This window comes from Natrix helvetica (assembly GCF_964273705.1).
Source record: "Natrix helvetica genome assembly, chromosome: 8".
NCBI lineage: Eukaryota > Metazoa > Chordata > Lepidosauria > Squamata > Natricidae > Natrix > Natrix helvetica.
The window spans coordinates 10,292,789-10,431,471 of record NC_138559.1 but is presented as its reverse complement, the minus strand read 5'-3'; the positions used below and the strand labels follow the sequence as shown (position 1 = coordinate 10,431,471).

Sequence of the window (138,683 nt, the reverse complement as noted above, 5' to 3'; positions counted from 1 at the left end):
GAAGGATCTTGACAAACTTGAACATTGGGCACTATCTAATAAAATGAAATTCAATGGTGAAAAGAGTAAGGTTCTACATTTAGGCAACAAAAACGGAATGCACAGGTACAGTATAGGTGATACCTTGCTCAGTAGTAGTAACTGTGAAAGGGATCTTGGAGTCCTAGTGGACAACCATTTAAATATGAGCCAGCAGTGTGCAGCAGCTGCCAAAAAAGCCAACACAGTTCTAGGCTGCATCAACAGAGGGATAGAATCAAGATCACGTGAAGTGTTAATACCACTTTATAATGCCTTGGTAAGGCCACACTTGGAATACTGCATTCAATTCTGGTCGCCACGATGTAAAAAAGATGTGGAGACTCTAGAAAGAGTGCAGAGAAGAGCAACAAAGATGATTAGGGACTGGAGACTAAAACATATGAAGAACGGTTGCAGGAACTGGGTATGTTTAGCTTAAGAGAAAGAAGGACTAGGGGAGACATGATAGCATTGTTCCAATATCTCAGAGGTTGCCACAAAGAAGAGGGAGTCAAACTATTCTCCAAAGCACCTGCGGGTAGAACAAGAAGCAATGGGTGGAAACTAATCAAGGAGAGAAGCAACTTAGAACTGAGGAGAAATTTCCTGACAGTGAGAACAATTAATCAGTGGAACAGCTTGCCTCCAGAAGTTGTGAATGCCCCAACACTGGAAGTCTTTAAGAAGATGTTGGATAGCTATTTGTCTGAAACGGTATAGGGTTTCCTGCCTAGGCAGGGGGTTGGACTAGAAGACCTCCAAGGTCCCTTCCAACTCTACTATTGTATTATTGTATATATATATATATAGTAGTGAAAGGGGGAGCTCACTACTCCCCCTTTCTGTCCTTCGGCTCATTACAGAGGACCAGCTAGGCAGAAAACCATATTTTTATTTTTAATGTTGCCTTTTTATATTTGTGTTGTGTTTGTGCTGATAAATAAAGGGAGACTAGTATAGATCTATTTCAAGCTATTTAGCTCTCATCAGCTATCATCAAATCCCAGTAAGGGTATGGCTAGCTGATGAGAGCTAAATAGCTTGAAATAGATCTATACTAGTCTCCCTTTATTTATTTATCAGCACAAATACAACATATATATAGCCAAAAACATTCCCCAAAATTTCCGGCTTTGCAGACCTGGGGAGGGGGGAAGAGGATGGTTTGCAGAAGCAGCTGGCAAGCAACATACATGTGTGCCTACTGCTCCTGCAAAAGGAGCACACGTGCATGCCCACTCCTCACCAGCTGTTTCCATAGCACAGGAGCAAACCCCTCTTGACTCACTAGGGAGCACCAAGCACAGGTTGGAGATCCCTGGTATTGGGTTTCCTGGGCAAGGGGTTGGGCTGGAAGACCTCCAAGGTCCCTTCCAACTTTGTAATGCTGCTATATTCAGTGCAAGATCCCTGAGTATTTTCAGCTGGCAAAATAAGAGACACTTAGAAGGCGATTACCCAGAAGGGATCAAAAGCTTATTTTCTGCTATCTCAGGCTGATGGGCTTGAGTTAATTGGCTGAATTATAGGAAGATGGATTTCAGATGAGTATTAGAAATGTTTTAAGGGTAGGGTAATGGAGCTAATTAACTTTTCTGCTTGAAACCTGGGTGTAGAATACTGTATTATATGAGGAGTGAGTTGATATAAAGAGAGATGTGCACCTAATCCAGCTGGAAAATAACTGAAGTGCAAGTAGATAGATCTAACCAGGCCTGAGGAGAGGGGAGTACAGCTGGTGCATTGTTCCGGGGGCCATGAAACTCAAAGGTGGGGCCAAGAAGGGGAAGATTTTTTTAAAAAAAATTGCAAAACCATTTTTTTAAAAAAAGAAAAACAATATTGGATATGTGCTTCAGACTGTGCACTTTGTGTGTATAGCAAAACCGCCTTGCTGCCCTGTTTGACATAACCGTTGTGAATCTGAAACTCTGCGAACAGTTATTTATGTCATTTATTGGATTTTAATTTCCTTACTTCTTTACTTCAGTTTGCAAGTTGAGTTTCATTTCGTTTATGAATAGATATTATATTTCATTTCAGGGTGTGACTGGTGATGAAATGTCATCTCAAAAATCTGGAGCTCAAAAACGCTGTGCATTGTAAATGCGCAATTATGACCGGTGGTGGAATTCAATTTTTTTTTTACTGACGGTTCTGTGGGCTTGGCTTGGTGGGCGTGGTGTTGCTTGGTGGGCGTGGTTTGGTGGGTTTAGCAAGGGAAGGATACTGCAAAATCTCCATTCCCACCCCACTCTGGGGCCAGCCAAAGGTGATATTTACCAGTTCTCCAGAACTGTTCAGAACCTGCTGGATTTCACCCCCGATTATGACATTATTGATTTATGTGTCTATTTGTAGGTGAGGGGGGAGCATCCTAGTCTTGTTCCAACACTTAATAATTCTCTTGGCAGCCCTGGATCTAACCTTTATATGAGTTGAAATACTCATCTGTAAATTCAGGAGCCAGATTATTGGGGGCAAGATGCTGACCTTGTAAAGTGCCCACAGAGTGCTATAAAGCAGGGATCCCCAATCTTTTGGACCTCGGAGACCACTAAATTCATAATTGTAAATCCCGCAGACCACTAATATGACCTACCTAACAACCGGCTGGGTGGGCTTAGCTAGGTGGCCATGTGACTGGGTGGGAGTGGCCAACTCAATGTCACTGATGCCAAGGGGCGCCTCATCAGCCTCTACTCACCCCTCCCCGGCCAGCCACTCCTCACCTGGTCACCTGGGCTCCTTAGGGCCCCAATAGGAAGCAGTTGTTGGAGCTAAGCAGCCACAACAACAAGAAAGAGTTGGCAAAACAGCTGGCTCAGATCAAGTTAGATCTGACCGAGAAGGAGGCTCAGCGGAAGCACCTCACTGGGAATTATGAGCATAGGCTTTCCAAGCAGAGGGAAGACCTGTGGGAGTGCAAGGCCAGGTACCGGCACCTAGAGACTCAGCAAGCTGAGATGGTCAGCCAGTTCCAGGCCATGATGCAGTCCCACTGGAACAAGGTCCTCTGGCTCTTTGCCACCAGGGGCGCTTCCCTCCAGCCTTCGCCCAAAGCCCCACACCAGGAGGCTGAAGCAGACTCCAAGATGGAATTTCTGCTCCCCTCCAACCCTCACAAAAAGACCCCAAAGGAGGAGACTCTCTGCAGCAACGCAAAACATTCATTGCACGTTTCCATCCCAGGGGGTGGAGTTTGGAGTCCCCTGATTTAGTGCAATATGAAAAACGCAAATACTTTTTCTGCGGACCCCCAAAATTTTCTCATGGACCATCAGTGGTCCACAGCCCACCAGTCGGTGACTGCTGTTATAAAGTACTATGGAGGAGTATACAAACCTAAGCGCAATTGCTGTTGCCTTATGAGGAGTGAACAGCAGAGTGGAATCAGGGCTAATGGTCTACACTGGGACAGATGCATTTCAACAGTTGCCCAAATATAACAGACCCCTTTCCTATCTTGCGGAAAAAGTGACTGTCCAGTTCATGCCCTGCCAGAGACTCCCATTGCAGCCCACATGTTAAAATCCTTGAGCTGTGACCACATAAGCTCCCGTTCCTACGCATTATTAAAAAAAAAAAAAACCTCTGCAAAACCCCTGTCTTTGTTTAATCTGCTAACAGGATTCTTCCCCTCCCTTTTGAATGGCCTTTGACTGTGTATTGACATGAGAATGTCAAACTTTTCTTGTCCTGCGTTTCTGCGGGTGAAAAGAATGGCCAGAATTACCTTGTTTGTCTAGTAAAATCCTCCCTCATCAGGTGATTGTTCCCCCTTATTTGCAAAGCAGGGTTGGATATACAGATCCGCCCTAGGTCCTCTGCACACACCTTATTAAAAATGATACATGGATCAGGAAGTATCACCTGTTGCTTTAATCAAAGGAGATTAAAGAGTGGTAAGGGCACCTGCACGCAGTGAATAGAAGACCTGTTGGAAAAAGCACTTAGGATGTTTGGCCATGTGGCTTAAAGTGTAGAAAAATCAGATTTGCAGATCAGATTTAAGGAGCATCTTCTAAGCCCAATGGAAGAACTAGAGAAGTGGCTCTCAATCTGTGGCTCACCAGGGAGCCCCTTCAAATGCCTTTTGTGGCCATGGACCATAGCCATCAACCACCAAGACGTAACTCACAAACCCCTTAGTATGGCCACACTTGGAATACTCTGTCCAGTTCTAGTCACCACAATACAAAAAAGATGTGGAGACTCTGGAAAGAGTGCAGAGAAGAGCAACAAAGAGGATCAGGGGACTGGAGACTAAAACATATGAAGAACGGTAGTGGGAATTGGATATGGCTAAATCCGTGATGGCGAACCTATGGCAGAGTCCTCTCTGCAGGTATGCGAGCCATCGCTCCAGCTCAACGCTGCGATGCATTCACGTGCATTAACGTGCGCCTCCTACTGGCAAGCTGGTTTTCGGGTCTGTGCCGCACATGTGCAGAGTGCATGTGGGAGACACGCATGCATGCACGGGGTGTGGGGGGCATATGGGAGGGTTGTGCACGCTTGCAGAGAGGTCGCGCATGCATTGCATTATGAGTGTGTGTTTGTGTGTGCACGCTTTTGGCACTCAGTGCCACAAAGGTTTAGCCATCACTGGTCCAGACTAATGAAAAGAAGCACCAGAGGAGACGTGATAGCAGAGATTCAATATTTGAGGGGCTCCTACAAAGACGAGGGGGCCAAGTACGGGCATACTGGTGCCTGGTACGGGCATACTGGTGCCTGCCCAGAGCACCGGGTACCATTCCGGTACGGTGCTCTGGATGGCCCACCTGCCCGCCCAAACTCCTTACCTGTATTTGAGCTCTTCGGTGCTTCCGCGCATGCACACAGAGCGCACGGCACCCGTGTGATGCTCCGCCAAGCAGCTGGAGCATCGTGGAGGCTTGCGGAGGTCTTGCAAGAGGTAAGGACGCATGTGTGTGCGCACACTGTGCATGTTCATGTAGTGGACGCCGGGCCCCGTTGCAACCGTACCATCCAGGTTGCAATGGGATCCGGAACCCACCACTGTGTAGCTGCTCCATCACTGGAGGCTTTCAAAAAGAGACTGGACAACCATTTGTCTGAAACGGTATAGGGTCTCTTGCTCGAGCAGGGGGTTGGCTAGAAGACCTCCAAGGTCCCTTCCAACTCTATTATTCTATGTTCTACGTTCGAACAAGATGAAAATCCTAGCATTTCTTCCAGCCTTTGCGGAACCCCTGTGATGACATCGTGGCCCACCAGGGTTCCACAGATCACAGGTTGAGAACCGCTGAACTAGAAGTTCATCAGAAAAACAAGAGCTGCTAAATTTCCGGTGTGTACCATACGAAAATATAAGATGATAACACCACTAAAATTCTCGACACATGATATCAAGTCCATAATGTCTTCTAGAAAAGCTCTGGCTTCAACTTTTTCCAGAAGGTGGATAATGTTGGGGGGAAAAACTAAACTCCAAAAGCAGCGATGTATTAACCATTAAGCAGACGAAGCAGGTGCTTAGGGCACCCAGCCCAAGGGGGCCCCACAAAGTTGACTAAGAAAAACCCCAATGAAGATTTGTACAGTATGTACAAAGGAGGAGGGGGCACCGAGATTTGTCAGTACTTAGGACATCAGTGAGCCGTAATCCACCACTGTCCAAGAAAAATCCATTCCAGGCGTCTTGCCCCATCACTGGAAAACTATACAATGCAATGCAATGCAATGCAATGCAATGCAATGCAATGCAATGCAATGCAATGCAATGCAATGCAATGCAATGCAATGCAATGCAATACAATACAATACAATACAATACAATACAATACAATACAATACAATAGCAGAGTTGGAACATCTTGCTAAAGACTTCCAGTGTTGGGGCATTCACAACTTCTGGAGGCAAGCTGTTCCACTGATTAATTGTTCTGTCAGGAAATTTCTCCTCAGTTCTAAGTTGCTTCTCTCCTTGATTAGTTTCCACCCATTGCATCTTGTTCTACACTCAGGTGCCTTGGAGCATAGCTTGACTCTCTCTTCTTTGTGGCAATCCCTGAGATATTGGAAGACTGCTATCATGTCTCCCCTAGTACTTCTTTTCATTAAACTAGACATACCCAGTTCCTGCAATCGTTCTTCATATGTTTTCGTCTCCAGTCCCCTAATCATCTTTGTTGCTCTTCTCTGCACTCTTTCTAGAGTCTCAGCATCTTTTCTACATTGTGGCGACCAAAACTGAATGCCGTATTCCAAGTGTGGCCTTACCAAGGCATTATAAAGTGGTATTAACCCTTCACGTGATCTTGATTCTATCCCTCTGTTTATGTAGCCTAGAACTGTGTTGGCTTTTTTGGCAGCTGCTGCACATGGCTGGCTCATATTTAAATGGTTGTCCACTAGGACTCCCAAGATCCCTCTCACAGTTACTACTATTGAGCAAGGTACCACCTATACTGTACCTGTGCATTTCGTTTTTGTTGCCTAAATATACATAGGGGTTTGTTTCCCCCAGTCTCCTGGAAGTGGGAGACAACTAGCTGCTTCTCCTGGCGCACTTGGTCGAGTGATAGTGCTTCAGTCTGGCAAGATTCCGGTCTATAGGCGAACAACTATAAAGAAACAACTCTGAATTCACTCCTCATGTCATTCTTGGTTGCTTGGTTTGCCTCTGTCTGTGTGAATGTCTGAATTCCATATTCTCTGTTTAAGGTCTACCTGGGTTTTTGATAGGTCGGTCCAAAGCTGGTAGGACTGGTATTAACAATCCACATTGTCTCAGATCTTGGTCAATTTCTTTTTGCATAATAGGTTGATGTCTTTCATAGAGAATGAGATGTACCGATGAGGAGATCCCCATGTGATCTGTTTCATCCAACATCCTAGAAGACCTATCATATTTTTCAGAGTATAAGATGCATCTTTTTCCCTCAAAAAAGAGGGTGAAAACCTGGGTGCGTCTTATACACTGAATACAGCATTTTTTGCCTCCTGAAACCCCTCCCCCTTTGCCAAAATGGCCATGCAGAGCCTTTAGGAGGCTTCCAGATTGCTCCTGGGGGCTGGGGAGGGCAGAAATGAGCAAAAAAGGGGCCATTTTTTGCTCATTTTTGCTCCCACCCCAACCCCCAGGAACAGTCTACAAGCCTCCTAAAGGCTATTCATGCCTTTTTGTGGGGGGAGAAACACGGGTCTGTTTTCACGAAAAACAGGCCATTTTTGGGAGGTCTGCAGAGTGCAAAACTTTTTTTTAAATTTGCCTCTTCAAAACCTTGATGTGTCTTATACTCCGGTGCGTCTTATACTCTGAAATATACAGTAATAAAGGCAGCTATGTATCTTTGCTTAAGTATTTTCTTAAATTGCATGCTAGTAACCCTTGGGGAAATAGTTGTAATAAAATCAGTGAAGTAATCCAAAACTACCAACAGCCCTCTGTAAGCATGATTAATCATGCCTCAATTTCCCCCAAGGCTTACTTTTCTTCACATATTGCCTTGAACAATTGATTAGCCTACCATATCATACAATTAATTGAGTGAAATGGCTTTGCTCTCGTTTGCAGTGATTCTATCATATTGCAGCTATTGTACAATGAAACATGCAGTGCATCTGCAAAACAAGGGCTCAGGTTAGCTAGGTAGCTATTTATAAATCTAATAGATATAATCTGTTTAGGAATGCTTGTTTACTTTGTTTACAAAATTTGTAAACCACAGTGACGTGTGGTGAGGTTTATGGCTGGTGAGGCACTGACACTGTGGTGGGTTTCAAATATTTTTAGACTTGTGGACTTCAACTCCCAGAATTCCACAGCCAGGCATGCTCAGTTCCGATTTAAAACGACAGCATTTGTTTTTCTCCTTTGCGAAATAAGTTTCATTTTTTTCGTTTTCGTTTTCTTCTCCCTTCCCCTCTTCCTCCCTCTCTCCCTTCCTCCCCCTCTCTCAAACACACACACACACACACACACACACACACAGAAGTTGGATTGCACTATCTCTCCTACCCCTTCCCTCTCTCATTCGCTCTCAAACAAACACACAGACACATAAAAGTTGGATTGGATATCTTTTCCAGTGGCTTGAAAACAGCCCCTCTGCCATCCACCCCATTCCCCTGCTACCTTCCCCAAACACCTCCAACATTGCAAATGCAGCCTGCTGTCTGAGTGGGAAATGCCTGGAACGTAATAAAGCCCACTCATTCACCTCCTGCTGGCAGGCTGGGGTGAGAGGAGAGGGAGAGAAGCCAGAGGGGAGCCGATCCGAGCCTTCCAAAAGAAAGAGGCTGGGGGGAAATGTGTGTGCTACAGCATGGCTCTTTGCCTGGCTTCCGTGGATGACTCTGCTTAACTGTTAAAAAAAGCTTCTAAAAAGCGCCCCCTACTATAAGGCAGGAGAACTGCGTGCCTCACCTACGTCAGGAATTTTTAGGCTTTTAACCCTTGCTTAACTCTGCTCGAGTGATCATAAAACGCCTAAAATCAAACTAGAGGAGGCATGCAGTTCTCCTGCCTCATAGTAGAGGGCGCTTTTTTAGAGGCTTTTTTTAACAGTTAAGCAGAGTCATCCACGGTGAGGCAGCAACCAGCTCTGCTTTTTCCTTTTACATTTTTTTTTCTTTTCATGATGAGAGCGGTGAGGCTGTGCCTCACTTGCCTCACCTGACTGCACATCACTGCTGTAAACCACTTCAAATCATAGTGATGTTCAGCAACAGATAACAAAGCAAGGCTATGTCAAATATTCCAATAATAAACAATAGCCAAGACAACTGACCAAGAAGTCAAAGGTACACACAAATAACCTGTATTATTGTCATCACATTTCTGTTAAGCGTATTAAACGTAAAGGTTTCCCTTGCAGAAATGTGCTAGTTGTTCCCGATTCTAGGGGGTGGAGCTCATCTCCATTTTAAAGCCAAAGAGCCAGCGCTGTCTGAAGACGTCTCCATGGTCATGTGGCTGGCATGACTAAACATCAAAAGCAAACAAAACGCTGTTACCTTCCCACCAAAGCGGTCCCTATTTTTCTACTTGCATTTTTACGTGCTTTCGAACTGCTAGGTTGGCAGAAGCTGGGACAAGTAACGGGAGCTCACTCCGTTATGCGGCGCTAGGAATTCGAATCACTGAACTGCCAACCTTTCTGATTGACAAGCTCAGTGTCTTAGCCACTGAGCCTCCACGTCCCTATAAGCGTACTAGTGCACTCTATTTTTTTTCCCCGCCATTGGGAACAGAAAAAAATAAAATCTCTCACTTCTATCAAGTGTCTTGTCATTCAAAGCCAACAGAGGCTTTCAAGGCATCACAAGAGAGTGAAAGTGAGGTCTTTATATTTCATTCACTCTGAAGCATTAATAGCATTTGACAAGAAAGAAAGAATTAAGTAAACTAGATAATAATCGCACACGGTGAATAAATAACGCCCGGATCCTGGATTAAAGCAATGTGACAAAAGTAATCAAGAATCCAAGCGCTAGAACTTTGGCAATAAGAGTTGTACACAAAAGACGGCCGATAGGGTGTTTTCGGAAACTGGCACAACAGACAGTTATTGAACTTGTCAAGGGACTGTTGACAAGCGGTTGGAGACAAAAGGCCCAAACCAGAAGAAAATTTCCCTGCACAATTCGTGTTGAAATAAAAATGATATGTGCACCAGAACAGCAAGCAAGTCACTTCCTCCTTTCCTACAAAGCTCGTGTTTCATTCAGGACAAGCGTTAGGAGCCGAAGACAAATTTGCAAATTTGGGAATGGAAGATGAATGGGTGGGTTGAATCAATGGCCGTTCAAGCAGGGACTCTCTAGAGGCGTGATGGTGAACCTATGGCATGTATGCCACAGGTGGCACGCGGAGCCATTTCTTAGTATATGCGAGGCATTGCCCTGTCAGCTCCAGCACGCATGCATGCGCTGGCCAGCTAACTTCGGGCATTTGTCTGAAGTCTCCAGAGGGCAAAAAATGGCCCTGCAGGGAAACCAGAAATTCAGGAACAGACTTCCATTTTTTGCATTGGGCCATTTTTCGCGCTCCAGAGCCTTCAGGAGGTTTCTCTGAAGGCTCTGGAGGGCGGAAAATACCCCTACAGGCAAACCGGGAGTCACCAGGGGTCATGCACATAGCATTATGGGTGTGGGCATGCCTGCATGTGCCCCCCTGAGCTCCTCCCACTTTTGGCATGCGATCCGAAAAAGGTTAGCCATCACTGCTATAGGGCAAGGGTCTGCAACCTTGGCAACTTTAAGCCTGAAGGACATCAACTCCCAGAATTCCCCAGCCAGCAAATTCTGGGAGTTGAAGTTCTCCAGGCCAAGGTTGGAGACCCTTGTCCTTGGGAAGAAAATAGAGTGAGAAGGGGAAGGAAAGGAAGCGGTCTGTTATTTTTAAGTAGGAAGAGGAGCAGATTCTGTCTTCTTTTTGCCCTTTCCAACCCAAGAGAAAGTTGGAATGAATGCAGTCATGCAAAGGGTCTCCAACTGTCTTTCTGCCTTCAGCATGATTCTCCAGCAAACAGAACAGAACAGAACGAGACCCAGCTTGGTGGGAAGAGAAATATTGGCCAACATATATCTCTGACCCAGAATGCTAGAAGAATAGGACTTGCATTAACTGGGCAGGGTGATCCTTCACATGCGTTTATTTGTTTACTTGTTTGTTTCAAACATTTATGTGGCCCCCTGTCTTTTAACCAATTCTAAGCAGCTCCTTAACGTCTTAACTTTGTTTCACAACTTTTAAGAGTTATGTCCTTAAGATGATCATTGTGTTCCACTTTCACACCTTCTAAGCTACATCGCAATTAGAAAAGTGAATACTGTTTGAGAAGAGATACTGTTCTATTTGTATATACCAGTGGGGTTAGCATAATAGATTTGCTATATTCCCTTTGTTCCCATTTTCTGCCCTCAACCTTGACATATATAAATATTTATCAGCCCAAGATGTTCGTGAGCAGTGTCCTTAGTGTACCTTCTCTCAATTGATACACTACAACACAAAGTAAGTAAAACTCCGAAGTCTATGAAACAAAGGAGGAAAATTGGCTTGCAAACCCAATTGCACTGCACTAATTCTGCATATTCTCTGTTATAGCTTTTTTTTCAAAAATAGTAAAGTATTTTTCTATGCTGCCCAATTCCAAAGCACAGAGGTGCTTTTCTTGGGGGGAAAAACCCCCACAATTTTACTCCAGGAAGTTTTTTTTTTAAGAAGAGAAATGATAGGTATACAAACTTGGTTGATTTATGCTGATCTGTTGATCTTTATTGAAAGTGAACCTAAATTAAAAAACAAGGAAGGTTATATTGGACAATACTTTGCCTATGCACAATTGGCAGAAAGATTTAAACGGGATAAAAAGAATTTGTTTTTGCAGATTTTAAAAAAAGGCCTTGAAAGGAAGTTACCGCACACATCTCATTGCCAAGATATACAAATTGTTGTTGAAAATGAACAAGATTTTAAAAAGGGGAAGAGAAAAAATGGAGCAACGGATAAAAAGTGTGTGTGTGGGGGGGGAGAGATTGACTTCCAACTCTTTCCAAAAGTGAAATAATAACCACATTTAGAATTTAGAAATTTATTAAATAAAAAATAAAGTTATTAGTGCAAGCCTAATGACTTCATTATTTGATCTTCAAACTAAAACCTGCTTCGCTTTTTTAAAAAAAATTCAAGCGTAAAAAACACAGTAGCAATTTTCCAATGGAATCAGGCTTAAATAAACTCTCTCTTTAAGACGTTTTACACTATCATGTCAATCAAGTCCGTTTTTTCTCATTGTGAGAAATCATATATCTTTCTATTTACACTTATTAGATTTGAACCGGAATTTTCATAGAACTGTAATTTTATATATATATAAAAGGATGTATCATCGGCATTGAACTGAGAAACTGTCCAAGATGTGTAAGGGAATATCAAATAAATGTTGGAAATGTAATTATTGTGAAAGCCCCTTTTATCATTTTGGTAGACTTGTAAGACTGTTAAGGAGTAGTGGGATCATAGACGTGCTCTGATTCAGAAAAAATATTAAAAACGGATGTAAAATTGAAACCAGAAACTTTTTTTTTAGTTATCTGGGATAAGCAAATTGAAAGAAAACATAGGTTTAGCAGAATAAGAGAGTTGGAAGGGACCTTGGAGGTCTTCTAGTCCAACCCCCTGCTCAAGCAGGAAACCCTATACCATTCCAGACAAATGGTCACCCAACATCTTCTTAAAAAGTTCCAGTGTTGGGGCATTCACAACTTCTGGAGGTTCCACTGATTCATTTTTCTGTCAGGAAATTTCCCCTTAGTTTGTCTCTATATGTGACAATAGGGATGTGGCTAAAACACTGAGCTTGTCGATCAGAAGGTCAGCAGTTCAGCAGTTCAAATCCCTAGCACTGCGTAATGAAGTGAGCTCCCGTTACTTGTCCCAGCTTCTGCCAACCTAGCAGTTCGAAAGCAGGTAAAAATGCAAGTAGAAAAATAGGAACCACCTTTGGTGGGAAGGTAACAGTGTTTCGTGCGCCTTTGGCATTTAGTCATGCCGGCCACATGACCACGGAGACGTCTTTGGACAGCGCTGGCTCTTCGGCTTTGAAATGGAGATGAGCACCGCCCCCTAGAGCCGGAAACAACTAGCACGCATGTGCGGGGTGGGTGGGTGGGAATTTTTACCTTTACTTTACTATATGTGACAATGGTAGTGAAGCTTTTATTTGCACACAGGTGGAAAAGTTTACAAATTCCCACAACTGAAGAACAAACTTTGAAATTATGGAATTGGCAGAGATGACAAAACTACTTTTATAAAAGATTTAAAAAGCCCATCTATCTTCATTTCTACTTGAAGACTGCTTATGGACTGCTTGCTTGAGAAAGATGCAGTACATAGCTTTGATGTTAGGATGTGAGGATTGGATCAGTTATGATTATACAAATATTGAGTATTTTTACTATATATTACATGTATATTACATTATGTTTATGTTAAAACTTAGAATAAGTGGTTATTTTGTTGTACAACTCTAATATTATTTTGATTGTTAAATCGGTATATGTTTATATGATGTTTTTATGTTTTTGTTTTAACTTTGAGTAAGAGGTTACTTTAATATATATTAATATCTCTACTGAACTTTTTGGGACACTTTTTAACTATTAACTTTTTCTCCTTTCTGATCCTTACATGCCCCCCCTTCCTAATTTTTCCTTCTCTTGGTATTTTGTATTTTTTTATTGGAAACTTAAAAGGTTGGATTTTTAAAAAGAAAAAAAACAAGCCTTTGTTTTCTCTGTCCATAGTGCAGTAACATTTCAGAGAAATAATCCACATTCCTTTTCAGTTTCCCAAAAGTTTAGAATCAGGAAATCCATTGCCTATTGTGCGAAAAATGTCTAATACACTTGGCCACTCAAATATTAAACTATCATGATTTTTGATCGCCCAAAGATGATTTCCCATGTATCAAATTAAAATTAAAAGCAAACCCAGAGTCTGGAAGGTCTAAATTTATTGTTGTTGTTGTTGTTGTTTGCAAAGTCGTGTCCGATCCATCACAACCCCATGGACAACGTTCCTCCAGACCTTCCTGTCCTTTACCGTCCTCTGGAGTCCATTTAAGCTCACACCGACTGCTTCAGTGTCTCCATCCAGCCACCTCGTTCTGTCGTCCCCTTCTTCTTTTGCCCTCCATCTTTCCCAGCATGAGGCTCTTCTCCAGGGAGTCCTTCCTTCTCATTAGGTGGCCAAAGTACTTGAGTTTCCTCTTCAGGATCTGGCCTTCTAAAGAGCAGTCAGGTTTGATCTCCTCTAGGACTGACCGGTTGGATCGCCTTGCAGTCCAAGGGACTCACAGGAGTCTTCTCCAGCACCAGAGTTCAAAGGCCTCCATTTTTTGGCGCTCAGTCTTCCTTATGGTCCAACTTTCACAGCTATACATTGCAACTGGTTTTAACTGGTTTTCCCAGCTAAATCTATAGCTGTTATATTAAACTATTTCTGAGTTATAGCTGTTATATTAAACTATTTCTGAGTTTTATATTAAACTATTTCTGGCTTTGTGAGATCATATTTCACAAAGCCAGAAAAGCTAAACTAAGCACACACAGCCAAACATAAAATGATAATCCTCATTCATTGAATGACCATTTGAAGTTACAACATCACTTTTAAAAAAAGTGACTTATGGCCGGTTTTCACACTTACGACCATTGCGGCATCCCCGTGGTCACATGATCAAAATTTAGATGCTTGACCAATGGCATGTGTTCATGACAGTTGCAATGTGATCTCACTTGTTGTGACCTTCTGACAAGCAATGCCAATGGGGAAGCTAGATTCTCTTATTAACTTAACAACCGCAGAGATTCACTGAACATCACAAGGAAGGTCATGAAATGGGCCGAAACTCACTAAACAGCTGTCTTGCTTGGCAATGGAAATTTTGAAGTCAACTGTGGTCATAAGCTAAGGACTATCTGCACGTAGAAAAGAGGTTCCACACACCTGACCACTTAGCTTCCTGCTTAAATAATACAACTATCCGAAAATGCCAAGGTTTTGCTCCAGGGAGATATCATCTGAAAATTTTACACCATAGTCATTAGCTTTGAAACTTCAAAATGCACCCATCATTCACTTACTAAAGAAAAATGTACATTTCTTCCATTTGTTATAATCAAGGCAAAATATTCAACTTCCGATCATAATGTGCAACAAAAAGTAAGCAGAAATAGTGATTATACTCTGCCACCTTTTGGCCGAATAAAGTTAAGAAAAACTTCCTACTAAGCCTGCTTCTCTATCTACTATATGTCTATGTTTGTACTTGAGCCAAAGTGGTGCAGTGGTTAGAGTGCAGTACTGCAGGCTACTTATGACTGCTGGCGGCCTGCAATTTGGGGGTTCAATTCTCACCAGGTTCAAGGTTGGCTCAACCTTCCCTACGTCCGAAGTGGGTAAAATGGGGACCCAGATTGTTAGGGGCCAATATGCTGACTCTGTAAACTGCTTAGAGGGAGCTGTAACAAATCACTATAAAGCAGGGGTGAAATGCTAGCGGTTCGGACCGGTTCATCCAAACGGTTAATTTAAAAAATGCTACCGGTTTGGGCGAATTGGTAGTTCCAACAATCAGCGGTGCAACAATAAATTGTGCCGCACGATTTATATTTGCTAGAAAGCAGGAAATCCTGCTTTCTAGCGAATCTAAATTGTGCATCACAGCTTCCCCCCCCCCCTTGCTGTTCTACTTACCGTATTTTTCAGGGGCTGAAAATCTGGGTGCATCTTATACACTGAATACAGCATTTTTTGCCTCCTGAAACCCCATCCCCTTCACCAAAATGACCGTGCATAGCTTGTAGGAGGCTTTCAGAGAGCTCCTGGGGGCTGATTTTTTTTCTCACTGGAGCTAGTGAATAGAGAATTAGAAAAGATGATGGAAAGTTGATTTTGTGCAGGATAACCACTGCGCAGGATAACCACTGTGCAATTCTTAAGTGCACAAAGATGAAAAACCCACCATGGAGAAATGGTTGGTGAAGAGGACAGCATTTGCAGAGATGGTAAAATTGACTTGTCTGAGTAAGGAAAAGACAGTAACTACATTTGAGATTGACTGAGAACTTTTTATGGAGCTTTTGCTAAAAATAGGGAGGGGGAAATGAGCTTGTCATTTATGGGTTTGATAGTTAGAAAGGGTTGAACATAGGAGCCACCAAACAAGAAAATAAAATATACATGCATTTATAACTGATGTAGAGATTGGAAGCCACTTTTTTGCATTTTGTGGTTTGTCGCACAGTCAGCAGATGTTTCTGGACATCAGATTGGATTTGGAAGTTTTGTCTGCCTATTAAGTCCTCCCCAAGGATCTTGGATAGTAGATGTTGATGGTGTTAAAGATATTGTTATAGAATGTAACAGTGGTGGGATTCAATTTTTTTTTACTACCGGTTCTGTGGGTGTGGCTTGGTGGGCGTGACAGGGGAAGGGTACTGCAAAATCCCCATTCCCTCCCAATCAGCTGGGACTCGGGAGGCAGAGAATAGATGGGGGCAGGGTCAGTCAGAGGTGATATTTACAGGTTCTCCGAACTACTCAAAATTTCTGCTACTGGTTCTCCAGAACTGGTCAGAATCTGCTGAATACCACCTCTGGAACGTAAACTCTTCTGGGTTAAAGTTGCTTTTGCAATTTTACAGTATTAGTACCATTTTATAAATCCTTAGTAAGACCACACCTGGAATACTGCATCCAGTTTTGGTCACCACATTACAAAAAGATGTTGAGGCTTTTAAAAAAAAGTGCAAACAAAACCAACTAAGATACAATACAACACAATAGCAGAGTTGGAAGGGACCTTGGACAGTGGGATGAGGGTTACCAGAGGGAGGGGGTTGGTCACATATTGATATGTATGATTTCACGTGCTTTTGCCTCAGATCTTGCTTTGCGCATGCTGGAGATTAGTGCTTGGTGTCGGTCAAGGCCAACCATCCTGCATACCGACCTGCTGATGCTCCTTGAAGATGGAACTCACATGACACCTAAGGGATTTGCAGATTGGACAGTGGGATGAGGGTTACCAGGGGGAGGGGTTGGTCACATATTGATATGTATGATTTCACGCGCTTTTGCCTCAGATCTTGCTTTGCTAAGCTGCTATTTTTCATAACCAGTAAAAGTACTCTTAATTCTGCAAAATGGTTTCTTTCTTGGTTGCTGAGGGAGGCTGGCTTGACAGCTCCCATCGTTCTTCTCCACAGCAGCTGAAGTAGATAAATTTAAGGTGGATCACAACTCTGAAATAAGAACTGTATAATTAACTGTAACTTTGAAACCAGACATTATGGAAAGGTGGGAATTTGAAGAACTACGTGAAATTATAAAAAATATGCATAAAACATTAAAATCAAGCCTAAATAGAATTCTGCAAAGGGTGGACCGACTCCATATTGAACCCTGTGGATTAGGAATGGGATGTCACTTACAGTAAGTTCATATGCGAGTAAAGGCAGGTGAGCAAATACTTTTGTATATAGAATTTCTAAGATGATGAACAAAGTGAGATGTGTACCGCTTGTTATTCTATATAGTAGATTAAGGGAATTGCAATGAACATTGAACAGTAAGGTTTGCCATTTATAGACAAGGGTAACCTAAACCAAGATATGGAAAAATGGAGAGGGAACATGAAATATACTTACAATGGGAAACTATTGAGATTTAAAGACAGAATCACAAATTGGGGGCGTATAAGGATGCATAATTATCTAAATATAATGATGGAAATAGCTGGGAATTGTAACCAGGTCTACATCTCGGCCAAAATGAGGCTTGGGAGAGTGTTAAAAGCACAATGACTATGACTATATATGTATACCTTTTTTCTCTCTTTTTTAAAAAAGGAGGAAGATGTATGTTAAAATTAAATATGTATATTGAAAAGGAATTGTAAATACCATCAGCATAAAATCGAGCTTGCTCAGAAGCTGAAATACACCAAGTAAATGAGATGAAGAGTGTGAAGTAGAGGGGAGAGGTAAGGGAAGAAGAGAGGGATAGGAGAGAGGGCAAGGGGGGAAGAGGAGGAGAGAAAGGAGGAGTGAAAAGGGGAGAGAGGATAAGGAGAGAGGAAGGGGAAGTAGAGAAGGGAAAGAGAGGGAGGAAAGGAGGTAGGGAGGCGGAGGAAAGAGGGAGAAGAAAGTGATGGATAAGATACAAATATGGTGTATGGAGAGCAGAAGAGCGAATAATTGTTTTTGGGAGTTGGCAGTAAGATGAATTGATGTAAACATTTAATAATACAATACGATGGTGGCTATGTAATAGTATACATGTGGTTACATCCAGAAGGCAAGCCAAGAAACAACAAATGGAAACTAATCAAGAAGAGAAGCAACCTGAAATTAAGGAGAAACTTCCTAAGTGAGGACAATTAACCAGTGGAACAGAAGTTGCCTTCAGAAGTTGTGGGTGCTGCTTCATCACTGGAGATTTTTAAGAAGAGACTGGACAGTCATTTGTCTGAAATGGTATAGGACAGTGGGTCCCAATGTGGGTCCCATGCCCCACAGGGGGCAACCTGAACCTTATTTAAACCAAGTCAATGGCCTTTTAGGCTTCCTCCACATGAGTAGAGGTCACTTTTTGAGTAAAGTAAGAATTACATATCACAGGGGGACATCAGGATTTTAGAGGTGCTTAGGCGGGGCATGGCCAAAAAAAAAAAGGCTGGGAACCATTGGTATAGGGTCTCCTGCTTGAGCAGTGGGTTGGACTAGAAGACCTCCAAAATTTTCCGATTTATTGATTGAATTGACTGATAAGTGAATTTGTCAATGCCGTTGCTGTTGAAGTGGTATTCCAGCTGTGATAGGATGGCACCAGGGTGTCTATCACTATTAGGACTATTTTTACTTTCTTTTATATTTGCAGGTCTTTGTAATTTTTCCTTCTCCAGTTTTTTCTCTTTCATTCTGTTCTATTCATGTCCCCAATGAAGACTTTTTTTTTTTGTCTTTCTTATTGACAATTCTTAAGTCTGGGGTATTATGTATGTGGCAGGTGCCCGTCTGTTGAATTCTAAAGTCCCAGAACAATTTAGTTTCTTCATTTTCTATTACTTTCTCTACTTTAATGGTCCCACCAAATACCTTCTTGCAGGCAGATGGTATTTCATGCAGATCTTTCAATGCACCATGATTACTTTGTCAAGCGTGTGCTCACATTTGCGAAACGGTAGCGAAGGCAAGTTGATTTCACCCCCTGGTTTAGCCCTTAGTAACTAATATTCTTCTCGATTGGAATCTCGAGGATTACCGTTCCTTCAATGGGACTCAGCTGAAAACACACATTTTTGAGCCCCCTCTAACTGTGATGGCTAAACATCGATGACACAAGTCCTTGCCGTTCTAAGCCAGAGAATACCCAATGTTGTGAGTACAATACAATATGCACATCAAGCAACCTTTTGGAGCTTGGGAACTTTCCAAAAGGTCAGGAGACAATGAGACATCTTGAAATTCTCCTCCGTGCCTTGTTACAGTGGGTCTTGGCGTACCTACAAAGGGTGAGGCTCAAATGGTTAAAATTCCCCATCCTTACCATAAAATATGAAATGTTCAGCCAAGTCAAAGGGAAAATGTGCTTCCTGTCTTTTTCTAATCTGCCAATGCCACCTGAGAACTAAACTCTAGTAAAAACATGAGGGGGCTCAGTGGCTAAGATGCTGAGCTTGTCGATCAGAAAGGTTGGCAGTTTGGTGGTTCAAATCCCTACCGCCAAGTAAGAGTGAGCTCCTGTTACTTCTCCCAGCTTCTGCCAACCTAGCAGTTCAAAAGCATGTAAAAATGCAAGTAGAAAAACAGGCACCACTTTGGTGGGAAGGTAACAGTGTTTTGTGCACCTTCAGTATTTAGTCATGCCAGCCACATGACTACAGAGATGTCTTTGGACAGCGCTGGCTCTTTGGCTTTGAGCACCGCCCCCTAGAGTCGGGAACCACTAGCACATATGTGCGAGGGGAACCGTTACCTTTAAGGCATGAGAGAATAAGAGGACAGATATGCAGGCTCCATTGTCTATCTCTGTCAAGGTCATCTTCCTTATTCCCTAAGTATGTTCAGTCACGAGGGGTCCCGGGTGCTCTTTGAGCTTGCTTGTTTTCTTGCAAACGTTTCATTACCCAAACTAGGTAACATCAAGGTTTCCTGTCTAAGAGGGGGTTGGACTAGAAGACCTCCAAGGTCCCTTCCAACTCTGTTTCCTATTCTATTCCATCTCCTATTCTATTCTATTTTCTATTGTATTTTATTCCATCTCCTTTTCTATTTCTATTCTATTATATTCTATTCCATCATATCCCATCCCATCCCAATCCTATCCTATCCTGTCAATGCTACTCTAGATGATGTTACCTAATTTAGGCAATGAAATACACTATATTGCCAAAAGTATTCGCTCACCCATCCAAATAATCAGAATCAGGTGTTCCAATCACTTCCATGGCCACAGGGGTATAAAATCAAGTCCCTAGGCATGCAGACTGTTTGTGCAAACATTTGTGAAAGAATGGGTCGCTCTCAGGAGCTCAGTGAATTCCAGCGTGGAACTGTGATAGGATGCCACCTGTGCAACAAATCCAGTCGTGACATTTCATTGTTCCTAAATATTCCACAGTCAACTGTCAGCTGTATTCTAAGAATGTGGAAGTGTTTGGGAATGACAGCAACTCAGCCACAAACTGGTAGGCCACGTAAACTCGTCCAACATCAGTGTGTGACCTCACAAATGCGCTTCTGAAAGAATGGTCAAAAATTCCCATAAACACACTCCTGAACCTTGTGGACAGCCTTCCCAGAAGAGATGAAGCTGTTATAGCTGCAAAGAGTGGACCAACATCATATTGAACCCTATGGATTAGGAATGGGATGTCACTTACAGTAAGTTCCTATGTGAGCAAAGGCAGGTGAGCGAATACTTTTGGCAATATATCTGCAAAAAAAAACCTGAGCGACAAGTATTTTCCCTTATTACCGGTCGGATGTTTAGCCAACCTCAAGAGTCCTCTTTCTGTTTCTGCAAATTAAATGGGGAAACTTATGCAAATACCATCAGCCACTGTTCAATGGAGAAAGGAAAAGCCAGACTCAACACAATAATGGCCCCAATAAACATTTTGAGTCAATGAGCATTTTTAGCAGTCGCTTTGGGGGGGGGGGGAGGAAAAAACGATCTCGACCTAATAAACTCAAACACATTTTCTTTTATTACTTGAACCCCAGTGTTTTAACTGTAGCAGCGTTTCAAATCATATTTTCTTCTGCTGGGTAGAAGTGTGTGTTTTGTGTGCACGCCACACAAGCATGATTGCATATATACACGTACAAACATTCCTGGTAAAAGTCTACATTGGTAAATGTAAAAGGTAATTTTTCAAACGGCAAATGTCAGCTTCCCTCCTTCCCCCCCCCACCCCCCCCCCAAAAATATATATCACTTTAAAAATGTGCGTCTATAGCATACAAAGCAGTGGAATCTGTACTTCGACATTGGCAGGATCTCGCTTCGCTTTTTCAAAGGCCTTTGGTGGGAGCTGCTGTTAGATGTCGTATCTTAATAGAGCAGGGGTGTCAAACTCAATTTCACCCAGGGCACTCCAGACCAGTCCTTCATTGTCTCCAGGGTGGCCATGTGGGCCAGATCTAATCACCCCGGGGGCTGGATCCGGTCCCTGGGCCTAGAATTTGACACCCCTGTAGTAGAGAATTCTAGCCCAACACACAGTGGGACTCAATGCAGCAGAGAAAAATGATTCAGAGCGCCACCCAGGCATTTTAAGTACTACAGATAGTCCTCGACTTACGACCACAATTGAGCCCAAAGTTTCTGTTGTTAAGCGAGACATTTGTGAAGCGCTCCATTTCTACGACCTTCCTTGCCCCAGTTGTTAAGTGGAACTTTGCATTCTGATATGGGCCAAGGGCTAATCAATAACGACTCAATGTCAATGATCTTTCTTGCCCCAGTTGTACAGTGAATCACTGCAGTTGATAAGCCAGTAACACTGGTTGTTAAGTGAATCTGCCTTCCCCATTGACTTCGCACGTCAGAAGGTCACAAAAAGGGGACGCAGCAACTGTCATAAATACGAACCAGTTGCCAAGCATCTGAATTTGAATCATGTGACCAGGGGAATGTTGCAAAGGTCGTTAATAGTGGAAAAACGATAATAAGTCACATTTTTCAGTGCCACTGTAACTTTGAATGGTCAGTATAGCCCAGCGATGGCGAACCTTTTTTGGCTCGCATGCCATAAGTGAGGGGAGCGCAGGGGGGGTCGTTTGCAGGCATGCCACACCCATAATACAATGCACGACACCCCCCCCCCAGTGCGTATGGACACACTACAGGCGCAACCCCCCATTTTTGCATACTTTTTTCACCCTCCCCAGGCTCCGGAGGCTTTATAGGAGCATGGGGAGGGCGAAAACAGCCTCCCCCGTCCCCCCGGAGGCTTCAGGGACCTTCAGGAGGCTTTCCTGAAGCCTCTGAAGCAATCAAAATGACCCTCTGAGCAAACTGGAAGTCACTTCCGGTTTGCTCGGAGGGTCGTTTTGAGCGCTCCGAAGGCTTCAGGGACCTTCAGGAGGCTTCCCTGAAGCCTCTGGAGCAGTCAAAACGACCCTCCGAGCAAACAGGAAGTCTGTTCCTGAACTTCCGATTTGCCCGTAGGGCTGGTTTTTTGCGCTCCGGAAGCGTCAGGGAAGCTCATGAAGCCTCCAGAGGGCCTCCGGGGGGTGGGGGAAGCTCTTTTTGCCCTCCCCAGGCTCCTAAAAAGCCTCACGTGTGCCACAGGTTCGCCATCACTGGTATAGCCTTTATTGTCATTGTACATCATGTATACAACGAAATTGGTTGTAAACAAACTATTGTAAGTCGAGTACTACCTGCATTGTGTATTCAGTTATGCATATATTTTTTTTGTGGTTGTTGCTGTCGTTGGGAAAAACAACAACCATCAACCCATTCAGAATTCAGGCAGGCCTTGTCATCACCCACTGAGAATTTTCCCTGCAAATACTTCAAGTCCAACGTACTTCAGGGTAACACTTATGCGTTCGGATTTAGCTTATAAGAACATATTTTTACAAAAAAAAAAAATCCGGGGAACTCATTCAAGACATTGATCCCAAATCAGTTCTTCCCTACTGGGGAAAAAAGGTTAACAGGTTGCATTCTGAGCAGGCCAAACTGGGCTAAATCTGAGACGGTCCCCATAAGACAGGCAACGATGAGGAAGGTTTAGGAGACAAAAATGGCTCGCCCAGATGGAGAGCGACTTTGACTATGTTCCTTCCAGCGCTAACTCACATTCACTCTCATACATATCCCCATCTATGTTCAATCAGGTCCACTTCTATGAAGAGAACCCTACGTAAGAATCTTGGGGGAGGAGGTACATTATTTGGGGAGTATTTCTAAGACCAAAAAGCAACAGGGAGGGGGGGGGGAAAGGTAATTGTCCCAGAAGCCCACCCCATTGTTCGTTCGTGTTTTGAAGTTCGACTTTGTTCTGATCTAGGTTTCCCCAAAAGACATGAGGCAGAGTCTTGGTCCTGGCCCCTTTTATTAAACGAATGTGAATTCCCCTCATTCACATTCAGCAAGGCCTGGCAAACAGACTTTCAAAGGAATATTTATGACCACAGACCTTATCTAGCTTGGAAAGCTGCCATGTAAATATTTTCCAAATGGGGTGCTGTGCAAGGAAAGACTGGGCACAGAGTCTCTGAGATTCATGGACAGATCTTCACACTCCTGAAACGAATCTAACGACTGAATGAACAAATTGTTTCCTGCAAAAGCCCACTCCCCTTTTGCTCCTCTTTTATTCCGTATGGGAGGGGCCAATCACCTTCCACCTGTGGCTTTACTCCCAAGCCTACCCTGATTTCTGAGTTGTTCTTTTCTTCTGGCAGCTCTGCGCATGAGCACACTGGGAATAGGCTCCAGCTGTTCCTCTGCCTCACTGCTGTCTAGCTCCGTAGGCACCTGATCACTGCCAGACAGCCTCGACCCCATCTCTGCCTCTGATGCAGAACCCTCATCCGAGCCTTCCCTAGCCTCCAGGACTGGCTCCTCCTCCTCCCCAACCTCCTCACTGTCCGACTCTGCTACCACTGCCACAGACCACAACAGACTTTTCAATCTGACACTGTTGAAAAACAGTTCTATTTAACACTAGTTTGCTACAGTCATGGCCTTCCGAAGAATCAGCCAGCAATTCAATCTATTTTTCTTTTCCTTGAACAAACTGGAACTCAGTTCTTAAGGACGGTGTACTTTTAAAACCAGCGTTTCTTCAAACTTAGCAACTTCAACGTGTGTGGACTTCTGGAAGTTGAAGTCCTCTCATCTTAACAATTGCCCAGTTTGAAAAAAAAACCTGATTTAAATCTGGTTCTGTTTTTTTAAAAACCTTTCGAAAGCCTGAACATATAATGTCATGACTTAGAACCAATCTATTGGCGTGGTAAATTCTGTATTTGGAATAGAACATCACTGGTTATGAAGACATTTTTCTTGTCAAGGCTGGCTGGGAATTCTCCACTGCAATCCTGGCCCAATTGGGGAAAAATATTGCCCAGCTGGAAAATATTAATGTCAATCTTTACAATATTTACTGCAAGCAGCAGTATTTCCTGAAGTCACCAAGGAAATATTGTTTTGAGTTATTGTTTTGTTTCGTTTCCATCAGGGGCTGGGAAACGACGTTTTCCGAGAACATCCTGATCGAAGTAGTCAACATTTGCATTTCCAGCTTTAAGACTAAGTTTCTGCCCTTCTACACGAAAGGCAATGAGCAACTCATCACAGATAACCCTGGACGCCATTCCCATTAAATGCATGGCGTGTGCAAGGACCGGTTATTTGTAAAAAACCTTTGCCTTAGAACAGGGGTCTGGTACTGGGCCGTGGCATGCCAGAGACTGGGCCACGCAAACAAGCAAAGTCCCATCCGTGGGATGCAGGCAGCACACAGAAGCACGTCCCCTTGAGCTCAGGAAAAACCTCTCTCCACGGAATCGGTCCCTGGGACACAAAAGATTGGGGGCCACTGCCTTAGACTATTAGTTAGCAAAAACCAAGGTGTAGCGAGTAAACTGAGGACATGATCTCTGGTTGCAATCTCTTTCCACACAATACTCTTTAGATAAGAAGGGGAAAAAGGCATTCTTTTAAGACTCCGTAAGTTTTCATAGCGGCACATCCAATTTGTCCCAAGTGCTAAAATGAACGGAACGGAAGTTGCCTTCAGAAGTTGTGGGGGCTTTAATCACGTGGGACTTTCAAGAAAGGACTGGACTGCCATTTGTCAGCAATGGTGTAGGGTCTCCTGCTTAGCCGGAGGGTCAGACTAAATGACCTATAAGGTCCCTTCCGACTCTTGTCAACCTGTTATAATCTGTTACTCTATTCATCTTCATTTTAATCGATCAAGTACCTCAAAAGGGATGCTCACAGATGCAACATTTCCCCCTCATTTCTCTTTTTCTTAATTTTGGAGGTTAAGCTCCCTTCACTAAGGGTTTTCAATGCCAAGATGGAACACCAGGTTGTCAGTATTTTCTTTGGGGGGGGGCAAGCTCTCTTGCAGAAATGTAAACGTCATGCCCCCATTCCTGAGCACGATCTCTTGACTGTTCGTTTACCGACGAGTGCATTTTACTTGTGCACGATAGTACGTCTGGCTTAGGGAGGAGAGAAAGAAGGGAGGCTGAAGGGAAGCAGAGCTTTGGTGAGAAGCAGAAATAAAATGGAAAGGCCACAATGGCAATCCAAAAATGAGACGCCATTCATCAGCATTACCTTCGGAGGCTGAACACCTGCTAAAGTGTGACCAAAGAAAAGGGCTTTTGAATGGTTATTATCAGAAGCAGCCCAGTTCAGACATGCTTAAGAAGGGGAAAAATGTAACACGAATCCTTGGGATTTCAGAGTCTAAAACAAGAGCATCTGGAAGGTGGGGTGTGGGTGTGTGTCTGTGTGTGTAACAGTGACAAAAGTTAAGGTGACATCCCTAGCTGTTGTCGCACAAACAAAACCAGGCTCCCCTTTTTGCATATTTCAGCATCCCACCTACACAGAGAGACTGTTCTTTGATCATTCAAAGATCATTCAAATAATCTGAATATTTCTGACCCCCCAAAATACCGCAATCCCTCCCTCCGCTCCACACAGACACCCCCAGTCTGAAATCCCTTCAAGTCCATTGGAAGGAAAAAGAGAGAAAACAAACTTTAACAGCCAGTATAATATCAGACCAGACGTGCTTGGCGCTATTCTAGTTTAGGAGGAAAATACTCTTCTGAACAATGGAACAACAAAAACAGTGAAGCCCTTTGAAATTCACAAAGCAGTCACCCTGGCACGGTTTCCTCTTCCTTAAAAAAAATAATAGAAAAATAAAGGATAAACATTATCCATCTATTTTATCCATTGCATAATGTCTCTGTTCGGTTAAAGGCACCTGCCTTTTTGGAAAAGCTGCCCAAAGCAGCTGCATTTGTCCCTTCCCCCCCACCCCCCCTGCCCACTACGCAACCCTCCCCAGGTTAAGTCCCCTCCCCCAAGCATTCCGGTGAAAAAATAAGTACCAACTTGTACAAATCTCATCACCCTTATCAACACCCTAGAAAACTATAAATACAGGTCTAAAAGAATAAACATTTTGATTTAGCAAAAGCAGGAGGAGAATGAGAGGAGAGAGAGAGAGAGAGACACCTCCTCTCCAAAGCACATTTCTTTGGTGCACACACACACACAAACACACACACACACACATGTAATCCAGTCAGGGATCCACCAGCTATCTTTACAAATGGCCATAAAGGACCTGGTGAATTTCACAGAGAGAGAGAGGGAGGGAGGGAGAAAGAGAGGGAGGGAGAAAGAGAGAGGGAGGGAGGAAGAGAGGGAGGGAGAAAGAGAGAGAGGGGGGGATGGAGAGGGAGGGAGAAAGAAAGAGAAAGAGGGAGAGAGGGAGAGAGGGAGGGAGAAAGAGTAAGAGAAAGGGAGGGAGGGAGGGAGGGAGAGAGAGAGGCCAACAGCTTCTTCAGAAATTTATCTGCGGTTGCTCAAAATTTTGTTGCTACGGTGATCCATCAACAAGGAGCTCCTTTCTTTAATTGGCGTTTGGTAAGGACGTACTTGAAGAATTCGTAGACTGACCAGGCGATGGCGGTCGAAGGCATCTGATAGATGACACGCGCTTGGACTCCCTTAAAGTACCCGGTGACCCCTCCCAGCTGATAGACTGTCCTAAAGGCGTTGGCCATGCCGGAGAGATGCCCGCTAACGTTGACAGAACTCAACACCAGGTTCTCCTGGGTGTTGAGCAAGGTCTTGCAGACGTCCAAAGGGGTAGTGGCAGCTGCCGCCACGGCTCCTGCCACGGCGCCCGAAACGATGTGCGAGCTAGGGTGGTACTGTCGCTGGGGGTTGATCTGCTCCTGCATGAACTCGTAGGTGATAAAATGGATGGCTTGGAAAGGGACATTCATGGTGAGCTGGGTGGTGTAGCTGCGATAAAAGGCGCCCAAGCCTTCAGTCCGATGCACCGTCCGGATGCACTCCGTGACTGTCTTGTGCGGAGAGTTGTACATCTGCATGCGCTGCTTCACGACTGGCCTCGCGAGATCAGATGCCGCCGGATGGAAAAGGATAGCAGAGCCAAGGAACAACACAGGAGACAACAAACAACAAAAGAAACCCAAGTTAGATCAAGGTCACACGCTTGAGTGGAAGAAACCTGTTGTGCCCATCCCCACCCCCCAGCGGATCTGGCAGCAGATTCGGACCGTGAGGAGGTTGGGGAGGAAGATGGGCCGGTCCTGGAGCCTGGGGAAGGATCTGATAGGGGCTCTGTGTCGGAGGCAGAGAGGGGGCCAGGGCCATCTGACAGTTATCAGCTGCCTTCAGAGTCAGGCATCAGTGAGGCAGACGAACAGCTGGAGCCTGTTCCCAGTGTGTGTATGCGCAGAGCTGCCAGGAGAAGGGAGCAGCTAAGGAACAAGGGTCGACTCGGGAGTAAAGGCACAGGTGGACGGTGAACGCCGCCCCCCCCCCAGGGAATAAAGAGGAGCGAAAGGGGAGGGGAGTTTGCAGGAGACAATTAGTTCAATTCATTAGGGTGAAGATCTGTTCCTGTCTTCTTCCCATGTATTGTCTGCTACAGAGTGGCGTTTGGAAGATATCACCCGAGTGCCCAAACTGCGTGCATGCCCATGCCCAAACTGAAAGGTGTGCGTGCGTGTGAACAGGCGCATGTGCGGACATGCGCATGCACAGATATGCATGGACATGGACATGTGTAGATGTGCGTAAACCCATGTGCAGCAGAGACCCGAAGGCCAGCTGGCCGGCGGGAGGTGGGGCATCCCAATACCAGCAGCGCAGCAAGAGGTCAGATCTTTTCTTTCGTGAGCTTGTTTCGTCATTTCAGGGAAACAGAAGCTCACGAAAGAAACGCCACGGAGATCTGACCTGGGGCGATTGCGCACATGCCAGCAGAGGGGGCTCTGTGTGCCACCTCTGGCACGCGTGGCACGGGTTCGCCATCACGGCCCTATGATGTTAAAATACGTTCCGCATCTCTCTCTTAAAATCTTCTCCTATCCGATATGGAACCCTGATGTGCAATATAATGCGTATCTCAGATCATTTTTTTTTTCATTATCTTTTCCTTCTCTCGGCCTCACTGGGCCACTTGCCCCAAGCAGGATTACCTTCCGCTGGATTCATGACACCATCGTGAAGAAGGGTAGCCATACTCCCAGCCATGCCTGCAAAAGAAGAAATCAAGACAGACCCCTTTCACAAAGCAAGTTTGGACAAGCCATCCTTCGTTCGTTCTGTATACAAAACGGCACGATTAGCCTTCAACACATCAGCCTCCAGGCTCGTTCCACATCTCGGAAACCAAGCTAATGTATCGCAGATCATTTGAAAAAGAACATACAGTATCACAGAGGCGTATATACTAAGAGTCACATACAAAAGGAACATAAACAATTGCGTTTAACAGCTGTGAAACATATTTCTACAAAAAAAAAAAAAAATCCGAAGGTACCAGATGAAAACCTCCACAATAACAATTTTTTAAAAACATCTAAAATTTCCATGAACTTACCAACAGGAGCATGGCTGGGAAGAATAAAAGATTTTCTTTCTCATTTTTTAAAAAGAATATGTTGCCTAGATTTACAGATGCTAGAAATATACAACCTGGACTATGTTATTACTGGCAGCCAATCAGAACGCCTTCAAAAATTACCATGAAATTGGAACTTTCAGTGCGATAGAAAATGTTAGCTCGCCTGATTTTTTTCCCTCACCTCACCAACTCTAACAGCGTTCAGCAAGTTAGAACTGAGGAGAAATTTCCTGACATTTAGAACAATTAATCAGTGGAACAACTTGCCTCCAGAAGTTGTGAATGCCCCAACACTGGAAGTCTTTAAGAAGATGTTGGATAGCCATTCGTCTGAAACGGTGTAAGGTTTCCTGCCTAGGTAGGGGGTTGGACTAGAAGACCTCCAAGGTCCCTTCCAACTCTACTATTGTATTGTATTGTATTGTATATTGTATTGTAAGTTACTCAAAGGGCACAAGTTAACTAATTTTTTTTTTGCTATATATAACCAGAAATATAACCATCTGAACTCAATTATTAGTCGCAACGTATGACAAAAGATTTCCTTTGTGGTTGCAGAGAACATTCAGAATTGCCTTAATAATGACAGCGAAAGCTATTACTGGAGATCAAAGGTGTCCAATCTTGTCAACTGTAGGATTTGAGGACTTCAACTCCCAGGCTGGCTATTAAATTTTATAGATTGATTGATTGAATTTATATTGCTGCCTTTTCGCCCACGGCGACTCAAGGCGGCTTACAGAATCTAAAACCACATTTAAAACAATGAAACTGATAAAAAGCATTAAATAAATTAATATAATGTAATAAAATCACCCCCCCCACCTCCCACACTGGCGACAGCAGATCACACAGCCATTTAATGGCCTCCATCCCAATCTGCGTTCCCCAGGCCCGCTAGCAGAACCAGGTCTTCAGCGCCTTCCGGAAGAGTATTAGAGTGGGGACCATTCTAAACTCTGGGGGGAATGATGTTCCAGGGAGAGGGAGCCACCATGGAGAAGGCCCTTCTTCTGGGTCCCAACAGGTGTATCTCCCTTGAGGATGGGACCCACAGAATTCCCAGCCTCCCCGCTCTGGTGGGTCAGGTTGATGTGACTAGCAAGAGACGGTCTCTCAAATAACCTGGTCTGGGAGTTGAAGTCTACTTCAATTTTGGGAGTCGAAGTCTACAAGTCTTACTAAGGTTGGACACCTCTGCTGTGGATTAATGCACTGAGAAACAATTAACAAATGCTAACATAATCTCAATTAATGGAAAATAATTTGTGCATCTCAAGGATTCATAGGGCAATTGAGAGTTTCCTCTTCCAGGTCAGGGAAGGGATATATCTATTTCCCTTTTTTCCTTCAATCTAACGAACACACTCTACGTGGGGGGGGGAAACTTAGCGATCATTGAAATAAAACGTCAACTGTCCATGTAAAATACACAATCCTACTTGTGCATCTTTAAATCAAACTAAGCTCGAATGCAGCACTCAGCACTCTTCATTAAAATTCTATTGAACGTCAAATGTTCAATCTTGCATAACCCCAAATTCTGTATTATGTAGGAAGGCGACATAACCAAAAATTAAAATGTTCTCTGTCAGCCAGAAAAAAGGGGGAAAAAAACTTTACTTTGAAATTATTTCTCTTGGGAAGAAAACAATTATCTCTTTCCAATATTCCAAAGTGAAGCCATGGAGGAATACCCACTAATTTGAAGGAATACTCCTACTTTGGTTTACTTCTTGGAGGGCAAAATCAAAAAAATCAATCTGAAACTCTATTCTGATCAGTTAGAATGTTTTCTCTCTTACCCACACATCAACACTGCAAAAGGTGCATTCAGACAATATGTCTGACATCTAGAGACTTTTTAAGTTAAATCATTATACAATGAAAGCTTCGGGAATATCACATTATTGTGTGGTATTCGTTGTCCTTAAACAAAGAGAAACAGGCATCATCTTGAAAAATACATATTAGTATTATTATTGACGGATGCTAAGAAAATGATAAACAACTTCTTAGACTCTGCCACTTTAAATACCATAATTATAATCCCAGGTTAAGCCAATAACACTGAAGAACACTTTGGTGTGAGAGAACAGTGCCTTCATGTTGCCTTGTTTATAACCATCTCAGCCAGTAATAATCTCCAGAAAAAAATCACTAATCCAGGCTGACCTCCAAGGACCTCTACCAGTGAGACCACTATGGTGAAAAGTAGTACCACCCTGGCCCCAAAAAGAGCATCTTCAAAAAATGGGAGTGATTCCCTCAAACTGAAGATCACACTCCCATCTTCTTAATATGCCTAAAGGTAAAAGTTTCACTGTACACATGTGCTAGTCGTTCCCGACTCTAGGAGGCAGTGCTCATCTCCGTTTCTAAGCTGAAGAACCAGTGCTGTCTGAAGACGTCTCCACGGTCATGTGGCCGGCATGACTAAATGCCAAAGGCGCATGAAGCACTGTTAGCTTCCCACCAAAGGTGGTTCCTATTTGTCTACTTGCATTTTTACATGCTTTCGAACTGCTAAATTGGCAGAAGCTGGGACAAGTCACGGAAGCTCACCCCATTATGCAGCGCTAGGGATTCAAACCATTGAACTGCTGACCTTCTGATCGGCAAGCTCAGCGTCTTAGCCACTGAGCCACCGTGTCCCTTTAAATATGCCTAAGCATCACCTACTACTCGTTCCAGACACATAATTCAAACTTTAGGTCCTAACATCCTACCAGAGCAGAGAGGCAAGGAATGCTGCAGGTCACTTCACCTAAGAAGGTGCATCTAGTGGGACCAAGAAGCAAGGGATCTGACGTGGTAGCAGAAGTAAGATTGGCATATCGCCCCCAACAATCTGGGTCTTCATTTTATCGACCACAGAAGGATGGAAGGTTAAGTCAACCTTGATCCGGTCAGAGTTGAACTCCTGACTGCGGGCAGAGTTAGCTTAGAATACTGCATTCTGACCACTGTGCTGCCACGGATCAATTAACCGCATATTTAAGGAATTACAATTCTGTATTTCTTGTATATTAAGAGAAGTGCACCATTTTCGATTTCAGTGCCTGCCAAGCAAAATAGGAATTGGGAGGCATACATTTAAATATTAGCAACCTAGTGATTCTTTCTTTCAGGGCCAAGGAGTTCTAAATAAAACAAACAAAAATCAGTGAAAAGCTATTTGTGTTAATTGGAGGATAATAGAAAGGCAATTAAGATGCAGATTTTGTGAACTGCCAACTAAGAGACTAGAGAATTTATTGTAGCCCATAGTTTGCTATGAAGCAAATAATATGCATCACCTAAAAGCAGGCATTCCAATTAAAGAAACAGCATGCCTCTTGCGTGTCATATGCTGGAGAGAAAGACTGGTAATTTTTGTAAAGGCAGCTGGCTGATTATTATGGGAAGTAGAAATGTTGGACCAGAGGCGAAGATTGGACTGATCCAGCTTGTAATTTTACATTCTTGGTAGCACAAGCCAAAGTTGGTAAGATTTAGCAAGTGATAAAACAGGTTCCTGGAGAGAAGCGAAACCCCCAAAAGTAAGAACCAAATTTTTCCTAGAAAGCGGCCCACGTTAGACCGACAAGCTATTTCAGACAACTCCTTCCCAGAGCCCAATCAGAGGTATTTTACGATCAAAACACTTGAACATCTAACTTTTAGAGGAACCAGAGCACTACGTATCTTCGGTGTTCTTCATACATGCGGTGCCTCTAAAACTGAGCAGATGCCTGTAGGAAATAGACAAGAGGCTGAAGGTAGCAAGAACGCCTAGGTTGCCAATGATGGGAGTCTTCCAAGCGTCTTGTTTTTTTGTCTCTCCAGAAGCAGAAATTGCATGCTGAAGATGTCAGACCACATGAAAAAGTACGCAAGTCGAGTCAAAGCGCCAAGATGGCACCCATGGGGTTATGTCAATATACCGTTGGCCAGGTGGCTGTTGCCTCCATGTTGAATAATGTCACTTAAAGTGCGTTTCATTTTTTCGTAGCAGGCAAAATACAAGGCGTGGGCCGGGCCGGCTCCGACGACGGTGACGTTAATTCCTCGCAGAGGCCTCCAGAGGCCTTCCGTGTGGACGATCTTCTTCAAGGCCTCAAAGACGCTCCGGTACTGAGCTTTGGGGTCGGGTTGCAAACTCTGCATCCGAGTCTAGAAGAAGACAAAAAAGAAGAAGAAGAAGAGGGATGATTTACAGGGGAAGAGAGAGACTAGGCCCGTGATGGCAAACCTATGGCATGCGGGCCAGGGGTTGAACGCAGCGCCCTCTCTGTGGGCATGCTGGCTGGGGAATTCTGGGAGTTGAAGTCCACAAGTCTTAAAGTTCCCAAGTTTGGACACCCCTGCCCTAACTTATCACCTGCAGGGCTTCACTGGCCAACAGTGGCAGTCAAAGTCGTAACATGGAACAAAACTCACTTAACAAATGTCTCACTTAGCAACAGAAGCCTTGGGCTCAATTGTGGTCGTAAGTCAAGAATTACCTGTGCCAGCATAGAAACAGTAGACAGGGCAAAGGAAAAATGTGGATCGAGTCCAGACAAAACGAAACTGTTACTTAACCAAATTTGAAGTTAAGTGTAGTATTTTTTTTTTTAAAAAAAATCATGAATTAAATATAGGGAATGTGATTATTTCCCACAATGCAAAGGGGGAAAATGCCTGTAAAAAGCAGAATAATGCTTTTGGAACATGCCAGGAGGGGGCGCTGCAAGACTGCCCAGGATGGCAGTGCCATCTCCAGCAAAGTGACTGCAAGGCCCTTTGAAGCCAAGTCTACAGAGAAGGAACAATACATGCTTTGGGCACAGATCTTAGCAATGGATACCTATCTTAAGCCAATATATAGTGGCCAGAAGGGATAATACCTTTAATGCAAACCTCTTAACATAGCTCGGTTAGATAGCCCCTGGTTATTAAAAGTAAGCAACAATGGTTTAGAACACAGAATAATACGGTTGGACGGGATCTTAGAAGTCTTCTAGTCCAAGCACCTGCTTAAGCAGGTGGCACGCTGTTCTGGCCCAGCAGCGCCCGGCTGAGGTGTTGGTGGACTCTGACAGCTCAGACCATTATGGGACTGCTCTGGAGGACGAGGAAGACTCTGGAGGGTGTTTGGAGTCAGAGCAGGAACTAGAGAGGCCTGTTGGCCACCAGGTGGCACCTGAGTCAGGGAGCAGTGAAGAGGAACAGAGGGAGGTTGAACCTGATGTGTGTGTGCGTAGAGCTGAGAGGAGAAAGGAACAGCTGTGGAGAAGACTTCATAGAAGGAAGTAGGGACAGCTGGCTAAGGTGGTGGCCCCTCCCAAAGAGTTTATAGGTGGAGCGACGGGAGGGGAATCTTTGCAGGAAACAACAGTCCATTTTACTAGCCGTTGAAAAAAGCATTCCGTAAGTCTAATCTTGGTTTCTTGAAGATAGCGTTCTAGGCTCCTAGCCAAGGGGTGGCTTTATCTACGTAATTAGTCGTGGCAGACAGCAAAGCCTGTGTCTGCATATTCATTAGAATCACAGACGCAGAGCACTCTCTGTGGGCACACACACACTGTCGCCAGCTGCTCTTATGGTTTCTGGCGCACACGTGTGCCAGCTAGCTGGTCTTTGCAGGCGCCAGAAGCACCAGAAGGCAGCCCCAACAAAAGCCCCCAAAATAGGCCATTTTTCAGGATGTTTTCTGGTCATTTGGGGGCCATTTTCAGCCCCCAAAACAGCCTGACAATGGCTCAAAAAAGAGGCATGCACACACTGGCCAGCTGGTCTGGTGCACAGGACTAATGACGCATGCACACACGTTCCAATTTAGGCACTCGGTGCTGAAAAGGTTCACCATCACTGCACTATACCATTCCGGACAAATATCTACCCAGTCACTTCTTAATAACCTCCAATGATGGCAGGGGTGAGTTTCAGCTGCTGCTACTTCCAGTTTGCTCAGGGATGCTCTGCGTGTGAAAGTGCACTTCATGCACGCTATGCGTGCATGTGCAATACTAAAAAATTCTTCTGCGCCTGCTTCATGGCGCCGCTTGGCTTTGCCTGCCAGACTCCACTCTCCCTCCACAGCCCAAGTGGTTGGATTAACACAACACATGAAGCTGGGCAGGAGAGCACGGATGGATGGATGAAGAGGGAGGGAGGGAGGGAGGGAGATAGAAAGAAGACAGAGACAGAAAGAGAGAGGCAGACAGACAAGATGAGAGAACCGCTTTGGGGCAGTGGCAGGTCTGGGTCGCTGACGGCTCCAGTGAGCCAGGCCGCCAAGTTACTACCTATTCGGCCAAACTGGACCAAACCAGTAGGAACCCACCTCTGAATGATGGAGCACCCACAACTTCTGGAGGCAAGCTGTACCACTACTTAATTGTCCTCACTGTTAGGAGGTTTCTCCTCAATTCTAGGTTGCTTGTCTCCTTGATTAGTTTCCATCCATATCCATGCACGAATGGAGAAGGTATTGACAAAGAGTGGAAAGTACAGGAAATGAGTGCTTCAAGGACTTGATGGAACTGGAGGGATTTATTGCGGGGAATAAGAATCGGACTGTGGACTAAGACAATTTCACACAAGTGTTATCCTTTATAACAAGGAACTGCCAGGCCATGAACCAGTACCAGTCTGTGGCCTGCTAGGAACCAGAACGCAGACCTGGAGGTGAGTGACGGGCAAGGGAGTGAAACCAAAACCATCCTCCCCCATCTCCTGTGTGGGGGGAAATTGTCTTCCATGAAATCGGTCCTTGGTGCTAAAAATGTTGTGGGGGCTGCTGCTTTACAATACAAGCAGGATGCGTCTTCTGCTGCTGCGAAGATCAAGATGCAACCTAAAAGTCACGAGGTGTAGATTTCAGCTGGATGTCAGGAGAAAAGGAGAAACACTACTCGTAGTTTTAATAATACCCAATGACTAGACCAGGGATGTCGAACGCGATTTCATTGAGGGCCGCATCAGGGTTGTGTTTGACCTTGGGGGGCTGGGGTGGGCGTGGCTGGGGTGGGCGTGGCCAGGTTGACATCAGCGACACCTGTGGTGGCCCGAGCGCTGTTTCCGGCTGCGAATGCCTCCTGTAACATCTGCCAGCAAAAATGGAGCTCGGGGGAGCCACGCACGGCTCTCGTGAGTCTGTTTCCAGCTGCGACAGACTCCTGCAAACCTCTGCCGGAGAAAACGGAGCTGGGGGGGGGAACTGCTTGCAGTCCTCACAAGCTCCGTTTTCGCTGGCGGAAGCACCATGGGCCGGTCCTTCACTGTTTCCAGGACAGCCCCGTGGCGCAGATTTAAGCCTCATCTGGCTCCCCGGGCCTTGAGTTTGACACCCCTGAACCCCTGGTGGATATTAGAACCACCATTGATCTCCGCTCCTTCCGCAAGAAACTCAAGACCCACCTGTTCCAATTAGCCGGCCTGGCCCAATTATAGTTTTATCCTTTAATCCTCCTGGCAGTTATTTTAAATTCTGGGGTAGATTTTAATGTTGTTTTTATTTTCATCAGCATTGTATAGATTTTATGAAATTGGTTTTATGAGTTTTGATGCCTCCTCTATGTAAATGTCTATTTATATGTATATGTATATGGTGTTTTTTAACTTTGATTGTACACCGCCCCGAGTCCCTTCGGGGAGAGGGAGCGGTTTATAAATTTAATAAAATCTAAATCTAAATCTAAACTATTTTTTTTCCAAGCAGAGACAAAACCATCATCCACGACAGGTGCGGCAGCTGTATGCTTTCTGCATCTAAAAGTCTTAAACCTAAGGTGTAGATTTCAGTGGGATGTCAGGAAGTCTAGTAGTAGATTTAATAATACCCAATGACTGGACTATTGTTTTTTTCAGGCAGAGACAGAAACACCACCCACGACAGGCGCTGTGGCCTTATGCTTCCTGCATCAAGCAGTGACTGGTCTTAACAGATTTAAAGCAGGCTTTTCCCCACCCTTTGCTGATTCAAAAATATCACGGCTCAGGATGACACAGGACTGATGACTGGCATGATTTAAATCCAAGCTGAATGCCTGCAAAACTCCAGATGCCTGACTGGACATGTCCCAACAGCCTAAATATCAACCTGACTAATGCAGGATGACTGTAATTCTGTTAAAAAAAAACCCGCCGCTTCTTCTCCTGGTCACACATGTCTACAAATGGAGAACTCTGAACGTTTCTGACTCTGCAAGCATTAGCAGAAGATCCAACCTAATTCTTTTTTTTTCCCAAAAATTTTATTGGTTTTTATACATATATGGGGAAAAGGTAAGGGGATATACAAAAAATTTTGGCAGCTCCCACACGAGTGATAGAAATCCATCCAAAACTCACAATTTTTACAATCTTAAAAATAAAAGATAAGCAGAAAACAAAGTCTTATTCTATATTGTCAACCGTGTGTTCATTCATTTTCCTTTGTCACTTTCTGGAATATCACCAATTACTGTTATTTCGAATACTTTTATTTTTGTGACCTGAGCCTTTTCGATATTGCTCCTTCCTCCCTGTCCCCAGAGGGAGCCTCAGCCCCCCCCTCTCTCTTGCCTTGCACCTTGCTGTCCCTTCCACTACCTTTGCTGTGTTCATCCTCTAGGAGGGAGAGATGCTTTTTAAAGATCCAACCTAAACCTTGGGCCATATGCTATAGCCAAGACATCATCCCATTTTCCTGGATATCGCAGTTCTTAGGTAACAATCTAAGAAAGAAAGAGATGTCTATGAAGATTCTTAAATCACCCAGGTCGTAGTTGCCCCAAAGGTGTCTTTTCAAAACGCAACTGGATCTTCTTGATTCAATAGAAGCTGTAGAAGCTTCTTGAATGAGAACAAAAAAACATTTTCAAGGGGGGAAAAAAAACAAGAAAGTCCACTTGCCTTTTGAAAAAAACACCTTTGGGAGAAAAACATAGTTTCTTAGCTAATTCCAAGTTTCTGATTTTTTAAAAAATATATTTTTATTATTTTTCTAAAAATATACATCCGTATTATGTGCAAACTGAGTTTGTTCTGTGTATCATTCATATTAGTCCAATTCACAATAACGGTATTAGTCATCTCTATCCCATGTATCAAATTTAAGTAACCCTCATTATATTGTTCAAACATGCATAAGCAAGAAATGCCTAACTCCTCATCTTTATCTATCTCTATCTTTTTTCTATGTTATATATAAACAAATTTGACCAAATATCATTCATATTGATCCAATTCGCACTAACTGTTCTCTATCACATTTATCAAATTTATATAATCCTCATTATATTATTTACATACACACACATAAAAGGAAAATGTCTAATGTCATCTCTTCTCCTATTTTGTGTCTGACTTCTTATCCATTTTTTTTATATCAATCCAATTCACAGTAATGGTATTAGTAATCTCGATCACATTTATCCAATGTAGGTAATCCTCATTATAATGTTCAAACATACATAAACAAAAATGGCCTTCATCTTTGTCTCTACCTTCATCTGTATCTTTCTTGTTCCATCTAAATATTTCTCTATTATATATGAACAAATTTGACTAGATATATCATTTATATTGATCTAGTTCTCGTTAACATTAATAATCTCTATCACATTAATCAAATAGTAACCCTCATTATATTCATGCTTTAAACATACATAGAAGAGAAATGCCTAATATCAATAAACTTCTAATCTTTCTATTATTTTTATTCATTCTATATATTACAATTTATGTTCTAATATTTCCCCTTTCTAATTTTATTTCTGCTTCCTTGGCTTACATTCAGGCTACTTTAATATTTAATATTTCTAATCTTTCCCCTTTTTTAGATGGTTGTTTAATAATCAAGTTAGTTGTTTAGCTACCTAGCAGGCTTGGATTGCTAAACTTGGAAAATTCAAGGGAAGTTCAGAAAGTTTACTCAGTCTGGTGGAATTTCTTCAGCTTCTTTGTGGATAAAGTGGTCGCCAGTTCACGCACACATCCTCATTCGGAAATTTCAGGTTCTTCTCAAGGGAGAAAAATTTATTCCTCTTATCTCATAATACTTTGCTGAGAGAAACGGCAAGGTTTAAATCCCAGGCATCTCAGTTACCCAAAGTCTAGCAAATCCCACTTCCACGTAACCATCCATTTGAAAAGCCTGAACAACAGGCGAATCTAATCCCCAAAATCATTTTGTCAGCTCTAAATCCTCAGAAAATGCAGTAGAGGAATTATAGCGAATAAAACACCAATTTGCCAGCTGCCAACATTCTTGGCTTTGGCAAATCCCATTAAAAATAGCTGGTGCTTATGTCTTTGTGTAGACACAGACCTACACCTACAATTGAATGAAAGATCATGTAAGTGTCAAATCATTAGTGTAAAGCAAATTAAAGAACCGTGTCAAGGGCTGTTTTTTATACAATGTCTATATAATTTATTTAAATGAAAGATGAGCAACGTGTAAATATCTCAATAGACACACTTTTTAAAACCCTTACTTCCTTAATTTCTACTTCTTATGATTTGGGAACAAGCTGAAACATACATGCAGGCCCAGCCTGATTTTCCAATCCTATGAAGAGCTTGACTTGGCATTACCAGATGACAGAGATGGGATAGTAAAGCTATAGTAAAGGAACTGGAGTTGTTTGTTCTTTAAAGCATAGATTTAATTCTACAATGCAATGTCTCATGTATAATCCAAGTATGCCTTCTATTCGCCTTACACAGCCTAACCAATTGTCGCAACTCATCAAAGTTGTGTCTAAGCTAGAATCTCAATCCAGGAGTTTCCAGATGGTGGCTTTCAAGATGCAACCAATATTATCTATCTCCGTTTAACTTCTACGTGCAAACGGGGTCAACTTTTAAAAGTCTGATCCAGGGGTGGGGAAAGGCGGTGGGAGAGGGAGAGGATATTGCATTACAAAAAGGACAATCTCATCAGTAGTTGCCACCTAAGCCCCACTAGATGCGGGTTCCTTTTTACTTCCTCTCAAAATTCCAAGCCAGCGTGGCTTTAAGCAATGCTGAAAATTATGGCATCCAACAGACTGGAAGATCTCAGGATATGAGTCACCCACCCTCCATTTAACAAACAGCCAGTCAGTTGTTCTTTCCTCTTTTAAATCTCCCTTCTCATCTTCTCTTAGGAATAACTTTGCTCCAGATTGAAATATACGCCTTGCAATAAAGGAAAAGAAAATGCTGGAGAAGCGTAGTCTTGGTAGCAGTATTGTGTGTGCATGGATAGGTCCACTACAGGAAGGAAGGAGGAAAGGAAGGAGAAGAAGCAGGGAAGGCAGGAAGAAAGGATGGGAGGATGGGAGGGAGGGAAGAAAGGAAGGAAGGTGTGCAATAGCACTTGGACTTATATACCGCTTCACAGTGCTTTACATTCCTCGCTAAGCAGTTAGGAGGGAGAGAGAAGAGGCAGGGAAGGAAGGAGGGAGGGAGGGAGGGAAGGAGCAGGGAAGGAAGGAAGGAAGGAAGGAAGGGAGGGAGGGAGGGAGGGAGGGAGGGAGGGGGAGGAAAGCAGGCAGGCAATAGCACTTAAGACTTATATACCGCTTCACAGTGCTTCACAACCCTCTCTAAGCAGTTAGTGGGGGAGGGAGAAGAGGCAGGGAAGGAGGGAGGGAGGGAGGGAAGGAGGGAGGGAGGGAAGGAAGGAAGGAGCAGGGAAGGAAGGAAGGAAGGAAGGAAGGAAGGAAGGAAGGAAGGAAGGAAGGAAGGAAGGAAGGAAGGAAGGAAGGAAGGGAGGGGGAGGAAAGCAGGCAGGCAATAGCACTTAAGACTTATATACCGCTTCACAGTGCTTCACAACCCTCTCTAAGCAGTTAGTGGGGGAGGGAGAAGAGGCAGGGAAGGAAGCGAAGGAGGGGGGAAGGAAGGAAGGAAAAAAGCAATAGCACTTAGACTTATATACCGCTTCACAGTGCTTTACAGCCCTCTCTAAGCGGTTAGGGAGGGAGGGGGGGAGAAGAGGCAGGGAAGGAAGGGAGGGGTGAGGGAAGGAAGGGAGGAAATGAGTTTTTGATCTTCTTTGAAGTCTACATCTCTCTTCAGACACAGTAATTTTCCCGAAGAGTGTAAACAAACCAAAAGCACTTATTTCATGTCAAGCTCCTTGTGACTAAACGGGGTGTGGCGCTCAAATATTTTCAAAAACACCCCGATCCATCTTCTTTTCCTTTTCATCCCTGCCACACAAGCCGCCCCTGGAAATGAAGCTGCCTTTTTGTGAGGCGGGGTTCACTAATGGTTCAGCTTGGAGGAAACAACAAGGAGGAGAAGAAAGAACGTAGGCCTTAAGCCCCAGTAATCCGCTTCTCAAAATCGAGGTGGGGGGGACTGGAAAACCCAATCATCCCAAACATAACACCCTAGGTTGTTTTGGTGGTGGTGGTGGTGGTTGTTGTTGTTGTTGTTGTTGTCTGTCCTGCATCTGCCCAGCGATGATAAGTTCTACAGCCAATCTTTAAGTTATCTACAATCCTTATACCAACTCTTTAAAACTCTGCACATATTAGCCGTACAGTATCTGACCCACTTGAAAAATGACGTCTGTGTATCTGTTTTAAAGCCTTTGCTGATAACCTTTTTGCACAGTAGCTCACTCCTCTCCTCTCCCTCTCTCTCCCTCCCTCTCTCTCTCCCTCCCTCCCCCTCTCTCTCTCCCTCTCTCTCTCTCCCCCTCCCTCCCTCTCTCTCTCCCCCTCCCTCTCTCTCCCTCCCCCCCCCCCTCTCTCTCTCTCACCAGGATGATTAGAGCAAGGTTCTCCAACCTTAACTTTAAGCCTGGCGGATTTCAATTCCCAGAATTCCCAGACCGCCAGGCTTAAAGTTGTTACGGTTGGAGACCCCTGCATTAGAGGACTGAAGACTAAAACCTACGATGAATGGTTGCAGGAACTGGGCATGGCTACTCTAGTGGAGAGAAGGACCAGGGGAGACAGGAGAGCAGTCTTTCAATATTTGAGGGGCTGCCACAGAGAGGAGGGGGTCAGGGTATTTTCCAAAGCACCTGAAGGCCAGACAAGGAATAATGGATGGAAAGTGACCAATGAGAGATGCAACCTGGAAATAAGGAGAAATGTTCTGATGGCGAGAGCAATCAACCAATGGAACAGAAGATGCCTTTGGAAGTTGTGGGAGCTTTATCACTGAAGGCTTTCAAGAAGAGATTGGACTATTTGTCAGAAATGGTGTAGGGTCTCCCGCTTGGGTAGGTGTTGGACAAATCCCTTCCAACTCTGTGAATCTGTTTGCAATCTGTTTCTGTGAAGCCTAAATAGGTGTCCCTTTTCTTCCCTCCCCTGTTCAATTCCCACCAACTCTATCCTTTTCCCTCCTTCCCTGTAAACCTTGCAGGATAGAGGAATGGGTGTGGGCGTGTGTTTGTGCGAGTGCAGTGTCATTCTGCAACGTACAGATGGTTTGCTCAAGAACAAGAGAATAGTTAGTAGAGGCAGATGAGAGGTCAATTCACTTTATACACCAGGCATTTTATCTCACAGGCCATTAGGTTTCAATTAGTGGGCTGGAGCACAATACTTGTCATGGCCCTGCCCTATCTCGGGCGGGTATGATTTCCAGAAAGCACACGTGCGTGCTTACACACACACACACACACACACACACACACACACCAACAAATATGTCACTTGCGTAACTGGGAGAAGAGGGGAAATCTCTAAGATTGGCTCCAGTTGGAAGTCGCCATGCTAAGGAGGAGTTTCAACCCTGCACAGAATTCTTCAGCATTTACAATATGTTTTTACCTAGTTGAGGAGTAAGAAGAGTTCAGGTTGGTTTACTTTCAAGAAACTATGATTGATAGCAGATCTAAGTGGAAAGGCATCGCTTCATTTGGCTATTAAAAAATATGAATAGTCATCTCACTAAATCATGCCTGCGTGATTTGCTACAGTACGGGGAGGGCAAACCTTGTTGGCGCCGGGTGCCCAATGCACGTGCAACCCCAAAATGCAATGCGAGTGCTCCCTATGCACGTGCCCTGCCGCCCCGTGCATGCACACGCACAGCCCCACCCATTTTTGGCTTCCAGGTGGGTGCAGGAGGCTTTCCAGGCCCAAAACGGGGCGCGAGGGCCTTGCAGGGCGCCCCCATGCCCTGTTTTGGCTTCCAGGTTGGGGCCAAGGGCCTTTGAGGCCCAAAACAAGGGGGGGTGGAAGTGCACATGCATGAACCCCCAAAATGCAATGCAACCCCCCCCCCCGCATATGCGCCACATCCCCCTGGAACATGTGCGGCACAGACCCAAAGACCAGCTGGCTGGTGAGACGCGCATGTGCATGCACTGTGGAGCTGGGCTGGGATGGCGGCTGGCGTGCCCACAGATGGGCTCTGTGTGCCACCTGTGGCACACATGGCATAGGTTTTTCATTACGGCTATAGTACATGGCAAAAACGTATCAGCAAAAGCAAAGAATTGCACCCGAACAATGGTTTGTTGATCATTGCTTACAAACCGAGTTGGGTTTGTTCGCCTCTGCAGAAGCTAGCCAGAAGTCACAGTCTCTTTTTGGGGGGGGGGGGGTGTGATTTGGTCTCGTTTGGAGAAGACCCAGAATTTTTGGTTCCTGTGAAAATCCTGCAACCTTCCAGATATTGCTGAACTATACATCAGAGTGGCCAAATTGCTTAGTTAGTTTGTTTTGTATTCTGTTTCATTACTTTGATAAGTAACTCAAGGCGGTGTACCTATGCAACACACATCTTCCTCCTCCGATTTTTCTCCCAACAACAACCCTGTGAGGTGAGTTTGGGCTGAGAAAGAATGACTGGCCCAAAACCACCCAACCGGCTTTCACACCTAAGGTGGGGCTAGAATTCACCGACACCTGGTGATTGGCCCAAAGTCACCCAGCTGGCTTTCACGCCTAAGGCAAAACCAGTGGTGAGATTCAAATCATTTAACTACCAGTTTGCCCAGGGTCTGGTTGGTTGTCATGGGAGGCATGGCCCAACCTGACTCTGGGCGAACTGGTTGTTAAATTATCCCCTCCACCCCATCAAATTGGATCCTGGGCACTGCACTGGAATGGAGAAACAGATAACAAAGGAGCTGCCATGAGGGAAGGAGGAGGAGCAGGGAGAAGAAAGAGGGAAAGCGGCCTCCTCCTTCCCTCACGCCGGGCACTCCATTGCCTGTTCCTCCGTTGCAGTGCAATGGGTCAACTTTGATAGTGGGGGTGGTAACTTAACCAGTTCACATGAACCGATGCGAACCGGCTGAATCCCATCATTGGGCAAAACAGCCTTCTAGTCTCTAGCCTGATACCTTAACCATTAGACCAAACTTGCTTTCTAGATCAAACTGGCTCTGGTTATTGAAAGTTGTCATTTAGCAATATCTAGAGATCCATCAATTCGTTCACATTTGCTAAAAAGAAATGGCAAATCCTCTGAGTATCCCCACGAACATCACATCCCCTACTCTTGGGCCAATCGATTTCTCACACGTCTAGTTCAGGCACATCAGCTATATAAGCTCCTTATGCGCGGACACGTTTCACGGGGCACCTCTGAAGTGATAGCCGATTCAGAACAGTAGCTCTGCAATTTTTATATCTGTGTTCAGATAAAGAGACAATAAATTCTAAGGGGCAAGGTTTTTTTTTTTAATCTGATCAAAAAATCTGCACATTGGACAAGTTCAAAAACTATTCTCGGTCAAAGGTCATGGGAGGTTTTCAAATAGCTCATGTGGCATTAAACTCAACGAGAAAGGACATTCACCAAAGAAATGTCAACACATTACATCCTTTGTCTTATGACAATTGTGCCCAACATTCTGTTGCTAAGTGAAGTGAGCTTTGCCCCCATTTCATGACATTTCTTGTCGCGCTTGTTAAGTGAATCACTGCAGTTGTTAAGTTAGGGACACAGTTGTTATGTGAATCTGGCTTCCCCGTTGACTTTATTTGTCAGAAGGTCACAACTCTGGGACAATACAGCCATCATAAACATGAGTCCGTTGCAAAGCATTTGAATTTTGATCAGATGACGAAGGAGGGGAAGGAGAGATGCTGGAACACTTCATTTTTCTAATGAAAAACGGTCATTAGCCACTTTTTTTCAGTGCTGTTGTGACTTTGAACGGTCACTAAACAAACTGTTGTAAATCAAGGACTATCTGTACACACTATCTGCTAATTCCAAGGTGCCAGGTTAGATCGCTTAAAACTACTGAAGTTACACACCTTTAATCTTACTTTCAATACAACTTTAGATTTTATTCATCTGGCTGGGGTTTTTAATGAAGGGGGAGAGGGATTTGGAGTTTTGTTTTTCATTTTTATTTGCTGCCAGCTCAAAGAGACACTTCAAAACATCTTGCAATATAATGCTGGGAAGTTAAAGCGAAGCAAGAAGATCTGGTTCAAACAATAAACGTCTCTTCCTGAATATGAATTCACCACTCAAAATGAAAAAAGCCCGCAACCCTTTGCTACCCTTATACAGAGATAAACGAAGCATCTAAAGGCCGCAAATTAGACCTGCATTTAATCATAAGTGACACACCTATTTCTTAATTTACCCCAACAATACTCACATACCAGTTTGCCAATGAAGTATAAGAAAATGCAACGATACATAATGCATTAAAGTCTGTGGTCTGTGATTTTTTTAAGGCACAACTGGTGAACAGATTTATTGGAGTCTATTGAGATTTCTTCCATTATTCCATTTTTATAATTATTATATAGTATTGTGAGCTGTGGTGGTGCAGTGGTTAGAATGCAGTATTGCACTATTGCAGGCTAATTCTGCTGTCTGCCAACTGCTGGCAGTTCGAATCTCAGCATGCTCACGGTTGACTCAGCTTTCCATCCTTCCAAGGGCGGTAAAATAAGGACTCAGATTGTTGGGGGCAATAGGCTGACTCTGTAAACTGCTTAAAGAGGGCTGTAAAGCACTATAAAAAAATCTATAGGGCTGTAAAAATCTTAAGGGACCGGTTTAGACAAAACTCAACAGCACTTTTTCATGTGGCTGTTTGATAAAAATAGAATTGCCAACATGATCGCAAACATCCGATGACTGATATGGGAGGAGGAGGAGGAGGAGGAGGAGGAGGAGGAGGAGGAGGAGGAGGAGGAGGAGGAGGAGGAGGAGGAAGAAGAAGAAGAAGAAGAAGAAGAAGAAGAAGAAGAAGAAGAAGAAGAAGAAGAAGAAGAAGAAGAAGAAGAAGAACAACAAGAACAAGAACAAGAACAAGAACAAGAACAACAACAACAACAACAACAACAACTACTACTACTACTACTATATAAACCTAAGTACTGGAATGTTTCCTTATGCAACGGTGCAAAAGATAGTATATTCCATAAGAAAGACATCAATCTGCATTAAAAAAAATATTTCTTTTGCAAAAAATGTATGTGCCAAGTCTCCTCATTTATTTTTGGATTCACGTTTCATAAATCGACTCTACGAAGTTCATTTTGAGCTTAAAACTCTTCTAAAATAAACCTGGCCATTTCAAATGCAAAACATGACATCACTGTTTCAAAACGAAAACAAGGGGTGTTTTATAATGCGAGATGATTCAAATTTGAAACAATTTCACAAACCACCCGCACAAAACTTTTAGAAGTCAGGCTGCAAGATATCTTTTTTTTTTAAAGGCAATTTGTACACATCAGCCAATATTACGAAGCCTGGAATAATAGGCCAACGATCTAGATTCTGACTTATAAAACAGTGATTCTTAACGGAAGCGATGCATGCCTTAAAGTGACATTCAGCAATAGACTAAACGGGACACAGAGAAAGTCCCTGAAATGTTAATGTATGCTTTAAAACTTATCATAAACGGTAAATATAACAAGACTGCTTGGGGTGAGATCACATGACAGGGTCATGCAAAGCAGAGGTGGAATTCAGCAGGTTCTGACCAGTTCTGGAGAGACTGTAGTGGAAATTTTGAGTAGTTCAGAGAATCGGTAAATACCACCTTTGGCTGGCCCCGCCCCACCTATTCTCTGCCTCCCGAGTCCCAGCTGATCGGGAGGGAATGGAGATTTTGCATTAATCTTCCCCTGCCACGCCCACCAAGCCACACTCATAGAACCGGTAGTAAAAAAAAATTGAATCCCACCACTGATGCAAAGCCAACACTTAAATATCTACCTCAATTTTCGGGATATAAATGCATACTAGCAACATTTAGATCAGTGTTTCCCAACCTTGGCAACTTGAAGATGTCTGGACTTCAACTCCCAGAATTCCCCAGCCAGCATTCGCTGGCTGGGGAATTCTGGGAGTTGAAGTCCAGACATCTTCAAGTTGCCAAGGTTGGGAAACACTGATTTAGATGATGGTGTCATTGATACGGCTTTCAGTTAGGACAGGTACAGGAAAATAGATGCCGCACTAGGAAAAGACTCTATAGTGGGGGAACTAGACTTCCGGGTGGCTCCAGAATTGAACCGGTGTGTGTGTGTGTTCCAGTTAGGACCTTTGTGACTCTTTTGAGTGTTTAAGGTTGCCGACCCCTGTTGTAGTGGATAAGGTGCTGGCCTACAAACCAGGAGACTGTGAGTTCTAGTTCCACCTTAACCATGAAAGCCAGCTAGGAGTCTTTGGGCCAGTCACTGTCTTTCAGCCCAACCCACCTCACATGAAAAATAGGAGGCGGAAGATGTGTTGATATGTTCGCCGTCTTCAGTTATTTGTAAAAATGATAATAAATGCAGGATACAAATAAATCAACCATTCTGGTTGTGCAATTTTGCAACGATTTTATTGTGCAAAGTGGAAGCAGTTTGCCTCCGAAAGCTCTTTTTCCTCCAGTTTGGAAAAATTGGAAACACAACTCTTCTGTTGACATCACGGCACTGTGGGAAGTCAAGAGGTTTAGCTGCAACCCTCAAAGCAACGGAGTCTCCCCTAACCAGTGGTGGGATTCAACCCACTTAACAACCGGTTTGTCGAAAATGTGAGTGTCCACGTTTGTGTGCACGCACAGCTTCTGCCATGCGGCGAGGGTCGACCAAGCAGCCTTTTGGGCCTGCTCCTCTCCATCTCTGCTCTCGGGGGCAGCGGCTGCTTCTCTCCGCTGCTGTTCTTAAGTATAATCTTTATTGTCATTGTACTTAAATACAACGAAATTGGTTGTATTCTTGCTGGGAGAGAGAGAGTGTCTCTTGTGCAATTTAGCACGGAGATTAGCTGGACGGTCTGGACCGTGTGGCAAAGGGAAGATAATATATAGGGCAGGGTGGGGCAGGGGGGGTGGGCATGCCTAGCCGGTGGTCAATTTTACCAGTTCTCCAACTGCGCAAAATCATAACAATCAGTATCAGGCCTACAGCCATCTTTTCTTTTGGATCTTTGGCCTGCCACACTTTCTATTATTCTACTATGCATTTTCTATTATGGGAAAATGGAAGGGGGGATTGTACGGAGTTCGATGCTATGTAGCCATAACAAAATTCTTTCTAGAAAGCCAAGGTCATCTTTTGTCTTTGCACCTCTGCACCTGACCGGAACTGGATGGGTGGAACTGCCAGCATGGCAGTTGAAGATTGGACCATGAGATGCACTTGTGGATGTGGGGGGGAAGGATCTTGAACTTTCATCTGGGTGGGGAAAACTGGTAAGCCTTCAGATTCAGGTTTTCCCAGATGTGCCAACATGGCTCTCTTAATAAATTGGAACTTTGAGGAATCCATTGCCTCGGACTCTGATTTAATTTTGGGTGCTATTTGGAATCCTGACAACTGGCTCGCCCGAACCAGTCCGAACTGGCTGAATCTCACCTCTGCCCCTAACTCTTCTTCCATTAGCTTTTTTTTTTTTTTTGGTCTTCGAAATAAAGACCCAATTGGGAGCACTTATGCCACCTGATTTCATACTTCTCTGGATTTTAATCACTGTTTTCTTTTATTATAGGCTTTGCCATTTTCCCCATGCAGCTCTCTTGACAGCCAAGCCATGAGATTCTCTCCCTATCTCTGTTTCCCAAAGTTGCAAAAAGTGAGAGACTTCATTTAAGCACTCGGTGATAGGAAATCTAATCAGGGAAGCCCAACAACTTCACGTCTAGCCAATCAGCAGAAGCAAAAATGCAAAACTGGCAAAAAAAAAGGCAGAGTAAACATATAACTGGGCAAAGGATTTGCCTTTAAGTTCCTAGTCCCAATCCCCCCCCCCCCACTCCCTGCCCCGGGCAAACAGTGATGGGAATTGCCCATAATCATTCCTAAAAGGATTGCCAGAAAACATTAGTCAGTGCACATACTCAGCAAATCTTGGATCGTTCATTCAAACACAGACACATGCATACACCCGCCACAAATTATGCAAGCCGCTGTCAGCTCGTGCAATTGAAAAGTGAATGTTTGCCTTAATGAAATTAACCCACTCTGCTCCCACCCTACGCCTGCTCCTTCTGCTGAATGATGCTTGCTTTTGGATGAGTTCACAGCAGAGGTGGCATTCAGCAGGTTCTGACCAGTTCTGGAGAAACGGTAGCGGAAATTTTGAGTAGTTTGGAGAACCGGTAAATACCACCTCTGACTGGCCCCGCCACTGGCGCACATCGAGATGTTGTGGCTGTTTGGTTTACATTTTTCATTCTTTCCTGGGTATATTTGTACACCTTAACGATAGCGTAGAATGGAAACAAGTATGCATAATCATCAAAGGGATGAAAAAAAGATTCAATTTGAGATGTTGAGATGTGGAGACTCTAGAAAGAGTGCAGAGAAGAGCAACGAAGATGATTAGAGGACTGGAGGCTAAAACATACGGTTGCAGGAAATAGGCATGTCTAGTCTGATGAAAAGAAGGACTAGGGGAGACATGATAGCAGTCTTCCAATATCTCAGGGGTTGCCACAAAGAAGAGGGAGTCAAACTATTCTCCAAAGCACCTGAGGGCAGGACAAGAAGCAATGGGTGGAAACTAATCAAGGAGAGGAGCAACCTGGAATTAAGGAGACATTCCCTGACAGTGAGGTCCATTAATCACTGGAATGGCTTGCTACCAGAGGTTATGAGTTCTCCATCACTGAAGGTTTGTAAGAAGAGACTGGACACCCATTTGCCTGAAATGGCATAGGGCAGGGATGGTGAACCTTTTCAGTACTGAGTGCCAAAAAGGGAGAATGCGCGCGCACACGCCTGGGCCACAACCCAGAAAAGGAGCTGCCCAGAAAATCCAAAAAGGAACCCGAAAATCAACTTCCAGTTTCCAGCGCATGCATGAACGCCGTTCAGCTAGTCTTCTGGGTTTCTGGCGCTCATGCGTGCCTGACAATCAGCTGGCTGGTGCACATGCTCACGCAGGAAAACGGGAGACCAGCTTTCCCACTTTCCGTCACTGCCGCAAGCACAAAGACCAGCTGATTGTCACATGTGCATGCGTGCCAGAAAACCGGAAGAGGAACGAGCAACTCCGCGCGAGCCGGGTACCCTGGCTCTGCATGCCACTTTGGGCACACGTGTCATAGGTTCGCCATCACAGCTTAGGGTTTCTTGCTTGAGCAGGGAGTTAGACCACAAGAAGTCCAAGGTCCCTTCCAACTCTGTTATTCTGCTGAGACGGCAACTGTGGTGGGTTTCAAATTTTTTTAGAACCTCTTCTGTGGGTGTGGCCTGCTGACCATGTGACCAGGTGGGAAGTGGCTTGCTGGCCATGTGACCAAGTGGGAGTGGATTGCCGGCCATGTGACTGGATGGGCGTGGCCAATTTGTAAAATGTGGTGAAACTCACTTAACAACGCTCTTGCTTAGCAACCAAAATGTTGGCTCAGGAACTCTGGCATTTGAAGCACGCAAGTCTTAAAGCTGTCAAGTTACAAGACCCTGGCACCCCTAACCCTTTAGAAAAAAAAACCCAGGGGTGTTCAAACTTGACAGCTTTAAGACTTGTGAACTTCAACTCCCAGAATTCCTCCTCCAGTCATGTTGGCTCAGGAACTCTGGCATTGAAGTGTGCAAGTCTTAAAGCTGTCAAGTTACAAGACCCTTGCACCCCTAACCCTTTAGAAAAAAAAACCCAGGGGTGTTCAAACTTGACAGCTTTAAGACTTGTGGACTTCAACTCCCAGAATTCCTCCTCCAGTCATGTTGGCTCAGGAACTCTGGCATTGAAGTGTGCAAGTCTTAAAGCTGTCAAGTTACAAGACCCTTGCACCCCTAACCCTTTAGAAAAAAAAAACCCAGGGGTGTTCAAACTTGACAGCTTTAAGACTTGTGGACTTCAACTCCCAGAATTCCTCCTCCAGTCCTCTTGGCTCAGAAACTGAAGCGTGCAAATCTTAAAACTGTCAAGTTACAAGACCCTTGCACCCCTAACCCTTTAGAAAAAAAAAACCCAGGGGTCTTCAAACCTGACAGCTTTAAGACTTGTGGATTTCAACTCCCAGAATTCCTCCTCCAGTCATGTTGGCTCAGAAACTGAAGCGTGCAAATCTTAAAACTGTCAAGTTACAAGACCCTTGCACCCCTAACCCTTTAGAAAAAAAAACCCCAGGGGTGTTCAAACTTGACAGCTTTAAGACTTGTGGACTTCAACTCCCAGAATTCCTCCTCCAGTCCTCTTGGCTCAGAAACTGAAGCGTGCAAATCTTAAAACTGTCAAGTTACAAGACCCTTGCACCCCTAACCCTTTAGAAAAAAACCCCAGGGATGTTTCGGGGAAAGCGTAGTGCGGACGGGCGGGGGGAAGGAGCTGGAACTAAACAGCACAGTAGATTTCTGGAACCTCTTCTATAGAAGAGGTTAGAACTGGCAGGAACTCACCCCTGGACGGCAACCAAGTTGGATTTCCCCCAAATGGTGATTTTGAGAGAGGAAAAAAATGAGAGAGACAGACACAAAGTCACTAGAAGTTAAATTCTACTCTAGGTATTCCAGTTACACAACACACCCTTGGTTACAGCTGTTGTGGCCTCAAACGAATGACCTTCTTGGCTGGAGTGCTTTGGAAGCCTTTTTATCAGGAGGAAAGTGGCTGCCAAGGCAGGTTTCTGATGCAACGTGGGACTTTTTCCTCTTACAGTTTATTTAATTTCAAAAGGGGGGAGGGGAGAGAGAGAAGGCAGCCTAAGAGATGAGACGGAAGAGGCCACTTTGATTGCTCATGCCGGGCGCTGAAGAAAGGGGAGACCTCTCTATAACCTTGAGAAGTTTTCAAACCAAGCTGTGCAGTTCAAAGTGATAAGCATCCGATTATTCAATGGCCTGCAGAGTATTAACAATGAATTGCAATCAATGAAAGTATATCCATCTTCCTTCCTTCCTTTCTCTTTCCTTTCTTCTTTCTTTCTTTTTTCTCTTTATTTCTTTATTTTCTTTCTTCTTTCTTTCTCTCCTTCTTTCTTTCTCCTTTCTTTCCTAAACCTTTCTTTCCCAAGCTTGCACAGTATTACCAATGAATTGCAATCAATGAAAGTATATCCATCTTCCTTCCTTCCTTCCTTTCTCTATCCTTTCTTCTTTCTTTCTTTTTTCTCTTTCTTTATTTTCTTTCTTCTTTCTTTCTCTCCTTCTTTCTTTCTCCTTTCTTTCCTAAACCTTTCTTTCCCAAGCCTGCAAAGTATTACCAATGAATTGCAATCAATGAAAGTATATCCATCTTCCTTCCTTCCTTCCTTTCTTCCTTTTCTTTCTTTCTTTTCCCTTTCTTTCTTTCTCTTGTTTTCTTTCTTTCTTTTTCTTTCTTTTTCTTTCTTTCCCAAGCCTATACCTTTCTTTAAAAAAAATAGCAGCCAGGATCTACTTGGTAGGGAAGACCTACACATACCCTGCTTTAACTGATGCTTGGCATGAAGTGTGAAATTGGCCAACAGGGGTCAAAATGCAGTGTTATATTGCGACATTCAAGCCAACCAATGAATTATACCTTTGGGTTAAATAATCACTTGCATTTTTAAAAATCGGGAAGTTAGCACAGGGAGCCCTCAGCTTACAACAGTTTGTTTAACACTGAAAAAAGTGACTTATGACCGTTCTTCAGACTATTACAGCTTTTCCATGGTCATGTGTTCAAAATTTGGAAGCTTGACAACTGGGTCATATTTATGATGGTGGCAATGTCCTGGGGTCATATGAGCCGCTGTTGACAAGCAAAATCCATGATCTGTTTAACAACCATGTTACTAACTTAACAACTGCTGTTATTCACTTAACAACTGTAGCTGGAAAGGTTGTAAAATGGGGCAAAACTCACTCAACAATGTCTCCCTTAACAATATACTATTTGGGGCTCGATTGTGGTGCTAAATCAAGGATTACCTGTAAACTGCAAAACAAAACCATTTCCCATCATTAATTCTCCACAAAATACCAAACGTGACCATCATCCCTAAAGGTTGATATTACCTGGCACATATTATATTACTGTGGTGTAATATAGGACGGAATTCTTCTTTTCATGCAAAAAGAGAGCTGGCTTAACAAGTTTACAGCAGAGTAAAGATATGCTGCAGGCATTTCCTGATTCACAGTATGGACTATCGCTACTTTAATCTTAGCAAATACCTAAAAACATTTATGATAAAGAATTTAGCTTTCCCAACCGTCTTTTGCAAGGAGATTCCAAACACTAGAAATCAGTATTTATACCACCAGGTTTTTTTTTCTGTAAGGGTCAACGAAAGCAACCTGTTTTGGCCAAAATTAAAATGCTAATAATTTATGCAAAGTGCAAAAAGTTTGAAACGTTCTACTTTTGGAGGAAAAAACAAAGCATTTTAAAGCTGGGACTTTGACTTTAAAGGCTTTGCACAGATTGGTCCTGTAATGGCGAACCTAGAGGTGGCACGCAGAGCCCTCTCTGTAGGCACATGCACCATTGCCAGCTGGTCTTTGTGGGCACTGGAGCACTGGAAAATGGCCCGAAAAATGGCAAAAAACCCAGGCTGGTTTTTTGGACTGCTTTCAGGCCGTTTTGGGGGGTCAAAAATGGCCCGAAAAACTGTCTGAAATCAAACCAAAAAACAGGCATGCGCACACCAGCCAGCTGGCCTTTGGGCTTCCGGCATTCCAGAGCGCAAACCTGCATGTGCATGCACACGCATTCCCGTTTGGGCACTCGTTACCGAAAAAGTTCACCGTCGCTGGGCAAGTCAAACGTCAGTTGCCATAAGTTCTGATCTAATGGCTTAAGGAGCACAGCATTTTAAGTGGCCTTTGAGTCACACTGCTGTATTAAAACACACAGGCATTTTAGCAAGTCACGATGAAGCAAACTTTACTGGAAAAACGAGCAAGGCGTGAAACCAGAGAACACTTCCCTGCTTTTGTGATATAACAGACAACCACATGCTTCCTGCAGCTGAGACAGCACTGGTAAATTTCACCCTGGGTGCATATTAGCGCTCTCTATTAAATAGCCAGGGAATACATCAAACCTTGCTTTAAACATAACCTAGAAAACAACACCAAAACCTCCCCAGGTTGCATTCCGGGCGTCGTTTCAATCAGGTTTTCAGGCATCACCTTTGGAAGGTTAGCACATCTCAAACAGGTCAAAGATACATAGCAGGCTGACCTTATTTGTGCAGACAATCTGGGCTATTTCCAATGCCAAATAAATTAATTATTTATAGGTAGTCCTCGGTTTACAATAGTTTGCTTAATGATCGTTTGAAGTTTTAATGGCCCTGGGGGGAAAAAAGCAACTTTTTCACACTTATGACGGTTGCGGCACCCCCAGGGTCACCTTATTTATATCGGGATGTTTGACAACTGACTCATGTTTATGACGGTTGCAGTGTCCCAAAGTCGTGTGGTTTGCTTTTGCAACCTTCTGACAAGGGGGGAAGAGAGGTTCACTTAACAACCGTCTGGCTAACTTAACAACTGCAGCGATTCAACTTAACAAATGTGGCAAGAAAAGTCACAAAATGGGAAAAAAGCTGACTTAACAAACATCTCACTTAGCAACATAAATTTGAGGCTCAGTTGTGAGCGTAGATTGAGGACTCTATTAGAATCCCTGGTCCACTTGGAGCCGAGTACAATAAATCACAAGGGATTTTAATAAAGTAAAACCTCCGAGTCAAGCTCAACTTCTCGTCCAGGTACTTCAGTTATAAAACAAAAGAGGTTTATAATTCCTTGTGCTCTTCCCCCCCCCAAAAAAACCCCTTTCTAGTCTGATTTTCGGTATTGACATCATTCGGGTATTTCCTATATCAGGTTTGACTCTACTTTGCTTTCCCGGAGTTGCTACAATGGACAGGTATTTGGGGTGATTTACAATAAATTCCATGGGATTCTGAAAATAAGATTGTTTGTTGTTCTTAAAAATAATGCCTCCAAATTCAGATAGCTGACATTTTGAATTTTTATAAAGAAAAAATCTGCGATTTCTTTGTGGAAAGAGTGGCCATTTCAAATTCTGCAAATAAAAATGTATTGCGCACGTTCTTAGAAACAACTGGCACTTCCAATCCGTTGTTCTCAAAGTATTATTAGTCTGTACCCAGTCCGTGCTATAGCGCTGGAGAAGACTCCTGCGAGTCCCTTGGACTGCAAGGCGATCAAACTGATCAGTCCTAGAGGAGATCAACCCTGACTGCTCTTTAGAAGGCCAGATCCTGAAGAGGAAACTCAAATCGTTTGGCCACCTAAGGAGAAGGAAGAAGGACTCACTGGAGAAGAGCCTCATGCTGGGAACGATGGAGGGCAAAAGAAGAAGGGAACGACAGAGAATGAGGTGGCTGGATGGAGTCACCGAAGCAGTAGGTGTGAGCTTAATTGGACTCCAGACGATGGTAGAGGACAGAAAGGCTTGGAGGAACGTTGTCCATGAGGTTGTGATGGGTCGGACATGACTTTGCTACTAACAACAACAACAACCCAGTCTGAGTAAGACCATTGTGAGGTTCAGTACAAATCATTGAGCCGTAACCTAATAGTGCTTGGTCATCTTCCTTCAGATGTAAAAAGCGGGCTGAAATACCAATCGTTTTTATAAGACATTGCAGTGGTTATAGAGTTTTATAGTTGGCCTCCAAAGAGATTCCCTCTACAGCTGCAGATGTCAAATGAATAAAAGGAATATAAACAGCCATTTCTCATATGTAAAACTATCATGTGAAGAACACGCGAAGGCAAGTAAATAAGACAGTCACAAGATTTCCTGGGGTTAATGGCTTGAAGATCAGGGTAGGATCCTATGGCTGGATCCAGGCTTTGGATATTTGTTTTAGAATAGTAAGTCATAAAACGTGGATCACATGACTCGTTAATGCAGGAAATGACCAGGCTGAGACCAAAAAAGGAGTCAAATGTATCATCAGTTAGCAATCTCTGTGCCAATAGGTGGTATTCTACCAGTTCGGACCGGTACGCCCGAAACGGTAGTGGAAATCGCGGGTGGCCCCAGCCACTCATCCCAGTTCTATGGCATCCCATTTAGGCCCTTTTTAATAGCAAAAAGTGCATGTGCGAGAAGCTTAGCGCATGCGCAGAGTTGGTGCACACGCATTCACATTTGCCAACTGGTAGGGAAAGTAAGTAAATACCACCCCTGTCTGTGACCCCATTAGAGTCTTAAGTCCCCCCCCAAAAAAAGTCTGTTGACTCTTATTTGGCATCAATTTGCCTTGACCGTTAGTAGTTCAGATTCTTTTGTATAGATAGCATGAAATAAACTTGTAGTACTTTTGAAATCACAATAAAAATTGAAAAAAACAAGATGGCGGCAGCGCCCAGAGAACCAGTTCGGGTGTGTGGCAGGCCAATCGGCTTTGTGGGTTAACCATCAAGATAAAATGGGAAATCATTTGATACATATCTCCAAACTCCTTCGAAGGAACAATCTTGTTTTAAGAACAACCGAGACGTCATTGTCATTGGCTCTGAGCAAATTCCATTAATCTAACACTCCCTTCACCAAGAATCCTCCAGATAAATTCTGTTTCAACTCCCAATACTTCAACATGCTGGCTGGGGGTAATGGGAGTCAATGCCCAACTCCTCCAGAATGAACTAATTTGCAAAAAGCTAATACGGTGTAATATTAATTTTTACAAAGTGGGCAAATCAACTGTCAAAGCAAAAAGCACCACCATCTGAATTCCAACTAGAAAGTAAGTTCAGGAAGAAGGGTGCTGTGTACAAAAATTAGAGAAAGACTGAAGTCAAGATTCAGTCTTTTAAGATTTCATTTCCCAAAGGAAATAAAAGCTCCTCTTTTATGTCCTCTGGGAGGGTCATTGACCGTCCACCTGTGGCCTTACTCCCAAATTCTCCCCTGTTTTTAGCTGCTCCCTTTGTCTGCACACACTGCGCTTGCGCACACTGGGAACAGGCTCCAGCTGTTCGTCTGCCTCATTGATGTCTGACTCTGAAGGCAGCTGATAACTGTCGGACGGCTCTGCCCCCCCGCTCTGCTTCTGACACAGAGCCCACATCAAAGCCTTCCCCAGACTCCAGGACTGGCCCATGTTCCTCCCCAACCCCCTCATTGTCCGGATGTGTTGCCACCTCCTCTTGCGGGCCACAACATTAATAAAACAAAAGACCCAGCTTCTTATGAGTGTACGGGAGGACTGAAAAAAGTTGATTCAACATATAAGCATAAAGGTCTATTCCTAGGTAAAACCAATGTGAAATAATGAGTCCACTCCTTCCCACTTTCAATTGTCACCTTCTTGTGTTGATGTCTGGATTTGTACACACCTAGCAGATATGGGAAGTTTGTTTTCACTTGCAGACTTTCACCCTGCCACAACAACCAACCTAAGGCACAATGAACAAAATTTCCTGAACTATTTCCCAGTATCCCCAGTGTTGGTTACTCTGCCAAAGGTTGATAGAGTTTCTACGTTAGCAGCATCTGGAGAAACAGGGATTCTATCCTTACATCTTGTAAAGCAGAGGTGTCAAACTCAAAAGCCCGTGGGCGGGATGCAGCCTTTGGAGTGATTAATTCTGGCCCGCAGGGAAGCCATGGAAATGGTGAAGGATCAGCCCACAGTGCCTCTGCCAGCCAAACGAGGAGGAGGAGGAGGAGGAGGAGGAGGAGGAGGAGACCACACACAGCCCCCTTGCAGTCCATTTTCACTGGCAGAGGGCTTCAGGAGGCTGTCCTGGGCGAAAATGGGCCCCAGGGGTCTGCCGGCACCCCCCCCCCCTCCCCTGGATCTGTTTTTGCTGGCAATGGGCAAGCAAAACAAACTAAAAACAACACAAAAGGAGAAATGTTTCCCCTTCTGCATTTGAGCATCCAAGAAGGGACAGGGAAGGAGAAAGGGAAAGAGGAAAGAAAAAGATGGGAAGACAGCAAGGAAGGAAAAGAAAGGAAAGAGGGGAAGGAAGAAGAAAGGAGGAAGAGGGAAGGAAAAAGAAGAAAAGGAAGGAAGATTAAAATGAGAGTGAGGGAGGCCCTTAGGGAAGTGGTCACCATAGGTGCCTCCAGCACAAGTGACGTCAAGCTGGCCACGCCCACTCCCAGCCACACACACCTGGCCCTCCGAGGTCAAACACAACCCTGACGGAGCCCTCAATGAAATCGAGTTTGACACCCATGTTGTAAAGAGTATGGAGGCCACCTTGAAGCAGAAGTGCTGGAACTTTAAGTCAATGTTAATCTCACCCTTGAAAAGAAGAGCAGGTGAGAAAGAAACTCAAGATAATCCTGCCCTTTTTTGTGTGATTTTTTTTTTCTACTCCACCTTCATTCTGTGGCTTGTAAGAGGATTCAAAGGGAAATCCTGCCAAGGTTTCAAGATTGTCTTGCTATATGGGCATGGAGATTCTCAATCATCAAGGTCACAGTTGTCCCAAATAAATGGTAATCTTAAGATTAGGTAATGTAATTGTGCTATGAATAGTGTGTCAAAATATATTATACTCCCATGATGGATTGCATATTGTTAATAATTGGTGTTATTAGTAATCCCACACATTTGGGACATTGAAGCTAGGGTGGAATAATGAGTGATTTTCATAATATTGAAGGACAATACCTAGGAAGGGATAACAAATATAAGGCACGAAGAAAGGCTATTTATGTTTAAATGAATAAATGGGGAAATGTAGAAGAAATGTGAAATGAGATAAATATTGTCAAAGTTGGAAGATAAGAATTTCACATACTATTTGTATTATTATTGTTAATGTTCAAAAAAGATTTGATCCAGTCAATGCAGTGTCCACAAATTATTTATGCTTATTGCTGAAAAATAAAATAAAAAACTATATGCAAAAAAAAAAAAAGGTCATAGTTGTCCCGAAGGTACTTTTTCTCAAAAAACAAACAAACAACTGGATTTAGTTTTTTTCTTTGAAAACATTTTGGGAGCCAGTGATGGTATCAACCACGTTGATTGGTTGAATGTCTATGGAGATTCTCCTTCATCCAGGTCACGGTTGTCCCAAAGGTGCTTTTTCAAGAGGCAACTGGATTTTCTGGATTTTCTTTGAAGACGTTTTGCTTCTCATTTAAGAAGAGCTGAAGAAGCTTCTTGGATGAGTAGCGAAACATCTTCAAAGAAAAACCAGAAAGTCCAGTTGCCACTTGAAAAAGCATTTTTGGGACAACCATCACCTGGACGACTGAGAATCTCCATAGGCATTTAGCTATGCACTTTGGACAGAACTGAAGAAGCCTCTTGGATGAGAAGTGAAATGTTTTCAAAGAAAAAACAAGGAAGCCCAGTTGACTCTTGAAAAACCACCTTTGGAACTGTTGATTGGTTGCATTCTTAGCAAGGTCTTGTTCTCTCCAGCAAATTCGTTTCATTGTATTAATAGCTTTCATTTTGTTTTCATTTCTAATTGTTGTTTTAATTGTGTAAGTCGCCTACACCCACGTGAGATGGGCGGTGATATAAATTGAATAACTAATGTATAAATACAAGGACAACAGACAGTGTCCAAAGAAGGAAAGAGAAGAAAAAATATAAATCAGAATCTAAAAGAAGGCCTAGGTATATCAGCTGCAGTTGGGAGGTGAATCAAATGAGAATGGCATGCTAACTTTTTAAAAGGGGGGGGGGGGTGCTGTTGCTTTGTTTTTAATTTTATTGCTGTCAAATCTCAAAGAACCAACAAAACATTCTAAAGGAATCTCATCTGCGGCTTGGCTTTGTACCACCCACCAAACCATTAGGGGACTGAAGGCTAAAACATATAAAGAGCAGTTGCTGGAATTGGGTATGTCTAGTTTAATGAAAAGAAGGACTACAAGAGACATAATAGCCGTGTTCCAACATCACAAGGGTTGTCACAAAGAAGAGGGGATCAAACAGTTCTCCAAATAACCTAAAGGCAGGACAAGAAGCCATGGATGGAAACAAATCAAGGAGAGAAGCAACTTAGAACTAAGGAAAAAATTCCCGATAGTGAGAACAATTAATCAGTGGAACAACTTGCCTCCAGAAGTTGTGAATGCTCCAACATTGGAAGTTTTAAAGAAGGCGTTGGATAAACATTTTGTCTGAAGTGGTGTAGGGTTTCCTGCCTGAGCAAGGGGTTGGACTAGAAGACCTCCAAGGTCCCTTCCAACTCTGTTATTTATTCTATTCTATTCAGTCTATCCTATCCTACTGTACCCTACCCTAGTTACCCTATTGTATTCTATTTTAATAGCCACCAGTTGCAAGACCAATACACTGGAAAGAAAACTCGTAAACCAACTTTATTCCAACACACTCTGTATCCTTAAAATATTATAGAAAATAAAATCACATCAAACGGATTTTTTTTTGTAAAATAGTGTCGCCAATCTTGAAAACATATATATTTGTGTTCCAAATCAGCAGATGCCTCATTTCAGATTATTAGTTTGCATTTATTATTTAGAATTTTTTGTGTGTGAGTTGATTCTAGGTAGCCCCAAATAAAACCCTGAGTTGTTTATAGAAACCTGACCTAAGCTTTGTTACAATTTGTTGTAATTTTAAATATTGTTTTGCAGTAACAGCTAAATAGTTGCTTTTATAATATTTATTATAAAAGGGAACAGAATAAATTTGCAAATGGTTCACACCCATTGACAATTACCATGTTAGTCCCTGTATTCAAGTTAATGTTACACAAATATAATTTGCCCCAATTCCACTAACAATTTTTCCGACCTACCAAACTTCCACTCAAACCGCCCTCAAATGCTTGCAAATACCTGTGTAAGTATGCGGCTGGAATTTGTAATGTAAGTAGAGACAAAGAGAATTCCCTCAACCTCAAGTAGCTTTTCTTTTTTACCAATCTTTAATCTTTTAAGCCTGCCTAATCACCATATTGGAAAAATTAAAGGGTATGCTTAAAATGGTCTGTGTTTTTTTCATGATCCCCTTTGGCAATGCTTCTTTTAAGGATTTTCAAAAAAAAAACATTTAAATTTGCTAAGTGGGGGGGGGGGGAGAGAATACTCTAGTATCAGAATTCGGGTATTGCCCAATTTTGTACACATTGTTTTACAATATTTTGAACGCTCTCTTTAAAACATATCCCATCACTGGCTAAAATTAGTTGGCACAAGGAATTATGGTGAGATCAAAAAGAATAGCCAACCCACGCTCTTTACACACATCGTTCTATCTTTCTCCTTTTGCACAAGTCACCAAAATTAAATTTTCCATTCTCCTTTCTAGATTTAGTACTTTACCATATCATCTGACCCTGAAGTGGGGTTAATCCTACCGCAGAATAAGCCTATCTTGTACCAATAATTATAGATCAAGGGGTTTCCAACCTGGGCAACTTTTAAGATTTGTGGACTTCCAACTTCAAGCATGGCTAGTTGAGAGTTGAAATCCACAAGTCTTAAAATTGCCCAGGTTGGACACTCCTGATCTGCAGCTAGCCGATTTCAAACCGATCATCCTTAAAATTAGGCAGGCCTAGGAGAGAATGAACAAATGGAGGCAACACTTAAAAATCTCAGCAATTAAATTAATTCGCCGGTTAGGCCGACGTTAAATCTCATGCGCTATCATCATTCGGTTTCTTTTTAGACCTGCTTGTGACAACTATTATGAAACCCTTCTACCTAAAGCAGCGACCTGCTTTGTACGATGGCAACCACAGGTTGTTGAATAATACTTTATGTAATGGTATGTGACCTTGGGAGGCAAGAGGAAGAGACCCAGACTAGACAACGGTCAGATAAGAAGTAGCTGAGTCCAAAGAAGGAATGAGGATGTAGCAAAATATCTCAGCAAAGACCCTCTGCAGTTTGGACTGTAAAGACAAAGGGGGGGGGGGGAGGAGAACAGATGTGCTTTCAGGCTTGCAAAATTCTGTTACTATAACCTTACTATAACACTAGTACTTCTGGGTGTGCTTCGTGTCTGGACACCTTGCAATAAGCCATAACTAGCTGGGTTCACACAACACACCTGATCCCAAACCCACAAAGCGTGACTTAGATCATTGGGGGATGAGATCTCAACCAGGGTGGGATTCAGGCAGTTCGGACGAATCGGTAGCTCCAACGATCAGCTGGGGAGCAAACCGGTTCGCCCGGACGATCAGGTGGGCCCGCCCCTGCGCATTACTTACCTATATCCTCTCAGCTGATTCGCGCAGCAGAACGGATTGCCCCCCCCCCAGAAGTAACATGGAAGGTAAGTTTTACTAAAACCGCGCATGTGCAAAGCATGCGCTCACCGAACCGGTTGTTAAACCAGCAGGATCCCACCACTGGACCTCAGATTCTCAGTGGCGAGGAAAAATAGGCCCTCGACGCACATGTTCAATCGTCCAGCTTATGCACAAATGCCATTTTTGTATACACGCTGTCACCCCCCAAAGTTTGTGGTTGAATTCCAGCACTCTCCCGTTTCCTGCTCAATTGGTCACCCTGAAAAGACTGACATGGTGTCAGCAATTTTAACAGCAAAGCAGATCCCTGGTGGGTTCCCCCACTCCCTCGGCCAATTATGTCTCCCTCATCACAAAGGTGTTTCACGGGCTTAATCCACAGGTTGGCTACCCGGCTGAACGAGCTTCGCTATTAACTTGATACTTGGAAGAGAGAAACAGACTGTTCCTGTTAACAAGAGGCACTGCAATAAGGATACAAAGGGACTCTGACCTCAGGAGCAAGACTGCACATTTAATATGCCACCTGCTTTTCTTAAACTGAGAAGGGGAGGGGTGAGCACAGAATTACTGGAAGACGACACACGCCCCCTCCTAAATTATGAGCAAACTCCAAAGAGATTCCCTGGAGTCATGTCGTTAAGAGGAAACCCCCCAAATTCAAAATACTTTTAAAGCGTCCTCAATTTTTGCAGCTGAGCCAACCTTCCCAAATTTGGATCAACGGCTGGAAGGATCCAGGTAAAGAGTTACGAATGCCGAATTCAACCAGCCAAGCGACGTAACCTGTTTTTGGATGAAAAACGCAAGCGCTCCGGGCACATATCTTGTGGCATAGTGGCTCATGCACAGGTAATTCACCTTGCTGAGAACTCAACCCGGTAACAACCTGCTCTAGCAGCTACCCCAGAATTAGGTGGTGTGACGGGAGGAATTCCTGAAGCCAGTGTTGGAATTCATAGCACCGGATTCACCACGCACCGCACGGCACAGCCGAGGGAGGAGAATAGAACAACAACATGACTTCCTGCTCCTATCCCTGTCCTGAGCTCCAGGTGAAATCCACCTGCAAACCTCAAGGCCTTTCCTGATGCAACTGAGCAGCACATTGCCACATTTTTCTTAATGAAAGCTGTAGTACCGGACCTACGCCCATGGTGTTATCAGGCTCCACGCAGTTGCCCATCCACGCAAAGGCATTTCCGTGGTAGAAGCTAAGCTGTTTTCTCATACCGCATTATGCTGGAGGAGTTATGATATGTAAACATACCTAACTGCCACTATTGCAAAAATGCAGCTAGATGAAGAAAGCATTGATTTTTTTTTGGACTATAAAAAAGATGTTCAGACTCTAGAACGAGTGCAGAGAAGAGCAACCAGGATGATTAGGGGACTGGAGACTAAAACATATGAAGAACGGTTACAGGAACTGGGCTGGCTAGTCTAGTGAAAAAAAGAACCAGCAGAGACATGATAGCATTCCAATATTTGAGGGGCTGCCAGAGAGAGGAGGGGGTCAAGCTTTTTTCAAAGCACCTGAAGGCCAGACGAGGAATAATGGATGGAAACTGAGCAAGGAGAGATTCAACCTAGAAATAAGAAGGAACTTTCTGAACATGAGAACAATCAACCAATGGAACAGCAGTTGCCTCCAGAACTTGTGGGAGCTTCATCACCTGAGACTTTCAAGAAGTGATTGGACTGCTATCTGTCAGAAATGGTGTAGGGTCTCCTGCTTGAGCAGGGGGTTGACTAGATGACCTAGAAGGTCTCTTCCAACTCTGTTAATCTGTTAAAATTCTTTTCCTTTGATGCAAAGGGAACTCAGCCTAAGTTAAGCAATTCAGAAATCTACCCCAATTTTGCTCAACCAGGAATTGCCTGGGTTGGAAACCAGTAGCAGTGAAGTTATTGACTTGATAGTTTGTCTTTTCACTAGTTTGGGCTGTGAGTCCTTAAAAATTATCTGACTATATCAGATCATTTTTTTCCCAACCTGATGCCCAGCAGATGGGTTGGGGCAAGAGCTTGCAGAATCCACTACATCACAATTTGAAGTTGCATTCTCAGACCATCTGCATTTTATTCCAAAAGAAAAGAAAAGAAGAAAGAAAATGCATTTATGGGACCCAGAGCCATAAACGGTTCCTTGGGAATAAGCTCCGATCAATCATCCTTCTCAAGACTATGCTGACAAGGCCTAAAACATACACGTTAATTGTACGGGTCCAAAAATAGGATAAGGCAACTCACACAACTACACAACCTTCAGCAATATTTTGAAGGAACCCGTTGATGCCAGATGGGCAAACTGTGTCTGTGTGTGTGTGTGTGTGTGTGTGTGTGACAGAGAGAGAGAGAGAGAGAGAGAGAGAGAGAAGGGGGGAGAGAGGGAGATATCAGAGATCAGCCCTCTGATCAGCAAAGTAGGAAAGATGATTAAGCAATCTGTGAGACCACTTCCAATTAAAACAGTGTTTCTCAACCTTGGCAACTTGAAGATGTCTGGACTTCAACTCCCAGAATTCTGTTGAAGTCCAGACAATTCAATTCTGGGAGTTGAAGTCCAGACATCTTCAAGTTGCCAAGGTTGAGAAATACTGAATTAAAAGAAAGTGGATGGTCAGGAAACTATGATCACAGTTATTCCAGATCTGGGGTCCAGTTCAACACGTAGATGCTACTCAGGGACGTCTACACAGAGTATTTCTAGGCATTGTATCAGCTCTTTACAAATTTACGACAGCTGCAGATTAAAGCAAGAGTCTTTGCTGGCCTTCTAACAAAGTTAATTCTTAATTGCCAGGGATTAATAATGACCAATTAATTAGGATGAAGCTGATGCTCTTCTCCAGGCGCTTGTCAAAGATCTGCTGAATGGCCAATCAGCATCTCTTAAGTGTGTTTCCAACCGAAGGGCTCCTTGGGATTAATTTGAGCCCAATCTCCCTCCCTCTGGCCAAGAAAAGGCCAGCATCGCATCACCCATCAAACCTACATGAAGCCACCGAAGGGCTCCAGAGTACCTGCCACATCTGGAAACACCCCAACTCCCAACCCCATAGTTAGCAACACATGTGATTATTATATATCATCGCAAGGCCCCAGGGCCAATGTGTATACCTTTCCCAAGAGAGAGCTGTGAGAGGACACTCAAGGCAGAAGTAGATCAGTGCAAGAAAAGTGGCCGGACAGATCTGTGGTTTTTTGTTTTTTTGTTTTGGGGGGGGGGGGGGGAGAAGCAAGGGAAACCAGCCTGGAGCAGAGCAGGGGCGACCCAGAATCAGGTTGTCCCAAACGCAGCTGCCAGGCTGATTTCGCAATCCCTAGCTACAATTTGTAGAATTGCAGAGACCCAGGTTTTTGTTTTTTCTTTCTCCTGAAGTTATATTTTACAGGAGTCAAGTGAATTCTTGCACCCCGGTAGGAATGCCAAAAAGGGAGCCCCAACATTAGGTGCAAGAAGAACTGGGGAAGCAGAGAAGAACGCCTAGGAGTGGGTCCCCTCTCTCCAAGCCAAACGCGTTGGGTAGGCTCGCCTTCTCCGGCTGCAGTGATGGGCTTTGTAGTCCGGCAAAGATCAGCCAAGCAGGAAGCCAGGAGAAAGGAAAGCCTCTCTCCTGTCCTGGCCCAGGCGTCCCACTTCCTTCCCACCCCCCACCCCACCCCCAAAATCCTCTGCTCGCCCCCCGACCCACCTTGACGGAGTCCACGGGATACATGACCGTGTGCTCCAGGATGCCGGCCACCGCCCCGGCCGTCATGTGCGTGTAGAGAGAGGCGTTGTTGGGCAGGCTCTCGTAGTCCTCCTCGCGGGGACTCTCGCCGTCCATCAGGAGCCCGGCGGCGGAGGAGGGGGAGGAGGAGGAGGAGGAAGACGTGAGGTTGGCCGGCGTGGCCGGCGTTTGCCCGCCGCCGCCGCCGCTGCTGCTGTTGCCGCCGATGGTGGAGCCTCCGCCGCCGCCGTTCCTCCCCGCGACGCCGCAGCTTAGTTCCATCCGCGCGCAAAAACAAGGCGAAGCGGCCGCTGCGGGAGGGGAGACACCGTGGAGGGAGGCGGGGAGGGAGGGAGGGAGGGCAGGAGGGAGGAGACGGGGTGGGGGTGGGGTTGGGGGGGGGAGAGAAAGTTCACTTCGGAAAGTAACGCTTCCCCCCGCCCCCGACCCGCCCTCCCCGCTCCGCCAGCCGCCGGCCAATCGCGGCGCGTAAAAGCGCAGCGCCCGGTGCGCCATTGGCACAAGCTGGGTTCCTTCCTTGCCGCCGCGGCTTCCTGGCAGCCAGCCGCTGGGCCGGGTGCTGGAGGTGACTTACAGTCCTGCCAGCAAATCCTCGGGAAGGCAAAGGGCCGTGCTTGCGCCGGCTAGGCGGGATCCAGGCCTGCGCTTTCCTTGGGCCGCCTGCCCGCCCTGGCAAAGACGGGACGGGGATGGCAATCGGGCTTGGAGTCCGGGAAGCGCAAAGGAGCGGGGTTTTTTTTTTTGGGGGGGGGGGGGGTTCTTGTTAGTTTACGAGTTGGAAAAATGCGTGTGTGTGAGAGAGAGAGAGAGAGTTGAGGCATGCGTGAGCTGAGCCGGCCTGCAATGCCTGGACCAAGGGCCTGGATTTTCTCGATCCACTCGATCCGGGATCCCCTGGGCTCTCTTCTGCTTTGCCACCCTGGGTTTGCAAAAGCGCCTTCCTTGCTTTAATAAAGAGGCGTTTGAGCCGAACGAGGGTGGGTGATTGAATTGGGAGACCTTCACAAATAATAATGCAAGATGCAAGAGCCCGCTCGCAGGAATAAATGGAATCCTGATTTGTTGAACAAACCACAACTGGGCAGCTTTTGCAACGTTCTGATCTCTTCAAATAGCTTTGTCAGTTAGTTCATGCTTTCCATGTGCTATCAATTATATTACACTCAAGAGAAGCATAGTGGTCACCATTGGAAGTTGAAGGACTAAAAATCTATCATAATACCAAACATTCATCACAGTAACCCAGGACTGGCAAGTCGCAGAAGGGAACGAGATTGTTTAATCATCTGACCATTCATTGCAACATAATTATACTGTTTTCATTTTTCACCACTTAAGGCAGCATACAGAGTAACACAGGAGATACAATAATAAATAACAAAAACAATCCAGGCCCCTCTTTCTCCCAAAGCATTTCGGAATATAGTAATTTGTTTATTTTTACATACCCCGGAGTGGCTTGTTTGGTTTGAAACAAAAATGTTCAAATCGTTCTTTGTGGTTTTCTTGGCACAGTTAAGTGAACTCGGTCAGTGGTGGTTCATTCAACAAACTCTGGTTTGTGATGCGTGACTCCAAATAAAAGTTAGCAGTTATAAGCAAAACAATTTTGCAATACTAAATTTTCCGGTCAGTTTAATCACTAAAACCTCCAAGGACAAAGTGGTGGGAACTAAAACCATATTTATGGTGTCCGCTTGGCAAGATTGATTTTAAATGGGTGGGCCACCAGGAAATCACCCAAATGTTTATTTTATATACAGGCAGTCTTCAACTTGCAAATATTCATTTAATAACTGTTTAATGTTACAATGGCATTGAAAAAAGTTACGTACGACTGGCCCTCGCACTTACAATTATTACAGAATCCTCATATGTCTCTTGTTGGTCACATCTCCCCGACCCATCAAAGTGGGGAGTCAGGGAATGTGGGTCCCATCCCCGAGGGAGATACACCTTGTGGGACCCAGAAGAAGGGCCTTCTCTGTGGTGGCTCCGTCTCTCTGGAACATCATTCCCCCCAGAGATTAGAACGGCCCCCACTCTAATACTCTTCTGGAAGGCACTGAAGACCTGGTTCTGCCAGCGGGCCTGGGGAACGCAGAGTGGGATGGAAGCCATTAAATGGCTTGTGTGATCTGCTGTCGCCAGGGTGGGAGGTGGGGGGGTGATTTTGTTATATTGAAAGGTAAAGGTTTCCCTCAAACATATGTCCTAGTCATTCCTGACTCTAGGGAGCGGTGCTCATCTCCGTTTCAAAGCTGAAGAGCCAGCGCTGTCCGAAGACGTCTCGGTGGTCATGTGGCCGGCATGACTAAATGCTGAAGGCGCATGGAACGCTGTTACCTTCCCACCAAAGGTGGTCCCTATTTTTCTACTTGCATTTTTACGAGCTTTCAAACTGCTAGGTTGGCAGAAGTTCACTCCATTACAAGGCACTAGGGATTCGAACCGCTGAACTGCCGACTTTTCTGATTGACAAGCATCTTAGCCACTGAGCTGCCATGTCCCTTTTATATTATATTATATTGTGTATGTATGTGTATATACATACATACCTACATACATATAGCATTTTTGCTGATAAATGAAATGAAACTAGTATAGCTCTATTTCAAGCTATTTAACTCTCATCAACTAGCCATACCCTTACTGGGATTCGAACCTGGGCTGTTTTTACATAGGCAGTTATATTAACCTCTAAGCCACAAGCTCTCCTCCCTTATCAGCTGAGCCAAGGAAATAAGAGGATTTTAAGGGTGGAGCTGAAAGGCAAAAGGGAAGCAGTATGCTCCCTCCCATATTTGGGCATACCAGGTGCTTTGACATAACACTTTATACACACACATACACACACACACTATACATATTGTTATATTGTACTATATTAATTTATTTGATTCTTTTTGTTAGTTTTTATTGCTTTAAATGTGGTTTTATATTCTGTAAGCCACCTTGAGTCGCCGTGGGCAAATAGCCGGTAATATAAATTCAATAACTAAATACATATGATCAGAATTTGGGTGCTTGGCGACCAATATGTATTTAAAACATTGGCAAAGCCCTGGGGTCATGGGATTGCCAATTCATTTAATCATCATATGCTTCATTTAACAACTGCCACAATTTCCTTCACCACCACGACAAATAAAGGTCATAAAATCAGGCCCAACTTACTTAGTAAGCACCTTGCTTCATAACAGAAATTCTGGCTTCTATTGTGGTTATAAGTTGCAGGCTACCTGCAGATAAAAGAGGTATAATTTTTATTAAAGCTTTGAAATGAGAAGATAAAAACAAAGTTTTTAGCAAAGTAGTATTTTTAAATGAAGTTTTCTTTTCTTTTTTCATTTTCATAACATATAATCACATGCATACTATTACATAACCAACATTATATTGTATTATTAAATGTTTACATCAATTCATCTTACCAACAACTCCCAAAAACGAATTATTGGCTCTTCTGCTCTCCATATACCATATTTGTACTTTATTCATCACTTTCTTCTCCCTCTCTCCTCCCCCTCCCTACCTCCTTTCTTCCCTCTGTCATCCTTCCTTTCTCAACTTCCCCTTCCTCTCTCCTTCTCCTCCCTCCCCTTACCACTCCTCATTTCTCTCCTCCTCTTCCCCCCCTCTTGCCCTCTCCTATCCCTCTCTTCTTCCCTTACCTTTCTCCTCTACTTCCCACTCTTCATCTCATTTATTTCAGCTTCTGAGCGAGCTACATTTTATGTTGATGGTATTTATAATTCCTTTTCAATATACATATTTAATTTTAACCTGTATTCTCCTTTTTAGTAAAGAAAACAATATAACAGAAAAGTATACATATGCAGTCATTGTGCTTTTAAACACTTCCCCCAGCCTAATTTTGGCCGAGATGTAAACCTGGTTACAATTTCCCGCTATTCTCATCATTATCTTTATATAATTATACATCCCTGCATGTAATATTAAGTATGGAAAAGAAAGGGAAGGGGAGGGAGGAAGCAAGAATGAAGTTGAAAAAGAAAAATGTACAAAGAAGTCTTTCAAAGTTCTTCACAGCAGTGATCAGTTCAAATATATTTTAACCTCTCTCTCTAAAGTTACATCGTATAGGTAACCCTCCACTGAGCCCAAAACTGAACCCAAAATGTATGTTGTTAAATGAGGCATTTGTTAAGTGAGGTTTGCCCCATTTTATGAAGTTTCTAGCCACGGTGGTTAAGTGAACCTGTGTGGTTAAGTTGTTAAGTTAGTCATCCGATTGTTAAGTGAATCTGTCTTCCCCATGGATTTGATTGATCAGAAGGTCGCAAAAGGGGATCATATGACCCGGGACACTGCAAGCGTCATAAATATGAACCAATTGCTGAGGGTCTGAATTTTAATCACCTGATCATGGGGATGCTGCAAAGGTGGTCACTCTGAAAAACGGACGTACCATATTTTTTGGACTATAAGACGCACCCGTGTATAAGACGCACCAGGATTTCGAAGAGATAAGTAAGGAAAAAAAGTTTTTGCCATTCCCCCACTCCGCAGAAGCACTCTGCAGGCTTCAGCAGGGCTGAGATAAGGCACAAACGCCAAAACGGGGGCATTATTCCCTTCCCCCAGCCCTGCTGAAGCCTGCAGAGTGCTTCTGGGGGGTCGGGGAAGGCAAAAACACCCCCGTTTTGATGAAGAACGCCCTGTTTTTCGCCCATTTTTCAAAAAATGGGATGCGAGGGTTTCTGGAGGCCAAAAATGGCTGTATTCGGTGTATAAGATGCACCAACATTTCCATGCTCTTTTTGGGAGGGAAGGTGCGTCTCATACTCCGAAAAATATGGTAAGTCACTTTATCTAGTGCCGTTGTAACTTTGAACCATCACTAAATGGACTGTTGTAAGTTGAGGACTATCTGTGTCACTCTCCTCTCTATCATCTATCCTATTTAATCCTTAAAACCGTAAAATCACATTTCTTTAGGCAGCGAATCCAGAAGAGACCTTCAATCCTCAATGAATGTAATCCTCCCAAACATTGAGCTCCAACTCTGGCCAGTCTTCAGCTCATATAATCAGAAATCACGTGGATTCCAACAACATTTGGAAGGTGGCCAAACTTCAAAAGATTGCTGCAAGAGGAAATAATGATCTGAAAAGAAGAATTGGAAAAAAACCCCATGTTAGGACAGTTCCATCCTCTTGGTGCCAGCAGTAAAAACAAAATCCCTTTCCATCATGCCTGACTTCCAGAGGCATTGGATGGAGATTGTATCACTGAAATACATGCTGGAAAGGATGCAAATACAACAACCAACTAGATTAGATTAACAGAGTTGCAAGGAAACTTGTAGGTCATCTAGTCCAGCCCCCCATCCAAGCAGGAGACCTTACCCCATTTCTGACAAATGGCAGTCCAGCCTCTTCTTGAAAGCCTCCAGAGATGAAGCTCCCACAACCTCTAAAGGCAACTTCTGTTCCATGGGTTGATTGTTCTCATGGTCAGAAAGTTCCTCCTTATTTCCAGGTTGAATCTCTCCTTGGTCAGTTTCCATCCATTATTCCTTATCTGGCCTTCAGGTACTTTGGAGAATAGTTTGCCCCCCTCCTCTCTCTGTGGCAGCCCCTCAAGTATTGGAAGATGCTACCCTGTCTCCCCTGGTCCTTCTCTTCCCTAGACTAGCCATGCCCAGGTAGTCCTCAAATTACAGCAGTTCATTCGGTGAGTGAAGTTATAATGACATTTAAAATGTGTCTTGTGGGCATTTTTCCCACTTGGAACCGTTTGCAACATTTGGTGACCAACATGGTCACGCCATCCAAATTCAGACACTTGGCAACTGGCTCAGATCTGTAGCAAGAAAGATCATACAGTGGAGCAAAATTCATTTAACTGTCTCGCTTAGCAATACACATTTGGGGCTCAATTGTTGTCAATCAAGGACTTCCTGTAGTAAAGTTTTAAGTCTTCTTGGACTTATTGGGGGTCTCTAGACCCAATTCTCAGTCCCCACTGAGTTCAGGAGAATACTTATTCATTCCCGTGTTGCCTAACACCCATTGGCAGAAGGAAGACTTTGCCTCTTAAGTTAGATTGACTTTCGGGATGGGTATGAATTCATTTATTTATATTTTCATTCTATTTTATATATTTTCACCCATCTTTAGCCCTAAAAATATCATTCAAAATTCCTATACTAATACTGCAAACAATTCTTTGGAACATAGGATTAAGTCTAATCTTAATTCTTAGAGTGGTAATATTTCTTAAGTGGTAATATTTCTACAAAAGAGGGGGAAATGGATAAAGATAAACCTGGCAGCCTTACAGGCTGGAACATTTTAAAAAAAAAGAAACCAAAGGCTTGATTTTGGCTGGTCAAGAATAAGCAAGCTATTTGAACAAATGCAGTCAAGGCCAACATTGAAAAACTATCAGAGGATTAAAATACAGATTGTACACAGAAGCAGAAGAAACTGGGGGTCTTATATTCAGCTCGTGCAGGAAGATTGCACAAATGGATTCTAAACAACCTAACACGCTTGATGTAATGACGCACTGGAACATCTGTCAAAATTATCATCTGGCAGAAATGGAAAAAAAAATTGCTGGAAACGCATAGTTGAAAAAGTAGTCGAAACGAGCAGGTTAAAATATGGTGGGATTTCTGAATATGGACTGATAGAATCTTAGCCATAGTACACCAGATATAACTCTTGACTGAGAAAAAGAAAGTGCGGACAAATGATGTGGCAATGCCAGGGGGATACTACACAAAGAATTGGAAAAGGACACAAAGCGGCAACGACCCAGGCCTGCCATGCCCCCGAACTGGTTCCCCGGTCACCGCCGTCATCTAGTGTTTGAGTTCTGTGCATAAGCAGAACAATTTTAATTGAACTGGCATGTCAGCGCGAGCGAACCGACAGTAAAGCCGGCCAGAACCCACCCGTTCCACTGAGTGCCGTACCCCCCAAAATCATGGTTGGCACTTAGAAAATATATACATTGACAAAACTTCTATCTGCCAATTATGAAATGCCCACACTGCTTGGATCTGCATATACACTTTTATTTTGTTTATTTATTTAGTTTGTCAAACATGTACGAGATAACGGGTATAAGTACAAACATGGACATGAGCACATGAAATAAGTACAAATAGGGACAGTAGAACAGCTACAGTAGGCACTCTGGTGCGCTTATGCATGCCCCTTATAGACCTCCTAGGAATGGGGTGAGGTCTACGGTAGACAGTTTAAGGTTGAAGTTGTGGGGGTTTGAGGAAATAACAATTGAGTCAGGCACTAATCTGATGCATTAAGGTTCTGGGGAAGCAGCTGTGATTTAACACTTTGTATAAAGCTAAAGGTTCCCCTTGCACATATATGCTAGTCATTCCCAACTCTAGGGGGCGGTGCTCATCTCTGTTTCAAAGCTGAAGAGCCAGCACTGTCCCAAGATGTCTCCGTGGTCACATGGCCGACATGACTAAACACCGAAGGCTCGTGGAACGCTGTTACCTTCCCACCAAAGGTGATTCTTATTTTTCTACTTACCTTTTTACATGCTTTCGAACTGCTAGGTTGGCAGAAGCTGGGACAAGTAACAGGAGCTCACTCCATTATGCGGCACTAGGGATTCGAACTGCTGAACTGCTGACCTTCTGATCAACAAGCTCAGCGTCTTAGCCACTGAGCCACCTCGTCCCCTTAACACTTTGTGTACCTAATAATAAATTTTCTCCAGTAGAGAACCATCATGGCCTTTAGAAACTCCACTGTCTCTGGTGTTATGCCAACCTGGGTTAAATGGGGGCCAAGATAATCTAAAGAGGATGCTATTATTCATTGGGCAAGGAAGGTCACCAGTTCAAATTGTCTGGATTCTAGAGTTTACTTTTGCAAGCAAAATTACGAGAAATGGATTGAGAAAATGTTCTCTCTCACCAACTTCCACACTTCTACGGCATGGCATGCCGCCCAACGTAAGCCGAGGGGCAACTCGGCATGACTTGCTGAATCATTCGAGACACTGAAAATCCCCAACTGTGTGGCCGCTACCTAGCAAAAAGACTTCGGTGTGGCTTCAGAATGAAAGACCTCCATCTGTTTGTGCTTTTATCCAAATGCAATATATTTAGTTTTCAACTGAATGTAGTTTATGTTAATGGCCTTCAAGCTGTATTGCGCCACAAATCTCTTTAACCTTGCAGCTCAAAATGATGGAGTAGTTCCATGTGAATCTGAGCAGCTGTTGTTCAGTGCTCAACAGTTTAGGCTGCTGCATTTCGTTATGTTGTTTGTTTATTTGTGAATTTATATACCGCCCTTTAAAAAGGAAGAAGAGTACAGAAGTTCAATATTTTCTAAAACCGAATTTAACGCCTGGAGCAGAGGTGGGATTCAAAATGTTTTTACTACCAGTTCTGTGGGTGGGGCTTGGAGGGCGTGGCGGGGCTTGGTGGGTGGGATGGGGCGTGGCTTGGAGGGCGTGGCAGGGCTTGGTGGACGGGGCAGGGGAAGGATACAGCTGGGACTTGGGAGGCAGAGAATAGATGGGGGTGGGGCCAGCCAGAAGTGATATTTACCGGTTCTCCAAACTACTCAAAATTTCTCCAGAACTGGTCAGAACCTGCTGAATACCACTTATGGCCTGGAGGTAAATGTATGTTGCTTTCTGGGCCCAGGTTCTTAGAACAACTACTAATTTTCATAATTATAAACACATCACAAAGTAGGGGACATTGTTTTTTAAATATATCATCAATGAAAAAGATTTGTAAAAGAATTATTCATTTTTTAAAATGTCTGGTTTAAAATGTTGCCTTTAATAATTGGTTATTTACAACTTATTTTGTTGCCGCTTGTTTCCCATCAGCAACTATATGATTATCTAAGCCAGAATCCAAAAATGACATCCTTGATCTATCAAAATTTGTTCTTCTCCCCACTGGAGCAACCCAAACGCTAGAATTCTGCAAGATTTTAGATGTGTTGTCATGTATCTATTTAAAGGAGACACACATATAACAATCTAAAATTGTGGATAGATCAAAACATACTTACTTGCTCATCTGTTCATAATTTTGCACATGAATGTCCGTGCACAATGATGTATGATTAGGACCACCAGTTCAGTTAAGAACCATGTTAAAAATATCTCATTTATGCACTGCGGATGTGGCAAAGAAAACATGAGATCCAGATAGAAAAAAAAAGATGTAATTAAGATATGTTTGGGACAAGGTGGCTCGGTGGCTAATGGACTGAGCTTATCAATCCGAAAGGTCGGCAGTTCGGCAGTTCGAATCCTTAGCACCGTATAACAGAGTGAGCTCCTGTTACTTGTCCCAGCTTCTGCCAACCTAGCAGTTGGAAAGCATGTAAAAATGCAAGTAAAAAATAGGAACCACTTTGGTGGGAAGGTAATAGTGCTTCCTGCACCTTCGACGTTGAGTCATGCCAGCCACATGACCATGGAGATGTCTTTAGACAGCACTGGTTCTTCAGCTTTGAAATGGACATGAGTACCGCCCCCTAGAGTTGGGAACGACTAGCACCTTTAAGAATATGTTTAAGTGCATACAAGAAGGCATTTTTCATTAGGGCTTATTCAATGAGCAGGTACAGAAATTAGAAAATACTGAATAAGAGTTTGGTGACTTTTATTCTCAAATCCTACACTATCAGCACAACATTAAAGAGGAAGTTTTCATAATGCCTGACAATAAAAAAAGGAAGTTTAAAGACAATAACACTAACAAGTGACCAAAATGTCCAACGTTAGATCAAATGAACACAGAAAATTTTTAGGAAGTTGTTCATTGGCCCCAATGAATAAACTTCAGTTAAGTGCCAGGTGCAGTTGGATGCTTCTGCAGAGCAGAATTTTTGACTTAAGATTTTTCCCTTCTCTCAAGGTAGTAAAGGTAGGATTTTAAATAGCCACCATAGTTTAAAGAGACAAGGATCCTGTGATTACCATCCCTTCTGCATCTTAGGCCTAAGAATAAGTAAAGTAACTTCAGAAGATCACAGAGATTTTCCCCACTCCTCCAAATCAAATCTCTCCTGCCAATCTAGCAGTTTGAAAGCATGCAAGTGTGAGTAGATAAATAGGTACCACTATGGTGGGAAAATAAGAGCCTTCCATGGTGTCATGCTGGCCACATGACCACGGAAATGACTCAATGGCCTCGAAACATAGATGAGCACCGCCTCCAACCACTAGTAAAGTCCACAGGGACTGCTTTACCTTTTTAAAAAAAATCAAATTAAACATATCATTATATTTAACAATGCATATTAGAAATGCAAATTTAGTTTCAGTAGAAGTGCTACCTATCCTTTACTATGTAGAGGGCAGCTTTCATAAGAATTGGAGCAGGGGAGTATAGAGGAGAACATTTTAAAAACCAGAAAGTCCAGTTGTGTAGGACTCAGAAATCCATCATAGCAGGTGTCCAAAATGTCGGTCTGCCTTCGCAGAGTTTATTTGGCTTTTCTACAGTTTCAACAAGCAAAGCAAAAGCATAGGTAACAACAGCGTCGTTATTGGCTTATTCTCCTCGTCAATTTCTAAGACCATCCCAGCCAGGGTAGAATCTCACATCACACAATAGTTCCTGGTAGTGCCTGGTTCTACTAATTAGGTGAGCTCATAGTTAGTTGAGGTCATTGGTTACTAAGGCGCATGGCAGTTTGCTGCTCATGCCTGTACGTAACCTTTGTATAATATCTGCACAGTTGCCTGTTAGAAAAGCACCTTTGGGACAACCATGACCCAGAGGACTGAGAATCTTCATAGACGAGAAGAAAATTAAGCCCTTATGTTGCTAAGTGAGAAATGTGTTAAGTTATTTTAGTCCCGTTCGATTATTTTTCTTGACACGTTTGTTAAGTGAATCACTGCAGATGCTCAATTAACACGCTTGTTCAGTGAATCTGGCTTTCCCCATGGACTATGCTTGACAGATGGCTGCTAAAGATAATCACGGGACCCCAGGACACTGCAACCGTCATAAATATAAACCGGTTATCAAGCATCCAAATATAAGCCCCGTGACTATAGGGGTACTACGATGGTTGAAAGTGTGAAAAATGGTCATACGTGAATCTTTAAAGTGCTGTTGTAACTTCAAATGGTCACTAAACAAATTATGGAGGATGGAGGTAGTGACAGATTTTATTTTCCTGGGCTCCAAGATCACCGCAGATAAGGATTGCAGCCAATAAATTAAAAGAGGCTTGCTCCTGGGGAGGAAAGCTATGACAAATCTAGACAACATACTAAAAAGCAGAGACATCACCCTGACAACAAAAGTGTGCATAGTCAAGGCTGTGGTTTTCCCAGTTGCAATGGATGGCTGTGAAAGTTGTATCATAAGAAAGGCTGAGTGCCAAAGAATGGAGGCCTTTGAACTCTGGTACTGGAGAAGACTCCTGCGAGTCCCTTAGACTGCAAGGTGATCCAACCGGTCAGTCCTAGAGGAGATCAACCCTGACTGCTCTTTAGAAGGCCAGATCCTGAAGAGGAAACTCAAAGACTTTGGCCACGTAATGAGAAGGAAGGACTCCCTGGAGAAGAGCCTCATGCTGGGAACAATTAAGGGCAAAAGGAGAAGGGGACGTCAGAGAATGAGGTGACTGGATGGAGTCACCAAAGCAGTGAGCTTAAGTGGACTCCAGAGGATGGTAGAGGACAGGAAGGCCTGGAGCAGCGGTGGTATTCAGCAAATTCTGACCAGTTCTGGAGAACCATTAGTGGAAATTTTGAATAGTTTGGAGAAGGGTAAATACCACCTCTGACTGGCCCCGCCTCCATCTATTCTCTGCCTCCTGACTCCCAGCTGATCAGGAGGAAATAGAGATTTTGCAGTATCCTTCCCCTGCCATGCCCACCAAGCCATGCCACGCCCATAGAACCAGTAGTAAAAAATTTTGAATCCCACCACCCTGAGGAACGTTATCCACGGGGTCGCAATGAGTCACACACGACTTCACAACTAACAACAACAAAACAAACGGTTGTAGGTCAAGGAGTGTCTATACCGTTTCCCCCTTTCCCCCTGAAAGATCATGGTTCTTGCGAGCAAATTCAGTTTTCCTAAGAGCCAGCTTTTAATACAGAAAGCTTTTAGAACAGAAAGAGGTCCTCATTAATTTGGATTTGAAGGGCACCTTCCAGAAAAAAGAGATGAGGGGGAATAATAAGTGGAAAAACAAGGAAAACGCTCCCTCATCCATAACCCAATTGAAAAAAAAAAAGTACAGGTAACCTCTCACCTAGCCTGAGAAGAATTGAGTGCCCTTAGAGGTCACAGATACTGGTTGACTGTTAACAGGGAAACTGGAAGACAGACAAGGAAAGGAAGTAGAATTGTCTGGCCAGAGAATCACCAACCTCATGCTGCAACATCTTAACCTAACTCCACGTGGTTAGACCAACGCTCTTTGGCACTGCGGTTGTGCAACCAATGAGTTTAAAATGTGCAGTGAAGCAATTGCACAATCTCCAGACCGGCAACTTGAGATGACGGTAGGGGGTGTGGACTCCCCCCCCCCCACACACACACCAAAGTAAAATTTTATGAAGAGTTTCTAAAAAAAAAAAGATTAAAAAACAAAAATCTAGTGTAAAATAAAGAAAGGAAAAGCCAAACAGAACGAAAGTGCAAAAAAGGAAACAAAAAATGAAAACGGAAAAACAGCTTTCTATTTTCTTTGCAGCCGTTGTAAATGTCATTACAAAACTGGTTACAAAAGAAAGCTCTCTTTTCCCCACCCCCTTCTTACTACTGTATTTTTTTTCCTAATCGTCAAAACCGTAAGTCATAAGTGTCTCTTTTCTCCCCCGTTTCATGCAAAATGACAGCATGAGGAGACTACCCAGAAAGTGTTTAATGGCACTCGTAAGACCACATTCCACAGATAACAACAATTGCGCCAAGGAGAAGCGTAAAACACTTCCAGAGGCAGACAGAGGCTGAATTTGGAGATAGTTATATTTTCTGACTTGTCGTTCTGGCCATGTAGCTCTTGGTGTACCTTTGATTCCTATAAGTTCAGAAGTTGCCATTCAACAGATACTTATTTTGATCCTTCTCCTCTCCCATGAAGAGGGAAATAATAATGCCATTTATAAATCCGTAAATAGATTGACAGAAGGGAAGGAAAGTGGACGTAACATTATACTTCATTTATTTATTTTAACCCTGCCTTTATTCATTTTTATATAAATAACTCAAGATGGTCAACATACCTAATATTCCTTCCTCCTCCGATTTTCCCCACAGCAATAAACCTGTGACGTGAGTTGGGCTAAGAGACGGTAAATGGCCGGAAGTCACCCAACCAGTTTTTCATGCCTAAGGCAAGGCTAGAACTCCCAGTCTCCCAGTCAGCACCTTAGCCACGACACCAAACCGGCTCTACAAACACTACGAAGGATAGTATGTCAGTCATATGCATACCTGCAAACAATGTACTTTTTGCTAAAACTGAGGTGCCTTCTTGTATAGCCAAATGAATATCATGCATGCGCATGAAAGATGAACCTGTACATTGGTATGTGTAGGAAGACAAATCTACAGTGGTGTTAAATAAAAGAACCTTCTAAAAAGTAGTGGGAAAACCATGGCAATTGATCGTTTTTAAATGCATGAAATTTTGACTTACTCTTGGCAAAGGAAAGACACAGAGCCGTGGTGGCACAGTGGTTAGAGTGCAGTACTGCAGGCTACTTCTGCTAACTGCTGGCAGTTTGGCAGATCAAATCCCGCCAGGCTCAAAGTTGACTCAGCCTTCCATCCTTCCAAGGTGGGTAAAATGACAACCCAGATTGTTGGGGGGCAAGAGGTTGACACTGTAAGCTGCTTAGAAAGGGCTATAAAGCACCGTTAAGCAGTATGTAAGTCTAAGTACTATGGCTATTGCTATTAATGGTATGTTTTACTTTGTTTGATTCTGAGTGAGTTGTTGGATTCCAACTTAGAGTTGATTTTGGGGAATCACATGACTGTGGTTTGTTCATTTAACAAAGCTGCAAATATATTTTGACTACTGTATTTTTTGGAGTTTAAGACACATCTTTCCCCCCGCCCCCACCCTAAAAGAGGGTGGAAATATTGGTGCGTCTTATACACTGAATATAGCCATTTTTGGCCTCACCCCCACATCCCATTTTTTGCTAAAAACAGACCTTTTTTGCAAAAACAGAGGCATTTTTGCCTTCCCCCAGGCCCCAGAAGCACTCTGCAGGCTTCAGCGGGGCTGGGAGAAGGCAAAAACGCCCCCATTTTTGCAAAAAATGCCCCATTTTCCACCCATTTTTGCAAAAATGGGGGCATTTTTGCCTTCCCTCAGCCCTGCTAAAGCCTGCAGAGTGCTCCTGGGGGCCAGGAGGACAAAAACCTTTGTTTCTTACTTATCTCTTCGAAATCTTGGTGTTTCTTATACACCGGTGTGTCTTATAGTCCGAAAAACTACGGTAATTGTTGAATGACCCTTGGAATTGTTTCATATATATATTTAAGTTCCTGTTGAATTGTCGCAAGGCGTACAGTTTACCAGAGAGTTTTGGACATGAAGATTTCGAGATTTGGCTATTTGAAATCCGGCAATTATTTCCATCTGAGGCTACAGTTCTACTTCATTCTGAGGCAAGATTTGGCTCCACGGAGGTGGTGGTGAAGCTTTGATGCCCATGAGTAGGTGCTACCAAAACTACCCTGTTGTTACCAATAAAGGAGAATATTTGTAGCTCAGGGTTGACCTGAGGGGTCCTGGGTACTCTTTGAGCTTCCTTGTTTTCGTGCAGACGTTTCATTACTCTAACTTACAGTGGTGCAATTCAGCCAGTTCTATCCGGTTCGGGCGAACCAGTAGCGGTGGCAGAGGGAGGCTCCGCCCACCCAGCCAGACATCATCACCTCCCGCTTTTGACGCTCTGCGCATGCGGGGAAGGTCCTGCGCACCTGCTCACATTTGCGAACCAGTAGCAAAGGTAAGTTGATTTCACCTCTGCCTCAAAATGTGCTGAGGCAGAGGTGTTGTTTGCTGTCAATTGATATAAATCGAGAGCACCAAGGACGCTGCTGTTAAATTAATGCATGTTCTTTTATGTACACAGTTACGTACTCAGGGCCTTCCTTCTTTATAGGTGAGCATTTCTATAAATGTACATGCTGGATGTGCATACACTGCGGATACATTTTTCTCAAATCCCTCAGATTATTTCCTTCTCCATTTCCCTTTTTGTCAGATTTATATCCTGTCTTTTCTTCATAATATCAGGAATAAAACCCCAAGGCGTTTTTTTTTTCAAAAGGCAATTGGAGTTTGTTTTGAAGAAGCATCTTGGATGAGAAGCGAAACATCTTCAAGGGAAAAACAAAGTCCAGTTACCTTTTGAAAAATGCCCCTTTGGGACAACCATGATCTGGATGACTGAGAATCTCCATGGGCATTAAGAATAAGAACTCCCTTTCATTTTACTTCCAGAATAACAACATGGTAAGGTTAGGCTAAGAGGGAGCGTGACTGGTCCAATTTCTCTCAGCTGATTTCTGCCATTCAACCTAAACGTCAAGCTGGGTTATCTTCAGTTTTTGGTTCAACGCTGCAAACACTTAAGGTCGACATTTGGTGCCAGAGAAATGTGCCTTAATTTGCCAAGAGGACACACAATTGCTGCTGCTCTCTGGAATGTGGTTGCGTAAGTCACCTGACATCGCCCACAGAACCCTTTCCCTCGTAAAATATGTGTGTGATTCTTGGCCTTAAGTCAATATTCCTGTCTTACTTCCTCTTCATTGGAGAGGGAATTTATATAAGTAGGGTAGGATAGCAAAAGTCTTAGGCCAGTGAGGGCAAACCTTTGCGGCACCGTACGTTCGTCTGGGATGCGACCCGGGAGAAGAGCTGTCCCACCAAGGGACATGCGTGTATCGGAAAATGAATTTCTGGTTACTGGTGCGCAAGCACATGTGACAATCAGTGTGTCACCTACTCTTCCTGTTTCGGCACTGATGCATGCCCAAAGGTCAGCTGATCATCATGCATGCATGCGCGCCAGAAACCCAGAAGAGGAATGGGGGATTCCACGCATGCCATCCAACATGGCTTTGTGTGCTCCTTCTGGCATATATGCCATAGGTTCACCATCACAGTCTTAGGCCTTTCTATGGATCTGGGCAATCTGTATCAGTCCTTAGTTCAACTCCTGTCTGTCATGATGAGGTTCCGAGACTCGCATGAGCCTTGAGAAGTCAAGCCAATAAACTATGGATTGGACTTCTGAGGCTTTGTAGGTGCAAAGTGGGACTGTTAGATTCACACTGGTCCAACTCTTGCTTCATTCTACTTTCTGACTCCTGGAAGGACACCTATCAATCATGGCCCCCTTACCAAGCTCCCATCCTCCATAAATGATCGGAGGGCTGCCTTTGTTGCTTCTCCTCCCTTGTGGGGAGATGGGGGTGGGGGTTAAACCATTTGCCCATAAGAAACCACACGACGGGACTGAAAGGGTGCAGTGAATGGGCTTCAGTTGGCATTCTTTCTCTGCATACTTGCCTGTGTCAGGGTTTGCATGGAGGCAATTCTGGTGGCCCGGCATAAAGAAAGACGTGGACCGTTATGTGAAAAGTTGTACCATCTGCGCAACCATGAAGAAACGATCAGAACCACCACCTTCGCCCACACCCGGACTGCTGCAACCGGTAGCAGAGCCAACAAGGCGATGGGAGGAAATTGCAATGGACTTTATAGTGGAGGTGCCGAAAAGTAGGAGAGACACGTTGATCAGGACTGTAATAGACTTATTCTCCAAGCAGACAACTTCATACCCTGCAGCAGACTACCCTCGGCCCAGCAGTTGGCCAAACCATTCCTAAAGCACATCTACCACCTGCATGAAGTGCCACAAAGAATTATCTCAGACAGAGGGATCCAGTTCACAGCTAGGTTCTGGAGGAAGTTCCGGTGGTCCATTGGATCATCCCAGGGCCTTAGCTCAACCTTTCATCCGAGCACCAATGGGGGGGGGGGAGAGAGACTGAATGCCATTGTAGAACAGTACCTGAGGTGCTACGTGGACTATCAGCAGTCCAATTGGGCAGACCTGCTGCCTTTCACTGAGGTCAGGTACAATAATGCTGTTCATAGTAGCACGGGACTAACTCCGTTCAAAAGCCTGCTTACATCGCTTGATGAAGACTCAAAACCTTGAGACAATATTGCTGAAGGAGGTATATGAGTTTGAGGCCAGTGGCTGTGAGGAGTTAGAACATGCCATGTAGCAGGAGAAGGGACCTAACCCTTTCCAGATGTCTAAAGGTAACAGAATTCTTACTTTCCCATGCTCTCAGCATGCTAAAAGATGTTGCTACATTCTTCCTCTGAGATGATGCGGATAAGTTGATTCAGATAAGTTGATATGGATACATGGGTGCATTCCTTTCCTCCTAACACACCTGTATGTTCAGATATACAAATAATCTGGGCAGTGGTTTAGATTACGAAAACAAGATAGAAAGCAGTGGAAATTTCTCTATCCCCATCTGTCATAGATCTCCAGATCCGTGTGAGCTTGGTCTGGGTAAGACCACACTTAGAACGCGGCATCCAGTTTTGGTTGCCACACTGTAAAAAAGATGTTGAGACTCTGGAAAGAAGGCAGACAAGAGCAGCAAAGATGATTAGGGGGCTGGAGGCTAAAGCATATAAAGAACGGCTGCAGGGACTGGGTATGTCTAGTTTAATGATAAGAAGGACAAGGGGGCACATGATATCAGTCTTCCAAATATTGAAGAATGTATCACAGAGAAGAGGGGGTCAATCCATTCTCCAAACACCAGAAGGCAGGGCAAGAAGCAATGGGTGGAAACTAATCAAGGAGAGAAACAACTTAGAACTAAGAAGAAATTTCCTGACAGTTAGAACAATTAATCAGTGGAACAGCTTGCCTCCAGAAGTTGTGAATGCTCTAACACTGGAAGTTTTAAAGAAGAGATTGGGTAACCATTTATTTGAAATGGTATAGGATTTCATGCCTAAGCAGGAGGTTTGACTAGAAGACCTTCAAGGTCCCTTCCGATTTTGTTATTCTGTTCTATGATCTGTTCATTACCAAGAACTCTAAGATATGCTGATGGGACAAGTTGTAAAGTGAAAATTGCTCCTATTTGAATCCTCAATCCAGCTCAACAAAACAGTAGCCATATTCACACAATACACTATAACCAGACCAGTATGCCACATTCTGGCTGAATGGGAAAATCTGTTAAAATGTCTGTTAGACACAAGGAGTCTGGGGATATATTTTTTTTCCTCTAATAATGGCCTAGAGCAATTTGGTGCCTAGTGATATAAAGGAGATTCCAACTTTCTCTGCCAAAGCCAGAGTTCTTAAGAAGTATTTGAGCCACGGTGGAGCTTCCTGGAGTGTTTGTGCCTTAGGAGTTTCCTAAAAGTACCATATGCTAATCTGGATGTCCAGGTGACATCCAGATGTGGGGTGCCTGACCTAGGAAATACCCATGCCAGTCTGAGATCTTGGAGAGCTGGTGCCAATTCGGGTAGAAAACAGGGTAGAGGAACTGATTGTCTGCCTGTTATAAGACAATGTTTTCAGCTAGGGGTGGAGAATTAGTCACCATGACTTCCTCAACAATATTAATCATAGTTACACGACGTGCAATTGACAGACTGATTTTATTATAGATTTTACTTGTTATTTATTATGTTATACTAGAATTTTAAATTGTATATTTATTGAGCGTTTTTATTTGTTCTGATCTCTGGTATAAGACTGTAATAAACTGATTGACTGAACAAGTGGAATAGAATAGAGTCTCTTCCACCAGTTGATATAATTTTATACAGCAGCCATTCAACCTAGAGATGGAATTATGCAACTCAAATGTCTCTTAGAAGCAGAGCTGTCATTCAAGACATTTTACCAGGGAAAACGTCTCCAACCAACTCAATGGAAGCCTCTGTTCCCTCTTCCTTGTTCTTTCTGGCCCAAGCAGGGTGGAGCTGGGCATGTACCATCCATCCCCCCACCCCAAATGGCAGTTTCTTCTCAGCTGATTAGAAGGCTAAAGCCAACGTTATCTCAAGTGACTTTCTAAATGGGCAGGAGACATTTGAGTTGCTGGTTCTTAAAACCGGCCATGGATTAGGTCTGATAAAGTGGGTGTGGCCGGTTTGAAGCACCCTAGAGGGAGGACATTTTTTTCTGAGAAATAAACCTGCCCTCTTTATCTTGCAGATCCAGTAGGATTCACAAAGATACACTCCCTAGGGTAGACGTGGGTAGTCCATTTTCATCTTTCCTGATCAACCAGCAGCCAGCTCTCCGGCCCACCCCCCCAAAATGGGACATGATCATGCTATTTTTTTGCTGCGCCTGGTAAAATCTACAATTTAATCTCTCCTGCTCTACACCATGTTGTACTAAAAAGCGTGAGATCACGTAACATGCTAAGTCAAAACCAATCTTTTTAAATTAAGCAAGGAGAGAAGCAACCTAGAACTAAGGAGAAATTTCCTGACAGTTAGAACAATAAATCAGTGGAACCACTTGCCTCCAGAAGTTGTGAATGCTCCAACACTGGAAGTTTTTAAAAAGATGTTGGAAAACAATTTGTCTGAAGTGGTGTAGGGTTTCCTGCCTAGGCAGGGGGTTGGACTAGAAGACCTTCAAGGTCCCTTCCAACTCTGTTATTCTGTATTCTTTTATGGATTAGCATGTTAGCGCCTTTCATTTCTGTGCTTGGACAAATGTTTCGTAACAAGTTCAGAATGAAGAGTGGAATGAAAAGTGTATTAGATCAAGCCCTACCGATGTATTTCCACCATCTTTCTTTATAAGTTAGTGGCCCCATCAGCATAAATTTTTGGATAGCATAAGTCCAGGATCACACTCAGCAGAATGAGCAGTAGCAATATGACTGATTTTCCACGTGTTCAGGTAAGTAAAATACTATACAATGTTGTTTAAAACTTGTTCCACACATCATTCTAAATTATCATTGACTTAATCAGGGTTTGTCCATTAAGCCACCATTGGCTAGATTCACAAATTATACCAAGTCATGGTTTACCAACCACAGCAACGCAAAAAAAATACAAACAAACAATAAGCCAGCCAACCATCAAATCTTGATTTGGCTTAATAAAAGTGTGAGCTTAGCCAAAATATGTATATGCTGAGGTATTAGAGTCTAACTTCTTATGAAACAACTGAAATTAATCCTTAAGTAAAGAAAGAAAAAGAAAATAATTCACCTGGCTTGGGGAATAGACCACCAATTGTAGATATGTTGTGTCTCCTTCTGAGTAGCGCTGAAGATTATTCCCCCTACATTCCAGAATGTTCTAGAGTTCCTTGTGAGCTTGTTAATCAGCCACAGTTGACCTTCAAGTGGCCAGCAGAAATTCCATACAGTATCAAAGATGGACCACTGTACCATTTGGCCAAACCTAAGAAATAAACAATCACATTAATGTTTGTTCCAAAGAAGAGAAAGAGGATGGCCAACAGTGACGTGTGGTGAGGTTTATGGCTGGTGAGGCTGGTGACGTCATCAGGAAGGCGGGGAATGGGACCACGTGTGCTGGAGGCTCAGGCTGCCTCAGCCTCCAGCACACGTGATCCCATTCCCCGCCTTCCTGAGCGTGCTCCGCCGGCTCGCGCTCCGCAGTCCTCGGAAGTGACTAGGGAACGACGAGAACCTTCCTGCCTCTGCTGGACTTTGCGCGCTCCTCGCAACTGCATATTGCAGTTGCGAGGAGCTCGGGAAATCCAGCAGAGGCAGGAAGGTTCTCGTCGTTCCCCAGTTGCTTTTGTGCCTTCGTCATCCGGGAGCACCGACAACATTTCTGCCTCCGCAGCTCCTGGGCGCGGCCAGACGGATGTATATAATATTATAATATTATATATATATAATATTATATACTATTATTTCATGAAGAGAGGTGAGGCTCTGCCTCCCCTGCCTCCCCTGACCGCACGTCCCTGATGGCCAATATACTGTAACTAGCTCATAACACAGAGTTGCCCGGGTATTTATTTATCCCAATGTCATATTAGACAGGAATGGTGATGTCAGGTGGCAAGGTAAGTGCGGAATGTGCTGTCCTCCCTCCTTCCATGAATGTCACCACAATTCCTGAAGAGGCGATGGCAAGAGCAACTTCTCCCTGAGCCCTGATTTCGGTGACAATTAAATTAATTAAGAATGTTTTCCCTGTGCCCCCAGAAGCATAATTTCTAATGTTGGATTTTCCCCCTTCCCAGAGGGAGCCCCCTTGTGGAGTACTGTGAAGCTGTTACCATGGCAACTCCACTGTGCTGTGCAGTAGAAGCCATTTTAAGGCAGTAGAGTAGAAGCCATTTTAAGGCACAACAGGCTGTATGTTAACAGAGCACACACCCTGAGAGGTGTTAGGGGTGTCTTACCCCCACGGTATTTGCTTCCAGTAAGTCATCTGTTTACCAAGTTTGGTTGAAATTGCTTGAGGTGTTCCAGAGTTATGCTGGAAAACACAGAGAGAGAGAGAGATTATATATATATATATATATATATATATATATATATATATATATATATATATATATATATATATATATATATATATATATATATATATATATATATATATATATATATATATATATATATACATACATACATACATACATACATACATACATACATACATACATACATACATACATACATACATACATATATATATATATATATATATATTCCGGTAGATTTTGCTATAGATTTCCCTGGGAAGATATTCCACTTCAATCTTCTCTTTCTTGTTGTTCATGTAACAGGGAGGGGCTGCCTTTAATGTGGTAATTATGCTGGACTTTTGTGTTCCTGTGTTGATCCAGTCTCTTCAATAACTTGTCTTTCCAGTTTGAAGGTCCTCCGGTAACACAGATGAAGCGGCTGCTTTGAAAACCACTGCCAGGGGTCCTACAGCCCGCTGGTAGGATGGAGAACACACAAAAAGTTACCAAGAAGAAGTTGCTGCCCCTTCAACTTTCATCTCAGTGAAAGGACTCGGGGAGACATGATAGCAGTGTTCCAATATCTCAGGGGCTGCCACAAAGAAGAGGGAGTCAAGCTATTCTCCAAAGCACCTGAGGGCAGACAAGAAGCAATGGGTGGAAACTAATCAAGGAGAGAAGCAACGTAGAACTAAGAATAAATTTCCTGACAGTGAGAACAATTAATCAGCGGAACAACTTGCCTCCAGAAGTTGTGAATGCTCCAACACTGGAAGTTTTTAAGAAGAGATTGGATAACCATTTGTCTGAAGTGGTGTAGGGTTTCCTGCCTAAGCAGGGGGTTGAAGTAGAAGACCTCCAAGGTCCCTTCCAACTCTGTCATTCTTAGTCTAAAAAATTCCAACTGTTATTTCTCCTCTTGCTTTTTGGTGTTTCGGAAAATAGTTTGACCCCCCTCATCTTTGTAGTTTGAATCCAGCCAGTGAATTTAGGTGGCAACCTAAAGTGAATTTAGGTGCTGTAAAACGTGCTCCAGAGGAAGAGACCCAGTGTTGCTTACAAGAAAGTAATTAAACATAAGAATTGAGTTGTTCTCTCTGGTTTGATAGAGAGATGAAAGAGACAAGGAGTTGACTTTATCGGAGGAAGAAATAGAACAGCTTGTCTCCAGAGGTTGTGAATGCTCCAACACTGGAAGTTTTTAAGAAGAGATCGGACAGCCATTTGTCAGAAGTGGTGTAGGGTTTCCTGCTTGAGCAAGGGGTTGGACTAGAAGATCTCCAAGGTCCTTTCCAAATCTGTTGTTATGTGTCCTCCTTCCCTTTCATGTGCTTGTTTTGTCCCATTGGAGCAAGGATTCCTCATATCTCTTGACCCTAATAAGAGACAGATATTCTTAAACTAGAAATTCCTTCAAAGTATAATCAATTAACCACAAGGATATTATATGCTATGGTACTTACTAGAAAAGCTGTTTAATTCCATCCTTGGCAGAAGGGTTGACCAAGTTATAGGAGCATGCTTTGATATCTAGAGTAACTCTGATGTTGAATTAAAGCAGTGATGCATCCCACTAAACCATGTTTTTATCATGGTTAATTATACAATTAGCTATGGAGTAAGTCAATTCATGAAGCACCCATTCAAAGTCTGACTCGGGGTGACTAGGTTCCTCTAAATTGGTAATTCATAAACCATGTTTTCCAGATTACAGTGGAAGAATATATGATTTGATGTTTGTGTGAAGCCAACCACACACAGGCTAGGACTGGGAATTTGTGGCTCGTAGAGTAGATTTCAACTGCTCTAAAATATGATCACGTTCTAATTGCCAGTAATTAAATAATTTAAATAATTAAGGGACACTATCCTAGGTCTAATTCAAATACTTTGGCCACCTAATGAGAAGGAAGAAGGACTCACTGGAGAAGAGACTCATGCTGGGAAAGATGGAGGGCAAAAGAAGAAGGGGATGACAGAGAATGAGGTGGCTGGATGGAGTCACCGAAGCAGCAGGCGTGAGCTTAAATGGACTCCGGGGGATGGTAGAGGACAGGAAGGCCAGGAGGAACGTTGTCCATGGGGGTCGGACACGACTTCACAACTAACAACAACAATCATAGGTCTATGCTAAGTACAGATGAGTACACAGAAAAAACATTGATAGTAATAATATGGTCTAATGTAGGTTGAGAATTAGATTGGTCTTGTGCTTACGGCACTCACCTCGAAACCATTCCAGCCTTGACACTGAATCTAGCTGGAGGAATTTGTGCCAGTTCCTTTCTCTTGACCCTAAAAAGAAGACAATGGCAAACAACGTCTGAAAATGTTGCCCAGAAATCTGCTTGGACTAGTCAAGGTGTTCTCCAGGAGTCAAGACTGGCTCAAAGAAAACACACCCAAAAAAGAAAGTTAGCTTAAACTTGTAGAACAACATTCGCCCACCAGATGTGAATGGACTTCAGCTCCCAGAATGGGAGCCCACCAGGGGTGGGTTTCTGTACCAGTTGGTACTGGTTCGCTTTACGCACTCATGCCACTCGTTCCTCGTGCAGTTGACTGTAAAATGTTCTGCACATGTGCAGAAATGTGCCAGCAATGGCAGAAGAGACAGGGGAACCCGTTCGGTGGCATGGCCAGCCTGGGCCGCTGCCGGTTCTGTGACCCAGGCCAAATCACCACTACTGGTTTGGTCAAACTGGGCCAAACCAGGAGCAGCTCACCTCTGGAGCCAGCATGGGCTTGCTGTTTAGGGTTTCTGGGATAATTTTTGGGAGGAGGGAGCCAGATTGGGGGGAGGCTAATGTAGGTAGTGTAAGGAAACATTGAAAAAATTGCCTGCATTCTTACGACTATTAATCTGCCAATTGCAGCCTTTCAATGCTGATTGCAGATACATGGAAAAAGAGGGGAGTATCTACAGATGTTCTTCTACCAGATACGAGGTCTCTGGTCTGAAGGCCACATCCCCTGTCCTGATTATCAGTTTCTTGGCATGCAGCTTCGGATGGTTCAAGAACCACGCCATACCTTACGTGACATACTGAGCTTATGTCAAAAAAAGCAAGTGTTAACACCCATCTTGGTTTTTTTGCTTCTGCGCATACGCAGAAACATTTTTACCTACTGTGCATGTGCGCATAGCAGATCTAAGCGCCCCACAGGCCAGATCCAGCTCGTAGACATTGAGTTTGACATCCCTGCCCTAAACTATAAATATTAGTTCCCAAAACACAAATGTAGGATAGACCTAGTTTCTAAAGTTAATCCAAACTAATCACGTTATGTCTTTATGCGATGTATGATCCCAGTTTCAGCCCTGTTAGGATGCTTTAATCAACTTTCTCTCATGATAATGATTTCCCCCCTAAATATATTTGTTTCTTTATAGTCCTTCTGTTGCACAATTTAAGGTTTTTCTAAACCTTCGTATATCTTGCTAAGGGTGGAGAATAATTTGATAAAGGCATTTACTGTTTAGATAGGCTGCAGACTGGCTGGATGGAAATGATGAATATGCTATCACATCTGGGAAGTACCAGGTTGAAAGGGCTAATATATTTGGATTTATAGACCCTTTTTTCTACCAATGTTGCAGTTAAAAGCCACATGCTTTGGAATTACAGATTAACTCTGTATACATGAATGTCTCCTGGCATATGGCAATTGGTGATAATGCAAGGGAAGGCTGTTTCCATGTAACAGAAGGTGGCAGAGACTGATATTACCAGAAGGGAACTTGGAGGTCTTCTAGTCCAACCCCTTGTTGAAACAGAAAACCCTGTAACATTACAAATGGTTGTCAAATCTCTTCCTAAAAAATTTCCAGCGTTGAATCACCCACAACGTCTGAAGACAAGTTGTTCCACTGATTAATTGTTTTAACTGTCAGGAAATTTCTCCTCAGTTCTAGGTTGCTTCTCTCCTTGATTAGTTTCCACCCATTGCTTCTTGTTCTACCCTCAGGTGCCTTGGAGAATAGTTTGACTCCCTCTTCTTTGTGGCAACCCCTGAGATATTGGAACACTGCTATCATGTCCCCTGGCTTTACCAAAGCATTATCATCTAACTTTAGTAATCTAACTACGGTCATCAGTACAAGCAGGGGAAATCATAATATTCCATGGAGGAGTTCCGGTGATAGGAAAACATACTGAATAATGGATGTGTGATGGAAAAGAAAAGAAGATCAAATTCACATTACCTTTCGTTAACTTATTTATATTTTTAATCTGGGTTTTATAATGATTCTTCAGAAAGGCGATTTTCTAGCTTGGAATTTTAATAAGTCATTAATAAAAGTTGAACATGGACTCTGTGACCAATAAAACAAGTATGTTAAAATGCACCAGGATCAAACTCCTGGCAGTGGGCAGAGTCAGCCTGCAATACTGCATTCTAACCACTGGGCCACCACGGCTCTCAATTTTGATGCATGGTTGGCTTGTATGAATGAGTGAATGCCCGGAAGAGCTTTGGATTGTGAAGATGATGGCATTCTCCCATCCAGGCAAAGGGTACTTGCAAAGGTCCGTTTTTTGTAAATGCTGGATGAGAAAAGGCAAGTCCCAGAACTGGTTTAGTCTTAAAAATGTGCAGGCTACATTGGTTTGCACAGAGATTTCAAACAAGCTCTAATAGGCCTCCATCTCTGCTGATGGAGGAGCAAGGAGAGAGCCAGTAGCAGCTCGCTGAAACTTGTCTGGGTGCCTCAAAATGTTTCCAAGATTTTGGCAGCATCTTTGGGCAATTATCTGGCAACTCAAGATCACTAATACCCCTCTATAAAGCCTTAGTAAGACCACGCCTACAATACTGCGTCCAGTTTTGGTCACCAGAGTATAAAAAAGATGTTGAGACTCTAGAAAGAGTGCAGAAAAGAGCAACCAGCAGGATTAGGGGGCTGGATGCTAAAACATATGATGAACGGTTGCAGGAACTGGACTTCGCTAGTCTAGTGAGGAGAAGGACCAGGGGAGACATGATAGCAGTCTCCAATATTTGAGGGGCTGCAATAGAGAAGAAGGAGGTCAAGCTATTTTCCAAAGCCCCTGAAGACCAGACAAGGAATAATGGATGGAAACTGAACAAGGAGAAATTCAACCTAGAAATAATGAGGAATTTTCTGACAGTGACAACAATCAACCAGTGGAACAGAAGTTGCCTTCAGAAGTTGTGGGAGCTTCATCCCTGGAAGCTTTCAAGAAGAGACTGAACTGGTATCTGTGAGAAATAGTGTAGGGTCTCCTGCTTAGGCAGGAGGTTGGACTAGATGACCTACAAGTCCCTTCCAACTCTGTTAATCTGTTAAACTCAACCTTACCGTATGTTTGTCTGCCAATTGATTCTTCTTTTAAGCTGCATATCCAAAGTTAACTAGAATTTCTCTTCACACAAGGAAGTTGGAAATTGATTTGGATGGACATGTTTGAAATATTTCTTTTTTAAAAAAGACAAGAAAGATCTTTGTTTCCCCGAGGAATGTGATCTTTCCTTGTTCAGTGAAGATTTTCTTCCTCTGCTGTTAAAGGACAGCAATCATTAATCTAAACTGCAAAACTCATATTCTGATAAGAAAAATGACAATGACAGAGCAAATAGTAACCTTTGCCCTAGCTCTGGTGAGATTGAGATTGCATTCTTGAAAAGTATATCCTGGATGTAATAGAGTCACAGATTTGGAAGGGACTTTGGAGGTCTTCTAAAAGGATGTAAATGACCAGCTGTCTGCAAGGAATATAAAAACCCTTCCATTCCCCACTATCCTGTCAGAGCTGAAGAAGCTTCTTGGATGAGAAGTGAAAACATTTTCAAAAGAAAAGCAGAAAGTCCATTTGCCTCCAGAATAAGCACCTTTGGGACTTAGGGTTACAAAAAAGATATATTCTGCAGCTCTAATAATTTTCCTGCCCCAGCTCCTGCCAATCTAGCAGTTTTTTAAAAAAATATGCAAATGTGGGTAGATAAATAGGTACCATTTTGGTGGGAAAGTAACAGCGTTCTGTAAGGTCATGGAGGCCACATGAGCATGGAAGCATCTTCAGACGATGCTGGCTCCTTTATCTAGGAAATGGAGATTAGCATCATCCATAGAATCAGACACGACTGGAAGAGAAAACCTTTACTTTTCTCCTTTAATAACTTTAATCGCCTTTAATCCCTAGCTTCTAGGGACTATAGAATTCTGTGATTTCTCAATACTGAGGCAGGCTAATTTGGACTTTAAAACAAGGATAACTAATTCCAGGGTTGTTGTTTTTTTCTCCTAAGGTTCAGTGGCATTTGAACTGCAATGGAAGCCAAGTAGGTTTCATTTTAGGATAGGACGGGAAGGAGGGAACAAGAGGCTGGGAACTGCTAGTCCGAAACCAAAGTCTGTGGTAGCCAAAGTCCACTTTTTTTGCAACTGCTATGTCTCAAATCTGCTGCAATCCAACTCCAATTGTCATGACTATCGGCCAAAATCAACCAGGGGAGACATGACAGCAGTGTTCCAATATTTGAGAGGCTGCCACGGAGAGGAAGGGGGTCAAGCTATTTTCCAAAGCACCTGAAGGCCAGACAAGGAATAATGGGTGGAAACTGAACAAAGATATGTTCAACCTAGAAATAAGGAGAAATTTCCTGACAAACACCCTGAAGAATTACGCTCCAAAAGTGTGACAGAGACAGATCAAAAAAGCTTCAGTCCTTGTCCAAGCTCATAAATTCTTACATCAGATTAAAAAATAACTAAGAAAGGTGAGGGTGGAGAGCATTGCGAGAAAGCACCGAATAGGACGCAGAATGTTTAGCTCAGCTCTCATAAAATGCAGCCCTCTTTTGTCACTGATACGTAGAGGAGCATTTGATTTGGAGGGAGAAAAAACTTGCCCTTTGAAAATTATTTTTTTTAAAGCATCTAAACCTGAAGTCATGGTGATATTTATGACCCTCCCCCAGTTTCTAACTTCAGTTGGAGTTATTTTTGTTTCTATTTTTCAGTCCAAATATCTAGCAATATGCAGAATATGGGTGGTTGTCATCTCAGAAAGGCCCTTTTCTTTAATTTATTTAAATAAAGATAATTCATTCATTAATAAATTAAGTAGATAATTAATATTAAGGTAAAGGTTCCCCTTGCACATATGTGCTAGTCGTTCCCAACTCTAGGGGGCAGTGCTCATCTCCGTTTCAAAGCCGAACAACCTGCGCTGTCCGAAGACATCTCTGTGGTCATGGGGCCGGCATGACTCAATGCCGAAGGTGCACGGAATGCTGTTACCTTCCCACCAAAGGTGGTCCCTATTTTTCTACTTGTATTTTTACGTGCTTTCAAACTGCTAGGCTGGCAGAAGCTGGGACAAGTAACGGGAGCTCACTCTGTTACGCAGCACTAGGGATTCGAACTGCCAAACTGCCAACCTTTCTGATCAACAAGCTCAGCGTCTTAGCCACTGAGACACCCCATCCCTGCTTAATATTATTTATTTATTTATGGAAAATTATCTGGCCACTCAATTTTCTGTCAGTGGCCAGTGATCTACAAAGGTAAATAAATAAAAATTTATTTATTTAAAGTGGCCCTTAATTGAAATTGCAATAAGGAGAGGGCAGAGGAAATTCCTATCCTGGAAGCAATGCATCCAAATGAGTTGTGAGCTACAGCAAAAGAATTTGCAAATCGCTCTGCGCAGCCTTAATATTTAGTAATTCAAAAAAAAAAAACTTTTTCATTTATTTATTTGGCTTCTTTTGTTCTTGACTACCCGCCCCGTGAAGTGAAATTAAACCAGAAAATGTGGTGATCCACTCTGATCACAAGCATGCCCTGATTTACAAAGACCTCTTAGAAAAATCTCTCTATCGTTCTACTATTCCTGAATCCTATGCTCATAAATATATGTATGATTCGGGTAGCAATAACTAAATAAATTCTGGTTGAGGGCATTCTTGAAGAGGAGCTCAAAGCCATCTCTGTAGCTGCTTGTAATGCACACAGCGTAATTGTTACACAATTCAGAGTTGTCGTTGTTTTTTTAAACAGTAGTAAATCCCACTTCAAAGAAGTCTTACCCTACCTGCTCCATTCAAGCATGGACTTTCCAAAAAGTTTTTTTTAAAAAAAAACAACAACAACCCAATCCCCTTTGGGGTGGGAACTTTATTTCATAACCCTTTTCTGAGCATAGCAATTTGAGTGTAGGAAAATCAGCTGAAGACAACAGTTCCTTAGCAAGTGCTTTATGAAATATACTGTAGGAAGTTAGCACCACCCCACTCCTAGAAAAATGAAATATTCTAGGAAATATTAAAAAGGTAGGATATTTCATTTCCCTGGATGAGAGATGAAGTTTTTAGGCAGGAAACAGAAACCTGTCATGTCAGGTGTGCCTACAACACACCTGACATAACAATAGTTGAAAAGAAAAAAGTTTGGTTCATTGACATTGCAATACCTGGTGATGCGCGAATTGAAGATATGCAGCAAGAAAAAATCACAAAGTACCGGGACTTGCAAACTGAAATTGAGCGTCTGTGGAAAAAGAAATCCTGTGTTGTCTCAATTGTAATTGGAGCCCTTGGAGCAATACCTAAAGGGCTACCTCGCTATTTGAAAATTCTAAATTTATCTGACTTGAACATTCTGACTCTACAAAAAAAACCACCCTACTTGGAACAGCTTATATCCTCCAAAGTTATCTTAACAGTTCCTAGGTCCTGACCCAAAGGTTGTGGATCTCACCAAAGATTAACCAGATAATAATAATTATAGTGAAAAATATGATTTACCTGTATCCAGAAAGTCATGGGAACATAAAGTGGAAAAAGGTTATCGAAAATGAGATGGTGAAGATCTTGTGGGACTTTCAAATACAAACGGATTGTCATTTGGAGCACAACACGCCAGATATCACGGTTTTAGAGGGCCGAAGTGTACAGTTTATTGATATTGCTGTTCCTGGAGATGCCAGAGTCGAAGAAAAAGAACTAGAAAAAATAATGAAATACTGCGACCTGGCCATCGAAACTACACGGCTATGGATGAAGCATGTAACAGGGATACCCATTGTCATCGGGGCACTTGGCACCATGTCCAAGAATTTTACAAGATACATCAACAAATTGAAGCTTCCTGCAATAACACCAGCGGAACTGCAAAAAACTGCGCTACTCAGAACATCGTATATTTTAAGAAGGTCCTTGGTTGATACCTAGGACGCTGTCAGCACACCGTATCAACCATTAGCACCAGTTATTCGTAATGCATTTTTGAATATTCAGTTGGCTGAGTTTCATGTTTAATTAATAAAGTATATAATAATAATAATGATAATGACAACAATAATAATATTTGCTTATCAATTTTACTAAACCTTCCTTATGTAACTAATCCTTCTCTTATGTTTCCGTGTTTCTAACTTCTGTTTCTGCTAGTTAGCCATTGATAAAATTGGTCCCACGTTAAAGAGTATTCAGTTTCTTCCTTCTCCTTAATTTTAAGTGTTAATCTATCCATTTCTGCACATTCTAATATCTTTCTTATTATATTTTAATCCGTAGGGATCTCTTCACTTTTCCACTGTTGTGCAAACACAATTCTAACTGCTGTTAACACATGTAAAATTAAGTATGCATTCCCTTGATTGTATTTGACTTAAGACTTGCAGTGCCTCACAGTGGTTGAAAGAAGATTCTTTCGACTATTCATCTGAAAGTGGGCATAACAACACAGTCCTCTGCACACTTTCAGTGAGAGCAAGCACAAAAAACAGGAGAATGTTAGTGAAAGCACAGGAGGAATTGTGTCAAACGTGCCTCCTCCTTCAACAGGATAAGGCCGTTTGACTATTATTATTATTATTATTATTATTATTTGCTTGCTTAAGCTGATTTCACACAGCTCACTTGAGCCGCAAGGGTGCATTTTTGAGTTGGGCATAATCCGTTGTGTGAATCCAGGCACTTTATTACATTTTATTAAAGAAACCATCGTTTAATGAGACACATGCGCCCATTTTAGTGCCCTAATCCACAAGGGAGGCAGTAATATTGACATGTTGTACAGTATTGCCATAACAACCTGAGCTATCTAAATATGAAGCGCTTTGAATAATTTAAAGAGACATACTAATATATTTTCATCCTCTTCATTATTCTACAGTATGTAGGATTAAGGCCAGAGATGGTATTCTACCAGTTCACCTGAATGGGTAGAGGAAATTGTGGGTGGCCCCACCCATTCTATAGCATCCCATTCAGGTCCTTTTTTAGAGAAAAGTGCATGCATGGAAGGCTTAGCCCATGCATGGAGGTGGGTGCATGCTCACATTTGCAAACCGGTAGGGAAGGTAAGTAAATACCACCCCTGGTTAAGGCCCTGAGTCTATACAGTTGTAACTCATTCAATCACTGGAGAGAGAGAGAGACAGAGAGACAGAGGAGAGAGACAGAAAGAGAGACAGGGAGACAGGGAGACAGACAGAGACCGTGAGAGAGAGAGAGAGACTGTGAGAGAGAGAGACAGAGAGACAAAGACAGAGACAGAGAGAGAGACAGAGACACAGAGAGATAGACAGAGAGAGAGAGAGAGACAGAGAGAGACAGAGAGATAGACAGAGACAGAGACAGAGACAGAGACAGAGAGAGTGAGTGAGTGAGAGAGAGAGAGAGAGAGAGAGAGAGAGAGAGAGAGAGAGAGAGAGAGAGAGAGAGAGAGAGAGAGCTCTCCATCATAAGACTTCTTATGTCTCCATAAGTCCATTTATCTAACAACCAAAAACCAATTTGAATTAGATCCATATAAATGCTTATGTCCCTTGGCCTGTGTGGGGCATTTGAATTCAGATCTTTTTCATTGATTGATTTCAATATTAAAACTAGCAGCCTGGGTTACTCGGATGTTTTCTCTTGGTTAATTGATAGTTTCTATCTTAAAAGATCTACTCCGCAGCCCCCAAAGAAATTCTTCACTTCCTTGCTTTGAAAACAAAGCCATCCTCTTTTGGGCATGACTTTGGAAAAGTCAATGCATTTGTGAGCTCTGAGTTCACCCCATACATTTAATACCAATGTTCACAACAAGGCGAAGAAGGAGAAAGAAAGAAAGAAAGAAAGAAAGAAAGAAAGAAAGAAAGAAAGAAAGAAAGAGGATGAGGGAGGAAGGGGAGAAAGAAAGAAGGGAGGGAAGAGGGAGGAAGAGGAGGGGGAGGGAGGGGGAAAGAACAAAGAAAGAAAGAGAAGGAAGGAAGAAACAAAGAAAGAAAAGGAGGAGGGAAGGAGGGAGAAAGGAGGAAGGAAGGAAGGAAGGAAGAAAGAAAGAAAGAAAGAAAGAAAGAAAGAAAGAAAGAAAGAAAGAAAGAAAGAAGAAAGAAAGAAGCTGGAGGGAGAAAGAAGGAAGGAAAGAAGGAAGAAAAAAAGAAAAAAGGAAGGAAGGAAGAAACAAAGAAAGAAAGGGAGGAGGGAGGGAGGCAGGGAAGGAGGGAAAAAGGAGGAAGGAAGAAGAGGAGGCATATTTCTGTCATTACAAGCATGATATTTACAAGTTTGGAAAGATACCTATCTACTATCTTCTGTCTGTCTGTCAGTTAGATAATGATCTGAACATTATTTAAACAAGTGTTCTACAGTTGAGAATCCCAACTGGATTCTATAGCAATGTACATGCCTTGGGTCCTACTTTTTTCTATTGTTAAATAAAGTTGCTGATCACATAATTGTATATAATATGACATAATAAAAGGTAAATACCACTCACTCATCATGAAATCTCCAGAACTGTAAAGCCTACAAACTTGAAATTTGGCACATATATTCCTCTCGGCTTCTAGGTACTCGCTAAGAAAGGATTTTTTAAAATAACCATCAGATCATTAGTAATTCTTATACAATAATTCACATGCTCTGATGCTAAGGCATTCTACTTCCCCTCCCCACCTGAAAAGAACTCTGTTCCAACTACTAGTTGCCTCGCATTCCATTACCTCAGTTCAAATTGGCGGACGTTCCACTCCTTCACTCAGGAACTGCCTGGGGCTCCTTACAGTACTAAACATTGGTACCTCGCCAAAATGTCTATGTCTTCCACCTACAGAATGGCTTCCGAACTCAAGGCAGTGGGAGCGATATTCCCTTCTGTATTTCAGTCACCGACCACCACTGAGCGGATTCTGAACCAAATTCCTCCTGCATAGCCCAGTCACATAGTTTCATTGCAAAGCACGGGTATCCACCTACTAGTATGACATAAAGTTTACATGAATGTACAAGACATTTTAATTAATTTAGGGAAACGTAATATTCTGGTGCATTTTGTCTTTCGCTTTTTCAGGTTGAGGGGAAGGAGGGATGGCGGAAGAGAGGGGGGGTGACCCTCCTATCCTATGCTTGTTTCTCTAGCAGGTTAATTCATTAGAGTCCTGGGGCCCAGAATGAAATATAAGTTTCTGGCAGACAGACAACTGCCTGTGGGATTACCGAGAGCAGGATCTCCCATGGCATTCTGGACAACCAGCAAAATGTTGGAGAGGGGACCTCTACTGTAGCAAAAAGAAAAAAAAATAGTATCAATAATTAAATACAATAGTTTGCTTACATTTACTGTATTGTATATGGTTGATCTTTCATCATCAGGACTTAGTTGTGCTTTGTTGAGACAAATTCTCCACCTGAAGGGCTGTCAATCCTGCATCACATTATCTCCTCCTCTTGATGGATTGTCAAGTCCGAGTCTTAAAATATCAACAAACTCTAAGAAAGAAGAACAAGGACTTTGAAGTGACTGAATCTGAGCTCAGCTTTTTGCTGACTTCCTGGAGATCCCATCCCTATTTGTTTCGTTTTTCTTGGCAGGGATAGAGAAGGGGATTGTACTTGTCTCTCTTCGGGGTAATTCTCTAAATTATCAATCTAGCCACCAACTTGGGATGTGTTAAGATCGCCTACTAGCCAGATCCAAACTTAGTTGGCTTTTTGAGATCCACCCAGGTGAGGTAGAAGCTCTTACTTGCTATGACAAAACAGCAAATGGGCAACAAGAGGGTTTCGTTTGTATCATTGTGTGCAGGAGTAGACAACAAGGAAAGATGTCTGAAATGGTATAGGGCTGTGATGGCGAACTCATCGCATGCAGAGCCTTCTCTGTGGGCAGGCCAGAGGTGAGATTCAGCAGGTTCTGATCAGTTCTGGAGAACCGGTAGCGGACATTTTGAGTAGTTCGGAGAACCGGTAAATGCCACCTCTGACTAGGGAGGAAAAGAGAAGGAGAGAGGAAAGGTCTGGAAAGAGGGGAAAGGAGAAGGAGAGAGCAAGGGGAAGTAGAGAAGAGAGAGATGGCAGAGGGAAGAGAAAGGAGGTATGGAGGAGGAGAGAGGGAGAGGAGAAAGGTTGAAGATGAAATAGACTATAATATTCTGCTTTCCATATAATATTGTATATGGAAAGCAGAAAAGCAAATGAAAGTTGATGTGGCCTGATGGTAAGAGGAATTGGTATAATATTGAATATTTTAAAAATGTATGTTAAGATGTAACGGTGTACTTTGGATTATTTGTATGTTAAAAAATAAAAAAAACTTTTTACAAAAAAAAAGCCACCTCTGACTGGCCCCACCTCCCTCTATTCTCAGCCTCCCAAGTCCCAGCTGATCGGGAGGAAATGGGGATTTTGTAGTAACCTTCCCCTGCCACGCCCACCAAGCCACACCATGCCCACCAACCCACGCCCACAGAACCAGTAGTAAAAAAATTTGAATCCCACGACTGGGGCATGTGCGCCGTTACCCCAGATCAGCCAGCTGGTCATTGGGTTTTTGACATATGCATGCATGCCAGGCAGCTGGCCATCGGGTTTTCACCATTCTGGCATGCGCTTGCATTTATTCTTATTCTTATTCTATTATAATTATATTATAATTTTTAATTTATTCTTATTCTATTTTCATTCTGTTCTTATTCTCATTTTCATTCTCATTCTTGTTCTATTCTTATTCTATTCTATTTTATTCCTATTCCTATTTTATTCTAATTATAATTCTATTCTTCTTCTTATTCCATTCCATTCTAATTCTAATTCTATTCCTATCCTTTCCTTTCCTATCCTATGCTACACAAGGAATGGCAATCATCTTGCTAACTGGGCTTTACTCACAAACCCTGTGAGCCCTGTCTCCAGCAGCATTTTTTAAGATCCTTGCTTCATCTCACTTTAGCAGGGATACAATGTTTTGTGTTTGTGTACAAACATATTTGTTAAAGGAAAAAGAAGGCAACAAGGAGTCCTATCAAAAAAGTATCCACATTGTATCTGCCAGCAAAGAAAGCCAGAAGTTATTTTTTTCAACATTTCATATTTTCTGCTGTCTGCCCTCCCCCTCTTATTTGCTTCTTTTCTCCTTTTTCTCTTCTTTTCTCTTTATCCCTTTCTCTTCTATTTTATATTTTTCCAAATTTCAATAAAGTTATGAAGTTTGAGGACTACTTGTTCGTTTTTGAGGTATTCATGTACTTTGAGGACTACTTGGACCTGGCTAGTCTAATGAAGAGAAGGACCAGGGGAGACATGATAGCAGTCTTCCAATATTTGAGGGGATGCCACAGAGAGGAGGGGGTCAAGCTATTTTCCAAAGAATCTAAAGGCCAGACAAGGAGCAATGGATGGAAACTGACCAAGGAGAGATTCAACCTAGAAACAAGGAGGGACTTTCTGACAGTGAGAACAATCAACCAATGGGACAGAAGTTGCCTTCAGAAGTTGTGGGAGCTTCATCACTGGCAGCTTTCAAGAAGAGAATGGACTGCCATCTGTCAGAAATTGTGTAGGTCATGTCCCTTGCTTGGTCGGGGTGGGTGGGGGTTGGACTAGATGACCTACAAGGTCCCTTCCAACTCTGTTAATCTAATCTACTATTTCCATGCTCAGCCTGCTTCAATATATAGGCAACCCTCGACTTATCACCACGATTGGGATGGAACTTCCATTGCCAAGCAGTGCTGTTGTTGAGGCATTGCCCACTTTCACAACCTTTTCCCACAGTGGTTGTTAAGCAAATCACACGGTCACTAAGCCAATCCAGCTTTCCTCCCCCATCAATTTTGCTTGTTGGAAACCAGCTGGGAAAGTTGCAAATGGCGATTACATGACCCAGAGGTTTTTGCAAGCATCCTAAATACCGGAGCGGATGGGCCCCACTCAGTGGACCAGACGGGCCGCCAACAGCGAGTCTTGTGAGACCATCCTGGGAGGAGTTTGATTCTGTTGCCCCCGAGGATTTAGATAGGTTGCGTGGACGGCTGCGACCCACCACATGTTTAATGGACCCGTGTCCCTCCTGGTTGGTACTGGCATCTTGGGAGGTGACCCGAGGCTGGCTTCTGGGCCTGGTGAATGCCTCATTGGGTGAGGGATCCTTACCAACCGCCTTGAAAGAGGCGGTGGTGAGGCCCTTGCTTAAGAGGCCTTCGCTCGACCCAATGGAGCTAGCTAATTATCGTCCAGTCTCCAACCTTCCGTTTCTAGCGAAGGTTGTAGAGAATGTGGTGGCGCAGCAGTTTCCACGACACCTTGACGAATCCGAGTATCTAGACTCACGCCAGTCCGGCTTCCGACCCGGGCACAGCACAGAGACAGCCTTGGTCGCGTTGGTTGATGATCTCTGGAGGGCCAGAGATAGAGGTTGTTCCTCTATCCTGGTCCTATTAGACCTCTCGGCGGCTTTTGATACCATCGACCATGGTATCCTATTGCGCCGGTTGGAGGGGATAGGAGTCGGAGGTACCGTTTTGCGGTGGTTTGGCTCCTACCTCTCCGACCGGAGGCAATGTGTGTTGACAGGGGGACAGAGGTCGACCCCGAGGCCACTCACTTGTGGAGTGCCACAGGGGTCGGTCCTCTCGCCTCTCCTGTTCAACACATATGTGAAGCCGCTGGGTGAGATCATCCGTGGTTTTGGGGTTGAGTATCACCTCTACGCTGATGATACTCAGCTGTATATTTAAACTCCAAACCACCCCAACGAGGCTGTCGAAGTGATGTCCCGGTGTTTGGAGGCCGTCGGGGTCTGGATGGGGGACAACAGACTCAAACTCAACCCTTCCAAGACTGAGTGGCTGTGGCTACCGGCACCTCGGTTCAGCCAGCTGATCCCATCGCTGGCCATAGGGGGCGAACAATTGCCCCCTGTGGAACGGGTGCGCAATTTGGGCATCCTCCTTGATGCCCGGCTGTCAATGGATGACCATGTGGCAGCCGTGGCAAGGGGGGCGTTCCACCAGGTTCGCCTGGTGCGCCAATTGCGCCCCCTACTGGACCGGGATGCCCTACGCATGGTCACTCATGCGCTGGTGACGTCCCGCCTGGATTACTGCAACGCTCTCTACATGGGGCTGCCCTTGGGACGCGCCCGGAGACTGCAGTTAGTTCAGAACGCAGCCGCGCGGGCTGTGATGGGGAGTACGAGGTACTCCCACGTAACACCTCTCCTGCGCGAGCTGCACTGGCTGCCTGTGGTTTTCCGGGTGCGTTTCAAGGTGCTGATTACCATCTTTAAAGCGCTCCATGGCACGGGACCTAGTTACTTGCGGGATCGCATCCTCCCACATACATCCCTGCGGCCAATACGCTCACACAGGAAGGGACTTCTCCTGGTGCCGTCCACTAGGCAATGCCAGCGGGCGACACCGAGGAGTAGGGCCTTCTCTGTGATGGGCCCAACCCTCTGGAATGACCTCCCCCCCGACATTAGAACCACTTCTGACCTCCGCTCCTTCCGGCAAAAACTGAAGACCCACCTGTTCCGATTAGCAGGCCTGGCATAATTCAACTGTCCCTCCTGGCAAATGTATTATATCTGGTTATTTTAGGGGCTTTTTAATTTACCGTATTTGTTTTTAGGGGTTTGAATTTATTTTATATCTGCTTTGTACAGTTCTTTTAACTACATTTTAACCTCCTCCATGTCAATTGTCAACTGTACATATTTAATTTAATTTTATTGTATCCTGTTATATTTTGTATGAACTGTACACCGCCCCGAGTCCCTTGCGGGAGAGGGGGCGGTCTAGAAGCATTAAATATTATTATTATTATTATTATTATTATTATTATTATTATTATTATTATTATTATTATTATTATTATTATTAAATACATTGCCAAGCACCCAAATTGCAATCGTCTCACCACAGGGATGCTATGACAATCGCGAGGCCTATAAGGTCCCTTCCAACTCTGTTAATCTTGTTTTTTTTTTTTAATGTAAATTCAATTGCTCAAAGACCACCTTCAAACAGCATTCTATGCTGGAGGTTAAGAGGTACCCCGCCGGAGTGTTTAGACTGGTGTAACTGTTATTAGATCTGTGGCCAGGTGTGGGAAGCCTCTCAAGAATGCAGGCTGATCCTTCTAAAGATGTTTTGCAATATGTGTGGAGGCCCCCTTCCCCAGCAGACAGTTCCCAGCCCAGAGCCAAGGTGGAGGCTCCCCTCTCAGGAACAAACCTGCCATTCAAATGGATTCCCTTTTCTGCTCCGGAATGGCAGCTTGGGATGTGTGTATACAGCTGGACTCCACCTTCCTTGAGACAAGAGGTTGACACCATGACCTCCCTCTGTTTTTCCTGCCCTTAACATGACACCTTGGTTTCTCTTCCCCTCCTCTGGCCACATTGGAGGCAAATCTCTCCGATGTAGGTCAATTCCTGTCAACAGGACTTGTTTCCGTAGCTCATTGCCTGGGCACATTATTTTTGAAGCGCTGCCAACGAGGACAGCCGTACAGCCTCATTTCTGGATTAAGAGAAAGACCTCCAAGAAGCCCCTTTGATGGATTTGTTCACCTCGTAATGTAATATACCCCAAGTGGTTAAAAGCTCAGACAAGAAATTTCTTCCCGCCCAGCGTGGTTTTTTTGTTTGTTTGTTTATCTTCTCTTTGAAAGCCAGTATTCCAAGCCTATTGACGGTTCTTAGTTTATTTCACTTTATTGTCATTTCACTTTGTGCAAGGAAATTAAATGCCATCTCCAGTGTACATTATAACTATAAAAAAAAATGTGAGTTGTGTTTTATTTTATTCACCATCCAGAGTCACTTGGTGAGCGGATAACAGATCACAGATTAACAGAGTTGGAAGGGACCTTGTAGGTCATCTAGTCCAACCTCCTGCCCAAGCAGGAGACTCTACGCCATTTCTGACAAATGGCAGTCCAGTCTCTTCTTGAAGGCCTGAGGGGTTCCTAAATATAATACAGGTAGTCCTCGACTTACAAAAGTTTATTTAGTAACCGTTTGAAGTTACAACAGCACTGAAAAAAGTGACTTCCTCATGGTCACATTATCAAAACTCTTTCCTTTTTTTGCCCGGGACCTCAAACCATGTTTGTTCAACATTAAACCATCTTTCCAAGCAGTCTCCATATTTCCAGGGTCTTTTTCCCCACTTGGAACTGAACCCAGAAGGACATTTTTTCCAACAAAACTAAACAAGAAGAGAACCAATCTAGAACTAAGGAGAAATTTCCTAACAGTGAGAACTGTTAACCAGTGGAACAGAAGTTGCCTTCAGAAATTATGGCTGCTCCGTCACTGGAGGTTTTTTAAGAAGAAATTGGACAGCCATTTACCTGAAATGGTATAGATCTTCTGCTTGAGCAGGGGGTTGGACTAGAAGACCTCCAAGGTCCCTTCTAACTCTGATGGTGTTCTATGTTTGATATCATTGTATTCAACCACCCAAGACTATCCTAGCACTACCCCAGCCATATCATTATCTAGATCCAACCCTAATTAGCTTTTTTAGATGATTCTGGCACTGCCACCTTGCTGGGCATCTTGGTGCAGGGAATGAAAAAAAAAAAAACAACTCACAGAAAGTGTTCACTAACCTATGTAGGAAGTTAGCACTCACCCTTCTCCTAGGAGATATTTTAGGAAAAATTAAAAGGGCAGAATATTTTCCCTAAAAGGGAGGCAGAAACTCATCCCCCACACCGTCACCTTTGTCAAGGCCTGGGCCAGTCTATTCTACATAACAAAGAGCTACCTCCTTCAGGAAGAGCCATAATAGGAATCCTAAAGCCCAGGGCTGGGTTCCTACCGGCATTATTACCAGTTCGGCGTGTGTGGCATTTGCACCTAAAAACGTCTGTCCATGCGCACATTAGAAAAGGGAGAAAAATATTTTTTTTCAATGAAGATTGTTCTGTGCATGTGCAGATCAGAAAATCAAGATGGCGCCGCCAAAGATAGAACCGGTTCAGACGAGTGTCTGGTCGAGTTACTGCCTAATCGGCTGAACAGGGCCAAACGGGTAAGAACCCACTTCTGCTAAAGCCCTTTCATTATATCATCACCTAGCAAGAGTCAACCAAACTTGGGACTAAAAAACACAACTTACAATGTTACCCCTGCATGGCCCCATGGGAGTCTGACAACCAATCAGAATACAAGCTCAAATTCAAAGCCCAACACAGGGCATAAAACCCCGGGCACTCTCAGCATCCCTTCCATTTTTGGCCCAGGACCTCAAACCATGTGGTCTTGTCCATCATCAATAAACCTTCTTTCCAAGCAACTTCCATGAATCCAGTGTCTTTCTCCCCACTTGGAACTGAACCCAGACGGACCTTTCTTCCAATACCTAACAGCAGCGAGCATTATTTTCGCACAATATTGGAAAAAGGAAGAAATAGCGCAAGATGAAGAGATAATTAAGAAGATATTAGCTGGTGCAGAAATGTGAGAATCGAATGGAAAGAAGACACAGAATATTACCAAACATGGAACCTATTTTACCAGGGGTTGGGGGAAAGGGGTGGAGAATAAGAAGGGAATTTGTATTGTTAAGCAATTTAAATACCCAGACAACATGATGTTTCTTAAGCCCTAAGAAATGTAATAAATAGTGTTGGAAGAAATGTCTTTCTGGCTTCAGTTCCAAATTGGGGGGAAAACACTGGAAACATGGAGACTGCTTGGAAAGATGGTTTAATGGTGGACAGGACCACATGGCTTGAGTTCCTGAACAGAAAAGGAGGGTCGCACGCTTCCGGATATTGGATGAAGAAGAAAAGAGAGCGAGATGTGGAAATTTCCTGGTTTTATACTCTCTGTTTCCTGTTCCTGTATAAGAAATGTATTCTGATTGGTTGTCAGACTCCCATAGGGCCACGCAGGGGCAACTCACTAGGCTGCGTTTTGAGTCCAAGTTTGGTTGCGTTCCCAGATGCCATGTGGTGAGTTTCTGTGGAAGGCTAATCCTATCTTTGTTATGTAGCGTAAACTAGTTCAGTGCCCCTAATGGCCCATTGACAAAGATGGGGGGCTATTAAGAGTGAGTCTGTTTCCTGCCTAAAAACGTGTTTCTCCATTTCTCATCCGGGGAAATATAATATTCTGCCTTTTCAATATTTCCCAGGATATTTCAGTTTCCTAGGGGAGGGGAGGGTGCTAACGTCCTGCAATAGAAAATCGATTTTTAAAAAAATTATATATATATTTAAAGTGTTCAGTAGCTACAATGGCTGAGATGCTGATCGGGCAAGAGAGGCTGGCATAGGGCCAATACGTACGTGTGTATTTATTTCTTTATTCCATTTGTAAGGCTGCCCATGTGCTCTTTTAACTATTGCTCTTAACGTTAAGGCAAAAGGCTACTGCATTGAGCAGATGTGTTTCCTGAGCAGATGTGCCTCCAGCAACTCCATTGCATCACAACTTTCCCTCTTCCTAACCAAACATTTAGAAAACTGATCTGCAGCCATATGTTTTACCACTCAGCTCTATTCCCGTAGCAGGAAGCAAAGCAGTTGCATTTCCTTGCAATAAGCTCAGTACTGGAAAGGGCCAGAGGGGAAGTGAAGAACGAATAAACAGCTATGAACCAAAGCCTATTAGGAAAGAGCCAACAGGCAGCTGGGGGTATAGCTCAGTGGTAGAGCATTTGACTGCAGATCAAGAGGTCCCCGGTTCAAATCTGGGTGCCCCCTCTTTTTTTTTCTTCTCCCTCTACCTTCCTCCAAAATACAATGATGTAAAATAAGCTCTTATTTAATGTGCACATGAAATTTTTTTTTCCTCCTAAAGGCAAAGCTCCAGTTCATGCCAGTAAAATACAAAGCAACTTTTTTCCCCATTTTCTTTCCGTTGAATAAGTTTTATGTTTAAGGAACTGAAATTTTACAGGGAAATAGCTTAGTTTTTTCTGCACAATTTATTGATACTTACATCTTCGGTTTGAGCTCAGCCGGGGGACCACAGCCCCAAAATCTACGTGAACATATTTTCCTACTGAGTTACTCTATCTATATGGTTTTTCTACTACTCCCTTCTGCTTAATAGTGGTTCTGCTGAAAGTTTTCTTAGAGCCACTTTTGTTTCTTTCCTTTTCTTTCTCCCGCCTTAATTCTGATCCTTTTCTCCTTTGCCATTTTACCCCAAATTCCCCTAGCAAATCAAACTTTCCCTGGGATAGTAAGATTAGTGGATTTATTTTACTTCCAGTCCAGCTGCTGCTGCTTCCTTGGATTAATATAATTTTTAATCATATTAAATATAGCAAAATTGATATTTTAATGTAATAGTCTTATTTATTAACATTTAAATTGAATGGTCAATCATTTAAAAAATTAAAGTGTAATCCACACTTCCCACCCACCCCATATCGAGCCCCTGAAGCGGTAAAAGAGGAAGTAAAGAAGAACAACTCATATCTGGAAGGTATGTTCCTAATATGGTCCTGGTAACTTGTAAAATACAAGTTACTTATATTTTATGTATGCATACATGCATGTATGTATGTATGCATGTATGTATGTAGTTATTACAGATGTATTATTTGTTTGTTTATTATTTGTTTGTTTTATTTCTTTGGGGTATTGATTTATCACACAGATTGGGGGGGAAAAACCCATTGTTTTAGGGCTGCCACACCTGGGCTGCAATAATCCCAAATGGCCAACAGAGGGGGGTGGGGGAATTACAAAGAGCGATTTCTGTCTCTTTGCTGCCATCTTGTGGTTTGGGATACTCAGGACATTCGCGTTATAAACCTGCGTAGAGCCAGGTGCAACACACAGGAAATGAAGACAGAGCTCCCAAGGGCTTTTGAGCCCACCTGCTCTTTGCTATTTGGCACTTTACGGATCCCAGACATAAACCTTCTCTTGGCCAAAAGCTTCATCTGCATCCATCCCACCCCCACGGCCAGAGGTCTTCAAACTTGGCAACTTTAAGACGTGTGGACTTCAACTCCCAGAATTCCCAGCTTTGCTGGCTGGAGAATTCTGGGAGTTGAAGTCCACAAGTCTTAAAAGTTGCCAAGTTTGGGGACCCCTGGTCTAGTCTAACAAAGAGAAAGACATCTTTATATTTAAGTTTGTGTTACCAACCAAAGCAAAATAATTTTCTCTCCCCTTCTATTTTTTTTTATCAGCAAAGATACTTGCATTTTAACATACTTGTTTTATTGGTCGCAGAGTCCATGTTCAACTTTTATTAATGACTTATTAAAATTCCAAGCTACAAAATCACCTTTCTGAAGAATCATTATAAAACCCAGATTAAAAATATAAATAAGTTAACAAAAGGTAATGTGAATTTGATATTTTCTTTTCCATCAGGCATCCATTATTCAGTATGTTTTCCTATCACCGGAACTCCTCCATGGAATATTATGATTTCCCCTGCTTTCACTGAAGACTGTAGTTAGATTACTAAAGTTAGATGATAATGCTTTGGTAAAGCCAGGGGACATGATAGCAGTGTTCCAATATCTCAGGGGTTGCCACAAAGAAGAGGGAGTCAAAACTATTCTCCAAGGCACCTGAGGGTAGAACAAGAAGCAATGGGTAGAAACTAATCAAGGAGAGAAGCAACCTAGAACTGAGGAGAAACTTCCTGAGAGTTAAAACAATTAATCAGTGGAACAACTTGCCTCCAGAAGTTGTGGGTGATTCAACACTGGAAATTTTTTAGGAAGAGATTTGACAACCATTTGTAATGTTACAGGGTTTTCTGTTTCAACAAGGGGTTGGACTAGAAGACCTCCAAGATCCCGTCTGGTAATATCAGTCTCTGCCACCTTCTGTTACATGGAAACAGCCTTCCCTTGCATTATCACCAATTGTCATATGCCAGGAGACATTCATGTATACAGAGTTAATCTGTAATTCCAAAGCATGTGGCTTTTAACTGCAACATTGGTAGAAAAAAGGGTCTATAAATCCAATATATTAGCCCTTTCAACCTGGTATTCCCCAGATGTGATAGCATATTCATCATTTCCAGCCAGCCAGTCTGCAGCCTATCTAAACAATAAATGCCTTTATCAAATTATTCTCCACCCTTAGCAAGATATATGAAGGTTTAGAAAAACCTTAAATTGTGCAACAGAAGGACTATAAAGAAACAAATATATTGAGTGGGGAAATCATTATCATGAGAGAAAGTTGACTAAAGCATCCTAACAGGGCTGAAACTGGGATCATACATCACATAAAGACATAACGTGATTAATATGGATTAAATTTAGAAACTAAGTGAGTTGAAGTCCACAAGTCTTAAAGTTGCCAAGTTTGGAGACCCCTGCCCTAGGCAGTGTGCATTTAGACTTAGAATGACATTTCGTTGCATACAAGCTCTCAAAGGTGACTAGGTGGCTCAGTGGCTAAGACACTGAGCTTGTCGATCAGAAAGGTCAGCAGTTGGGCGGTTCGAATCCCTAGTACCGGTCTCCTGCGTGAGCAGGGGGTTGGACTAGATGCCCTCCAAGCCCCCTCTTACTGTTTAAAGGATGTCCACCTCCAATATACGCTACAAGAACATAACTAAATAAATAAATTCAAAAGTATGCAAAGCATGTTAGTTAACTAATTAACTAAATAAATAAAATACAAAAAAATAATAATTTTAAAAGTATGCATATATAGACCCACATATATTATTTTACCCGGCAGCTGACATTACAGCTCCGGCTGCTTTGGCTAAGCACTACAAAGTTAGGACAAGCAAAGTTGGTTCGTGCGAACGGAACTCTGCGTTTGGGCTTAAGCTGACTCACAAAGACAGCGTGGGCGCGCCCCTCTGTTTTCGCAGCTCTACGGACTCCCTCGTGGGGAGGGAGGGAGAGAGCGCTCCTCGGCCCCCTCCCTTTCCTCGCCGCGTTGGCGGCTCGTCCGTTCGTCACTTCCGGCGCACGCACGCCCGGCCGGGACCCGGAAGTGGAGGGATGGCTGAGGTGTCAGGATGTGCCTGGCAACCGGCGAGACCGCGGAGGCGGCGAGGGAGGTGAGGAGCGAGCCGGGGGAAGGACGCTTGCGAGCCTGGCCGCCTTTCTGTTCTCCGTCTTGGGTTCCAGGGCCGGCCTGGGCGCTCTGGTAAAGGAGGAGGGGGCGGGAAGGGGGTCGCGACCTGTGGGTCGCCCCGGTTTTGCCGTTGCCTAGGAGACCGGGCCTGTCGCTGAAGCGCTTGGGCGCCTCTGCCGACACAGAGACGGCAGGGTAAACCCCATGGGCTTTGTGGTTGCTGGGGATTGAATCTATCCTCGGGAGATAAGGTTGATGTGCCTTCCAGGGCAGCGCAGACTACAATTCCCATAATTCCCGGGTTGATTTAGTTCTTTGTTTTCAACCTTGGCCCCTTGGAGATGGAGGGACTTCCACTCTCAGAATTTCCGCCCCCCCCTCCCCAAATTGGGGAAAGGGTGGATTTGAAAGTCACCCATCTCAGACTAGAGTGAAGGGGTGTAGGGTTTCCTGCCTATGCAGGGGGTTGGACTAGAAGACCTTCAAGGTCCTATTCCTACCCCTATTCCTATTCCTACGCCTGGTCCTATCCTATTCCTACCCTACCCTTATTCCTATCCCTAATCCTAATCCTATTCCTATCCCTATTCCTATTTTATCCTATTCCTATCCCTAATCCTATTCCTATCCCAATCTTATCCTACCTGTATCCTATTCCTACCCCTACCACTAATCCTATTCCTAATCCTATTCCTATCCTATCATATCCTTATCCTATTCATGTTCCTATTCCTATTCTAATTCTGTCCTGTCCTATCCTATCCTATCCCATCCCTATTCTATTCTATTCTATTCTATTCTATTCTATTCTAACAGCACAATGCATGTTCTTGTGACCAGAAAGCTAAATGTCATTGAGAAAGATTTTAATATCGCTCCCCCCCCCCACCTTTATCTTCTTTCATCATGTTTGACCTTAGGCCATAAATAAAGGTAGTCTTTAGACTTACGGCTACAATTTGAGCCCTAAATTTATTAAGCATTAATTAAGAAATTTGTTCGAGTTTTGCACTATTTTAACTATTTTTCTTGCCACCTTTCTTCAGCGAATCACTGTGGTTGTTAAATTAGTAACATAGTCATTAAGTGAATCTGGCATCCTCGTGGACTTTGCTTGTCGGAAGGTCGCAAAAGGGGATCACGTGACCCCCCCGGACACGGCAACCGTCATAAATATGAGTCAGTTGTCAAGTGTCTGAAGTTTATCATGTGATGCTGCAACGGTCACGAAAAATGGTCATAAGTCACATACCAGTGTAACAAATATCAAGCAGTTACTAATAATATCAAATTATTACTAAAATCCAGTGAAAACGCAATTTAAAATGGAAAATTAGTAACATAGCTGCTAAGTGAATCTGGTTTCCCCATCGACTTTGCTTGTCAGAAGGATGCAAACGGACTCCTGAATATTGCAAGTGTCATAAATGCATCAATGGTCAAGCATCTGAATGTCAATCATGTGACCATGGAGAGGCTGCAATGGTCATAAGTGTGAATATTGGTCATAAGTCACTTTTTCAGTGTTGTAACTGAACAGTCACTAAATGGACATTTTTAATCACGGCAGCTGTTCAGGGTTATGTACAGTTTCTACTGAGAAAATGTCTTAATTTTTATCACATTTATGTTCTATTTTCCCTATTTAGTTTCCAAATGAGATGACTTATTCCAGTGTTTCTTCCATGGAACTATTAAGGAATGCAGCTTGCATTAAACATTTGGTGTCTTCTGCCCAAAGATTACTGTTTTTTAAAGGTAAGCAGGCTATTGTATAACTTTTTTAATGTTCTATTGAACGTTTAAAAGCACATCCTAAAACCAACTGAAGTTTTGCTACAGCAATTATAAATATCTTTTTATAACTGGAAATTACAGATCATGAATTCTTTTGTGAAGGGCTTCGTTCTATTAATTGCTTCAAAAATATATGTCAGTCTGAAAACAACAAAAAAGACATATATTTTCTAAATATGGCCAGGAACAAGATCTCCTGATCTTTCTGCTATGTTTTAGAGCTTATAAATGTTAATACTAGGAAGGTTGTTTGTTTGTTTGTTTCTAAAATTCGGGGGTGTCTGTGTAGGGAAGACAATTTAAAAAAAAAAGAAATTATGCTTCATATCTGTACAAAGTAGTATTCAGCCAAATGCTGATCATCATTTCCTTTTTCAGATAGAATGAAAAAAACACAATGACTGCTGTATGCTAAAAGTGTATAGAGTAATTGGAGAATAGATGTAACATGCCTTGAGTTAGATATTATCTCTCAGTCTTACTTTTTGGGGGCAGAGGGAATAAAAGAAGCATAACTCCAAGCATATCATTTTGAACTTCCCGGAGGATATATTGGCTAACATACATTAATTTGGTTTCATGGCATTTCATCTGTTTTAGCTTGAGTGAAAATGCTACCTTTTAATTAATATTTTTCAGCTCCCACTTGTTCTATTGGTTCCGGGGATGAATCTTGTGCCTTATGAATCTGGGCTGACCATAAAAAGGTAGCTTTTTCTGTGGCCTAGTTATCCTGATCAGAAATGGGTAGGTGAGTATCCAAATCTTGGATGAGTAAGAATGACAAAACCTAGTGGGATCAAATAACTGTCGAAATGTGTTTGATTTTTTTAAGTTTCAGTAGCAAGAAATTTAATGTTTCCCCCCCAAAAAACCTGTAAAATTTGAGATGCCAATGTTTATTAATCGTCTGATGGTTTTTGTGGCTGACAAGTGAACAATACAAAAATAGCTTTAAGAAAGAAAGAATGATTAAATTGAATTATGTGTGCTAGGCACTTGTTTCAGAAGATATCTTTCCTGCTTCTACCATTCCTTTTATGTAAAACAAAGCCTATTTTATCAAGAGTGGCTAAGGATGAACAGGTCAGGGCAATCAGGGAGCTGTCCAGCATGAACACAACAAGACAGCTGTCACTTAGCAACAGTACCTTCATCTAGGCAATTATTATTTCCCTGTGAGTTTTTTTTGTCACAGAAGTGAGTACGCCCCCTCACATTTTGTAAATATTTAAGTATATCTTTTCATGTGACAACACTGAAGAAATGACACTCGGCTACAATGTAAAGTAGTGAGCATACAGCTTGTATAGCAGCGTAAATGTGCTGTCCCCTCAAAATAACGCAACACACAGCCATTAATGTTTAAACTGTTGGCAACAAAAGTGAGTACACTGCTAAAATGTGAGGGGGTGTGCTCACTTCTGTGATATACTGGATAACATACTGCCAGATACATCTAGAAGCACCAGTTTTGGTCATCTGTCTCAAAATGCTGATGACTTTTTTCTTTGAGTTCTGGACTATCCCTGATTGGCTTGGAAGAGTGACATTCGTTTAGACACACAAAATATTGGATTTGTCAAATGTTCTATTCTGAATTAGTTCAGTAATCCTTAAACTGCCCTGTAAGTCAGTCCAGTGGCCTCCATGTTGCAAAATTGAAGCTTGAAACTTTGTATGCCAATAAATCACCGTTAGTTAGCCATAATTTATTTTTTTGTAGTAAGGGGGTGGGGAGGATAATAGATCTTAAACTGGCTTGTTTGGCTTTAGCCAAATGTGTGGACTTTTGTTCTAGTTTATAAGCCATGAGTTAAGACTTAGCATGTCAGGTCATCCAGGTCACTTTTGCTAGTTTTGCTAATTTTGTAAAATTTTATTACACTAAAACATGACAGTGCAAATAAATTAGACCAGGGGTGTCAAACTCAAGGCCCGTGGGCCGGATGCAGCCCGCAATGTGGTCACATCCAGCCCGCAGGGCTGTCCTGGTCTACCCAATGCGAAGACAAAAGATCAGACAGCATAGCTTCAGCCTGGTCTACCCAGTGCAAAGAGGAAAGATGAGCCACAGTGGCACAGTACTGTAGACTACTGACTGCCAGCTGACTGCAATTTAGCATTTCAAATCTCACCAGGCTCGAGGCTCACTCAGCCTTCCATTCTTCCAAGGCTGGTAAAATGAGGACCCAGATTGTTGGGGGCAAGAGGCTGGCTCTGTAAACCACTTGGAGATGGCTGTGAAGCACTGCAAAGCGCTATATAAGTCTAAGTGCTATAGCTTCTGCCCGGTCTACCCAGTGTGAAAAGATGAGGCCAGCGTACCTTCAGCCCAGTCTACCCAATGCGAAAAGGAAGTATGCCAGCGGTTTGGGGAGTAGCGTCAAGCTGGTCATGCCCACCCAGTTGGCCATACCCACCTAGTCGGCCACGCCCGCCCAGCCCTCAAATGAAATTGAGTTTGATACCTCTGAATTAGACGTTTTAGTTCTCCCAGCCAATGTTTACATTTCTTGATTCATAGTTCCCTTTTAGAAAACATGCTGTTGCAACAACATATTTCAGGTGTTCGCACTGGAAGAGCTGAACTATTTAAAACTACATGAAAAATGTTTCAGAATGTTCCATGTGAATCTGTTTGCCACCTCTAACAATTCTCAATCTGGCTATTTCATTCAGCAATCATTCCTCTCTTCCCAAAGTTCTTGCTTGTTCATAATTGTTAGTCTTGCTTATAACCTTATAACTGTATATATAATCCTGTTTATAATTGTTAATTATAAGAGCATTGTTTCCTGATTTTAGTGAATGCATATATTTTTAAAAAAAGGAGTTAGCTTGCATTTGTTCCTTTATTCAACCATCAATAAATATTTGATCCTTGGGCTTTCATATATTTTCTGAATACATAACCTTGTACATTGTGTTGTTATGGAAGGTCAGGGCTATAAATACTGTCAGATAAGAATATACCCATGTTTGTAAAGAAAGGTTTCTAAACTTTGGGCTGAATACTTGGCAGGAAAAATACTTTTTTTCTGAAAATTATTCATTTTTTTAAACGAAGAGTGATATATTTCACCATATGGCTTCCAACAGTTGTATCTGTGGGATGCCAGCCCAGAATTTTAAACAACAGATGTCTTGTTTTTCTTCATTCCAGGATCAGCTTCTCTTGCCTTTTCCCTGCTTCCTGGCACTTCAGTATTTCCCCCGTTGGGTGTCCACGGATACTGAACACCACATTGAGACAAATTATTGTCACTGGACTCCTTGCTGCTGCATTTTTCATATTATATTACTCTGCTTTAAAATACAGCTCCCGGGACAAAAAGCTGCACAGGTAATCTTTCTCTGGTGGATTAAAAACAAATCCAAAGTTGCCTACCTAACAAAACGAGACAGATCGCCTTACATTAAACGTATTCATTGTGTGTTAATACCCCCTCCATTTCTGTATAAACTTAAATTGGTTCGAATCTGGGCCTCCCCTGATTTAATCTCTACAATAGCAGTCCGCTGAAGTAGTAGGCTGGGCTGAGTGTTGGTGGCTAGTCCAATGTCACTCCGGGAAAGACCCAGCTGAAGCGTTGAACCCCCAAATCAAGCCAGTGAAATGTAATTGCGTAATTGTTCTTACATATGTGTGTTTCCGCAGCGATCAAGTTCAGCCTGATTGACATTAGGGCTTTGTCCTCTCCTTGTTTCCTCTGCAGCCTTCCCGGGTTCAGTGAGACTTGCTTCTGAGCAGTTCTTCCGTTCTCTCTCTCTCCCAGGTACCTTGCCCGAGTTACAGACACCGAAGCCACAGACACGAGCAACCCAAAGCTGAATTACGGCATCATGGTGGATTGTGGAAGCAGTGGGTCTCGCATCTTCGTTTATTGGTGGCCAAGGCACAATGGCAACCCCCATGATTTACTTGACATCAAACAAATGCGGGACAAGAACAGAAAACCAGTGGTTATGAAAATTAAGCCAGGTACTAGGGGAAGTCCTACCTATTCCTCAGCTGCTTCTTTGCCTATCAAGCAACTCTTGTCAGGCCAAAGATTTGGCAATATTTGTTTCTTAAAATGCAGCGGATTCTGCCTTTTTATTTGGTATCTGCAAGACCCCGGTCTTCCCACATTTGTCCCCCTGTTTTTCACTTATTTCTTAAGATTCTTAACGCTTAAAAAAAAAACTCAAAGAAGCAAACAGGTTTCATTTCATTTAATTTTATTAAAAAGTGTGTTCTACTTTCTCATGTTGATGTTGTCAGATTTTTGGATTTCAGGCCTGCCACACTTTCTACTGTGGGAAAATGGGAGGGGGGCTTAGACAGAGTATAGGTGATGTGTAGCCATAATAACATTCTTTCTCACAGAGTCAAGGTGGCTTTTGTCCCTGCACCTGGATGGATGTGATTGGGAGGAATCTTTCTTTGTGGCATTGAAGGATTGGAACATGTGATAGGCTTGTGGGTGTTGGGGTGGGGTCTTGAACTTTCAACTGGGTGGGAAAACCTGGAAACTTTCAGATTCGGGTTTTCCCAGATGTTCCAATAAGACATCTCTAATAATGGAACTTTGTGGAAACTCCTTTCGTTGGGGGTGTTTCTTGGAACTCTGACAGATGTATGTTTAAGTGTATTTATCTCTCTTGCTCTCTAGGCATTTCAGAATTTGCTACCTCTCCTGAGAAAGTTAGTGACTATATTTTTCCACTTCTGAACTTTGCTGCTGAACACATTCCCCGTGCAAAGCACAAAGAAACCCCTCTGTATATTCTCTGTACCGCAGGGATGCGAATCCTGCCAGAGAGGTAACCTGAATATCTTTCGTTCCTATTAATCTTTAATAGAAAGATTTGCCCGCAGAAATAGATCCTAATTTACAATTTAATCCATTTCAAATCTTGCAGCCAACAAAAGGCGATACTGGAAGATCTTCTTACTGATATCCCAGTGCATTTTGATTTTCTGTTTTCGGATTCTCATGCTGAAGTGATTTCAGGAAAGCAAGAAGGTAAGAATACAGGCCGAACCAAAAATAATTGGAATTTTAGCCAGGAGTGTGATGGAATATGTAACCAGAGAAAAAGTGAGAAGGCATGGTCCTGAAAAACTGAAGAAAAGAGGCTTCATTATTGAAAGTATCTTAGTTTAAAATAACAGAGTTGGAAGGGACCTTGTAGGTCATCTAGCCCAACACCCAAGCAAGAGACCCTACTCCATTTCTGACAGATGGCAGTCCGTTTGCTTCTTAAAAGCTTCCACTGATGAAGCTCCCACAACTTCTGAAGGCAACTTCTGTTCCATGGGTTTATTGTTCTCACTGTCAGAAAATTTCCAGGTTGAATCTCTTCCTGATCAGTTTCCATCCATTATTCCTTGTCTGGCCTTCAGGTGCTTTGGAAAATAATTTGACCCCCTCCTGTCTATGACAGCCCCACAAGTATTGGAATGCTGCTATCCTGTCTCCCCTGGTCCCTCTCTTCACTGGACTAGTCATGCCCACTGGTGGTGGCAACATGTGGTGGCAACATTTGGAAGGGCTGACTCTAAAAAGTACTGACTTTTTAGTTTTTGCAAGATCAGAAGTAATTTAGGAGAGGCCTGTGTTTTGTGATCACTGAGCTAGCTAGAGTGAAACTGTCCAGTCCAAGGTTCCCCTTGCACATATGTGCTAGTCGTTCCTGACTCTAGGGGGCAGTGCTCATCTCCGTTTCAAAGCCAAAGAGCCAGAGCTGTCCAAAGACGTCTCCGTGGTCATGTGGCCAGCATGACTAAACGCCGAAGGAGCACGGAACGCTGTTCCCTTCCCACCAAAGGTGGTTCCTATTTTTCTACTTGCATTTTTACATGCTTTCGAACTGCTAGGTTGGCAGAAGCTGGGAGAAGTAACAGGAGCTCACTCCATTATGTGGCACTAGGGATTTGAACTGCCGACCTTTCTGATTGACAAGCTCAGCGTCTTAGTCACTGAACCATTGCCTTCCCTGACAAAGAATAGCGTACCAATATATATTTATTAAGATGCCCTGTGCAGTCTGTTACATCAGCCTGAACCTGGTCATATATTTTAACAAAATGTGCAAGAGAAGCACATACTGTTAACTATCCTAATATTTAAGACAGGGGTGTCCAAACTTGGGAACTTTAAGACTTGTGGACTTCAACTCCCAGAATTCTGGGAGTTGAAATCCACAAGTCTTAAAGCTCCCAAGTTTGGACACCCCTGATTTAAGACCACATAGGACACAAAATAAACATATGCAAGGAAGGAACTTTTACATATGTAACTGTTACGTGCAAAGGTTTTCACATGAGCTGAAAATTCACTTATTCAGGATAACTATCAGCAATACAGTTCAACATGCAAACACTTTGCCTTCGTAAATATTTGGTGTGTGTGTGTGATCAACAGGAACCAATGTATTAAGTTGTGGGACATTAGGGGCTTAATGAGCTAAGGAGCATTCCCTTCTTCAATTTTACAGAATGCTGAACTATTTTCAATTGCATATATGCGTGTATTTGTGTGTGTATGTGAGTTTTCAAGAAAGCAGTTTGAATTTATATAGATAGATAGATAGATAGATAGATGATAGATAGATAGATAGATAGATAGATAGATAGATAGATAGATAGATAGATAGATATTTGATATATCTGTTTTGCTACTGTTTTAGTTTTGTTAAGATGTTCTTTTTTTAAAAGCCCCCAAGCCACCACCACCACCCCGTGATATTATAATATTTACATTTTTTACATTTTATCCAGGCGTGTATGCATGGATCGGCATCAACTTTGTCCTTGGAAAATTTGAACATATGGATGAAGGTAAGGGCCTTAATATTAATTAATTCAAAGAATTGCTAAAGTATCATCATTAGTGCACAGTTTCCTTCCTCCTCTGGCTTTATTCTTACAAATGGAAATTGCTCAGCCTCAGTACTTGGTTAACATAACAATTCTCTAAATCTGCTTTATTAAAGAACAAAAATCAAGACTTATGCAGAAAACATTTCTGTTAGTGACTGTCTCTCAAATCAGTTCCAAATCAATCTGAAATAGCTCATAGGATCAGTTTAAGCCCTCCGGAGGCTTCAGGGAAGCTTCCTGAAGGTCCCTGAAGCCTCTGGAGGGCCTCCGGGGGGGGGGGGGGGGAGGCTGTTTTTGCCCTCCCCGTTCCCAAACTGCCCGTTTGCCCATAGGGCTGTATTTTGCGCTCCAGAGGCTTCAGGGAATCTCCTAAAGCCTCTGGAGGGCCTCCGTGGGGTGGGGTTAGGCTCTTTTCACCCTCCCCAGGCTCCTATAAAGCCTCTGGAGCCTGGGGAGGACGAAAATGGCTTTAAAAAAGGCTGAACTCAGCTGGCCAGCACGCGCATGTGTGCTGGCCAGCTGACAGGGCAACGCCTCGCGTGCCCTGACAAATGGCTCCGCGTGCCAGAGGTTCGCCATCCTGGCTGTATGGGAAGGGGAGGGTTTTCCAGTTGTCTCCACAATTGATAGGGAGATGACAGGTAGAGGAAAAAGTACGCTGCACTAGGAGAAGACTCTATGGTGGGGGAACTGAACGTCCGGTCAGAATTGAACAGGGGGCTTCCGGTTAGGACCTTTGTGGCTCCCGGTGTTTTCTTTTTTGTGGGAAACGGGTCCAAATGTCTCTTTGAGTGTTTAAGTTTGCCGACCCCTGACTTAGCCAATGTCTCCCTTAACAACAAGAATCCGGGTCTCGGTTGAGGTCGTAAGTCAAAAAAAAACCTGTACAGTCAATGCAAAAAGGGAATTGATGCCCTGTTTTCAGCAGTGCCTCTTCCCCATCTTGTCTTCTAGAGGACGAGGCGGTTGTGGAAGTGCATGTTCCTGACAGCGAAAGCAAAGAGGAAGTTGTCCGGAAGAGGACCGTGGGTATACTTGACATGGGTGGTGTTTCAACTCAAATAGCCTATGAAGTCCCTAAAACTGTAAGCTTTGCCTCTTCACAGCAGGTTATTATCTGTACAACTTTCCTTCTTTTGTTTTCCTGCATTTTAACCCATATCCATTGATTCATTTTCTTTTGCACGGTGTGAGTCCTCGTGCCCCCCCACGGTCTGCGAGCAGTTTCACCCCGCATGAAGAGAAGGAGCTGAACTCCTGTGTCCCGTCAGCTAAGCAATCCATAAAACGTTATTTTCCATTTCATCCGTCAGTGTGCTAGAAATGTTGTTTGCTTACGATGTGGAGCTTACTTGGATAAATTTTGCTGTTGAAATTAGCTTTTTTTTTCATACTGTACATAAAGAAAATTATGCACTGTTAACATAGCTCGCGGTTACTATTTGATGCGATTTCTTCATGGTTGACGTGTTGCGGAATGCCTTTTTAAAAATCATTCTAAATGTACCATATTTTTCAGAGTATAAGACACACTTTCTCCCCCCCCTAAAAGAGGGTGAAAATTTGGGTGCGTCTTATACACCGGATGTAGCCAAAAACGTGAGGCACGGAGGAGGCGATGGTCTGTGGCAGTACCTGCGGCCTGGAACAGCTGATTGGGGGTATTCTGGGAGGCCGATCCACCCGCCAATCAGCTGCTCAGGCTGCAGTAATGTGCTGAAGTTCACCTGGCTGTTTGCTATTTGCTGCAAGGAGGTGTCAGAGTTTGCAGCAGCAATCACATTCAGAAAGCACACACAAGTATCTGATTCAGCAGGATTCATTAACTTCTATATATAATATAACACATTAAGTAAATATACAGTACCAAAAGCAGGTTTTCCAACATGGTAGTTCAGCAGAGAAGTTTCAGTTTTAGTTTCAAATCTCAGCACAGCATGCAACTTTAGTACAGAATAAGCCACACCCTGGCTCCTTGCTGTCAGCAAATACTGTTTGTTTCCAAACAGCCCTCAATTCTCTCACACACTGACAGGACGCTAGCCAGGTGAATACAATGGATGCTGGTAGGCAGAGGCAGAATTTTTTTTTTCTTATTTTCTTCCCAAAAAACTAAGGTGCATCTTATACTCCAAAAAATATGGTAGTAATTGTCAGGAAAATTTTAATAGGAACCGCTATTTGTATGGTATACCTGAGTGTAGCCCTCAGTACAAGGAAAATCCTGACCTACAGCCTTTTGAGATGAAAAAGAAACATTGGATTCACTCATCATGCTTAGCCATAACAAGGTTTGTTTGATGTTGGCTTAGTTGGATATGTAACTCCAACCGTTGTGCCTCATTGAATGAATCATGGTGAAATAGCAAAAGCACAGTACAGTGTGGGAGTTCACATATTTATTTTTTGCTGTTCTGAGTAGCTTTTTTACAAGAGGAAAAATAAAATCCAGAATTTTCCTTTTTTTAGTACAGCAGATTTTTCTAGCTTATTGTTGCTCCAGGCTTCCTTTTCTACATTATTTGTGCCTTCTGCACCACTGGGGGCTTTTTGAAATTGAACACAGATATGAATTGTAAATAGCAGTAAGCATGGTGTGCTTATTTAACTCTGGCTAAAAACTCAGAGATAAAAGAAAACCTGAATATAGGGGCTCTGAAAAGTCCTGCTCTCAGAAAACATCCTTTGAACATGATCAGTCAAACATTTAATCACTATCAACAGTGGATTCATTTTTTAACTATGGTGTCTGTAGTCAAAAACATTTAACCTGTGTTTAGAAACAAAACCACAGTTAAGTATTACAGCTACATAGGGCTTTAGGGGTTGTATCTGTAGAATATACCTGATCTGTGACAAGAGAAATCCACAAATATAAATACTGCTTGATTTTAAGATTTGATCAAAACGTATGGCTTGTAAAAACCTCTGCTTACTTTTAGGATCAAAAATAAAGCTTTTCTTGGTGCCAGGATAAGTGTACCAAGAATATTTCAATTGCAATTAAGGTTTCAGCCTAGAAACTAGGAGACTATGAGTTCTAGTCTTGCCTTAGGCATTAAGCCAGCTGGGAGACTTTGGTCCAATGACCAGGAGACAGGGAGTTCTAATCCCGCTTTAGGTATGAAGCCAGCTGAGTAATCTCGGGCAAGTCCCTCTCTCTCCACCCTAGGCAATGGCAAACCACTTTTGAAAATTTATTGAAAATTACTGTAGAGGAAGGAAAGTGTAATATTTGCTAGCATAGTCTATATGGGCAAATGCTTAGCTGTCCCTGTAGTTGACAAATATTTGGACATTGGTGTTGTTTCCGTTGTGCAGGGCCAGAAAACCAGTGTCTTTCCAGATGTATCCCTTTGTATTAAGCTATGATGGCTGGAGCTGTTGGAAACTTGTACCCGAGAACATCTCGAGGCCATCCGTATCCATCCTTGGGTTACCGCTCAGGTGTTTTCTGTAAACAGCTGTTGGCAAGAAGGTCTTGAAACCCAAGGAGCTGGAAGTGTTCTTGACTAATCACAACCTGGGGAATGAAAACAGCAGAGATGAACTCTGCCTCTCAATCTCTCTCTTTGGTGGCCGGCAGGAGGAGGTGGCCAAGAACCTACTGGCGGAATTTAACTTGGGGTGTGACGCTCACCAGAATGAACATTTGTATCGCGTCTACGTGGCAACTTTTCTGGGCTTTGGCGGTAATGCTGCTCGACAGAGATACGCAGACAACATATTCACCAACACAGTATTGAGAAACAGGTGCAGCACCGCAATGAAGTTGCTTCCAAATTGTAACTTTCGTGACACTCTTAGCATAAAATCTCTGAAACAGGCACATGTCGAAATAAAATAAAAAAAGAATGTTAGATTGCCCGTCTTAAAACACAGTATAAGCTAGGGGTGACTAATAGTGACTTGAGGCTACGTGAGTTAATACGATTAGTTGTCACGTCAACTGCAAAAGGGAAAAGTCTGTTTACACAATTGATTTAACACAGCTGGTTTCCCGCAATCCCATACAATCCCAGATTGTATGTATGAAAATAATTCAGTGTTTACAGGAGAGGCCCAGATGTGTTTGTGTTTCAAGATGTTTCTAGGCCACATTTCTACCAACTCGATCCTTGGCTTTTCAGAATTGCAAATCTTTCATCAAATGACAATGACATTGCAACAAGCAAGGTGTAGAGAAGTGTAAAAAAAAACTGCATCAAATATAGCATGGTCATCTTCATTCTAATTAAGTAAATCACCCGGAAAATGAAAATTAAAAAAAAAAAACACTTTGCTAGATGCCAGAATGTAAGAACTAAATTGAGGGCTGGGAAGCTTTTTATATGAAAGGCCCTAGTTCAGCGGGGGGGGGGGGGGGGGGGGGACGACCAGCCAGAAGTAGAAATTGATAGGAGATGGTGTCAGATCCACACCTTTGGGTCTGCTGTCATCAGGTGGGTTCCTTGGTTTGGAGGACGGTAGCTACTAGGCCCTTTACACATCACTCCATGTGGCTTAGAGTTATGACTGAGTTAAGATCAGCACGGCTTGTTCAGACAAGAAGTAATCCATGGCTTGGTGCTTTCCCAAATATAATTGATGGCGGGCAGAACCCAACCTGGCAGGGAGGAGGGCTCCAGTACAGAATCTGAGTCACTGCACAACTGCAAAAGACTTACCACTGCCGCCATCCAAGTTCCTGGGAGTCTTGCTTGCTTCCCAAGAGAAGGCTGCCACTCGGAGGAGATTCCTGTATTATAGGCAGAACATAATAAAGTAGTTAGCTGGAACTCTGCACACGCGGCTCTGGTTGTTGATGCCTGACCCTATAACTGAACTGCAGTGATTTGGTCTAGATCAGTGTTTTTCAACCTTGGCAACTTGAAGATGTCTGGACTTCAACTCCCAGAATTCCCCAGCCAGCGAATGCTGGCTGGGGAATTCTGGGAGTTGAAGTCCAGACATCTTCAAGTTGCCAAGGTTGAAAAACACTGGTCTAGATGGTTATGCTCCCCTAATCCCCCCCTCCTCACAAAAGGATACTTTTGTCAGGGCAGAAGAATGAGGTTCCACATTTCTGATTGAGACCTAGCTCCTTTTGCCTGTTTCATTGATTGTCCTTTTGGTGTCCTTTGATCCATTCTGCTTGCAGGCTTCTTGGTAAACCGATCGGTCTGACCTCCGAGACTCCCTACCTGGACCCTTGCCTGCCCTTAGACGCTGAGGACGAAGTCCAGCAGAACGGGCAGACTCTGTACCTTCGAGGGACAGGAGATTTCCACTTGTGCCGCGATGTCATTCAGCCTTTCATGAACAGGACCAACGAAACGCAAACGTCCCTGAATGGCATTTATCAGCCGCCCATCCATTTCGAGAACAGCGAATTCTACGGGTTTTCGGAGTTCTATTACTGTACCGAGGACGTCTTAAGGATGGGAGGAGACTACAATGCTGCTCAGTTCCTCAAAGCTGCAAATGTAAGGCCCAGACATATCCCACAGAAATTAGGAGTAACTTCAGAGCCATTAGGAAATCTAGCCTGATTTAATCGGGCTCAGGCTGGAGATCGCATACAATAAGAACACCATACAATAAAGCCCCTAAATTAACACATTCTGTAATGTCATAATTTTAGATAGTAAATCTCTCATAGGGTAATGTTGATTCGAAAATGATCTTCGTTATATATGGTATACCAGAAATAACAGGACAGCCAAAATTTGTCAATAAATCAGGAAATAAATTATTAAGATAACAACTATATGTAGGAAATAATGATAACTAGTTGATAACCCAGCATTGCCCAGGTATTTATTTATAGGGGGGAAATGTCTGGACCAAACATCATTGCTAATGTTGGATTTTCCCACTTAACCAGAGGGAGCCCCCTTGTGGACTACTATAAAGCCATTACCATGCGCTGTACAGTAGAAGCCATTTTATGGCAGTACAGTAGAAACCATTTGAAGGCACAACAGGCTGTATCTTAATAGAACACACACCCCGAGGGGTGTTAGGGTTATCTTACCCCCCCAGTATTTTTTCCCAGAGACTTAAGGCATCAGGTTTGGTAGAAATTGTTTGAGGCGTTCCAGAGTTATGCTGCTGGAACATACACACACAAACACATCCATTGTTTATATGTATATAGATAAAAAAAAGAATCAGAATAACTGAATGGTAACTAATCAAGTTTGGGTGACTGTATTATTACTTCTGGGACATCATTTATATAAATAACGTGCGTATATTTATTTCCATAATTTTTCCCCCTCAGGAATATTGTGCTACAAAGTGGTCTGTTCTGCGGGAAAGATTTGACCGTGGCCTGTATGCCTCCCATGCAGATCTCCATCGAGTGAAGTAAGCGTCCACATTCTTCTGTGCCTACATGTGGTCTCCTTGCCAGAGAGAGACCCCAAACTGAATCCCTTAAGTTATTCTTTCAAGGAAGACAAGACGTATGTATGTATGTATGTATGTATGTATGTATGTATGTATGTATGTATGTATGTATGTATGTAAGTGTTATGTCAAAGCACCTGGTATGCCCAAATATGGGAGGGAGCATACTGCTTCCCTTTGGCCTTTCAGCTCCACCCTTTATTTATTTATCAGGACAAATGCAACACAAAAATGGTTTCCTGCCTGGAAGTCTCCTAGGGTGGAGCTGAAAGGCCAAAGGAAAGTAGTATGCTCCCTCCCATATTTGGGCATACCGGGTGCTTTGACATAATACTTACTTATTTCCCTGGCTCAGCTGATAAGGGAGGAGAGCTTGTGGCTTAGTGGATAATACAACTGCCTAGCATGTAAAAACAGCCCAGGTTCAAATCCCAGTAAGGGTATGGCTAGCTGATGAGAGCTAAATAGCTTGAAATAGATCTATACTAGTCTCCCTTTATTTATTTATCCGCACAAATGCAACACAAACATGTATGTATGTATGTATGTATGTATGTATGTATGTATGTATGTATAAAAATCAAAGTATATATATATAAAAGAAAGAAAGAAAGAAAGAAAGAAAGAAAAAGAAAGACATTGCAATCTCTGGAACCTAAAATATATTGCTCACTTAACTTAACTTTCATTAGTCTCTGCTAACATCGTCATAGCGTAAAAACTGCCATTAAAGAGGTATCTGCCTTTATACACCATTAATGAATTTGAATATTGAGCGTGTGATAGGCCAATTCACCCGCCTCCCACTTGTAATTAGCTTTGTCGTTTTTACATCAGGCATGTTAATCGATGGATTCTATTCCTTCTTTTTTCCATCGTATGTATGTATGTATGCATGTATGTATCATGAAGTTGATTTACAAAATTCAATATTATGTGGTTAATTGTTTTCACCCAAGATTTTGCTTTATCTAAAAAGAAGTCACGATTGTACAAATTGTGTCAGCATAATTTGCAACCAAATCTAGAAACACCAAGGCATCTTTTTCCCAAAGCCCCAAGTCTCTTGCTTTTTTTTTTTTTTGAAATTTTGCTTTATGCAAGGTTTTTAGAAAATATAAGTGTAACATAAAGTGAAGGAAGTTTGAGATAGAAAGAGAAAGGAGGGCGGGATAACATACAGCAGTGTTGGCGAACCTATGGCACGCGGAGCCATTTGTCAGGGCACGCGAGGCGCTGCCCTGTCAGTTGGCCAGCACGCGTGCGTGTGCTGGTCAGCTGAGTTCACCTTTTTTTAAAGCCATTTTTCGCCCTCCCCAGGCTCCAGAGGCTTTATAGGAGCCTGGGGAGGGTGAAAAGAGCCTCCCCCCCCCCGGAAGCCCTCCGGAGGCTTCATGAGCTTCCCTGAAGCCTCCGGAGCGCAAAAAACTGGCCCTACGGGCAAACCGGAAGTTTGGGAACGGACTTCCTGTTTGCTCGGAGGGTCGTTTTGAGCACTCCGAAGGCTTCAGGGAAGCCTCCTGAAGGTTCCTGAAGCCTCCGGAGGGCTTCCCAGGGGGTGGGGGAGACTGTTTTCGCCCTCCCCATGCTCCTATAAAGCCTCTGGAGCTGGGGAAGGCGAAAAAAGCATGCAAAAATTTGGGGGGGGGGGGTTTCGCCCCTGTAGTGCGCGCATGCATACTGGGGGGTGTCATGCATTACATTATGGGTGTGGCACGCCTGCACACGACCCCCCTGTGCTCCCCCCACTTATGACACGCGAGCCAAAAAAGGTTCGCCATCGCTGGCTTACAGAATATATGTGTATTTTTCCTTTCGGTACAACTGTGCCTCTTTTTGGTCACCAGGTGGCTTCCTTTCCCACTAGATAGAAAATAAGTGATGGACGAATAGGAAGCGAATTATCTTCCATCTCTGGGAGACAGTGGTGTTTTGATGATACATGCACATATCCTCTCTATCCAGAGACTACGTTGGCTATTATTAATTACCAAAAGTCATAAACGTGGTTTATGGTTACTGCAATGATTCAGAAAAACTGCCTGGGTTAACTGCTGAAAAGTTCCCCTCCCTGAAAGCCCACTCCACAGGGCCCGTTGTTTGCAGCAAGTTGCACGAGAGGTTTTCACCCCACACCTTTCATTCCTTTTCATTAACGTACAAGCCCCCCCCCCTCCTCCCCCAGAGGAGGGCTTTCTCTTTGTTATCGCACGGCTTAATTAGCCCTTCGAAGGAGGCATTTTAATTATTTTGGAGCGAATCCAGAGCATGTGTGCGTAAATCCTCGTTAACAACAGCGGGATCTTGAATGTGCAATTAAGTGCTTAAGGCCGGTGGAATTTAGCTCATTCTTCTTTTGGATTGTGCCGTTTAGCTCTGTTCCTGTCTAAATAACAACCCCATTTGGACGCGGTCGCTTTATGTTTATCCTTGCAGGTATCAGTGCTTTAAGTCAGCCTGGATGTACGAGGTATTTCACAATGGCTTCGGTTTTCCTGTGAACTACAACAGCCTCAAAACAGCCCTTCAAGTCTACGACAAAGAGGTGCAGTGGACGTTGGGGGCCATCCTTTATCGAACCCGGTTTTTACCTTTGAGGTACTGTAAGGTTCTGCCTCCCCTCCTTATCCAAGAAAGTAAAAACCCTCGTGGCATTTCAAAAGGAACCTTTTACTGAACAGGAGGGATGGCAGGACGTAATCAGAGCAGGCCCTGAGGGTCCTCGGGCAATACCGTTAGAATAAAAGGAATTAGAGACCCCTCTCAACAGTCCAATGTGGACTCAGCCAATCCGCAGGTGTGAAGATATCATTCTTCCGGCCGCTCTGAGAAAGCAATACCCACGTGGCCCTCCCTCCACTTACATTCCCCAAGAGGTGAGAAAACTCCAGGCCGCTTAGGTGCCAGGCTAAAGGTTAGAGATCAGTAGAAGAAAGGATACAGGATATATGGCAGGGGTGTCCAAACTTGGGAACTTTAAGACTTGTGGACTTCAACTCCCAGAATTCCCCAGCCAGCCATGCTGGCTGGGGAATTCTGGGAGTTGAAGTCCACAAGTCTTAAAAGTTCCCAAGTTTGGACACCCCTGATATATGGGATAAAGTATAAATGAAAGCTAAGGTCCCCCACTTCCCCTGAAAAATGGCAGATTCACAGATCTGACAGGCACCCCCTTTGAGGCGTTACCACGTTACTTGTGAAATTCAAAGGCTTCCTTAAGGCGGTTTGCCTGGCACAATTTTTGCTGCGGGGGGTCCTTAGTGCTCCCTTGCGCTTGCTTTTCTTCTTGGAGACATTTCATTGCCAAGCTCATCCTGCACCAAGGATGCCCCAGTTCAACCCCGAGCTACAGATATCCTCTCTTGTTGTTTCCATTCTTGCTGCTGTCCTTTTGGGATTGCTGCTAGCCGTGCAAATAGGAAAGCAGGAATCGGTTTTCATAGCCGTTGGTGTCCCAGGAACACTTGCCCACTTGCAGTAGAAACTTCCTCTGTACGTTCTAAGACAGGGATGGCGCATCCTTTTTCTGCCAAGCGCCTGGAAGAATAATTTGGAACAGAGGGTTTATGATGATGATTGATGTGTGGAGCTGCCTGTTCCTTACTTTTTGGGGCACGCTTTTTTTCCTCCTCACTTATTCCTCTTGCCCTAGACACTGCAATTTATTTTATCTTATTGTCATTGCACCTCGTACAACTAAATTAAACGCCATCTTCGGTGTACATTATTCACAAAAAAATGAAACAAAAACACACATTCTATACAAATGAATTGAAAACCCCTGATGTTGCATTAATGCTGCATTATACCGTAGAATTCAATATAGGTACTGCTCTGGGATAGAAGCTGCTTTTCAGCCTATTTGTCCTTGTTTTTATTGTCCTGTACCGTCTGCCAGATGGTAACAGTTCAAAAAAAAAAGGGTGCCCATAATGAGATGGATCTTTAAGAATGTTTTGAACTTTCTTAAGGCAGCAGGAGCTATCAAGCTCTTCCATAGAGAGGAGAGGGCAGCCAATGGCATACATATTTCTTACTGGTTTTTTAGGGGGATTGCTCTTTTAAAATTAATTTTATAGGATATTGGGGTTTTAAATGCTGTACATTTTAAATTATTTACTTAGCAGTACAGTTCTGTATATCTTTTTATCCTTCTCTTATTTATGTATTTATCCACTTAATATTTTAATTGTTTAAATTTTATAGTCATTTATGATGTATTTTGATATGGACTGTACACCACCCCGAGTCCCTTTCGGGAGAGGGGGCAGTCTATAAGCGCTAAGAAATAAATAAATAAATGATCCTCTGGGTTTCATCAGGCCCTGGGGTGCCAGTCTCCCCATCTTATAGATGTTTGGGCAGGGTAATTTTTTCCCCAAATGAACATTGGCTTCCAATGAGATTCTGGGTATAATTCAATGCGTTATTGGCTTTAACCAATAAGGCCTAAATGACCCGAAACCCCACCCCAGATACCTTCAGGGCCAACTTCTCACATTGCCATCAGTCTCCCCGGTGTGTATGTCCCAGAAAAGTGTCCCCCTACCTTTCTGTGCCGAGGGAGACCGGAACCCAGAAATAGAGTTTTGGAGGTGATGGCTCCTGTTTCCTGCTGCGACCTTGTTGTAGAAGGCTGGGTTAGCTCCTATCCTGAAAGCATTCCAGCAACTGGTTAAAATGGATCTTTTCAAAAAGAACATTGGGAACATTACTAAGGCAGAGGTGTCCAACCTTGGCAGCTTTAAGACCTGTGAACTTCAACTCCCAGAATCCTCCAACCAGCCATGCTGGGGAAGTCCACAAGTCTTAAAGCTGCTAAGATTGGACAGCCCTGAACTAGGGTCTGCTTTTTCGTTGAATGCTCTGTTTCATCTGAAACAGATCTCTGAAACAAACAATAAAAGGTTCGCGCCCCAAAAATGTTCTTTACGGCTTTCCAGCGGTATCACTTTTGCCCACATTGGCAAAAATGTTGAGAAATCTGTAGGAATGCTTCAGAATACTCTGTTGTGTTGTTGGGGTGTTATTCATCCATCCATCCATCCATCCATCCATCCATCCATCCATCCATCCATCCATCCATCCATCCATCTATCTATCTATCTATCTATCTATATTTATTTCTATCCTCTATTTGTCTGCCTGTGTATCTATCATCTATGTATATCATCTATTTCTATCTATCTATGTATCTATCTATCTATGTATCTATCTATGTATCTATCTATGTATCTATCTATCTATCTATCTATGTATCTATCTATCTATGTATCTATCTATCTATCTATCTATCTATCTATCTATCTATCATCTATCCATCATTTATTTCTATCATCTATCTGTCTTAGGGAATTTATATTGCCGCCCATTTGCACATGGCGACCCAAGGCAGCTTATAAGAATATAAAACCTCACATAAAAACAATAAATCAAATAAAAGAGAGAATCATCTAATAAATTAATATAGTAAAACCACACCCCGCCCCAACGACAGCACATCATATGAGCCATTTAATGGGCTTCATCCCGCTCCGTGTTTCCCAGACCCGCTGGCAGAACCAGGTCTTCAGCGCCTTCTGTGGAAGAGTGTCAGAGTGGGGGCCGTTCTAATCTTTGGGGGGAATGATGTTCCAGGGAGAAGGAGCCACCACAGAGAAGGCCCTTCTTCTGGCTCCCACCAGGTGTATCTCCCTCGGGGATGGGATCCACAACATTCCCTGCCTCCCTGCTCTGGTGGGTCGGGTAGATGTGACCAGCAAGAGACGGACCCTCAAATAACCCAGTCTGGAGTAGAACCGTCTCTTTCATCCTCTCTCCTCTCCTCCTCCCCCCACAGAGACATCCAGCAGGAGAACTTCCGGGGCAACCACCCCCACTGGCGCAGCTTCGCCTTCGTTTACAACCATTACTTATTCTTCGCCTGCTTCTTCGTCGTGCTGCTCTCCATCCTGCTCTACCTGCTCCGCCTGCGGAGGATCCACCGGCGAACTCTGCACAGCGGCTCCTCCCCTCCCCTCTGGATCGAAGAAGGCCTCCCGTCACAGAAGATCCCCGGAGGCTTATAAGCTGCTGACTGTGAATCTCAGAGCCCTCCTCCCCTCCCTCCACTCAGGGTTCCTCTCGTTCTCTCTCTTTCTCTCTCGCCTTCGGAGAGGCTTTTCCTGAGTCCCTACTTGCAGTCTTGGAACCCGAGAGGTGGAATTTCCCTCTCTGGAGGACTGCGGGAGGGGGGAAAGCTAGGTCAAACTTGGCTTGACAAGGCTGGGAGTGGGGTGGGGGGCTCTCAGCCAAACTTACTTTAAAACTCTTAACTTTGAAAGCAAATGCACTTTGACTTAGGGACAGGGGGGCAGACAGAAAAGCAGGAGAATGCAGTGAAGACTTTGTGCCAGTACGTTAAATGGGAAAGTCTCAAGCAACTCGTTTGTTCAGTAAATGTTGGATGGGTTGGTTCTCTCCTTTGGCTGTAAGTCTGCGGTTAGGGTTTTCCTGGGTCTGAATGCTGGCTTGCTTCCCTGAGTCTTGTGGGCTACCAGTTCACTGCTGTGTGCCATGTTCTTGAGCCACGCAAAGCACAGGGGAAGGGCAGCCTCAGCCTCTCCTGCCCAGCAGCAGAGACCTTGACTGTTTTCTCTTTCCCCCACCCCCAATAGCTTAAACAGAAGATAGATGGATCAGTACTGAGGCAGCCCTTGCCTCTACAGTCTTAAAAAACACAGCAGAGAAGTAAAAAGAGAATCGGAGGAGTGAAATATGCATTACCAGTTCCTAATTGTTGCTCGGTTCAAACGTGTCCTCATTTTAAATCATGGGTGTCCAACCTTGGCAGCTTTGAAGACCTGTGAACATTTAAGACCATGCTGGGCTGAGGAATTCTGGGCGTTGAAGTCCACAAGCCTTAAAAGTTGCCAAGGATGGACCCCTGTTCTAAATTCTCAATCAGGACCACGGATAACGAAAGCTCAGTCTCCAAAACAGCGGCAGCCCCGTCTGTTAAGATGTAAAATTCCCCTCCTTGCAAAACGGTGTGCTACAGGAAGCCTGGTAGGGCGTGGAGCTTCACTCCGGTTGGAAATTGGAGGAGCGCATTGCACAGCCAGCCTCCCTGGACTTCCTTTGTGTGCGTGTGTGTGCGTGTGTGTGAGTGTGTGAGCAGCGGCTCGTGTATGTACGGGTGTCCATGTGTGTGAGCGTGCACCTGTGTGGCATTCTATGGTCTGAGCGTCATTTCAAATGTTCGTGATCATTTGGGACAAGTGGTGGGGGGGGTGGATTGGGAAAAACAAGAGTAGCAGTGGGATGGTAACAAGTACGCTGTTACTTTCTTATTTCTGGATAACAGAGCCTTTTTTTTTTTACTTGACAAAAAAGTGTCCATAGTTGAAAACAGCATCGATGTGATTGTTTTATGAAATATACAAACGTCATCGTCTTAGGAACCCACACCGGGTTTATGAAATGTTTCTCGACGGTACCTCACTGAAAGCTGTTCCCAGCTGTTGAAGGTGGGGAAAATAAAAACACCCATTAAAGGAAGTTGAATAAGCTTGCTGAAATTCCATTAAAATACACAGACCCTGTGGCCCCAGGAGGGGGTGGATCTCTAGGAGACGTGATGAGTCTCGTGATGGTGAACCTATGGAAGTGGCGCACAGAGCCCTTCCTCTTTGCTCTTCCGGGTTCTGGCATGCCAGCCAGCTGGTCTTCATGTGCACGGGAGCGCCAGACATGCTTGACATGTTCACGCAGAAGGCCTCGAGCACGCTTGGAAGGCAAATGGGAATCAGGTTTGCTAAGAGCCCGACGGAGAGCCTCCGGAACAAAACTAAGAGTGAAGAAAAGAAAGGAAGCTGAAGTTCTTTGTCTGCAAAAAACAGAAAAGTCTAACGCACTGTCGGTGAACCTTTCCAGCACTGAGTGCCGAAATGGGAGCTCATGCGTGGGAAACCGGAAGACGAGCCGCCCGAGGCGCATGCGTGCACCGGGAAGAAAATCTTCCGGTTTCCAGCGTGCACATCATGTGGCCAAGTAGGCTTTTGCATATGCATGTGCACCAGAAACTGGAAGGCCAAGTGGCCAGTGCACATGCCTGTGTTGGAAACCGGAAGATCATCTTCCTGGCGTACGCATGAGACAGCGTGCAGCTGCTCTTCCAGTTCCCTGTGTACACATGCGCACCGGCCAGCTGTTCTTTCTCCACATGTGCACACCGGAAGAGCAGCCACTCGGTGCACACATTCGCACCGGGCAGCTCATCTTCCGGCTTCCCGCGCACACGCACATGAACTCCCATTTCAGCACTCAGTGCCGCAAAGGTTTACTGACTGCGCTAGACTTTTCTGTTTTTTGCAGACAAAGAACTTCAGCTTCCTTCCTTTTCTTCACTCTTAATTTTGTTCCAAAGGCTCTCCGTCTGGCTCTTAGCAAACCTGATTCCCATTTGCCTTCCAAGTGTGCCCGAGGCCTTCTGCATGAACATGTCAAGCATTTGACAACAGATGTTGCAACGGTGGGTGGGTGCAGGTTCTTCTGCCCATAAAAAGCTGTCGTTTTCAAAGAGCACAATATCAATGTGTTTGGCCCTGAGAGCCTGAAGTTTTGACAAGGCTTCCTTCTAATAGACACAGCGATACTTGCTAATTTCTTAGGGATGTGGTTTTCACGGCAGCCTATACATCATTTTCATCCTAAAGTTCCATTGCCTAAAGGAAATACGTTAGCTTACCGTATTTTTCAGAGTATAAGACGCACCTTTTTCCCCTCAAAAAAGAGGCTGAAAATCTGGGTGTGTCTTATACACTGAATGCAGCATTTTTTGCCTCCTGAATCCCCGCCCCCTTCACCAAAATGGCTGTGCATACCCTTGGGGAGGCTTTCAGAGACCTCCTGGGGGCTAGGGAGGGCAGAAATGACCCCAAAAGCCGTTTTTTGCCCTGATATTGCATTAATATTGCACTACACAGTAGAATTCCATATAGTTACTGCTCTGAGATAGAAGCTGTTTTTCAGCTGATTGGTCCTTGTTTTTATTGTCCTGTCTGCCAGATGGTAATAGTTCAAAAAAAGGGTGCCCAGGATGAGATGGATCTTTAAAAACGTTTTGAACTTTCTTAAGGCAGCGGGAGCTATAAAGCTCTTCCAAAGAGGGGAGAGGGCAACCAATGACCCTCTGGGCAATGACGTTGACCCTCTGGAGCACTGTCCTATCTGCCGCTGTGCAGTTGGCAAACCAGACACAGAGAGTTAAAATGCTCTCTATGGTGCAGCGGTAGAAGCTCAGCAGCAGTTTTTTTCATTCAGTTGCTGTTTCCTGAGAAGTCTCAGGTAGTACAATCTCTGCTGGGCCCTTTTGACCAGGGCTGCAATGTGAGTTGCCCCAAATCAGGTCCTCTTTTATGATAACACCCAGAAACTTAAAACTGGCCACTTGCGCCACTCAGTCTCCATTGATAAGCAAGGGATGGATGCCTGATCTATTCCTTCTACAGTCCACTATAAGCTCCTTGGTCTTATTGCAGTTAAGGGCCAAGTTATGGTCACACCACGAAAGCAACCGGTCCACCTCATCTCGATAGATGAGTCCCATCACTGTTGTATCCTCTGCAAATTTAATTTAAGTCATAATAGTGGCGTGAGTGGGAATGCAGCCATGCACATAGAGTATAGAGCCCTGATGGCAAACCTATGGCCCTCTCTGCGGGCACGCGAGCTGTCGCCCCAGATCAGATCCACCACGCATGCGCAGAGGCCTCCCACCAGCCAGCTGATTTTTGTGTCTCTCCTGCACATGCGCGAGGGGCAGGATGCATGCAGGAGTTGAGCATGCAGCCTGATTTTGCTCTCAGGAGGATGCAGGGAGGCCAACTCGGCCCAAAACAGGGCACGGGGGGAGGGGGGTCACGTGCACATGCGTGGAGGGCGGGGCGTGTGTGGTGTTGCACGCACATTGCATTATGGGTGCTAGGTGCGTGAGTGCACTGTTGATGCGCGCGCTTTCAGCACGCAACGACAAAAAGATTAGCCATCACTGGTATACAATAAAGGGCTCAACACACAGCCCTGTGTGTGGCATAGCAGTGTTAAGAAGAAGGACTGAAGAAGAGTGGCCCTGAGACCTTTTGTTAGCCCAGCCACTCAGCCATACTCATCAAATGTTCTTTTGTTTGGTTGGTTTTTTGGCCTCCTGCTTACAAAACAGGACCTTATCAACCACTGCAAACAATTTCCTTGGACAGAACTCTCCAACAAAGTTAGCTTCTCCTCCTTTTCTTGTATTCCAGGACCTTTAAAAAAAAGAAAACAGGGTTTGAACAAAAGAATGCTACTAGTGAAAATGTACCAAAAACAACCTAACAGAAAGGCTAGCCAAAATATATATATAAATAAATTATTATTACTATTAGTTTGGCGGCAAGCATGGTCCAGGGCATTCTGTCCTTCCTTATCTCGACCATTGTTGTGCTCTAATGATGCATGGACCAAGTGCCACGTATACAGTAGCAGTGCCTAAGAGGAATATGCTCTACAGCGGGAGCGCGTTCATTCTTCAGAGAAAATAATAACAACAAACCAAGTTACTCCGCAGAGGTGTTTTCGCAGACAGCTGCTGTTTCAAAGGACTTTACCTGAAATGCCCCTCAAATGTTATGCGTTCACATAGACTTACTTGGCGACTTCAATGCGAGGTTAAGTAGCCGTTCAATAGATATTTCCCAGGGCCAAGTTAGTTTCAGCCATATTAGTGTATCGTTTTGTCAGCAGGGACAAAGAAATGTCACTCCATCTGTTTGTGCGACAGGATACTGGTCAGGACAGAGAAAAGTCTACAATGGAAATTGGGAGATTTCTCGCTTTATATCCAGTTTCTGTGCAATTCACACAGTTGGGGCCGCAACCCGGAAGAGGAGCTGCCCAGGGGGCATGCATGCACTGGAAAATTAGCTTCCGGTTTCTAGTGCACACATACGGCCAGCTAGGCTTCCGGTTTCTAGCATGCATGTGCTGGATGGCGCGCATGCTCACGCCGGAAAATGGAAGACCAGTTCTTCCAGTTTCTGGCACTGCCACACGCACAAAGGTCAGCCACATGCACACGTGCGGCAGAAATCCGGAAGAGTAACAGGCACCGCAGCACGTGCCAGGCGACATGCTTCGGGCACAGGTGTCATAGGTTTGCCATCATGGTTATAGAGACACCATTCCTGACTTCTGGTTCCTTTCAGATGTGCTGAACATAGAATAATAGAGTTGGAAGGGACTTTGGGGGTCTTCTAGTCCAACCCCCTTCTCAAGAAGGTGACCCTTTGCCATTCCAGACAAATGGCTATCCAGTCTTCTTGACTGGCACACTTTGACACCCCAGAGTTTGGAGATGGCAGCTAAGACCCTAAACATCTGGAAGCCAGCAGTTCAAAGAAGACTAGGCTACTACATCTTTTTTTTTTAACCTTTTCCATCCTACCTTGAAGTGGTTCAGTTTAGATCCAATTTTACAACTGTGTCTGTTTATCAAAGTTTCTAATGAGCAGATGCTGGTACTTTCATGTTTTTCTGATTTTAATTGGGAATGTGTACCAGTGCAAAAGTCCAAAAAAGCCTTCCTTTTCTCTATGCAAACCTGATCCAATTTGCAACACCTGTACCTAATCTGAAGGACTTCAAAAAAAAAACCAGATTTTGCTTCTTGCCTGCTTTACAAATTGCAACAAACTATATGAAAGTATAAAGGGACATGGTGGCTCAATGGCTAAGACGCTGAGCTTGTCGGTCAGAAGGTCAGCAGTTCAGCGGTTTGAATCCCTAATGCAGCGTAACGGAGTGAGGTCCCATTACTTGTCCCAGCTTCTGCCAACCTAGCACTTCG

The 138,683-nt window shown here is 43.5% G+C and overlaps 2 protein-coding genes across 8 annotated transcripts; one reads left to right on the top strand and one right to left on the bottom strand.

The window, feature by feature from the left end:
- Positions 1–20,757: 20,757 nt before the first annotated feature.
- SLC25A37 (solute carrier family 25 member 37) lies at positions 20,758–86,320 on the bottom strand. Of its 5 annotated transcripts, none has more exons than XM_081960810.1 (7): positions 86,235–86,320; positions 70,911–71,088; positions 69,136–69,200; positions 65,920–66,248; positions 32,657–32,885; positions 28,303–28,359; positions 20,758–27,200 (listed from the first exon to the last, which is right to left on the bottom strand). In XM_081960810.1, exons 4-7 carry the CDS (start codon positions 66,217–66,219, stop codon positions 26,680–26,682), a joined length of 1,107 nt encoding a protein of 368 aa, XP_081816936.1. In that variant the 5' UTR covers positions 66,220–66,248; positions 69,136–69,200; positions 70,911–71,088; positions 86,235–86,320; the 3' UTR covers positions 20,758–26,679. The 5 variants fall into 5 exon arrangements, with proteins under 5 accessions (XP_081816936.1, XP_081816934.1, XP_081816935.1 ...); XM_081960808.1 differs by lacking the exon at positions 86,235–86,320 and adding an exon at positions 79,201–79,252; XM_081960809.1 differs by lacking the exon at positions 86,235–86,320 and adding an exon at positions 78,343–78,359.
- A 25,304-nt stretch (positions 86,321–111,624) lies between these two features.
- Positions 111,625–134,365, top strand: ENTPD4 (ectonucleoside triphosphate diphosphohydrolase 4). Of its 3 annotated transcripts, none has more exons than XM_081960877.1 (14): positions 111,625–111,739; positions 113,406–113,514; positions 114,193–114,304; positions 116,720–116,899; positions 117,333–117,538; positions 118,212–118,362; positions 118,462–118,565; positions 120,323–120,382; positions 121,379–121,509; positions 124,011–124,177; positions 125,565–125,889; positions 126,690–126,775; positions 129,254–129,415; positions 132,657–134,365. In XM_081960877.1, exons 3-14 carry the CDS (start codon positions 114,297–114,299, stop codon positions 132,883–132,885), a joined length of 1,809 nt encoding a protein of 602 aa, XP_081817003.1. In that variant the 5' UTR covers positions 111,625–111,739; positions 113,406–113,514; positions 114,193–114,296; the 3' UTR covers positions 132,886–134,365. The 3 variants fall into 3 exon arrangements, with proteins under 3 accessions (XP_081817003.1, XP_081817004.1, XP_081817002.1); XM_081960878.1 differs by having other exon boundaries at positions 121,379–121,533; positions 129,254–129,362; XM_081960876.1 differs by having other exon boundaries at positions 121,379–121,533.
- The last annotated feature ends 4,318 nt before the right edge of the window (positions 134,366–138,683 follow it).

Bases quoted from the DNA above. Each gene is read 5' to 3' on its own strand.
- SLC25A37 (XM_081960810.1), bottom strand. From the start codon at position 66,219: ATGGAACTAAGCTGCGGCGTCGCGGGGAGGAACGGCGGCGGCGGAGGC. The intron at 32,886-65,919 runs GTGGGTCGGGGG...GTCTTCTTCTAG, and splicing joins ATCCCGTGGACTCCGTCAAG to ACTCGGATGCAGAGTTTGCA. The intron at 28,360-32,656 runs GTATATTGACAT...CTTCTTTTGCAG, and splicing joins CAACAGCCACCTGGCCAACG to GCATGGCTGGGAGTATGGCT.
- ENTPD4 (XM_081960876.1), top strand. The intron at 117,539-118,211 runs GTACTAGGGGAA...CTTGCTCTCTAG, and splicing joins GGTTATGAAAATTAAGCCAG to GCATTTCAGAATTTGCTACC. The intron at 120,383-121,378 runs GTAAGGGCCTTA...CTTGTCTTCTAG, and splicing joins ATTTGAACATATGGATGAAG to AGGACGAGGCGGTTGTGGAA.